General features: G+C 38.1%; 1 protein-coding gene across 9 annotated transcripts; it reads right to left on the bottom strand.

Moving 5' to 3' along the window:
- Positions 1 to 59,027: 59,027 nt before the first annotated feature.
- Positions 59,028 to 104,443, bottom strand: LOC145103896 (uncharacterized). 9 transcript variants are annotated; one of them, XR_013706924.1, is made up of 18 exons: positions 104,048 to 104,443; positions 103,659 to 103,953; positions 103,380 to 103,465; positions 103,180 to 103,268; positions 102,875 to 102,927; positions 102,626 to 102,677; positions 102,340 to 102,448; positions 101,632 to 101,747; positions 101,466 to 101,552; positions 63,001 to 63,141; positions 62,734 to 62,906; positions 62,278 to 62,650; positions 61,711 to 61,894; positions 60,387 to 60,820; positions 60,208 to 60,295; positions 60,055 to 60,142; positions 59,837 to 59,975; positions 59,028 to 59,285 (listed from the first exon to the last, which is right to left on the bottom strand). XR_013706924.1 is itself a non-coding variant. In XM_079041165.1 (18 exons), the coding sequence occupies exons 16-18, from the start codon at positions 60,177 to 60,179 to the stop codon at positions 59,109 to 59,111; spliced, it is 438 nt and encodes a 145-aa protein (XP_078897291.1). In that variant the 5' UTR covers positions 60,180 to 60,295; positions 60,387 to 60,820; positions 61,711 to 61,894; positions 62,278 to 62,650; positions 62,734 to 62,906; positions 63,001 to 63,141; positions 101,466 to 101,552; positions 101,632 to 101,747; positions 101,831 to 101,889; positions 102,340 to 102,448; positions 102,626 to 102,677; positions 102,875 to 102,927; positions 103,180 to 103,268; positions 103,380 to 103,465; positions 103,659 to 103,953; positions 104,048 to 104,443; the 3' UTR covers positions 59,028 to 59,108. The 9 variants fall into 9 exon arrangements, 7 of the variants coding, with proteins under 7 accessions (XP_078897291.1, XP_078897290.1, XP_078897292.1 ...); XR_013706925.1 differs by having other exon boundaries at positions 59,028 to 59,258; XM_079041165.1 differs by adding an exon at positions 101,831 to 101,889 and having other exon boundaries at positions 59,028 to 59,282; positions 60,055 to 60,295.
- Positions 104,444 to 144,179: the final 39,736 nt, after the last annotated feature.

The raw sequence follows: 144,179 nt of genomic DNA, 5'->3' as shown, positions 1-144,179 counted from the left end.
CGGCCAGAAAAGACCGATTTGTTTAGGCTTTGTTTTTAAAATCAGGGTAATCTTTTACAGAAAACAGTTGCGGAATTTGTTCCCAAAACAAAATATGATAAGAATTTATCAAAGCATTTCTTTAAAGAAATGTATTTTCATTATGTAACAAAATCTCGGGATGTCATGTTCAATACAGACCAAAAGCATAAACAGAACAAAATAGACCTTACAACAGTTATTCATAACTACTAGCCTATAATCCAAAATCTCTCGTTATGTCAGGCAACTTATGCTCTCGTGCCATAACATGTAATACAAAGAAAACTGAGTGGGTGAGGCTTGGGAGCCTGGTGAGCATATAGGGTTTTCATCCCACAATGTTATATCATATATATATATATATATATATATATATATATATATATATATATATATATATATATATATATATATTAGAACTCACAAACTTATATAATTTCACCATATAAAAGCAACTCTTATCCCACCCAATCGATCCTCACAACGACACGATCTAAACTCTCGTATCTAAAACCTTCCTCTTTACCTGATCCCTACTCACGAATCTAAAACTAATCTCTTCACCTGATCCGTACTCCCGGATCTAACACTAATCTCTTCACCTGATCCATACTCCCGGATCTAAAACTAATCTCTTCACCTTATCCATACTCCCGGATCTAAAACTAATCTCTTCACCTGTTCCATACTCCCGGATCTAAACTAATCTCCTGATCTGATCCATACTCCCGGATCAATAACTGTGCCGATCCATACTCCCGGACTAGGGACAATTAACTTAGTCTTAATCCATACTCCCGGACTAATAACAAGTTTATTTCTTTACCTGATCCATACTCCCGGATCTAAAACTGACCTCTTGATCTCATTATCCAACTCATCTTTTATCACACACCAACTATCTCATCTACCCATGTTCTACCCAACATATTTGTAGATATAAAATACATATACAGTTTAACTCATTTAAAACTATATAAAACATCCATTCCGCACTCATCTTAAATAAAAAACAATATATAAACACATAGCACGTATTTCATAGCAAATACTTCATATTTATGTGTTAGAAGAGAGTGACTACACACTCACCCAAAACATATACATAATACATTCAAACAATACTTGTATTAAAATCGTGTTTATGAAAGGGACTATACACTCACTTGATAATACGATGATCGAACAGCACTACGGCTCCAAATGTAGTATTTCTTCGGTGAAACCGGGAGATCTTCACAAAAACCGGGCTTCTTGCGGGCAGAGTTTCGGCTCGGAAACTTTACTTCTCGGGATCTTCGGGGCTTCGGGACTCGCTTCAGGTCTCGGGATGATACCGGGGCTTCAGGATATAACTTTCCAAGAAAAAGGAAGAATAAGGGAGTGAAAGGAAAGAATTTAGCAAACAAAAACGGCATCCCTCGCTTTCTATTTATAGGAGGGGTCTGGCCTCCGAACATAGCGTGTTCCGCCGTGCGTCACTGCTTACGAAGTTCGGACTTGACAGGCGACGGGACAGGCTCTGGGCTCCGAACGCGGGGCGTTCCCCAATTGAACGCGGGGCGTTCCCCCTTTGGGATGCGTGCCTCGAACTTCAGAAAATCATATCTTTCGCATACGAGCTCCGTTTTCGACGTTCTTTATATCCACGCGAAGGTGAGATTATGCTCTACAACTCTCGTTTAGACTCCGTTGGCTAATTTTGAGTTTATTTTTATTATATTATTTTTAGTAGGCCGGGACAGGAAAACTCCGTTAGAAATTCATAACTTCTTCATCTGAACTCCGTTTTCGTCTGTCTTTCTTCCGTTGCACTACTATCGACGAGATCTTCGATTCTCGTTTAGATTGTTTCGGCTAGAAACCACTCGATCTCATATTCGAACTTTGGTTTAGATCGCTAAGGCCAAATATCGCTCTATCGCAAATTCACTATTTACGTCGCGCTGTGTCGTATCGGTTCTGTCGCGAAACTTCGACAGGTCATAACTTCTTTGTTATAACTCGGATTTCGGCGTTCTTTATCTATACGGAATCCTTGTAACATATACTACAACTTAGTTAAGATTAATCTTTCTAAATAATCTTCCATCAAAAAGTCATTTTTGATGCTTATCGTCTCTAAATTGACTAGCCCAGATCTACGGGCGTTACAGAGAGGATGGAAGAGATTCTTTCGGAATGTCGTCTGGAGTCCGGAGGGGAGAACCTTCATTGATCGGAGCAATTTTCGGAGCCGGAATTGGTGGCAGCATGGATGGAGTGTCCCGGAAAGCATCAACCGTTAGCTTGGTCTTAGCTTTGGCCATTTGAACACTTCTTTGAAATACATCCGGCAGAATGGATGGCCATGAGACTGCGGACCAAATTCTCTGCTCTTCCTTCGTGAGCACTTTAGCAGGAAATCTTTTAGGAGCAGGGATTCCAATGACAAAATTGGTGACAAACTCCTCTTCCTCTTCATCACTTCTATAATCATCATCATTATTTCCTAGAAGTCCGGAAAGAACTTGGACTTCATCATCAGAATTTTCATCTTCATCTCGGAGTTCGAATTCCGAGGCAGTCTTCCAAGGTTAGCTTGGACCTTCTCCCCCTCTTGCACCGGTAGGCCTGACAACCGGAGTAAGCATAAGTGACTCCTTCACTTCGGAAAATTTCTCAAACACCTTCTGAAAGCTGGTGTTGATTTGAAGGGTGAGGGTGTCATAAGCATCAGCAGTGGGGGCTTGAGCTTTGAGATGGTTGAATAAGGAGGAAAGTATAGCGATCATTTCATCAAACTTTTGGTTCAGAACATCCACAATGTTCCAGCATGAACGAAGAAGCTTGAGGAGGACTTGTTGTATAATGAGATTCATCTCATCCTTTTTCCGGATCTCCTTTTCCAGACGTTGGATTTGCTTTTCATGACGAATATGTGTTTGCTTTATGAGTTCATTGGTAGCATTAAACATATCGTCATGAACCTTCATCATCTTTTTTATCGTGGCAAGGTAGTGATCGACACTTTCATCATACTTCTTCTCAACTTCCTCTACGGTATGCTTGAGCCGTAAGGAGATGAGTTGATCCATTTGGGCTTCACGTTCAGCCAAAGTAGGTATGAAATTGTTGGCTTCGAACAGAGATTTAAGGATGGCATCAAGATTCGAATCCAGTCCGAAGACTTTCTCATCAAGCTTGGAGTTAAGCCCTGCTACGGAAGTTTCAAGAGAGTTGACCTTCTTCATGGTGTCTGACACATTGGTTTGAATATCAAGGAGAGCAAACGGATCAATGTAGTCTCCTGCTGAGGATCCATTGTCTGAACTGGAATGTTGAGGCTTGTGCTTTTGAGACTCAGGATTGATTGGAGTAACTGAATGACCAGGGTCGTTGGTAGCTGCATCATCATGAAGTTTTTGAGTTGATTCTGATCCATTGTCTTCAGTGGAGGAGGAGGAGGATCCGAAATCAAAAGCAAGCTTGGATGAAGATGGCTTGGAGTGAAGTTGAACAGAAGAAAACACATTTGTATCAGCTACATGTGCATCATCTTTGGTTAGTAGCACTTCTTCGGAAATTACATCATCCAAAGCTGAATGATTGGAAGTATGAGGTGGAGTCTTGGGTGTTTTTCCGGATGTAAACTCAAGATCAATAATCTCATCTGTAGGAGCAACATAAGGAAGGTTGCTCTGAATAGCCCGATTTCGCATGGAAATGAGTGTGGCTTCAACTTGAGATCTTGTAAGTTCTGTGTGCCTCGAATGTGCCCTGTTCACAAAATCTTCCCACAAAGAATCATTAACACCTGGTGGTCATGTACCCTTACCAGGTATCAGACCAGTTGATGCACCTGAGGTTGGAGGGACAACTCCAGCTTCGGAATGCTTGGGGTTCGGAACAGGGGTTCCGGAGTGTGTGCGTGTAGAAGAAGTAGGGATAGCAAATGTGACACGTGGGTTTGTTCCAGGGGGCAAGGAACTTTGTTCAATACCGACATCGCCTTTTTGAGAAGATGAGGGTGGATTATGTGCAGACTCCCCGTGAGTGTGTGCTTGTGTTTTTGAAACATCGAGGGGTACCTCGGATGAGTAGGTTGATGGGGTGTTCGGAAGGCCAGACTCAGCCTGAATGCCATGAGCTCCTTCCTGTTGAGAGGAAGAGCAGACTTTGGATCTCTTTTTAGGCTTTGACTTAGTGGGAGAGGTCTTCCTTTTAGCAGAGTTTTTAATCTTTCCTCCGGACGTAGTGGGATGGGCCTCTTCTGGAATAGGCTCAACGGAGACAGGGGTAAGTTGTGTTGGGTCGAACACAACTGAAGTCTCTAGATGATGTTTCAAGTAAATTGAATCAGAAGGTATTAAGGCTAACATATGGTGCGGAAGACGTCTAACGGGACCAAAGGAAGATTGGTCCGGAACTCTATAGTGCTTAACAGTTTTGAAGGATAGATATACCTCTTTCGGAATTGTAGGAACCGGGATTGGTTCGGACCGTTCCTTGTAGAGTCGTCAAGGCCCAAAAACTAGGGCTTGTGATTTCATTGCTCTTCTTTTTGACAACGAATTTTCGGAAATCCTGCCATAACACTTCCGGAAGATCGACTGCATTGTTGCGTCCGGAGTAGATGTTGTATACTACATACAGCCAGTCCTTGCTCATGGTGTCCATACCACCATGCTTTCCGGGCAGCCCTCGAATGATGAAGTGCATTAACACCGTCCAAAGACCTGAAATTGCCGACTTCTTGAAGTCCTTTGCTTTGTAGTCTTGATTGTACCCAATGTGATTCAGGAATTGTTGAAATTCTTCAGTGATTGGTTGATGAACCTTGAACCCTTTAGGGTTCTCATCGACACCGATAGCCTTGAGGAATGTGGATTTGTGGATGGGCACGATGCTATCACCTGTGATCTTTGTTTCGAGAACGCCATTGTCGATATTGATTCTTGTAAAAGCGGTGTGCAAGAGACTGAGTGGTAGAGGAGGATCTGGGATTTTGGTGAGTGGGATGGATATGGGATGATTTGCAATGAACTCAATCATCACTCTAATGGGTTCATCAAAATCCAGAGGGTTTATCGAGAAAAGCTATGTGGTGTCTCTAAGAAAGGGCTCAGATGAATGTGAGGATGATGATTCTTTGTAAGATTTCATCTTGGTGACAGATTTCTTGGGTGTTGAGGCAGTTGTAGCAAGTTTTTGGGAGGAAGATTGAGACGCCATTGTTGAAAGATTATGATAGCTTGAAGAACACGATGAACACAGAGAATTTGAGAGTTTTGGAGAGTTTGAGCGTGTAAAGAGGCAAATGGGGGTTTAACAAGGTTTATATAGGTGATGGAAATAGGTCAGATCAGAAAGGGTAATGATGAGGGTCCGAAATGGAAATGGGTCGCATTTAATATGTTGCCGTTTTTAGGATGAGTTGACTGATGATGATGAAAGGTTTCTATGGAATGAAGTGAGGAATAGAAACCATCAAACGGCGATGGGATGTTTTCTTTAAAGAACGTGCAATCCTGGCACGGATTTCAAGGAGCACAAAAAGCATCTTTTAAAAATAACCGTTGAGAGTATCACCTTAAAAACCTTTGGACTTCCGGATGATTGATTCCAGACGATTTGAGAACCGGAGGGTAAAGAGGTGAATGGATCATGGAGATTTAAGAAAAGGGTCCAGAATTTAAACAATCTAGAGTGAAACTTTGATGTTCCGGAGTCAAACACATTAGAATTCGAGAGCAGAATTGTTTAAAGAAATTCTGGAGTAAGTAATTTTCAATGATTTCCGAAAAGGTTTTGAGAAATGAGTCCGGAGCAAAATGCAAAATTCCGAAAGGATTATTTTGATGTTCCGGAGTGAAATTAAAAAAAAATCTGGAACAAGATTTGCAAGACTTCCAGAATAAGATTTTGAAAATTTTCCGGAGCGGGATTTAGGCAAATTCCGAAGTATGAAATACAATACCTTTCCGGATTTGAATTTCGGGATGACATTATGAAGTGAATTCCGAAGTGAAAATTTTGGTTGTGTGACTATGTGGACAATGGACATCAAATGATAAAGTGAACTATACAACTTAAAAACTCAAGTGGTGGTTAGAGGTAAAAGACAAGTAAAATGATCCTATGTATTCCGAGAGATAGTAGTTCCGAGATAAAAAGATTTTGAGTTCGGAACCAATTTTCTAACTGATGTTACCATCAGAGAGAGCAGGTCTCTTGAAAGAACTGAGGATCAGTCATCATCATATCTATTTTGTTCAGAAAACCATTGAACTTGGTTTCCTATAATGCCTTAGTAAAGACATCAGCAATTTCATCATCAGATGGAACAAAGATGAGTTCAATATTGCCATTTAAAACATGATCCTTTATGAAATGGTATCGTATGTCAATGTGCTTCGTCATGGAGTGCTGAATTGTATTGTGAGATATCGCAATGAAACTTTATGAATCACAATAGATAGGAATACGTTGAAAACGGTAACCATAATCCAAGAGTTGAGATTTCATCCATAGAACTTGAGAGGTACAGCTAGCAGCAACAATGTATTCTGCTTCAGTTGTAGAGAGTGCAATGCAGTTCTGCTTCTTGGATGACCAACTAACCAATCGTCCACCTAAAAATTGACAACCACCTGATGTGCTTTTCCTATCCAATTGTAGACCACCATAGTTTGAATCTGAATATGCTTGAAGTAGGAAGCTCTCATTTGCTGGGTACCAGATTTCGAGATTCTTTGTACTTTTAAGGTATCGGAAAATTTGCTTAACAGCCAAAAGATGAGACATCTTTGGGTTGACTTGAAACCTGGCACACAAACATGTAGAAAACATGATGTACGGACGACTTGCTGTGAGATAGAGCAGGGATCTAATCATTCCTCTGTACTTCTTTTCATCAACTGCTACACCTGAAGGGTCGGAAAAAATCTTGTGTCCGAAACTCATTGGTACCTTGGCTAAGGCACAGGTGTCCACTGAATACTTTTTGAGGAGTTCCGAAATGTACTTCTCTTGGTGAATGAAAATTCCTCTGTTAGTCTGTTTGACTTGGAGACCAAGAAAGAAGCTTAATTCCCAATTCATGCTCATTTGAAATCTACTGACCATTAACTTAGCAAAGTCAGCAACCATTGAAGAATCGGTGGATCCGAAGATGATGTCGTCAACATAAATTTGGACCAACATGAGATGCTTTCCATTTGACCTTCGGAATAGAGTGGGATCTAGAATTCCTCTTTGAAAACAACTGCATCTTGAAATCCATCCACATTTAATTCAAGGGAAGAGTGACCATCCTCCCCCTCAACCTGAGAAGGTTGAAACGGTTTGGAATCAAATGGATGAAGACTTGGTTTGGACCAGACATGTTTTGAGAGACCGAGCTTCGGATATAGTTGATCTTGTTCGAGATTCCGAATCAAGAGCCGTTTCTGATGGTCCGAACAAGGTCTCAAAGTCAACTTCAAGGATTGTTTGCTGGTTCGGACATCCTGGCGCTGGAGCATCGGACTCCATGATATGAGTTGTAACATGAGTTGGGCCAGAATTCCGAACGTAGTTGTCATCAAAGGTAACATCAAAGCTTTCTTCCAGAACACGATTTCTCCGATTAAGAACTCTGTAAGCCTTTGATTTAGAAGAGTATCCAAGGAAGATGGCTTCATCAGCTTTAGGTTGGAACTTAGTAAGGTGATCATTGTTGTTCTTGATGAAGCATCGACATCCAAAGACGTGAAGAAAAGAGATGTTGGGCTTCCGACCATTCATGGCTTCATATAGTGTCATGTTTAGGCGACGATTGATGATACTTCTATTCTGAGTAAAGCATGCCGTAGAGACAGCTTCAGCCCAAAGATAGAGTGGAAGATTTGCAAAATTGAGCATAGATCGAGCAGCTTCAACAAGCGTTCTGTTGCGTCTTTCAACAACACCGTTCTGTTGTGGAGTGTAAGGAGCAGAGAAGTTGTGATCAATTCCTTTCTCGGTGAGGAATTTCTCAATGGTTCCATTAGTGAATTCTGAACCATTATCACTTCTGATTCTTCTAACCGGAAGTTTGATGAGTACTTCTATTCCTTTGATGAAATTGATGAGTTCAGTGGCTGTTTCAGATTTTAGTCTAAGGAAGAAGACCCAAGTGAACCTTGTAAAGTCATCAACAATCACAAGGATGTATTTCTTGTGATGAAGACTCTCTACGGTTGAGGGTCCACATAAGTCAATGTGAAGAAGTTCCAATGGTTCAAAGATTAATTTTTCAATGATGACAGGATGACCCTTCTTCGATTTCTTACCACACTCACATGCTGCACACAAATGATCATTTTCGAACTTGAGGAGCGGTAGTCCTCTCACCATTTCACCAGACATAAGATCATTCATGTAGAGAAAGTTTAGATGAGCAAGTCTTTGGTGCCATAACCAGTTGACGTCAGGAACAAATTTTGAAAGAAGACACAGTTGAGGTTTGCCAATGATCATGTTGATGTCGAGCGGGTACATATTCTTGTTGTGATTGGACTTAATCAAGCATTCTTTTCTGTCTTCGGACATTGCGTAGCTATGTTTCTTGCAAAATTCAACACGCCGATTTGAGTCAGTGATTTAAGCAACACTTATCAGATTGTGCTCCAGGTCAGCTACGTAGGCTACATTTGAAATATAGAAGTTTCCATTGGTGAGGATTCTATAACCACGAATTTGAGAGTTGGATTTGTTGCCATATGTCACGTAACCATCATTTGGAGAAAGTTTGAGATCTCGCAGAAAGTCTTTCTGCCCCGTCATGTGCATGGAGCAAGCACTATCAATATACCATATTGTCTCTTGCTCCAAAGCACAAAGTGCCTGCAAAATCTAGTGAGATGTGGAGTTTTTAGGCTCCAAGTTAGGTTTTGGGACAAAGGCACGGGTCTTGGGTTTTGGTAGTGACTTTTGAGCAACAAATGGTTTGGAAGATTTGTTCCGCGATTCCTTAGGAAACAAACAGAATTACATGGTTCTTTCATCTATCCACTAGTCATATTCAATGACAGGAGAGTTCGGAACAACTTTCTTCTGACTTTTAAACTTCCGAAGTAGTGGAAACTACCTTGTCCACCGGAGTGATTGTTTCATCAATACTAGTTTTAACTTTCCACACAAGGTTTTGTTTTGAAGATTTTGAAAGATTTGTTTTCTTAATACATTTTTGTTGGATTGATGGCACATTTGATTTTGAAAGACAAGGTTTGAAAATTGTGCCATCGGATTTTTCAATGAAAACAGTTGAAACAATCCGAGGAGAGATGTTTCGGACAGATGTGGTGCTTACACTTGACTTTTCTCGAGTGGGACTAACCACTTTCTTTTGTTCTACAGGATTTGAAGGATTTTAAGGTATCTTAAGGATCTTAGTAGGAGTGAAGGAGTTTTGACTACGGGTTGATGAAACTGAATTCCGAGATACACTCTTTTTGGAGTTCTCAAGGAATCTGGAATTTTGTCTTGACTGAACTTCCTTTTTAAAAGCATTTTTGGCTTCTTGTTTAGGACTAATGACATCTTTTCGGTTCAAGGAAGGTTTATTTCTTTGGTCAGATGCTGACTTGGAAGTCTGACCATTTGAAGGATTACCAAACTTGAGCTTTTTTTCACACCCCCAAACCGGAACGGCGGAAACATTCGGGGGTGGAGGACGTCATGTATAGTATCACAAGACATGTATCATAGTAATCAAAGTAATAAACAACCATTTTATTAGAAAGAAAGTGTTTACAATGTATGTGGTTCACATAACAAAGACTACAAAGTAAATAATAAAACAAGACTTGAAGCTATACTGCTCCATCTTCAGAATCCCCAGAGCGCGTACCTGTCTATTAGTTACCTGAGAATACAAGTTTTGAAAGAGTAAATCAGCATTTAAGCTGGTGAGTTCATAAGTATATAAGTGATGTATTAGTAAGTTGAAATCTCTTTTAGAAAAGTTCGTCTGTTCCTCGGAAGATCCTATACCTTCTGATGTGATGAAAGATAAGTATAAATGACTCTACAATCCTTTCTCTGGGTACTAAATGAATATAAATTATATAGAATACAGGTCAAACAAACAATCGATTGTGTGAATCTGCCCTAAGCCCACAACCAAACAAGGAACAGGGAATGAGGCGAAAGTCACACATCCCATTGTTTGTTAGATCTTCATTGTATATAACTTTGGTGCATTCATTTGGTACTCACGGAGTTAACTGAAATAGTTCCTTTAGTAAAAATATAGTAACCATAATAGTTCCTTCTATAATTTCTTAGTTTACACTAATTATGTATGATCTAATATCGAACAGATAGTTAACTGTGTGAATCTGCCCTAATCCCACAACCAAACAAGGAACAGGAAGTAAGGCGGAAAACACACATCTAACTATCTGTCGAATATTACATATATATAACCCTGATGTATAAACTAAGGTATTATAAAATTAACCACTTAAGATCCTTTAAGTTGTACTGGTTTAATAAAATGGATTAAACCTTTCACTGTTAAGTTTCTAGTTTAGTTTACTCAATGTTCTATCTGAAATTATGTTTTTGTACTAGAAAACGATGTATTGAAATTGGATACTATGACCTGACCTATACCTGGTACTCCTTATGATTACTTGGTGTATATAAAATGTATATTTAGTCAAGATCAAATAGATAGTAGACTGGATGCATCTGCTCTAAACCCACAACCAAACAAGGAACATGGAATGAAGCGGAAAGCACACATTCTACTATCTGTTGGACTCAATTAATATATATTCTTGATGTATCTACCGAGAAATCATAAAGTTAGCATTATAAGTCACCTTCTAACTGAATGTTCATGTTACACCTTTTACTTATGTTTAATGTTCTTCTTGTATCATACATCGTGTTTGCTAACCCTGGTACGTTGTATTTGTACCTTTGTTATTGAAACCCGGTATGACGTTGTACCTCGTGTTTGCTAACCCTGGTACGTTGTATTTGTACCTTTGTTATTAAAACCCGGAATGATATGTTATTACTTCGTATTTGTTATCCTGAGTTTTACATATGTTTATGTGTTTCTTGTATCATACTTCGTGTTTGCTAACCCTGGTACGTGGTATTCGTACCTTTGTTATTGAAATGCGGTATGACGTAAGTGTCATTCTTCAAGTTTGCTAACCCTGGTACGTTGTATTTGTTATCCTTTGTTATTGAAACCCGGTATGACGTTGTACCTCGTGTTTGCTAAACCTAGTACTTTGTATTTGTACCTTTGTTTATGCAAATACGGTAATTCTTGTGTAATTTCATGATTTGTTCTTCTGTTATAGTTATAGTATGTTCCTTCTGTTATAATTGTAGCATGTTCCTTCTGTTATAATTATAGTATGTTCCTATAATTGTAGCATGTTCCTTCTGTTATAATTGTAGCATGTTCCTTCTGTTATAGTTATAGTATGTTCCTTCTGTTATAGTTATAGTATGTTCCTTTTGTTATAGTTATAGTACGTTCCTTCTGTTATAGTTGTAATATGTTCTTTCTGTTATAGTTATAACTTGTTCCTTCTGTTGTAGTTATAGTATGTTCTAGTATCTAGTATGAACTAAACCTCTAAACCATACCTATTATAGTTTACTAGTATGATTACTTGAACTGTTACTGACTTGAATAAAAGTCTCATTTATCTACTAAATTATGATTGTATCTTTATAAACGGAGTTTTATAAACTATAAAGTAACATAAGTTATAAAGAGTTTTTGCAATGAATTGATCACTTAATAACACATAAGCAATCCTTTTAATGATGTTTATCACAAAACATTTACACAATTATCATTGTGTTTAACTTGTATTACCCCCCTTAAAAGCATTTAAAAACATTTAAAAGATTTATTATAGGGGTATGAACTCACCTTATGTGGGTGATTCAGTTGCAGCTACGAGTAAGGATGAGAAGTTTCACGAATGAAGTCCCGAAACACAAACGAATCCTAAATGACATATATTGACATGAATATAGGGTTTAGAAGCAATTACATGCAAGGAAACACCTTAAGGGACTAGGAAACACTTTGACCAAGTGTTGGAATCACATGTGATTCATCTAAGGGATGTTTAAGCCCATCATTTGGTGTTTACGGCCATGGGTTTACGGCCATGGAGCTTTGGGCCGTAAACTCATGGTAAAAGGTGCATAAGAGAGTGTTTGAATGGTAGGGAATCTTGAGGGACTATTGCTCTAGAAGAGGGTGAGCAAAACTAACCTTTTAGAAGGTGTTGAGGTGTTTACGGCCACACTAAAAAGTGTATGGCCGTAAACTCTCCAAATGGTCTCATTTTGGTTCATAAACGCAAGGGGTTTCAACGGTTCAAGTGTTCCAATGGTTAGCAAGTGTCTATAAGTGTTTAGGGCTCAAAACATGACAAATACAAGGGTTTACGGCCAAGGGATATGCTCTTGGCCGTAAAATCTCATGGATGTTGAGTTTGGTGATGTTTCAAGGCTAGGATCTAGTGATTATCATGCCTAACTAGATGGTAGATGGAATACTCACACTTTTGAGGGCTTTTGAGGTGTTTTCGGCCACCAAGAACAAGTGTGTGTTCTTGGTGTTCTTGGTGAAAGATGAAGATCTAGCAAAAAGTTGATTTCCATGTATGAAATCAAAGGGTGATTCATGAGTAAGAAGGATAACAACAACTAGAGGGAAGAACCACTTACTTTTTGGAAGATCGGGAATGAAAATCTCAATGATACTTGAGAGAGAAATCAAGTGTTCTTGAGGTGAAAGTGTAAGAATGAAAGAAAAGTGAAGGATTTGAGACTTTAAGGGGGAGTTTACGGCCAACCTTGATTTTACGGCCGTAAACTCATGTGTCTTGGCCGTGAACTCCTTTTTGATGGTCTTAAGGCTTGAATGTTGCACAGTGTCTCTAGCAGGTTGGTTGGACTTTACAAGGCAAGAATTTTCGGGTTGTCACAGGCTTGAAGGGTACCAAGGTTGTTTTGGAGATAACCAAGGAGTTTGATTCACAAGAATCAGAAGAGACTTGACTTGTAGTTTCACAGTTATCATCTAAGGATGCCCATGCAAACTCAGAAGTAATAGGTTCAGTTGTCACTGGAGGAATTTCTTCAACAACACAGTTGTTAGGAGGATTGTGTTTTGGAACATGATCTACACAATTTGAAATACTATGGTGGAATTCCATGGTCCGATTCAGGTCCAGGTTTGTCAGAGGCGGAAGTAGCATGGAATCAGGACACTTGACAACTATGGGCTTCAACTCAGCAATCAAAGAAGCAAATTGTTCAGAAGTCTCAGGAAGGGGTGATAAAGGAGAAACAGGAGTATCCGAATGTTTACGATTTGGAACATCTCCCATAAAAGTCAGGTTTTGTAACTCCTTCAAGGGACTAACTATTGGTTTTGGAAACTCACTTCCGAGACCAGGGGCTTTAGACCAAGGACGACGAAAGTTATGTGTCATCCTTTGATTTGCTTCGAGCAAGTCAATAGAATTCCGCAAAGCATCAATTTTGGCATTAAGACGTTTATTATCCGAAATTAAAACATTTCTTTCTGAATAAATGATTTCACATTTGTCTTTGAGAATGATACATTCATCTTGAGACATTACAAGTTCACGCTCTAAAGACTATATTTTTAATTTCTTATCCTCGAAACGTAACCTAAGACGACTCAATTCACAGTCCTTCTTCTCACTGGCTTCTATAGCAGATTCATAGGCTCTAAAGATGGTGTTTATATCTGTTTGGATCTGGGTCAGATAAGATTCACAAAGAGTCATATCAAAATTATTATCAGTAATCATAGATGTTACCTGCTGAACGATGCTTCGACCTGGTGGATCGTTGGTGGCCATGTAGGAGTAGTTTGCTTCAACAACATTTTCTTCATGTTCATCTTCTGACCCTGAGGACCAATAGCCTTCATCACACTCAATGGTTTGTCTCGCCATCAAACACATGTTTCTTCCATCAATCATATCATCATCATCTCCGGATGACCAATATCCTTCCACATCTCTAGACACAGTTGTGACAAATACCTTCTCACTTTCAGCCAATTCTTGTGCTTTTCGGGCATAGTAAGCCGAATCTTTGATTTTTGGTTTTTGCAGAATATCAGCCAGACAATCTTTTGCAAAATGATTTCCATGTCCATACTTATGACACACAATTTTGTATTTGTCCGTTTTCGGAATCTGCTGAGGTTCAGGAGTGGAATTAGGTTTAGAGATGTTTGGTTTGTAGGATGGTGGTTTTTACGAGGTGGTTTGCTGTTGCGGAGCAGAGTATGATTGAGGATTGGTTTGATGAGGAGCGTGGAAGCGATTGTGATAAGGTTTATGAGAGGGATTAAATGGACGTTTGTATTTCATAGAGAGTAATGCGAACTCCTGCTGAAAACGTAGTTCGGAGTCCATGGCTTCGGAATCGAGAGCACCATCATAGCTTTGAGTTGATAGAATAGGTAAGGAGGGTTGAACATGTGGAACAACAGGTTTTAGAGGGTCCGAGTTAGATGGGTTAGGAACAGATAGTTCAAAAGAACTGACAAGAGCAAGAGGGCCTCCGGAGAGTTCTCTTAATGTCTGAGCAACGTTCGATTCATGACCTTGCAGTTCATCAAATAGTTGGTAGAGCTTCAACTTCTTCAGAGATCCATTGCTTTGAAGACAGGATTTCACATTTCTCCATCCTTTACCAAGGCTATTTATGAACTTGAGATTGTACTCCAAAGGAGTTCAGACAATCCCATGAGCAGTCATATTAATGACTACAATTCGGTATCGGTTGGAGGCTGAGGCAACTGATTCACCAGGAGTTGTTGTAAAGGTGTCAAACTCGTTTACAACAGATGTCAGATGCTTGTCTTTCATATTTTCAGAACCTTCGCTCAAGTCTTGAAGAGTGTCCCAAATCTCTTTGGCAGATTTACACAGCTTGATGTGTTCAAAGAGAGATGGTGAAACACCAAATACCATTTCAGAGAATGCCACTTGATCAGCATGTAGCTTCTCAATGTCGTCAGCAGTGAGAGGAGCTGGGTGTTGTTCATCTTGACCCATGAGTTGAGCAGCAGCATCTCTAACTGTCATTCTAACTGGAACATGAGGACCTTCTTTGATGGATTTCCAGATAGATTCACCTTTCTCTTTAGCCAGTAAAAATCTTTCCATTATAACTTTCCAATGATCATATTCTTCAACAACTAGCAGTGGGGCACTAGTAGGGCAACCCACGCTATTTGCTATTTGCATTGAATACATTTGTTGAGGATTAGAAGCAGCCATTGAAGTTAAGATATCTTTAAGCAAAAGGGGTATATAGAAGAACTTTTATCCTAAACACAGAAATGGTTGAAATACCAAGGTAATTTCAAACCAACTATAATCTGATCTTATGGATTCAAAGGACAACCACTCAAGCTCTGATACCAATTGTGAGAACAAGGATGATCTAATGCGCAGGGACAAGGTTTGAAAACTTAAACCTTGAATAAATGCTTAAGATCAATGTCTGCTTGCTAATGAATGTTCTAGTTAAGACTGGAAAGACCAGTCAAGTCTGAGTTAATGCAATCAACAAAATATTCAAGATATAAATGAAGAGAGAAGATAATGATCAAGGTAAAGATAATAAATGAAGAACAATAAGAATGTTTGAGAGAATAACTTGAAAGATGAAGTAACTAGAATATTGCTATATTTGAGTGAATGATCCGTCATTTGATTTAACATTGAAAGCTCCTATAAATAGGAGAACAAGATACATGGTACTAACTGATTACATACATAGGACTGGAAAAAAGAGTTACATCTGAAACTCTGAATATCCGTGTTTGACAAAAGAGACTAAGTCCTATGACAAGTTAAATCAAGCTAAATGACAAATATAATATATGCACAAAGACAAAACATTGATTCGGATAGACAAACATTCTAGACATATAGTCCATTCTGGAATGCCTTCACTGATCTTCTCATCCGGAGCATATCTTCAAGTCCGGATACAAAAGTAATTCCGGAGCAAAGCTTCAATTCCGGACACCAACTAATTCATTTCGGAACTCTGACTGACTTCGGATTGGGATTGCTAGAGGTTCACTTTCAGGTTCCAACAGTGAGTTCCGCGTCCAATATCGATCTCTACTCGATGAGTTGGAGCTCCCCAACTCGTCGAGTTCCAGTCTAAAACCCTAAAATTTTGAGAAATAATTGATACCTGAAATGAGCGTTAGATATGCATTAAAATAATACATAGTTGTATTGAACAATTTAACTGTGATAATCAATTACCTGTATTTTTTGCAATTTTAGTAAATTCCAAGGACGATTCAGCCTGTGATTTCAATCTACAAAAATTAACGAACAAACCGAATACATTATATAGAATCACAAGAATGTCTACTCAAGATAATAAAAAGATTGAAATTGAATTAAAATAAAAAAAAAATTGAATGAAGTTAAAAAAAATCAATGATTTTAGCGATTTAGATAAAACGATTAAAAACTAATGATTGCAATTGGGTTAACAATCCTAAATTACGAATAAGAAAAGGAAATTATAATGATTTACTTGCTATAATAGATTAACTCAAATTAATACAATAATATTATTGAGTTCGTTAGTTCGCTCCATTTTAGGTAGTTCGTTGTGGAACTTGATTTTATATATATATATATATATATATATATATATGTGTGTGTGTGTGTGTGTGTGTGTGTTGGTTCACTTGAGATTGTAAAGAACATAGAGGTCTTGAGATTCAACCTTAGCCACATATTTCTTATTTTCCAATCTAACGCTCCAGATTGAATATGTGGCTGAGATTGAATCTCAAGATCTCTATTTTTTTCGGAATCTCAACGGAACCTATATATATATATATATATATATATATATATATATATATATATATATATATATATATATATATATATATATATATATATATATATATATATATATATATTGTTGGGTGACAATAAAACAAGTTAAGCACTTCAGACAAACTTCAGTGAACTTGCGGAAATAAAACTTTTGAAAATGTAAATCAAGTGAACACAACATTAAACATGGGTCGATCAAGTTAACCTACATCCACGGGCGAACGAGATAGAGAGAGAGAGAGAGAGGATTTTATTAACTTCCAAGAAAAATTACAATCACACATAAAGGTTACACCTCACTTGAGCTCTCAAAACAAAAGAATCTTTGTTGCTTACTAACTGCTGCAAAGGGATGCTCTCAACCTCACAATGATTACTCTCTTGAAATTTCTGTACACACATAATAATGGAGATGTGAGTCTATTTATACTTGAGGGATCATACCTAAACCCTTATGAGCCAAGCTCATTGGCCCATAGGCCCATGAATGGTGATAACCAATCATATTCGCCATGCAACATCTTCTAGAACATTCATCCATGTAATACAACCCATGAGCATTAGCAACACACATGATGGAGCACCTTGTGCTATAGTGGAGCATCATGAACACTAATGCCCCAACATCCATCATGGTAGCACAACATGGTGTAATCCTTGAGCAATACCAACTTCTGAGCATCCATGAACGATCTTCAGCATCATAGAGGACTTCATAGCAAACTTAGCTCATCAAGGATACCATGGCTCATAAAGGAAGCCAAATGGTCTATCTTGCACCATGATGGCGCAATAGGCATCAAGTATGGCGCAATAATTTCTAGGTTGGAGCAACATCACCACCTTGGCACAACAAGAACATGCTTGGCGATACACTATACTCCATGGTGCAAGAGGAGGCCTCATGGCACAAGAGGGATACCTCATGGCGCAATAAGGAGCAGCATGGTGCAAGAAGGAATGCTTATGGTGCAACAACATCCTTCTTGGCCCATCCCTTTATCATATGGCGCAACAAGGTCCCCTTGTTGCTCCATATCACTCCCAAGTTCTCCAAACCTCTTCCAGGTACTCCAAACACCCTTTTATATGATACATTCCTTTGGAACTTGATCTGTTCCTGTGTCATACGATCCACTCCCTTCTCAGATGATCCGTTCCTTTGTCACATGCTCTGTGAACTCCAAGTGCTCCATTTAGTTTCAAGTGCTCCAAATGCTCCAAATGCTCCATGAACATGATCCAAATGCTCTGTGTTGGATAAGACTTCATACCTCAACAATTTTCCACATGAAGGCTTGAAAAACTTCATCTGCCATTCAAAGTCTTCATCATTCTCTTAATCTCTCTCAGTCTCTACGCCAACCCTCGTCCTCAAAATCATGGAAGGGCAGCTAAAGCCATGTATGGCTTCAAATTTTCAGTGGTAAACACCTTAGTACATTCATCTGCTAAGTTCTCCATACTAAGAACTTTCTTTAGCTTAGTAGCACCTTGGTTCATTGTCTTGAACTCTTTGGTCAGTCGCATCTTAAGCTCATTGATCTTCTGCGTGTTGGAACCAGCAATCAACACAGCAATCAACATTTAATACGAGGATGATATACTAGGAGCTTAACTTCTTCAAGTAACAACCTTGATCAACCTCACATCTTCTAAACCCACTCCTCTTCATGGAGTTATCAAACTTTAAGTACAACTACTTAGAAGTTTGCTTCATACCATATAGGTTTTCTTTATTCTTGAACACCGTCTTTTTCTTACTAGCTGTAAGAGAACTTTCTGGTTGTGCCTTCAAGATGTCTCCTTCCAGGTTATCATCAAGGATATCAGTTTTATTCACATCTAGGTGCTCTAGATGGAGATTTTCAGAGGCCACTCATTCAACATAGAAGTGATTTTAGTCATCTTCGCAACTGGAGAATCGTCTTCTCCCTTATGTTGTATTCCCTTGACCATCAATCTTGCCTTGCAAGTTTTACCGTCATCTATCTCATCCTTAACCTAAAACATCTTACTGTTCTGCAGTCCGCTCAACTTGTCATCCATAGCCTTCTCCCACTGTATGGAGTTCATCCTCAGGGCCTTTGGTTTTGACATATTCTCATACATCAACAAGTCATTGGTTGATGGAGAATACCTCACTAGAGTACTTTGCTTCATGGTCCTCTGGATAGTATGTGGTTTGATCTTTGAAACACCTACAACTCCACCCTTATAACCATTATCACCAGAGCTCCCACTATTTCCAGGTTTATCAGAGCTCCCACTGCTTCTTGAACATCTACCTATCCTTTGACCAGAGATAGGTTTTGCATGATTCTGGGATCCTCCCACTAAAGAATCTGAAGTTGGACTATAAACACCAGAATGAACTAATCTCAACTACCCAAACTTAGGCGGATTTCCTATCTTTGCAAAACTGACTTTCTTATGTGTGCCATTAGAACATGGCTTAGAAGCATCTGTCACATTGTTCGAATATGGCATCCTCCCACGGGATACAGGCTTCCTCATTCCCTCCTCACTCATATGGACAAATCTTTTGTGGCATAGAGTGGATGTTCCAGTTCCTTTAACAATGCTTACTTCGTCTTCATAAACTTCCTCCATATATAGTGTACCATGTTTCTGACCCTTAGCAATGATCAAGTTTCCCTTCTTCACTTTTCACTTGTGATCACCCAATGTAAAATGACGACCTTCATTATTAAGTTGTCCAACTGATATCAACATCCTCTTTAGATATGGAATGAACTTTACATTATTCAAAGTCCAATCCGTACCTAGAGTCCTCTTGAGAACTACATCTCCGACACCCATGATATCTAGACACTTGTTATATGCCAGCCTGACCTTCCCTTGGTAATGCCTGAAGTTCTGTATCATATCTTTGGAATGACTAGCATGAAATGACACACCAGAATCCAAGACCCAAAATTCTATTGAGCTTTCAACTGAACAAATGAGTGCTTCACCTTCAAAATCTTCTGCCATAGTCATCCCCTTTTGGCATTTATCTGCTATGAGCATTGGGTAATGACTTTTGACATGACCACTCTCTTTGCAGTTCCAACAGGTCACGTCCCTCCTGTTATTCTGTCCACCTCTCCTTCTCGACTTTGATCTTCCACTACCGCCACATCCTCTGTTGGACCCTCTTCCTCTATCTTCAATACTCAGAAGACTATTAGAAGCTTCTCCAGTACTCCATCTGCATACATCCTCACCAAGGATTAAATCATGAATGCCTTCGAATGTCAGTTTAGCACCCCCAACTGAGCTACTAACTGTTGTCACTGTACCAGAGCAACTATTAGGCAAAGATGATAATAATAGCAATGCCATAACTTCATCTTCAAATTTAATATCAACCGACATCAACCTTGATATGATTAAACTAAATTCATTAACATGATCAGTCACTGAGCCACCCTCCTTCATCTTCAGATTTACCAATTTTCAAATCAAGTGAACCTTGTTCGCTGCTAAAGGTTTTTCATACATGTTAGATAGTGCATCGATCAACTCATGAGTATTCTTCACATTGACAATGTTGTAAGCTACATTCTTTGCTAAGGATAATCTCACCACACCGAGTGGGATTTCGATCTAACAACTCCCAATTCTCCTGCTTCATTTTTTCACGTTTACTTTTGGACAATGGTTCATGTAAATTCTTATGGTAGAGGTAGTCTTCGATTTGCATTTTCCATAAACCTAAATCGTTCCCATTAAATTTGTCGATCTTAACTATCCCGTCTTCAGCCATAGCTTTGATACTAGTTTGTTGGGTGACAACAAAAGAAGTTAAGCACTTCAAACAAACTTCAGTGAACATGCGGAAATAAAACTTCTGAAAATGTAAATCAAGTGAACATAATATTTAACATGGTTCGGTCAAAGTGACCTACATCCACGGGTGAACGAGAGAGAAAGAGAGAGATAGATAGATAGAGAGAGAGAGGATTTTATTAACTTCCAAGAAGAATTACAATCACACACAAAGGTTACACCTCACTTGAGCTCTCAAAACAAAAGAATCTATCTTGCATACTAACTGCTCCAAAGGAATGCTCTCAACCTCATAATGGTTACTCTCTTGAAATTTCTTCACACACATAATGGTGGAGATATGAGTCTATTTATACTTGAGGAATCAGACCTAAAACCCTATTGGGCTAATCCCATTGGACCATAGGCCCATGAATGGTGATAATAAATTATATTCCGCCATGCAGCATCTTCTGGAACATTCATCCATGACATACAATCCATGAGCATCAGCAACACACATGATGGAGCACATTGTGCCATAGTGGAGCATCATGAACACTAATGGCCCAACATCCATCATGGTAGCACACATGGTGTAATCCTTGAGAAATACCAAATTTTGAGCATCCTTGAACGATCTTGAGCATCATAGAGGACTTCATAGCATACTTGACTCATCAGGAATACCATGGCTCATCAAGGAAGCAAAATGGCCCATCTTGCACCATGATGGCGCAACAAGTGCAAGGATGGCGGAACAGGCATCAAGTATGGCACAAGAACTTCTAGGTTGGAGCAACATCACCACCTTGGCGCAACAAGAACATACTTGGCGCAACAATATACTCCATGGCGAAAGACGAGACCCCATGGCGCAAGAGGGATACCTCATGGCGCAAAAAGGATACCTTATGGCACAAGAAGGAATGCTTATGGCACAAAAACATCCTTCTTGGCCCATCCTTTTATCATATGGTGCAACAAGGTCCCCTTGTTGCTCCATATCACTCCCAAGTGCTCCAAACCTCTTCCAGGTGCTCCAAACCCCCTTTTATATGATCCGTTCCTTTGGCACTTGATCCGTTCCTTTGTCACATGCTCCGTCAACCCCAAGTGCTCCATTTAGTTCCAAGTGTTCCATGTTGGACAAGACTTCATACCTCTCTCTCTCTCTCTCTTTATATATATATATATATATATATATATATATATATATATATATATATATATATATATATATATATATATATATATATATATATAGGGAAGGGTTATATGGAAAACAAAAAAAGCCTAAAAATCATAAAAATGCATAAAAAGATACTTAGAGATCACAAAACGTTTTTTTTTCAGTTTATATATGAAAAAATCGCAGGTTTTTTATAAAAATCGTTGAAAAAAATAGATTTTTTTTTTCAAAATTGTTTTCAGCGGATTTGAAGAAAAATCTGCGATTTTTTCATTTATAAAGTAAAAAAAAGAAGTTTTGTGATCTCTAAGTATTTTTTTATGCATTTTTATGATTTTTAGGGTTTTTTTGTTTTCCATAGAACCTAAACCTATATATATATATATATATATATATATATATATATATATATATATATATATATATATATATATATATATATATATATATATATATATATATATATATATATTGAAAAATCCCAAGGAATAACCAGAAGCTAAGGATGGAGTATACAAGGAAAAGAAAACAGATTTAAAACAAAATTGAAGCCGGAAACAAGAAGGAATAATTCAAAAGGAGATCAACTCCATTCCACCTTACTTTTTTCTATATTACCCATGTACTTGCACCATTCAAACGTTTGTGTCATGATGAGGTTCGTCGTTTTTGTTGGAGAGACATTGATCTTTTTGTAGAATTTATCGTTTCATGCAAACCATATGTTCCAAAGTGTCGAAAAGAAGATAACATTGATGATTTATCAATAAGACCTTTCAATCGATTTGCAAATATTTTAGCGATAATTTTGTAAAGACATCCAACGAGGCTAAAATGCCTGTAGTCACATAGAGTTATTGGATCCTTCACTTTAGGTATGAATGTTATAAATGATGAGTTATAGCCAATAGAGAAAGTGTCAGTCGCCTCGAAGTGTTTAATGTATCGAACGATGTTATCTTTCATAATCTCACATTTGTTTTTTTATGAGTTTTGTAAGTGTAACCTTTAGGACCAAGAGCTTTCTCTGTGCCGCACCCCCATACAATGAATTTAATTTCATTAATCGAAACTTTTGATTCAAGAAGCGGCTTTGATCAGGTGAGAGGTTCTTGAAAAGAGGGTTGATGAGATGTGGTGTTATTGTCCATGGTTAGTGGAATTGAGCTCCAAAAAGTCCAAAACATCATTCTTTATGATTTTAGGGTCCGATGCCTTGATCCCAATTGTATCAATGTCGTGTATCCGGTTATGATGATATTTGTTTTTCAATAACCCATGTAAAAATGATTGTTTTCCTCACCATCAGAAGTTCATTTGACTTTTGCTTTCTGTTGAAGGTCAAGCTTAGTTGCATGTTCGAGTTCATGAATTTTGAGTTTTGTGTCCCGTTTCAAGGTGATCTTAGATACGGACAAAGCATAAGATTCAGTCTCTATTTCAATGTTATCCACTCTAGTTCTTAGTAGTTTGAGAGAACCTAATTCCTTTTGTGCTTCCACCAATCTCCATTTTTTAAGACTATCTTTCAAGTATATGAGTTTTGCCATTATGTACGGGCACCAAAATGACGAAAATTGTTCCACGCATTATCGAAAACGTAGTTAAAATACTTATTGAGCATCCAAGCATTGAAGAATTGGAATGGGGTGGGGGTGGTGGAACTTGTTGGCAGACTTGAGAATTATAGATGAACAGAGTGTGCACGTGGGAGAAGAGTAACCAATGTGAGTTGTTGTATATTTACGAAATTATGACACACAAGGAAGCGATTTAAGTTGCTCAGTTTGATAGTATCGTCTCGGAGGTAGGTAAACTTTCTGCCACCAAGATTGAATTCATGAAGACCTACCTCCGAGATGAATCGATAGAAGCCGGAAGCCGTATAATGGCCAAAACTGGAGTTTAATCTTTCACTTGTGTATCATATTGCGTTAAAGTCTAATTTGGAGTATTCAATCCACAAAAAAAATCTTTTAAATATTTTGATAAATCAAATATACTATTAATTTTTTTTTCTTTAGTCTATTAACAAACCTAGAAAGTCCTCACAAAAACATCGATTACTAGAAAGGTTTGCTAATAAACTAAAATAAATAAAAATTAATAGTAAGCTTGATTTATCAAGATATTTAAAAGATTTCATATAAAATTAAAGACAAAACTGCACAAACGGTCCCTGTGGTTAGCTGAAAATTGCCACTTTGGTCCAAAAAAGTTTAGACTAGCACCAGAGGTCCAAACATTTCATTTTGTTGCGAGTTTGGTCCAATTTGCTTTAAACATTTTTATAATGACGGTTTTGCCCTTGCTTTTTGATTTTTTTAGTTTTTCTATTTATTTAAATCTTTTTCTGATTAAAAGAAAAATAAAAAATACTCTCTCTCTCTCTCTCTCAAGAGTTCTTGTGCGGCCGTTGCCAGAGCCATATTATGCGTTTGCCCCTGATATAAAGAAGGAAAAAAAATGGTTGGCCCCTGATATGAATTAGACAGATTAACTCTCTATCTCGTCGACTTACACCTCCCAGCCAAAAGCTTAACACAAAATTTTCCTTAAATATTTTAATTCGTTGTTCTGAAAATCAAACCAAATCTAGCCACAAACCAGAAATACATTAACCAAATCGAATCATCCATCAGAAATACATTAAACGAACTGGGTCAACAAAGATCAGAGAGATAGACAGGAGCAAATGAACAAGATGAAAGAGGGAAGGACATGGATTCCACAATCATCGCTTAATCTGAATCAATTTCTGATGTGAACCCTAAACCTAAAATCGATTTTTGCAGATGTAGGGATGATCTTCACCAAAACGGATCTCTCCATCGTAACAATCAAGACGAATTCCACAACCTTCGCTAAATCTGGAGGGGTAGGAAACTGTAATTCGCCGACCACTGCCTTCACCTCTACCGAGAAATCCAAAAATCGACATCAAGCCACATTTAGCGAATCCACACTTACCTGGGTTACTCCGAGAATGCTTTGAGGATAGTTTGATTGGTGGTGAATGCTCCTCCACTACCGGAATCGCCGAAGCTTGGATCTGAAGTTGTTGATATGCCACCGGTGGTGCTCATCGATTCTCAGGAGCTTCGAGGTCCAAAGAGCATGTTCACTAGTAAGAACAACATGTCTTTGACGGTCCTTCTTCCCTATTTATTGTCACTGCCATTGTTGTGTTTTCCCATACCATCTCCTCATTCGTTCTCCTAAATCAACTCAAGATCTCGTCGATGATGAAATCAATTTTAGATATTGGACGATGGTCAAGATCATGTCGACCCAGTAAGTGAAATCACTTTGGGGTTTTCCTTCACGATGGATGGTGAAGAGAAACGAAGATGATGGTGATTTGTGATTTTTCAGATTGGGTAAACCTATCTATGTTGAAATCACTTTGAGAATAGTTTGGTTAAGAGTATGTATGATTTTTATTTTTATATTTTTGCAATTGTTGAGAGAGAGAGAGAGAGAGAGAGAGAGAGAGAGAGAGAGAGAGAGAGAGAGAGAGAGAGAGAGAGAGCCATTTCTTTTTATTTTTCTTTTAATCAGAAAAAAGATTTAAATAAATAAAAAAAATTGAAAAATTAAAAATAAGGGCAAAACCGTCATTATAAAAATGTTTAAAGCAAACTGGACCAAACTCGCAACAAAATAAAAAGTTTGGACCTCTGGTGCTAGTCTAAACTTTTTTGGACCAAAGTGACAATTTTTAGCTAACCACAAGGACCATTTGTGTAGTTTTGTCAAAATTAAAACTTAGAAAAAACTAGTCCAGTGAAATTAAGTTACGAGCATCAATTTATGGACCTTATTGGTGGAAAGTAATCATGTTGCAAAATCTTTTTATAATATTTTTGTATTTTTCTTAGAAGTACAATATTATCTATTTGGGTTAAACTAAATAGGTCTTTTTTGTTTCTTTATCAATAATAGTTATAAATATACTTATATAATTATTAATGTTGGGTTCATTGGCCCTGCCATCTTATTTTGTTGAGTCAAACTTCACATTTATTACCAAGACCGTTCAAAAGTTGTCCTAAATCAATGAGTAAATCAAAACTATCTGAAACCATTTAAAAATGCATTTATATACCTGCATATTAATAGTGACATGCACACAAGGGTGGACATAGGGGTTTTTAGGTGATCGGTATAATCCTTCGAATTTTATAGGAAAGTACAAAATTTTTGTGAAATTTTTTGGACATACCACCTTTAAAATCATGTATGCTACCTCTAAAATTTTGACATGTGTCCGCCACTACATGCATGGGTTACAAATGGAGGCAGTGGGGTACCTTCCCCCACAACAAAAATATTAATAAAAAAAGGTTTTTTTTTTTAAAAAAAATAATAATTTATTTTGCCCTTTCAAAATAACATGTTTTGACTCTTCAATTTTTTTTGCCCCCGTAAAAGAAATTAGATTATTTTTTGCCCCCTATTTGAAAAAAATTTAGGTCCACCCCTGACTATATACATATATTTACACCGCATATAAACCAATTATATTTAAATTCTCCTTACGCTCTTCTCTTAAACTGATTCAAATACGTTCACTTTTTTTCTTTAATCAACAAATTATATAAATTTAATTTTACAAATGGGTACTTAATTATATGTCCAAAAGTAATCATTTGATGTATTGATCCATGAAATTGATAATAATGATATGATCATGAGTCATCTCTAACATTATTGGGCTTCTTTACTGGTGTTGGCTACAGCCTATATTATAAGCTCGCCCTAAACATAGACCAAAGGTCAAGTCCCGATTAATAAGTGATAGACATCATTTATTATTGTATAAATAGCAATAAGATTCCCCATAACAATAAAGTTTCCCAAATCGAATGTAAATAACAACGAATATTAAAACAAAACCTTATAATAAAAATTAATAGGTAAAAGATCGGAAACCATACTTTAAAATGTTACTAATATTTATAAAAAGCAAGTACATATTTTTTGAAATGAAACCAAAATATTTTAGTACGCTGAAAAGGGGAAAAACATTCAAACTTATATCTTACAGCTTACAGATTACATATTTATATAAATCTTAAGAAATAAGGTTGAAATTTAACTCGAAGACACTAACCAAAATTTTATTTTATCAAGTTAAGATTTGAGTAATGTTTGGTATGAAGCGATTGAAAAAAGAACGTGAAAGATATGACTCTATTTCACGTTTTTATTAGGCATACTTATTTAATGGGTTTGTTGCCAATGTTGGGCTGTTTTATGACTGTTTGGTGGGTTTTTTTTATTTGAACTATCAGGTTTATCAGTAAAATGAGCAAGTTAGATAGGTTTTTTTTTTTTTTTTTTTTTTTTTTTTTTTTTTTCCTAGAAGAGTTGTTGGAGGTTTTTCTTTACTTGTATGTGGTTATTTGAGATTATTATCTTTTTGATAACCGACCAATCTTATTAAAAGAGATGGTTATTGTTTATCGTCGTATTCCGTTCCGTTTTCTTCCATTTCAATTCTTTTTTAATGGGTTCTAAAAGGTTGTGGATGACTCCTAGAAAAATGATGGGTTTGTTGAGTCGAATGCGATAGTGTCCTTTATAAAGAAACTCGAAGTGTTGAAAAAGAACCTAAGAAGTTAGAGCACTATTGCTAGGGACTCTCAACTTGCTTCCAAAGCTGAGATTCCTTGGTTTTTTTTTACAGATTTGGAGGGGAGAGTGGACCAAAGGGAAGGGTCTTGATTGATGTAGCTATTGGCAAGTGGCGGATTTAGTGCATCACAAGTGGAGTGTATGCCCCCACTTAAAAATAGCTTCCATGTAAAATTTTAGCAAAAAAAAAAAAGTTTTTGTTATGTAATTGAACAATTGATCTCAGTCAAGTTTTCTTTCGCACCCATTCTTGCTGAAAGACCCAAGAAAAAACTACAAAAATTAATTTTTATTATACTTTTCCTTTATACATTTTGGCCCCCTGTTGGTTTGGTTCTGGATCCGTCACTGGCTACTGGACCTTCCTTATTAAAGGCTATTAGTGATATTGATCGGACTGAGGTGACAACATTGATTGAAAGGCTAAAGTGAGGTGGCCAATTGAGGGTGATGAAAATAATAAGCATTTCCATGGTCTCCTTAATAGAAAACTCATGCAACTTGTTATTCACGGGGTGTTAGTTGATGGTGATTGGGTGGATGTGCCAGATCGGGTCAAGAACAAATTATTGACTCATTTATTTAACTGTTTTTTAAAGACGGCTAGGGTTCGACCTCTTGTTAGTTATATATTCTCCAATTGCTTGTCTTCGGAGCAATCACTGGTATAGAGTGTGATGCTACATGCGAAGATATCAAAAGAGTTATTTGGCATTATGGTGTTGGGAAATCTCGAGGACATGAGGGGTTCACTTTTGAATTCATCATGATGTTTTGGTACTGGAATGAGGTGGATGTTGTGGCAGTTGTTATGGATTTTTTTCAATAATAGTAAGTTCTCCAAATGTTTCAATATTTATTTTATTACTCTTATTCCTAAAGTCCAAGATTCTAAGTTTGTTAAAGACTTCCAACTTATTTGCCTAATAGGTTGTAATACAAAATTATTAGCAAAATATTAGTTAATAGGTTAGCCTCAGTGATAGATGGGTTGATGAACTCGAAGTTGTCTTCCTTTGTTAAAGGTACACCGATTTTTGTTGGTCCCATGATTAAACGAGGTGGTTTATTGGTGCAAAGCTATAAAAAATAAAGTTATGGTGTTCAATGTGGATTTTGAGAAATCTTATAACTTTGTTCAGTGAGATTTTCTTGTTGACATTCTTGACAAGATGGGTTTTAGTAAAACACAAAGATGGTGGATTTAAGGGTTCCTGTGATGTTTCATGGGCTTGGTTTTGGTCAATGGACTCCTATGACTAAATTCAAATTGCATATAGGTCTTTGTAAGAGTGATCAATTGTTAATGTTCTTGTCCATCTTGTTGATGGAAATTTTGCATGTTTCTTTCCAAATGGTTAGAGAGTGAGGCTTATTTAGAGGTATCTATATTTTTGTGGATACTTCTATTCATATCTATCATTTGTTTTATGATGACGGTGTAGTCATTGTTAGGGAATGGAATGAGTCGAATACTGTTAACACCATTCGGGTTCTTCAATGTTTTTATCTTGCTTGGAGATTTAAAATAAGCCTTAATAAATGTAAATTCTTGGGTATTAGGGTACCTAACTTGGAATTGAAGTTGAAACTATGGCAAACTCCATTAGGACTGCGACTTTGTAGACACATTTGTGGGAATTTGTTGAGGTTGGATTGTGAGTGTCGTCTAACCAACAAATAACATGGGGTATAAAAATACTATTAGTTATACCAAGTGTTAGGTGCATCGAACCCAACAAATAATAGGGTACTATAGACTCCAAATACACTGCTAAAAAGTAGTTCAAGGCAAGCAGGGTCGATCCTCAGAGACACGGGAAAAAAGTCTATACCTCTTTGCACAAGGTACTTTGGTCACAAAAAGGGGTTTGTTTAAAATATAAATAACAATCTACTTTTAAAGCATGTAGAAAATTAAATAGATTTGTAAACAAGTTGTTGAAATTGTTCCGGTTCTAGTTCTCAACATTTTCATTTAACTTGATTATAACTTTATTCAATTCATGATTACTATTCTAAGTTGGTACTCAATGATATTAACACGCTCTAATACCTCTCGTTTGCCAAATTATCTAATCAAAACACACTCTTTGACTAGACCTAGCTTTACTAATTCAACCTAAACACGCTCTTAGATTGCATTGAAAAACTACATTGAGTTTTGTACAAACTTCCCAACAATATTCATTTCTTTTCATACGCTCGGAAGTGTGAAAACATGTGATATATGTTCTACAATAAGAAAACATATTGTTTGTTACCAATCATTAACTTTATAGAATGATTAGGCGCCCTAAAAGTTAATTAACTACACACGAATTTAATTCATATAAGTGGCGATTCAAACATAAATCAAATTCAAGGATTCTAATTTAAACAAGAACATAATCACTAGAATAGAATCATAAATCAAACATCAAGTCGTATGTATCAAATCAAAACAACCAATATGTTTTGAACAAGAACTAGAAAGTAGGGTTTCTTAGCCACACGTGGCTAAGAACAAACCAAAGAAAAAAGGGAATTGGAAATGTTTAATGCTTACAAACTGAAATTTAAGATGTTTGCAATGATTACAAATATTCAAAATCTCCCAAAAATCACCCAATGAAAGTAGGGTTCCTTATGCTCTCAAAAAACTGTTTGTATCAATGAATGAGTGAAATTCCTCATTTTTAGCATAAAAGGTAACTTTTCTAGGGTGAAACACACGGTCAAACACCAGACCATTCATTTTGACTTCCTGGTCGTGATTTTTCCCGTTTGATCATGCTTTTTGCTCATGACCATGATTTTGGACCAGACAATGCTATTTGACTGTGCATTTTAATGAAACTTCAATCGACCTTCAAACTTGACTCCATCTTCATTCTAACTTCCACCAAAGTCATGTTGGTCAAATATATGATGAAAATGACAAGCACGACCTATTTCAGTATGACACAGACCGTATTTAAAACATATTCCTTTGCTAGGATGATGTGCATCGACTTGGGCTATGTCTTCAAGTTTTCTTTCGCAACACGCCTGGTCCATCTTCTCTCCATCATCTAAGCTCCAAGCTCCATAATGCCTGCAAAATAAATAAAAAATAGTGAAGTACCAGGCCTTCCAAATAAAACATGCAAGTGCCCAAATAGTTAACTAAATGCAAGAATTAGGAAGTAAAATGAAATGAAAAGATGGTAATAAAAATGCAAAATAGGTGCGTAAAATACACCTATCGAACCTCCCAGATATTAGACCTTTCTTGTCCTCTAGAAAGAAAAAACGAAGAATAACCTAGAGAAGATGATAGGTGACTAAAAGAAAACGGGGATGCAAAGAACGAAAAGAATGAAAAGAACCTTGAGGGCACTAAGAGTCCATGCATACAGTGAAATGAAAATGAAAGTTGATTTATATATAAAGAAAGACTAAGAAAATCAAGGCAAAGAAAAATTGTTCAAATAAATTTGTTTTTTATCCATAAATTTCACTTTTAATTTTTATAATCGCCAAGGGTATAAAAGTCAACTACTGGTCATCCAAGCACAAAACTTAGTTCAAATCTTGTTGTTACTCCAAGAAAGTCTCAACAGAGTCAGACCTTGGGTGTTGTCCTCAAAGTGACAGTCATAGCGCTAGAGTTCAAGGTTAGAGGGTCATGAGACTTCATATAAAAGTCACCAATTTAGTGGTTTTGGAAATATAGACAACCCTAGTGCCAAATTACTTTATTCGGGAAGGTATCATATTTTTAAAAAAAGGGGCCACTTATCTAAAACTCCTTCAGAGTACCCCAGGTTGACTCAAACTTGCATTCCCCCAATCTCACTGTCCATCTCAGGCTTACTCCCAAAGGTACCAATCGTCACATCCACCATATATCTTTTGTTGCACGCGTCTTTAAATTCCAACTTGACTTCTTTGACTTTCATTGATGAACTTTGTTTTTTCAAGTCTTCATGTTGATTTTTTTCCTTCCGAGATTGTTTTCTTTTGATTTGACTTGATTGCTTCTAAATCTCTTTGGGTTGGAAGACTTAACTCATGGTCTCTCATCGATCATTTAAGATTCTAAACTCTTTGAGCCCTTTGATGAGAGATGCGAATTTGTGCCCTGATTTAAGGAAAACAACCCACCAAGTCTTCAACACTTCAGTAGACATGTGGACGGGTGGATGCAACGAAATCCCCCTTCAAGAGGTCTACCCAAAAGTAATTCTAAAGAAGGATGCCTGGTCTTTTTACATAGGAGTTGGCATTAAGTATCGGTTTTTTAAGAGTGTGGTATTTTTAAAAATTGTTTTACCTTCCTTTACTCCATAACTTAACACATAAAATCATCTACCCACTAGTTTTGGGTTACCAAACCCCCACCTCGAATCACCGAGGAGGACGCCTTCAGACCTATCATTCTCTGTTTGTGTGAGACACATTTGAAGTGAGGAGTTATTTTTTTAAGTGTTTGGGCTTCAAGGTGGTCAACTACTCACACCCATTATGATTGATGCATATATTTTTTTGAAAACTCTTTTTTTAAGATGCAAAAAGATGAAAATAGAAAATGTTTTTAGAATTTAGAATTTTTTTTGAATGAAATGCAAACTGAAAATAATTTGAAAACAAAATCTTTTTGTAATTTTTGGTGATTAATAATGCAAAATGAAAAGGAATTTAAAAGGTTGAAAATATTTTTTTTGTGATTTTCTTTAGATGCTTTGAAATGAATGTACTTAAAAAATGATAATAAGAAAAGCAAAATGATTTTGGATTTTTGAAATGTTTTGATGAAATGCATGAGTAACCTAGAACCTAATATATAAAGACGCCTATCCAAGCTTAAGATTAAGCATCATCCTCGGTGCTCGGAGAGGGTAGGACAACCTAGTGATCGGAAGGATGAGGGGGAGGCAGACCATAGGGGATCCAGATCCTTAAGAACTAAATATGTTCAACATGGTTGGATCCGATAGTGAAAAGGTGACAGAACTGGATGTACATGTTAGCGAACTATGTATATATGTATTTGTACTATTTACATTAGTATAGCACATTAACTTTGTATGTATCGGCCCAAGGCCATTCTTGTATGTATGCCTCATTACAATACAAATCTCATTATGGGGAGAATACATTTTAGCATGGTATCAGGCTTAACAACTCTAAACCCTAGCTGATCCTTTCCTGTGTCGGCATTCTTATTTGTCGATTGTCACCTTCTTCATTCCCTCCTTAGTCATTTTTTTCTTCTTTCTCTAGAATTCCAGGCGACAGCTCCAATTCTTCCACACCCCCACACAAAGCTTATCGTATAACAAACATCAAAACCTACGTCCCCTTAATTCTTGACCTCACCATTCACAACTACGAACCCCGGAGTGACTTATTCAAATCTCACTGCATTGCTTACGAGGTGCTGGATCACATTGACGACACGTACAAAGGGCTAAACAAGCCTCAAACCAATCCAGAATGGGAGAAACTTGATTTAATGGTTAAATTGTGGTTGTTTGGATCTATCTATCAATGTCTCATCACATCTTCATACTCATCCACCGCCATTGCACGTAAGGTCTGGCTCAATCTCCACTCTCTGTTCTATGACAATAAGGTGTCTACAATGATGCAAGTGGAAACAGAACTCAGGAATATCTCAATGGGGGACCTAACTATTCAAGACTACTGTGACAAAGTTAAGAAACTCGCAGACCTTCTTCAAGGACTTGGAGAACCTGTCAAAGAGAAACACGTGGTCATTCACGCACTCAATGGGCTTTCCAGCAATACGACAATATTGTTAGGATAATACGCTACAATAACCCTTTTCCTACTCTTTCTGAGATGAAATCCATGCTTTCTATGGAGGAAACTCGCCTATCAACCACCCGCATCACAACTCCATCTCACAAAAATCACCCCTCATCTCCATCTCTTCTCCACGTCGGATATGCTTCTTCAAATCGAGGGGGAGGCAGGTCTTCTCACCGTCATAATGAATGTTGAGGGGGTCACCAACAATTTGGTGTCGTCAGCAGCCTCCCTAACTCGCCAGTCAGCCCTCTGGAAACAATCACTATGGGTGGGTGTATACCTCACCACCGACACCCCAGTAGTTACCTTCATGGAGTCCTCCAACACCGCCTCATCAATATTCTTGGGGTAATCAAGAACATCTACACCCTACAGCCCATTCATGGACCATGCCCACATCCAACAATCAAGGTATGATAGGCAGCAGACCTTCCTCGGCTCACCAGCTCTCCATCAACAATGCGCAAGCCCACCATAAATTTTATGGATCTGAATGAGTTTTTTATGGAAGATTATTTAGAAGAAGTAATCTTAACCAAGTTTTAGTATATGTTACAAGGGTTCCGTACATATAAAGAACGCCGAAATCCGAGTTATAACGAAGAAGTTATGGCCCGTTGAAGTTTCGCGGCAAAATCGGCACGGCACCGGGAAACGTAAATAGTGAATTTACAATAGAGGACTTTTTAGCCTTAATGATCTAAACTAAAGTCGTAGAATATGTTAAACCGAGAGCGTCCACAAAAAGGATGCCTAAATCTGACTTCGTATGACGAAGTTATAAATTTTCTAAGATTTGGCATAGCGGTGTACGACCCGAAACTCGAATTTTAGTTCGAGCGGTTTATGGCCTATGCGACCTAAATGAGAGTTGAATATCTCATTAATAGGAACTCAACGATAAAAAGACAGACGAAAACGGAGTCTGTATGAAGGAATTACGAATTTTTCGCGGTCATTTAACAGTATAATCTCCTTCTACTGTTAAATTTAATATCGGTCAAGAATTAGCCAACGGAGTCAAAATGAAAGTTGTAGATCTTGTTTTCACCTACGCGTGGATATAAAGAACATCAAAAACGGAGCTCGTATGCGAAGGTTACGGATTTTAGAAGTCGGCAGGGTGCTGCTGCAAAATGGGTGACGTGGCACAATGTAGGCCACACACGTTTCGCCACCAGAATGCTGACACCTGGCCATGGACTCGACGAGTTAGAGGTGGACTCGACGAGTCAATCTGCCAGACAACCTATAAATAGAGGTGTCGGGTTCCCTTCATTCTTCACATCATCCAACTTCACTTTCTCTCTCTACTTTCTCTCTCTAGCCTCCCTTAAGCCCCCTAAAGTCTAGGTAAACCCCCTAGCACCCGAAGGAAGCCCCGAGGCTCCCGAAGCCCTGAGAAAAAAGCCTTTCTGCTCATAACCTCTGCTTCGGCAGAGACCGGTTTTGAGAAAAACCCGTTGTAAGTGAGCCATGCCTAACCTATCTTTAGTATAACTTTTGTTTCAATATAGTAATGTTATTAGGACCTTATAATGAGTATTTGGGCTATTATTATGAGTTATATAAGTGTCGTTATAATATATTTTTAACCACTCGCGGTACGGGGAATCTGGTTTGGAGGGCCGCGTGGGTTGCTGGATTTCAGAACTACTTTACGCCAAAATGATCTTGCCCTCCGGTGTTCCATGTCTGGCCCCTGTCTGTACATAGTGGGTGAAAAGTATTGTTTGAACGCTTATATAATAGTAATAATATTTAGACTATTAAGTAGTCTCGTCGGGCATTAGACTAAACTCTAGTGGTAATGATACTAGGTTCTGTCAAAGGAGTTGTTTAAAGTAAACGAAGTGTCGTCCGAGTACCGAGTCACCACCTTATCAGGTGAGTGCATTGTCTCTTTCATGAACATGATTTTAATACAAGTATTGATTGAAGTATTAAATATATGTTTATGTGCGAGTTATTTGATGTTGCCTGAAATACGTTTTAAAGAACATACCTGATTATATATGATGATTTAGGATAAAGAGTAAACCTAAATTAATTATGAGGAATATTGGGTAGTATCTTCTTACGAGTACGAGTGAGTTATACTCAGAGAATAGAACTTTAATATATGTCATTGATCCGGGAGCATGGATTAGACATAGTCATTGTCCCTAGTCCGAGAGTATGGATTGGATATAGTCAAATTTCATTAATCTGGGAGTATGGATTAAGACATAGTCAGTTGTCCTTAGTCTGGGAGTATGGACATGACATAGTTATCCGTCATTAATCCGGGAGTATGGATTTAGACGTAGACACTTGTCCCTAATCCGAGAGTATGGAATGGGCACAATTATTGATCCGAGAACATGGATTAGATCTGGGAGTAAGAGGTAAAATTTAAGGTCTGAGAGTATGGATAGTCTTGTTGTGAGGATTGACGGGGTGGGGTAAGAGTTGATTATAAATATGGGGAAATTGTATATTTTGTGAGTTCTAAATTATATATTATATAACATTGTGGGATTAAAAACCCTATGTACTCACCAGGTTTTCCAACCTGACCCACTCAAGCTTATTTGAATCACAGGTGTCGATACGAAGTTACATAGAGATTAAAGAGGTATAGATCACTAGTGTAAATGACTGTAAGTTCTGTTTATGCTTATGTTTATGTATTGACAATGACATCCCAAATGTTTCAAATGAATAAAAATACATTTCTTCGGAAATGCTTTGATAACGTATTTATCATGTTTTACTGGGAACAAATTCCGCAACATTTTTATTAAAAGAAGTACTCTGATTTTTATAAAGCATAAACAAAATCGGTCTTTTCTGGCCGTGAAAATGGGGATGTCACAATTGGTATCAGAGCATTAGTTTAAGCGAACTAGGAATATGGATTTATTTCTAGACTTAAACTTAGAATGCTAAGCGATGATTGTGAGGAGTGTGTCTAATAAAATTTAGGTAATACACCTGAATAGACACAAGCACTAGCTAATTTAGGGGAAATGCCTAACATGTTTTTATGTGCTTAATAATTTGTGATGCTTTATGCTATCGTTTGATCGGATCTATGGTCTGTTGCCGACCAGATCTGGAAATTTTATGTGTTTAGATTTCTAAACGTTTAATTACTATATTAGAACTGGCATATAATTTTTCGAGGTAATAAGGAGGAATATGCGTCTAAACCTTCCTCTAACTTTATTCTCGTCTCGATACACCAAACGACTGCTTTGGTGTGCAGAACATCATGGTGAAAACTCGTAGTGAATTGAGTAAATGGAGGAAATGAGAAGGCTTACGATACTGAATGATACCTATCGGAAGATATCATGATAGCAGTATCTTGCCTTTAGAATACGTCTAAATAGGTAATACGTCTGGTACGGGAGAAGTACACTTTCAATTAGCAGAAAGAAAGATTTTTGGTATAACCCATGAAGTTATCCCATCGTCTGACATTTCCATCACCAACCGAGTTGAAGCAGAATTGATGATTGAAGATATGCATGGAAGAAGTCCTAGTAAAGTCTAGGGAAAATTATATGATTGTTTGGACATATTTGTATGTGTTAAAATTGTTTTTTTGATAATGACTTGGAGAACTGCGAGACAATACTTGGGACGAGTATGAGTAGGTGTGAAAGGTAGTAGATGCCTATACCACCGGAAGCATAAGACTCACACTTGGATTAGGGAAAGTCACAAGGTTACCAAGAAGCTAGTAATTGATTTCGTTTTATTCATGTACATCATTACCATTGTTTCGGTAATGATTAAGAAGATGATTGTCATTTTGAACCTAGTGGTCATATCGATTTGAGTCCGACTAAGACGAGTATGTTACGTGGTTCTGAGAACCAAGTTTGATGTAGCATCTGACTTAAGCCAGAAGATTGAAGTAACAGATAATCGAAGCGATCAATAGAAGTATCGCGAATCGCCGTTAAAGTAAGAAGTTGGTAGCTACAAATGCTACATGTTAAAATGTGATTATATCACATTAGAACATGAAGGAAAGTATATTCCATTCCGTAATTTGACTCTAAGAGACCTGAGTCTGAGCGTTGCAACATACCATGAGAATTCATTAGAACGTGACCCATCGGTCTATCGTGGAAATCAAATAAACTTATTTTAAGTTTGTTAAGAAAAAGAAGGAGTCTCTGATGAAGAGCGAGGTTGTGACATGAAGGTCATGATTGAAAGTCTAATAAGAGATAGAGAACGGGTGCAAGATCAAGCACCGCTTGCAGTCAAGAAGACCAAGAGTTAGATACGCATTCGAAGAAACATTAAAGTTACGATTATTACCTAGGATGAAGTGATAACGTATGGAGTCATTATACAACCCTGTTTCGTTGATGATTCTGGGACGTAGTCATCCTAAGGGGGAGATAATTGTAACGCCCGCAGATTCGGGCTAGTAAATTTAGAGACAATAAGCATAAAAAATGAGTGTTTTATGGAATATTATTTAGAAGGAGTAATCTTAACCAAGTTGTAGTATATGTTAAAAGGGTTCCGTACATATAAAGAACGCCGAAATCCGAGTTATAACGAAGAAGTTATGGCCCGTCGATGTTTCGCGGCAAAACCGGCACGACACCGGGAGACGTAAATAGTGAATTTACGATAGAGGACTTTTTAGCCTTAATGATCTAAACTAAAGTCATAGAATATGTTAAACCGAGAGCATCCATAAAAAGAACGCCCAAATCTGACTTCGTATGAGGAAGTTATGAATTTTCTAAGATTTGGCATAACAGTGTACGACCCGAAACTCGAATTTTAGTTCGAGCGGTTTATGGCCTACGCAGCCTAAATGACAGTTGAATATCTCATTAATAGGAACTCAACGATAAAAAGACAGACGAAAACGGAGTCCGTATGAAGGAGTTACAAATTTTTTGCGGTCATTTAACAGTATAATCTCCTCCTACTGTTAAATTTAAAATCGGTCGAGAATTAGCCGACAGAGTCAAAATGAAAGTTGTAGATCTTGTTTTTACCTACGCGTGGATATAAAGAACGTCGAAAACGAAACTTGTATGCGAAAGTTACGGGGTTTAGAAGTCGGCAGTGTGCTGTTGCAAAATGGGTGACGTGGCACAATGTAGGCCACACACGTTTCGCCACCAGAATGCTGACACCTGGCCATGGACTCGACGAGTTGGAGGTGGAATCTACGAGTCAATGTGCCAGACAGCCTATAAATAGAGGTGTCGGGTTCCCTTCATTCTCCACACCATCCAACTTCACTTTCTCTCTCTACTTTCTCTCTCTAGCCTCCCTTAAGCCCCCTAAAGTCTAGGTAAACCCCCTAGCACCCGAAGGAAGCCCCGAGGCTCCCGAAGCCCCGAGAAAAGAGCCTTTCGGCTCAAAACCTCTGCTTCGACGGAGCCCGGTTTTGAGAAAAACCCGTTGTAAGTGAGCCACGCCTAACCTATCTTTAGTGTAACTTTTGTTTCAATATAGTAATGTTATTAGGACCTTATAATGAGTATTTGGGCTATTATTATGAGTTATATAAGTGTAGTTATAATATCGTTTTAACCACTCACAGTACGGGGAATCTGGTTTGGAGGGCCGGTTGGGTTGTTGGATTTCAGAAGTGCTTTATGCCAAAATGATCATGCCCTCCGGTGTTCCATGTCTGGCCCCTGTCTGTACATAGTGGGTGAAAAGTATTGTGTTAACGCTTATATAATAGTAATAATAGTTAGAATATTAATTAGTCTCGTCGAGCATTAGACTAAACTCTAGTGGTAATGATACTAGGTTCTGTCAAAGGAGTTGTTTAAAGTAAACGAAGTGCCGTCCGAGTACCGAGTCACCACCTTATCAGGTGAGTGCATAGTCCCTTTCATGAACATGATTTTAATACAAGTATTGATTGAATTATTAAATATATGTTTATGTGCGAGTTATTTAATGTTGACTGAAATACGTGTTAAAGAACATACCTGATTATATATGATGATTTAGGATAAAGAGTAAACCTAAATTAATTATGAGGAATATTGGGTAGTATCTTCTTACGAGTACGAGTGAGTTATACTCAGAGAATAGAACTTTTATATATGTCATTGATCCGGGAGCATGGATTAGACATAGTCATTGTCCCTAGTCCGAGAGTATGGATTGGACATAGTCAAATTTCATTAATCCGGGAGTATGGATTAAGACATAGTCAGTTGTCCTTAGTCCGTTAGTATGGACAGGACATAGTTATCTGTCATTAATCCGGGAGTATGGATTTAGACATAGACACTTGTCCCTAATCCGAGAGTATGAAATGGGCACAATTATTGATCCAAGAACATGGATTAGATCTGGGAGTAAGAGGTAAAATTTAAGGTTTGAGAGTATGGATAGTCTCGTTGTGAGGATTGACGGGGTGGGGTAAGAGTTGATTATAAATATGGGGAAATTGTATATTTTGTGAGTTCTAAATTATATATATGATATAAGATTGTGGGATTGAGAACTCTATGTACTCACCAGGTTTTCCAACCTGACCCACTCAAGCTTATTTGAATCACAGGTGCCGATACGAAGTTACATTACAGTGAGAGATTAAAGAGGCGTAGATCACTAGTGTAAATGACTGTAAGTTCTGTTTATGCTTATGTTTCTGTATTGAAAATGACATCCCAAATATTTTAAAATGAATAAAAATACATTTCTTCGGAAATGCTTTGATAACGTATTTATCATGTTTTACTGGGAACAAACTCTACAACATTTTTATTAAAAGAAGTACTCTGATTTTTATAAAGCATAAACAAAATCGGTCTTTTCTGGCCGTGAAAAAGGGGATGTCACATTGGGCCTCGTTAGGAAGTGTTGATTAGCGCACCTCACTTCCTCACATGTTTAATATGATTACTCTCAATGACCCGGGACAAAGCGGATGGGTTATGAACACCGGGGCAACCGGCCATGTTCATGCCAATGTAAATATAGTCAACTCCATTTGTAATAATCATCATACACCTTGCTTATTTATGTCGGTAATGGATCTGCAATACATGTTGTGGCCTCGGGACACTCTTTTTTTTCCTATTCCTAATATTTACCGGCCCGTTCATTTACAAAATGTTCTTATAACACCAATCATTATTAAAAACCTCATATCTGTGCGCAAATTTACTATTGAAAATAATTGTTCTATTGAATTTGACGCTCATGGTTTTTCTGTTCTTGATTATCAGACACGTCACCCTCTAATCCGATGTGATAGGTTTGGGCCTCTTTATCCTGTCTCAAGCTCTGCCAGTTATTCTTTTGTCTCCACCTCATCCACCACTTAGAATCAACGACTCGGTCATCCTGGAGATCTAGTCATAAAGCATCTATCTTCAAGTAGTTCAATTTCTTGTCGTTTATCAAAAAATAATGTTACTTGCCATGCTTGTCAAGTTGGCAAACACACTAGACTTACATTTTATTTGTCTGATTATACTATTTCCACACATTTTGGAATTATTCACTCTAATTTGTGGACATCTCCTTTATCTAGTTTTGGTGGATTGCAATATTACATTTTATTTTTTGATCATCATACTCATTATCTTTGGGTTTATGCTCTGAAGCAAAAATCTGAAGCATTCAAAAAATTATTATATCTTTCAAACATAATCAAAACTCAATTTGGGGGTACCATCAAACAATTTCAATGTGAAAATGGGGGAGAGTACAACAATAAATTATTTCATGATTACTTCACGTCTAATGGCATTAGCTTTCATTTCTCATTTCCCCACACATCTCAGCAAAATGGAAGTTCCGAATGCATGATTCGTACTATTAATAATATGATGAAGACTCTTCTTTTTCACTCACATCTCCCTCCCATATTTTGGCCTGAAGCTCTACACATGGCAGCCCACTTACTTAACATATTACCATTCGTCTCCATATCTGATGGCACTCCATACTATCGTCTTTTTAGACGTCACCCCACATACAACCATATTCGAGTATTTGGCTGCCTATGTTTCCCTCGTCTCCACACCACCCACAAACTTCGACCTCGATCCACCCTATGCATCTTTCATGGCTACCCTGCCTATCACCGTGGTTTTTTTATCTTTCTACCCGAAAGGTTATTATCTCTCGTAATGTCCCTTTCGATGAGTCTGTCTTTCCCTCTGGTTCACTCACTCCCATAGAACCTCCCTCTTATGATTTTCTCTTTGACTCACACATATCTCCTACTCTCTGACACATTCTAAATCCCACTCCTAATACCTCTAATCCTAGCTCCACCCCATCTCCCACACCTCCTGCTCCCTCCTTCCCTCTCGCGCCTCATTCTTCTCCTCCACCAAACCATAATTCTCCCCCTCCTACTCAGCGCATGCATACTCAATCTCGAAGTGGCATCATGAAACCAACCCAACGTCTCAATATTCACTCCACTTCCATTTCTTCGATCCCAAGGTCACACATAGATGCTTTGAAAGATCCAAACTGATAAAAAGCCATGAACTTGGAATATGATGCTCTTATTACCAAGGGTACATGGGTTCTTGTACCTCACCCACTGGGGGCCAATGTGGTTCGTTCTATGTGGCTATTCAAGCAGAATTTCAATGCCGACGAATATTTATCGTGCTATAAAACGCGGTTAGTGGAAAACGGGCGTAGTCAGCAGCATGGGATCGATTGTGATGAGAATTTCAGTCCGGTGGTCAAACTGCCAACCATACGTACTGTGCTCAGCTTGGCCGTCTCTAGATACTGGCCTATTTACCAGCTTGATGTGAAGAATGAATTCCTTCACGGTCATCTTTAGGAGACTGTTTATGTGCATCACCCCCCAGGATTTCAGGATTCTTAGCACCAGATTATGTTTGTCATCTTCAACAATCCTTATACTGCCTGAAACAGGCCTCTCGATCCTGGTATCAACGATTCGCTCAGTATGCCCTTAACATGGGTTTTCAGCACAGTCTCACGGACTCCTCTGTCTTTATTTATCATCATGGTGCTGACACCGTATATCTTCTACTATATGTTGATGACATTGTCTTGACTATATCATCGAAGAACCTGCTTCACTACATCATTGAACAACTTAGCAGATATTTTGCCATGACTGACCTTGGGGCTCTCAACTACTTTCTCAGGATTTTGGCGACTCGATCCTCTCAGGGTCTTTTTCTCTCTCAGAGGAAATATGCCTCAGAGATCCTTGATTGAGCTCATATGCTTTAGTTCAATCCATCCCGCACGCCCGCAAAGACCACTTAAAAGTTGGATGCCACCGGCTCCCCCGTCGCTGATCCCTCTCTTTATCGCAACCTTGCTGGAGCCCTACAATATCTTACGTTCATACGACCAGAAATCTCTTTTGCAATACAACAGATTTTTCTATTCATGTAGGATCCGCGAGAGCCTCACTCACATGCGCTTAAGCGCATCTTACGCTACATTCGAGGGACCCTTGACCATGGCTTGTAGATATATGTGTCCCCCATATCTGACTTCGTGCATACTCTGATGCTGACTGGGGGTACCCTGTGTCTCGTCGCTTGGGATACTGTGTTTTTCTTGGTGATAACCTCATCTCTTCATCATCGAAGCGACATGGAGTTATTTTTAGATCTAGTGTCGAGGCAGAGTATCGTGGTGTTGCCAACGCCATTGCAGAAACATGTTGGGTTCGTAATTTACTTCGAGAGATTCGGTGTGCACCCGCCAAAGCTACCATTGTCTACTGTGACAACATCAACTCTGTTTACATGTCCACAAATCCAGTTCAACACCAGCGCACAAAACACATCGAGATAGACATTCATTTTGTGCACGATCTAGTTGCACATGATCTTGTTTGAGTTTTACATATCCCATCCTCTGCTCAATATGCATATATCTTCACCAAGGACTTCCGACACAACTCTTCACTGACTTCAAGACCATTTTGAACATTCAAAATTCTCCTCTCGACCAAACTGCGGGTGGATGTTCGTAGACTATGTATATATGTATTTGTATTGTTTACAATAGAATAGCCCATTACCTTTGTATGTATCATCCCAAAGCCATTCTTGTATTTATACCTCATTGCAATACAAATCTCATTATGTGGGAAAATACATTTTAGTAGTACAACTATTGAAGCACTAATGTATAACTATTTAAAACACACAATTAGATTTCTACTAATTCTAGTCAAGCAAAGTGGAGGTTTTTGCATATAAATTGAAGCATGGAAGGGATATACCAGCAAAAAGCTTGAACTTGTTGGTGTTTGTTTGGTCTTTAACCTCATCTTCAAATTCTAGACAAACTTGAGCTCTTCAATGGTGGAATACACAAATGGAGGTAAAAACTTTCTTCTTTCTAGGGACCTTCCCCAAGCTTAGTATTGAAGAAATTGAAGAGAAAAAAATGAAGTTTTAGGAGGATTCGGAGGGTACACATTCGAAGTTTTTTTTTCAAAAAGCACGGTCATGCCTAGGTCGTGTGTTTTGGAACCCGGTCGTGCGTGTTGTAGTTTTGCCCGTGCGTGATTTTTTTTGCTTTGAAAAATGTCGAAGCGACCTCACCGGCAAAATGCATGACCGTGCGTTTTGGATTTTCTTCATGAAAAATGTATTTTTCAACTTTTAAAACATGATACTTTCTCAACCATTAAGATATGAAAATTATTTCTATGGGACCCTCCAAAAAGACTCAAAAACATTGCAACACATAATTAGGGAAGTAAATATTTGAAAATCAGAAAGAAAATACTCTCGAATTGCCTCTCGGTTAGCCGCCCTTGTTTTAAGTCTTTGGCTTGACTTTTCCCCTTCAAATGTTACTTGACATAGTTTTGGTGTTCCAAGCTATCAACCTCCATATCATTCTCTTGGAAACCTTCATAAAATGCATTCAACCTATGACCATCAACTTTGAATACTTTTCCCATTTTGTTACTTTAAATCTTGACTATACCATGATCATAAACACTAGTAACAATGAACGATCCCACCCATCGAGACCGTAACTTACAAGAAAACCATTTCATACGAGAGTCATAGAGTAATACCTTTTACCAACCTCAAAGGTCTTACAGGGGAAGGTACTTGTCGTGAAATGTTTTAGTCTTGTCCTTATAGATGTGTGAATTCTCGAAGACTTTATTTCAAACTTGCTCCAACTCTTGAATATTTACCTTTCGGTGAATACCCATTTCATTGAACCCCATGTTCTTCTTGCCATCCATATACTCCATAATTCCCAGCAACTCATCATCTAGCTTGAATTTCTTGATAATCTGCTTGACTAAATTTTTATCAGTGTTCCTACTCAAAAACTAACTCTAAAAAATCATGGTTATTCAACTCAAAGCATTTTTTAGTCAAAGCTGAACAATATCCATGAAATTTAAAGAGTGAACATCAGTTGGGTACTTCTTATCTTCAAAAATATTGAAGTTCATGACTTCGCCATCAAATTTCATTGATACAGTTCCATTGTTGACATCGATTTTGGTTTTTGTAGCTTTTAAAAATGGTATACCTAAAAGTATGGAACTCGATGTCGGGTTGTCATCATCTCCCATATCATGCACATAAAAACTAGCCGAGAAAACAAGTTCATTGACTTACACTAACACGTCCTCTGGTACACCTTTTGGGTGTACTATCGACCGGTCGGCAAGTTGAATGATTGCACCAGTTTTTGTCAATGTTCCTACACCAATTGATTTGTAAATGGAGTATGGTAGGACGTTTATAGATGCACCCAAGTAAAGTATAGCTCGAGGTACATGAAGATTCCACAATTTTCAAGGCACGGTAAAGACACCAAGATCCTTACACTTTGGGGGCATCCTCTTTTGCAAAACCACTAAAATATTTTCACCAACTTTTACCGTTTCAGTACCTTTAAATTTCTTTTTAGATGTGCAAAGTTCTTTTAAGAGCGTATCATATCTAGGTACCTTCTTTATGGCCTCGAGGAGTGGTGTGTTGATTTGAACTCTCTGAAACATATTCATGATCTCCTTCTCCTCTCGTTCTTTCTTTGTGCTCGCCAATATTTCGAGAAATGGAGCGAATGGAGTATATTTGACTTTGGTGGAGGCATGATTATTTTTATTGGATATTTCTTTATTTTCCTCCTTGTTACTGGGCTTCTCCACTAATATCTCCTCCTCTTATTTGTATTGATCAACCTATACTTTTGGACCATCATAACTCTTTCCATCTCTCAATGTAATAGCACACACTTTGTGCCTTAGGTTCGTTTCAATTTGAGCGGGTAGTTTACCTTGAGAATCTAACCTACTAACCGAAGTAGCAAGATGTAAAAAAGTTTGCTCTAGTTTCTTGATGCTTGCTTTTGTATCTTGTTGGAAGGTTTGGGTCCTAGTGGCCAAACTCTTCCCTATGTACTCTAGGGAAATACTTGATGAACCTACTTGTTGAGGAGGATGTTGCGGCTACATTGGCTGAAAATTATAAGGAGGAAATAGTGCCCTTGTTTAGTAAGGGGTGGTTGTCTTTGTTGATAACTCGTGTTTTGGATGTTGTTCCACCCTTGATTGCATCAAGGTTGATCATAACTCTTTTGATTAGGCCCGGTATAGCCTCCTAAAGCTCTTGCTTCTTTATAACCTTCTTATTGAAGTTGTGGGAACATATTGGTTGGATGTCCTACTTGAGTGCAAATAACGCAAGGTCGGGGTGTGGGTTGCACGCCTTTATCTTTGGCGAGCATCACGACCGCATTTGTCAACTCGGATAGTTGAGCTTCAATATATGGAATGTTCAACTCTTTAACACCACAAGGAACGTCCGCATACCATTCTTCATTATGACTAGTATGTTTGGAGTCATTCGCCTTGTTCTTGATAAGATCACGAATCTCGGTTGGGGTCTTATCAGATAAAGACCATCCACTTGAGGCATTAAGAAGCCCCCTTTGCCAATGAGTGACGCCTTCAATGAAATATTGGAGGACTTGGTAGTCACTGATTCCATACTTTAGGCAATGGGCACAAAGCTTTTTGATCCTTTCCCAGTATGCATGAAAGGCTTCTCTCTTATTCTACTTGATCTCAGTGATCTCTCTTCTTAGGGCTAAGGCTTTCATTTTTAAGAAGTATTTGTCTGAGAAGAAGCATGTAGGGTCTACCCATGTGTTGACCATCCCCGGTGGGAGGTCATAATGCCAATCTTTTGTTAAATGTTGCACCGTGAAGGGGAATTCCCTAAGCTTGATTTGATCCTCTATGACATTGTGTGGCTTCATGCCAACACACGAAACATGTAATTTGGTGAGGAATTTGTGGGGGTTGTAACATCCCAAAAATCTCAAAAAATTTAAACTTTTGAAAACAACCCATTTACTAATAAAAGTGTTTACAAAACAATTGTTTCAAAACATGATTTAAAATCAGAGTCTCCCAAGATCCAATCAGCTGTAAAACCAAGGATGTGTACGGTCACGCCTTTGCCTTGCCACCACCATCTGAAACACCTGAAAAATTAAATTGAAACTGTAATCAGAAAGCTTAGTGAGATCCCCCAAAGTACCAACACATAAACAAATAACATATACAAATAACAACATGTACTGGGTCCACAGCTAAAAGACTAGATTACCCATGAGCCCACAGTATGAGTATGGCTTGCCTATCAGACCCACAACTCAGATCTGGCTTGCTCTTGAGCCCACAGCATATGTCTGGCTTTCCCTCGGGGCCCACAACTTATGTTTGGATTGTTCCGTCAGTCATCAGACTGGAATACCAATTTTTAGCTCTCAGTACGAGTTTGGCCTACCAACCGGTTCTCAGCTCGTATCTGGAATGCTAATGAGCCCTCAGTATGAGTCTGGCATGCCCTACCTGGCCCGCACCTCATATATGGAATACTCCAATACCCTCAAGTCCTCAGTATGAGCCTGACATACTACCAGGTCCTCAACTTGTATATGGAATGCACCTGAGCCCTCAATATGAGTCTAGCATACCACCCGGTCCTCAACTCATATCTGGAATGCACCTGAGCCCTGAGTATGAGTCTAGCATAGCACCCGGTCCTCAACTCATATCTGGAATGCTTCAGGGTTTGTTGGCTACAACACAAAGCATATACAGAAAATCATGCAGACGGAATCATAGGTAGTCCTACAGATCTACCAGTCTAGCATATCGGAAACTAGCATATAATCATGAAGATCTATTCCATACTCGATATATCCATGAATATCAGGATATCAAACGAATGGGCCAGCCTTGGTGCCATCGACCCGCTAGTACAGTAAGGAAAACTCAGCTCGCAGTCTGAACAGTAGCTGATGAGGTCACGACTCCGAATCTCAACTCTAACCGTCACCTATCCAAACAAATGACCAATTCTCAATCACAATCCAAAATACCCAAAATACCCTTAACTCTAACTTGTTCAACCTTGGTCAAAGTCAACGGTCCTTAAAGACCATATTCATCCTCACGTCCTGGCCATGCATTGGTCACATCGTGACAACGTACTCGGTCCGATTCCCACTCGACTCGATCCAAACTAGTCAACTCAGTCAAAGAAACCACCTGATTTGGCATCACGTCGTGAGCACCCATTCTCACGTCGTGAGCTCCAAGGATTCTAACCTATATCGGGGAATATTCGAACCTCACGTTGTGAGATCCCGCCTCTCACGTCGTGAGAGAAGTCTGAAGCTAAAAGTTGCCATTTTAAGCCCTTATTCCATGAAGACCTCGAATCCACCTCATCCAGAAGTTAAAGGGGACCCCTAAGGTCTATACAAATGTTTCCTTTATGGCCATGCATACATCAAGCATGATCCATCCATTTTCCAAGTTAAAAGTGAAGAAATGAGCTTCAATCTTTCATGCATGCCTCAAATCCATACCAACTTTTAGATATGAAAAATATTATGATCTAGGGACTATTAGAACCCATAAAGTTGCCAACATTATGGATTTCCAACACTCTAACTCATAAGATATTGGATAAATATGCATAAAACTTTAGATCTAGCAATAAGGAAACATAAATCTTGATTACTCACATTGGTCCAGAGGTGTGGCTAATGGTTGCAAATGAAGCTTTCAAGCTGCAACTAAGTTTCCATGGTGTTCTCCTCTTATTCAAACCTCCAAAAATCCATTAAAAGTTTAAGAAACACAAGTAGAGGCTAGGGTTAGGGTTTTACTAAGTTAAGGGGTGAAGGAGGCTGGTTTGGAAGCCAAAAATGAGGTTTATGGGGTTTAAATATGATGGAAACCCTAAAAGATTGTGGGTATGGGCTACAGTGCACCTCACGTTGTGAGCCATTATTGCTCACGTCATGAGCTCAGTTTAAATCAGCATTATTTTTTAATCGCTTCTCACGTCGTGAGACCAACTGCTCATGTCGTGAGATCAGTTTTCCCCCCAAATCCTTTACAACTTCGAACAATCATAACTTCTTCGTTTCAACTCTGATTTCAACGATCTTTATATCCATGGAAAGGTGATGAGAAGCTCTATAACACTATCAACTCTCCTTTACCTTGAAACTTACCGAACTTAAACCTAGAATTCATAAAAGGCTCTAACTATCACTTTACGGTTGTACCCTTGGGCTCCAAAGCACCAACCAAACTCTCGAATCACCTAATATACATTACGCACATCCAAAGGGTTCTAAATATCTCTTTACCTCATAGCCCTAAGCCTTATGATAATCGATCTTCGGGTGACGACCCCGACTTAGCAAACGATTCAGAACAGGGTGTTACAGGGGTCCTTATTTTCAAGACCTCTAAAGGTTGGGAGTAGGTGGATGAGTCCGAATTTTAGTTCAAGGTTATTTACAGTTTGATAGGTGATGCAAAGAGGTTGGTGAGTGACCTCTTGCATCGTCCATTGGTGAAGGGTTTGATCGCATGGTGGAGGTGGGTTGTTATTGCCTCCCTGGTCTCTTATGGTGGAAATAGGAATTGGGGTTTCTAAAGGTTTATAATTTTGGATGCTATGAGTAAGTGAGGAAGGTGGAGTGGTGTTTCTGGATGAGGATGGTTGAGGTGAGAGTGAGAGGGTCTCTATTTTAGTTTCTGATGCACTTGAGAGTGGTACTTCCACCCAAATTTTGATAACAGGAGGAACGGGTGATGAAGTGGAACTGGAATACGGTTGCTTCTTTCGAAGCTTAGCTAGCTTTTTTATCCTCCTGAGTGTCTTCTCTATCAATGTGTCGATTGGCAATGGTGTACCTGTATGAAAAGATCTTGGCATACACAGTGAGTAACACTATTTCCCCAACAGCGTCGCCAATTTTTTTGGTGTGTCAAACCCAACAAATATTATGGGTACTATAGACTCCAAATACACTGCTATAATGCACTAAAAAGTAGTTCAAGGCAAGCATAGTTGATCCTCAGAGACACAAGATAAAAGTCTATAACTCTTTGCACAAGGTACTTTGGTTACAAAAAGGAGGTTTGTTTGAAAATATAATAACAATCTACTTTATGCAGAAAATTAAATAGATTTGTAAACAAGTTATTGAAATGGTTCCAGTCTAGTTCTCAACGTTGTTATTTAACTTGATTATGACTTTATGCAATTCATGATTACTATTCTAATTTGGTACTAAAAATATTAACACACTCTAATATCCCTCGCTTTCCAAATTATCTAATCAAAACATGCTCTTTGACCAGACATAGCTTTACTAATTCAACCTAAACACACTCTTAGATTGCATTCAAAAACCGCATTAAGTTTTGTACAATCTTCCCAACAATGTTCATTTCTTCACATACACTCGGAAGTGTGAAAACATGTGATATAATTACAATAAGAAAACCTATTGTTTGTTACTAATCCTTAAAATTATATAATGATTAAGTTCCCAAAAAGTTAGTTAACTATACATGAATTCAGTTCATATAAGTCGCCAATAAAACATAAATTAAATTCAAGGATTCTAGTTTAAACCAGAACATAATCACTAGAATAGAATCATAAATCAAACATCAAGCCATATGTGTAACAACCCGATATTTCGAATCAATGTAACGATCCAAAGTCAAGTTTGGTAACCTATCTTAATATAATATGAATAACGTCAAAAATGAAATGTTCAAAAATCTCAATGTGAATGTACTAAGTGGTAGATATCGTATCAAGGTTTTCAAAAATATAAAGAACACAAAAATCCGAGTTATAACGAAGAAGTTATGACCAATCGAAAATCCGCAACAATACCGGCAAAACACTGTTAAACGTAAAACACGAAATTTCAATAAAATACTTTTTTAGCCTTAAGTATCTACATGAAAGTTGTAGATATCACTAAACCATAAGCATACATAAAGCGAACGTCCAAATCTGACTTCGTATGAGGAAGTTATGATTTTTCGAAGTTTCAGACATAGCAGTAGACAACTAAAAACTCGAAATAGAGATCGGACGACTTTTAGCCAACGCAACCTTAACGATAATCGAAGATCTCATCAATAGTAATACAACGGTAAAAAGACAGACAAAAACGGACGTCGGGATGAAGAAGTTATGGAATTTTAACGGACTTTTCCAGTCCCGGCCTGTTAAAAATTAAAAATTTTAAAAATATATTCAAAATTAGCCGACGGAGTCTAAGCAAAAGTTGTAGAGCATGGTCTCACCTACGCGTGGATATAAAGAACGTCGAAAACGAAGATCGTATGCAAGAGTTATGATTTTCTGAAGTTTTTAAATAATTAAAATATATAAATTTAATTATTTATTCGGATAATATCCGAAGTGTTGACGAGTCCGATCTGATCTGAAGGGTACGCCCAGCGTACCGAGGAGTACGCCCCGCGTACATGTCGACACCGAGGTACGCCCTGCGTACGAGATAGCTACGCGCAGCGTACAACTGCTTTCCTCGGCCCAGAAGCGACCACGTTGCACCATCCGGAGCTCGACACTTGGAGGTCTGATCCGAACTACGCCCCGCGTAGAGTTTCGTACGCCCAGCGTACGTGCGAGGTTCAGCCCCTATAAAAGGGCATGCGAGGCTGCCGAGTTCTTTTGCTCAATTCTTCTCATTCCCGTGCTTTTGCTCTGCGTTTAACCCCTCGAAACCATCCCGAAGCCTCGGTTTTCATATCCAAGTTCCGAAGGAAGTTTTACGCTCCCGAGATTCCCGAGAATTCCGAGAAATCAGCTTTCTCCAGTCGAAGTTCTGATCGATTTTTGTCTCACCTTCTTCAAGCTACCAAGTGAGTTCATACCCCTATCACTACGTTTTTAAATACCTTTTTAAATGCTTTTAAGGGGGGGGGGGGGGAATACAAGTAAACACACGGTTAAACTCGGGTGAAAAACATCAATCTTTTGCTATACTTATCTTACTATTGTTTTAACTATTATATGAAGTTGTTAACATATAAAACATCACACATCACAAACTTTACCCTCATGGGATACAATATGTTTTATATATAGAAATATGTTTCATTTATATTTCTGCATGCTACAGCATACCAAGGGTAACCATTTTAACTACAACATCATGTTTATACAAGAAAATGCAAATCATTATTATGCATTTGTTAACACTGTAGAAAGGGTAATCTTTTTAGTAATCATTCATATATATTTCAAAATACGTGACTTAATTGAGAATATGTGAGTCGATCGTCTTCACCATACATGTCAAGGTACCGCCAGAAAGCCCTGTTTTGTAACCAGAGTCTCTGTTGTGAGAACGTGATATGTGTGTATAGATCTATACGGGACTGATGATCCCGCGCCCTGACTGTTAGCTACAGTCCGCAGGGTGACAAATATTATATCGCTTCGACGCCTGAAGAATGTCGCCGCAGGCAAATCCATCATAGTACGGTTATGAAAACTCACAGGATAGACAATTATTATGGTATTTATGTTTTTGCGGGAAAAGTAATATTACAATTATCTTTACGCGAAATTACAAACTTCTTATAGTTTTGTTTACTAATAAAACTATGCATCATTATTTTAAGTATGACATATTTACTTACAAAACCATAGTCTTGGACATTTGAGACTACTCTCCACTATTAGGAAAATATAGGTTTTTCCTGATTCAATACATTCATATTATACAAACAAAGATTCATAACTCCTTTTATGAGAAAATATCGGATTTTCTGGAAAACCAACACGAAGCTTTCGAATGGCATACATTTATACAAATATATACTTATGAACTCACCAACTTAAATGTTGACACTTTTTCTTTGAAATAACTTGTATTATCAGGAAATCGCTAAGCCAGGTAGCAACTACTTTTGAAGACTAACGCGCTGGCGTTAGTAACATATTTTGGATCACCATATTGTATTTGATATTTAAACATGCAACACTTTCAATCATGTAAACTTTTCAAATATATATGTTATGGTGGTGTGTACTTTCTTTACTATTCAATTGTTATGATACTGAATATGACGTCCTCCGCCCCCGAACGTTTCCGCCGTTCAGGTTTGGGGGTGTGACAATATGTATCAAATCAAACAATCAACATGTTTTAAACAAGAACTAGAAACTAAGGTTTCTGAGCTACGCATGTCTAAGAACAAATAAAACAAAAAGAGGGAATTAGAAATGTATAATGCTTACAAATTCAACCTTAAGATGTTGGAACTACTATAAATCTTCAAAAGTTGCCAATAATACCTAGAATCGCCCGTTGTGCTCTTAAAAATCGTTTCTATCAATGAATGATCCAAATTCCTCACTTTTAGCATAAAAGGTAACTTCTCTCGGATGAAACGTATGGTCAGACTCCAGACCGCGTGTTTTTACTTCCAGACCATGAGTTTTCCTGTTTGGTCATGCTTTTTGCTCATGACCATGAGTTTTGGATCAGACCGTGCTTTTTGATTGCGCTTTCTGCTAAAACTTCAATCGGCCTTCAAACTTGCCTTCGTCTTCGTTCTAACTTGGGCATGAAAAGGACAATCATGATCCATTTTGGTGTGACACAGATTGCGTTTCAAACGTAGTCCTTTTCTATGATGATGTGCAATGGGCTATGTCATTAAGTTTTCTTTTGCAACACGTCTGGTCCATCTTCTCTCTATCATCCAAACTCCATGCTCCTTGCTCGCCTCCAATGCTCCAAGATCCATAATGCCTACATAACAAATCAAAAATAGTGAAATACCGGGCATTCCGAATAAAATATACAAGTGCCCAAATAGTTAACTAAATTCAAGAATTAAGAAGTAAAATGAAATGAAATGATGGAAATAAACCTGAAAAATAGGTGCATAAAATGCACCTATCACCAAGGGATAGTATAATTGAAGTAGGGTTTTATCTACAAGGACACATAACTATTGTTATATGCTTCTTCATAGAAGGTATATCGATTTGACATAAAAATAAATGACAATTAAATAAAAAAGGTAATTTTAATTGATTAAAAAATCTAAAATTAACATGCAATAAAATAAACTAAAGCTAGTATTTTGAAGAAAATCATATTTGAGACAATTCTTATGCAGATTGGTTGTCTTGCCTATGTCCTATTCGTTTTAAGAGTATAGTGAAAGAGCATTTTGAAGATGTTTGTACTCTAGGTTGTGGCATATCTAGGTGTTTAGGAATACTCAGTCGGTTGTTTGGTAGATCCCAAAGTGACCAACTTATTTGAAAAAATTGTTACCTAGTCTTACATTTGGTGCAATTACAGACGTAGAAAGGACAAAGTCAACGGATAGGGTGACTCATATTCCATCCACCAAACACTACCTTAGAATAACAAATTATAATCATAAATTACTTTCAATCATATAAAACTTAATCATATTAATATTTTATAGAAAATTTTTTAATTAAATAACTTTTTATATTCCAAAAATAAGTAAAACTATTTTTCTTATAGTTTTATTTAAGCTTTCACAAAATCATCTCTAAATAATAAACCAGGGTTACAAATCGATTATATATCTGCATAATCGAAGATTTATTTAGTTTCAATCGATTAGTTTGCATCCAAGGTTTTGTTTTACAATTCTCCTTTAATCAGTGGTCAATCGACTGTAAGCAAGGTTGGGTTTTATTTTGGCGTTCAGTTTCTTCATTTATTTTTATTGGTGTGTGATTCCTATATATTTTTTTGCTCTACGATTTTTGAGTTTTTTCTTCCTACATCGCTATCTGATGCTCTTTCCTTATAAAGACGCACAATAAAGAAAAAACCCTAACCGATTCCTCATTTAAACCATTTCCATATGTAATTTACACAACTTGGTTACTAGCATTTCCTATTTCACCCTTCTTGGAATCTATGTATATAAATTATGGGGGACGAAGATCAATTTCAAAGTGTAGAGGTCTAATTTTTGCATTAATTTCACTAATGTTTGGTTGGAAGTATTGGCCCTTTACTATATTGCACGACCTTTGTCCAAAGATAATAAGAATTTTTGCTTTTAAGGTTCTATTCTGGCACTCTACGAGGTATGTTTCATTCTGATTAATTTGGTGGATTTTTTGTATATGTTTTCTTTAACTAACATGTTTTTATCTCTATTATTGCAGATTAGTGCCTTAGTTATGAACACTCTTGTATATTGTTGTGATCAAGATTGAAACAATACAGTATATTTGTAAAAATTTTAGGCTTTTGAGATTTGGTGCCATTTGTGCTTTGCTTGGGGATGACATATTGTTAAATATTGTTCTTTCTGTGAGCAAATATCATAATAGCTTTGTTTTGAACTTTTAGTGCCAATCAAAATTATAGTGTGGCATTTGTGTATCCATAATGACTGATTAGAAGATTGTTGTGATAATATCATTAATGATATATTCTTTTCCTTTTATGTCTACAAACTAGGGATGAGCAGCGGAAGCGGGTACCTGCTTTCGGAACCAGAACCGCCTCGGAACTGCTTTTTCTGGAACTAGAACTGTCTTAGGCGGTTCTGGTTCCGGTTCCTAAAGTCTAGGAATCGCCTTAGGCGGTTCCGGTTCCAATTCTCATTTTTACGAAACCGATACCCGCTGGATATCCGTCGGTTCCGGTTCCAATACCGGGTACCCGGAACCGGCGGTTAATCGGAACCGGTACCGACGGGTACCCGCCTTTTTCTAAGAAAACTATATATTAAATTTTTATATTTTAGTAATTTTGTTTTTAGAAAATAGGAAAAAAGAACCGATACTGCCTTAGACCTAATTCGTTTTTAGGGTTTTTGATTTTCATTCTTAAAAAAACGCCGTCTTCCTCTCGTCACTCTCCTCTCTCCCCTCTCAAACCAGTCATCGTTGAGTTAATCGAAGCTTCAATCGCTCCAGTCATCGTTCGAGCTATCTTGCGAACCCTTACTGAAACCCTAAAACTCGGATCTACTCTACGATGGGGGACGAAGAGGTTATGGGCTCAGCAAGCTCTGCTCCGTCTGATCACAAGCGGAAACTCGATGAATTGGATAGCGAACCATTTGAGCTACCACCGGATTCTGCCGAGTCTAATGGCAATTCACAGTCGCTGGCCGACAGTCATGGTGATGCTGATGGTGGCGGCGACGGAGACGTTGATGCTGCTTCTACCGTAGATCCAGACGTGAAATGACCTCGTCTCAAGGACAATTCAGACGGTTCTGGTATGTTTCTGACTATGTCGTCGTCGTTTTCATGTATTATTTGACGTCTCTTGAATTACATGTTATGTAGTATTTGACGTCTCTTGAATTACGTTGTGTCTTTCTCAAATCACTGCGTTACCACTGCGGTTTGTTTTACATCATCTTCAGTTCTAAAGCCTTGGTGCATATTTGTTTACACAATCCTCTTTTCATTTTTAGTTCTTTGATATGACAAGAGGGAATGTATGATTCAATTTAAATTCTTGTATGACGATTAACTTGATGGACTGATACATATGATGAGAAATAACAAACGGAAATACTTCAGTGGAACTGCAAGCTGCTGAAAATACTGATGTTTATCCAGATTCGACTTTTAGGGGGGTTTGGAGAACAATTTCACATACACCTTCCAAATGAGAAGGTTATTTGGTAATTTCATGTCCCCATACTCTATTAGCTCTGGGTTTCTGTAACTTCTTAAATCTTTTATTTCCCGTAGGTTGGTGTAATAATTGGGAAAGGTGGGGAAACTATTAAAAACCTGCAGACACGATCTGGAGCATGCATTCAGGTAGTTTATGAGATGGATTGACCCTTCTGTTTGTGTGATAAAAAGACCTGTTTTGAATTACTTTTCTGAATCTGTTATGCATAATGTAGTTGATTTCTCAACATCTTCCTGATGGGGACCAATCTAGAGAAAGAACTGTGAGAGTCACTGGTTATAGGAAGCAGATTGAGATATCAAAAGAATTGATCAAGGAAGTGATGGAACAGGTTTGTGCACGTAATTTCATAGGCACTTTAATTTCATATACTTGTAATTTCATAGGCACTCTAATTAACTTTTTAACATTTGCATTTAAAATTGTAAGTTACACAATTATTTATTATTTTATTTTATGTTTCTTGTATAATATTTATTATTCTAATTTGACTTTTTATGCTTAATTTCATTTCAGAAATCAATCGCAATATGGAAGATCTTTTACGAGGGAATAAGTAATAGTTGTTGTTGCTGTTTTTGCTGCTGCTGATTGTTGCTGTTGCTATTGCTATTGTTGTTGTTGTTGCTGTTTTTCGATGTTTTTGCTGTTATGTGTTGCTGCTGCTGTTGCTGATTTGTGTTGTTGCTGTTACTATTTCTGTTTTTTGTTGTTACTATTGTTGTTTTTGCTGTTTTTATTGTTGCTGTTTATAGTTTGTAGTTTGCTGTTTTTATTGTTGCTGTTTTGGCTTCTTGCTATTTTGTTATTTAAAAGTGGGAAATGTTTATTATAGCTTGTTATTTAAAAGATCAATTTTTTGTAAATGTTTTGGTTTTATATCTTGTACTTATATTGTTTGTATAGGTTCATTTACATAATTTACATGGCATGTATAAAAAAGCAAGTTTTAATACTCATGGAGTCGGGTACCCGGAACCGGAACCGGTTCCAGCAGTTCCAGGAGCGGTTCCAATTTTCTAGAAACCGGTGTAGGCGGTTTCGGTTCCAATACCAAAAATTTGAGAACCGCCGGTTCTGGGAGCGGTTCCGGTTCCAGCTAAAATAGGTGGGTACCCGGTTATGCTCATCCCTACTACAAACTATCTACCAAATCAAGAAAAGGTCAGCTTGACCTCAAAAGTCTAATTGATTTTAGGGCCAAATGTCCGGTTGATGCCGGAAGTCTCAAGTCTGGTGATTTTAGTAAGATAGATTCTGAGATATATTCGATCGACAGGTTATATTTTTATTTTATGGTTGGGAAGAATGCGAGGGTATATTGGAAATGGATCAAAGGTCATGTTAGTGTATGAAAGGTTGTAACACCCTGTTTTAAGTCGTTTCATAATTCGGGGTTGTGGCCCGAATTCCAATTATCATAAGGCTTCGGGCCTTGGGGAAGGAGAGGTTTAAACCCATTTGGATATGGGTAATGTAGATTATGCGATCCAAGACTTTGGTTGGTGCTTTGGAGCCCAAGGGTATAAAGGTAAAAGTGACGGTTCGGGCCTTTCATAAATTAAGGATTTTAGTTCGAGGTGTTTTAATTCAAAAGTAATTATATAGGGGGTGTAGAGCTCCTCAATACCTTTCCATGGATATAAGGATCATCGAAAACGGAATTGGAACGAAGAAGGTATGACTGTTAGAAGTTATGTATTTTGGGGTTAAGCCGCATACGCTGGGCGTACGTGGCGTGTATGATGGGTGTACTCGCTTATGATGATCAGAGCGGTCCTCTCTGGTATGTTGGGCGTACACGACTCAGTCTCAAACCCTATTTTTGGATCTTGGGGCCTATTTAAAGGCCTTAACTCATTTCCGACCCTCATTATCTTCAGCCTCCATCCCCTCTAACCCTAGATTCAAAACCCTAGCCCCCATTTGCATAGATTTTGAACATTGGAGTGATTTTGGTGGATTTTTGGTGCCTTTGGAAGAAGAAGAACTCCTTGGAGAAGTGTTGGTTTTCATAGAGCTTGTAGATCGAGGCCTTGTTCATCTTTATCTAGCTTCTGGAGGTATAAAGTTTTAATCTTGATTGATTTCTCATGTAGATCTAGTTTGTGTCATAATTTGTTATGTTTTGGTCCCATGGTTGTGGTTGTTGTGAGTAGAAGCTACTCCAAAACCTTTGACACTACAAGAAAAACAGCCTTTTACGACACGCAATGCGTGTCATAAAATGCCTAGATGAAGCGCAAATGCGTGTCAAGGAAGGACCTGTCATAACGAAAGACGACACGCTTTTGCACGTCTTCTTTTTACGACACACATTTACGACGCGCAGTTACGACACGCGATTAATGATGCTCATTCACAACACGCAATGCGTATCAAGGAAGGCCCTATCATAAAGAAAGACGACACGCATTTGCGTGTCGTAACCTTACGACACACATTTACAACTCGCATTGTGTATCATTAAAGCCCCTGTCAAGAAAGGCCATGTCATAAATGAAGATGACACATATTTTTGCGTATCGTAATTTTAAATGTTTAAAAAAAATATTATTTATAGATTTACTAATTTTCAAATTAAATTTGCATTTAATGTCTCATAATAGAAAATAAAATATCATATACAAAAATACAATCCATTGCATAAAATTTAATGTCATACAAATAATCGTTCCATGAAAAGATAAAACAAATCAATAGAAGTTGTAACAAAAATTTACAAACTAATTAGATACAAGAAATATGAAAAACTTGAAATCCGTGAGATTAATAGTTCTAACAGAAGCTTCATGTGAGATACATACAGTTGGACCAGTAAGCAAGGATGTTCCCGAATCCACAATAGCAGCACAAGAACACGTACACGATATCTTCTGCAAGAAGGTGTCGATCCAAAACTACTGTTGAAGGTTGCCATGATAGCTTTTAAGATTTAAGCATAACAAGAAACTACTCGGTGACTATAATAATCTAGAAAACAAGAGACTAATAAACTAAATAAGCAACTAATAAAGTCAAACTATGACTATGTATTCCAAGTTTCCAAAGACTATGTTATTCCAGGTTTCAAACATTGCATATAAGATACTGTACAATCATGTTTACAGTAAACTTTAGAGTATTTACAAGTTTAAACTCAAAACAAACATATGCACAACAATGGTATAAATTTATAATTTTTTGTCATTTAGAATTTACATTTGGAGAGAATGGTAAAATGTTGATTTATTGTTGTTCATACAACACTCTCTAGACAACATGTAATTGAAGAAAAGAACAAGGCTAAACTTACAAGAAAAAGAAGGAAAAAAATAGTTGAATGTAAATTTCAAGATAAAGTCACCTGCACCCCAGTATAAATTTCAACAAACAGCTTTTCAAATAAAACATCATATAATTCTACTTGACCACAAAAATGGTATATAGCTATATATATTCCCATAAAATGTACCTGTTGAGCATTAGATAATCCAATTGAGAGGAGTTCATCCATCATTGCTTCCCATATGAGTTGACCTCTGAAGAAAAGTTTAGTATCATTCTCAACAAGCTTTTGTAAGCTATTTAGCCTCTTCGTATCCCGGTTTAAACTACAAATTCAGAAAAATAAATAAATTAAAATATTTAATTAACCATTCACAAACCAAATATTTTTTTTTGTATTCTCACCAGTCCATTTTGTTGATCTTTCCTGAGCTTGGGAACTTCATCTGCTGTTGCTCCAAAAAGGAAAAAATTGTCCCCTCCAACTTCCTCCCTGTTTTCAACAGACAAACAAGTACATTAACGACCATTAGTTATGAATTGATGAGTTTGTGTTACCTTCATGATGATTTTGTAAACATCATATGCGATAAAGGGAGCCTTCTGTCGAGATCTGTTACTGATATGAGAGTATTTAACTTTGATCCTGCAGTGACAATCAAGATTCATAAAGATCAGGGTCTTAAACACTAATATCAACAAAATGATGTTAATTAAGGTAGACCGAGTTCACTTACATTTCAAAAAAAAGAAAAAATGGGTATAAATTAATTTCTAAAAGAAAGAAATATATGAGCCTTCTTGGGTGTTATTTGAAGAACCCGTTACACCATAACCTTCCCCATGCTTTCTAATATGTGTTAAATGTCTTTTCTACCCTCGAGATAAGTAATTATTCCTCACAGTATCCTCAACTTTACCTGGCACCCTTGACTGCGTTAGACCACTAAATCTCCTATAACTGCAACAAAGTCTTTTAGTATCACTAATTGCATCTGTTCAGATGAAAAACAATTCAATATTTGGTTTGAAGATGCAAATTTGGTGGAAAATTCTTGTTCCTGATCGAACATATTTAACAACTAGTTGCCAAATATTGAACTGTTTTTCATCTAAACAGATGAAATTTCATCTCCAATAGCCCGACTATCTGACCAACATATTTAACAACCTGTCACAAGGTGAGGCAATCCTTTTAATGTTTGGGATGTTAAAAATATAATAAATGAATAAATTACTCATGACATTCAACAAGTAGTTAATCCAATTTTCAGTCCTGGTGATGATCCCAACCATAAATTACTCATGAAATTTAACCCCAGTTGGTGCTGTTTTGGGTAGGTATTTAATGAGTAATTTGAAAAAAATAAATAAAAAAAAAAAAACAGAAAGGAAAAAACCAAATTTCAGAAAACCTCTAATATTTTTATGTTAGGTTGGTAACCAAAGGAATGCTAGTTAAAATCAAGTTGCCCTGTTAGAAAGTGAAGTTTCTTGTGGAAATAGAGATCAAATTTAAACAGGGGCGTATAAATAGTTGGTCAACCTTTTGACTATTTCAGAATGTTGTCTTTCTAATTACACCACAGTTGGTTACTATGTGTGCATAATAATGACCGACTTTCTCAATTCATGGTAATATTTTCATAGAATTTTTATTTTAAAATTTTAAGAAAAACATTATAAAATGTAAAAAGTTTGATGTTTCTGCAGAAAAAGTGTTGTATGAATAAAGAATTTTTTATTGCACCGATTGAACCGGAGGCTGCTGCTGCACAAGACCAGGAGGTCCAGCTTGAACACAAGCATGAGGCATGGAAAGATTAGCAGTTGCCATCCATCCAGCAGAAGGAGAAACAACAGGAGGAAATACTCTAGCTATAGGAACAGGTCTAGAAAGAGAACTGTTGGAAGGGGGAGGTGCTTTACCTCCATTGTTGGAGGCACAAGTGTGATGAATAAAAAGAGTTCTAATACAGACCGTTGGAATACAATTAAAAAAACAAAAAAAAAACCAGAATACTTTATTATTTATAAAAGTTCATAAAAAATTGAGAGTACCTTAACTGCAAACGCATTTCCTGACAGCTTCTCTGATTTGAGAGATGTTTGAAGCAAGTCAACCTCTTCCTTTTGCTAACAAAACATACAAACAGGATTGACTCCTTCCATAACACCAGATTGTTGAAGGGTTGACTAATTCTTCCTTATCATTGGTATTGGAAACATCACAGAATTTGCTCCACTGATATCATTGCATTTTATGAGAATTAGAACTAATAAAATGACAAGCCATATGTAAATACATATGACAATATATAATCATGAAAAGTATGTTTTCATTATCTGACATAAACTTGAAATTTTGAAAGTAGATTAAGTTATATGGTATGCATGTATGTATACTAACAATATGTGTCAATTTTATGTATATATAGTGTGTGTATTATATGCATGTATACACAAGATGTGTATACAAAGAAGCATATTATGAATAAATGTAACTACAAGTCGGTTGGTATTTATGGACATAAAAAAAGGAGAATATGATTGTACTGGTGTAATATGTTCATCATATGGTAGAATCATGACATCATATATAAACAAGAATTGGCTCCAAAGCATTACCTTCTATGTGACAAGGAGAGATTTTGACACCTGTTAGCTTGTCGTCCTTCCTGCTTGGAGATATGTTGCCCAAATCATAAGTATCCATGATTCTGCCACCTCTTTGCGGATTCTTCTCCAAAACCAACTCTGCATCTTGATCAGACTTAGTATTGCTGGTAGTTTTCTCAACATGGCATGTATCTTCACTATTAGAACAAACATGGTGCCCTTCATGGGTGCATGATAAATCTACACTGGAAGTACTTTCATTAGCTATATCCTCATATTGACATTATATGGCCCAAGAGGGCTCCATGGGTTCACATTGATGATTCTCAAAACTATCAGGTGCAATAGCTGTTGAATCTTCTGCACCTTGATGATTCTCCAGCTGAAATTCCACACAAGATTTGGAAATCACTATTGGATACTTGGTCTCCAGTAAAAGAAAAATGGATGTTCCACTTTCATCACCTAAACAACTTTTAGCTGCATTTGTTGCATTGGTTCAAAGCTCTAAAGCTTTTTTTGTTGTCTGGAAAGTGAAGTGTCTGGTGTACGTATAAGTTTTCCACTGTTATCCATACTAGCTATAGGGTCGTCCCTACCATATAAGGTCCATCTCCTTTTCTACTTGTAGCTGTAACCTGAAAAGATGACAGTAAAATTTAACAAACCTTTTATCTTTAACTTTCATACTTGGTCACAAGATGCTCATAACAGATTATACAGTTTATTAACCTGCAGAGCACTATTGAGTGCAGTTGAACCATACACAAAAGTATATTGACCACCATAATGAGTTCCAACAATTGGATGACCACCTAACAAGGTTGAATGACGTGAAGCCATGGGCATCTGAGAGGCAGCATCAGCTCCTAGCTTCATAGGATAAACAATGAGTCAGCAACATGGTTTCACTTGTTTTAGTTTCTGCAGTCAAAGAAATATTGACCACCATAATGAGTTTCTTCGATTTGAGATTCAAACTTACAAAACGATGGTCAAGAGCATAAAAAATATCATACCGTTGTGTCTATTCAATATGAAATCCACACTTAAAAAACGATAGGGAATCTCCTTCGATTTTGGAGACATCGATAGCGAAGACCTTCAATTTTTCCCTTTTTTTATACAAATCCTAGCCGTTTACGGTGGAGACCTTCGATTCTAGAGGCGACGTCGGTAAGGAGAGCAGTGATGGCGCTCCTGTGATGTTGTTAAAGAGAATCGGTGTGGTGACTAGGGCAAATAGGGAAGTGAAAGCGGAAGAGAGAGTTGTGTTGATGAAGAGAGAGCTGAGGAGTTCGTCGGAGGAAGCTTTGGGTACATGTTGTACGCTTAGGGCAAAGAGGGAAGTGAAAGCCGAATTTTCTAATTTTTGGGCTTTTCTTTTCCCACTCGTACTAAAGAACGCGCGTTTCATTAAAAATTATAAACCGACATGTATAGACGACACACATTCTATAATAAGCCCCCTCCGTGTTTTTTTTCTCAGACACTAATTTTAGGGCACACAAAAGTGCGCGTCCTAAATACTTAAAATTTCTATAAAGAGATGACATTATGTTTAGGTCACACACTTTTGCGTATCATAAATCAATGTGTATCATAAATTGCGTGTCATTAAAGTCATGCTTTCTAGTAGTGTGAGCCTCATATTTGGTCTCTATTGAGGTTATGAAGCTTGGATTTTGGTTTGGACCCCATTAAGCCATGCAAAGTCATAAAGTGAGGAACTTTATGACTTAAGACATCCCTTAGAGGTTATATCTGAGTTTGGACATTTTGGTCTTAACCATTAATGTGCAGTACGCAGGGCGTACTAATCTGGTATACGGGGGGTACTCGTGAAATTATCGTTTTGGGCCTTTTACGCCTTGGGTCTTTTGGGAGTTGGGCCATGAGTTGTTGGGTCAGATATGGGAAGGGTAAAATGGTCTTTTACCCATTATAATGATAGAAATGAAATTGACCTTGGATCATGGGGAATTATCTTAATTATTGATTATGAATAAATTGGTTGTGTTCAGTGTGAGGGATCCGGTAGCAGCAACGCGTTTGTTTCGGTTATCTCGGATTGAGGTGAGTCTCCTCGCAGTGTTTGGCGGGTTAAAGGCACCAGTGTCGGCCTGTGGATTATTGTTATTTGTATGTTATATATCTGTGTGACCCTTGAATATGTTGTATGTGTTGTATGTATGTCGGGCGGGGCCCGATGCTAGGCGGGCCCTGATGAGAGTGATGGGCGGGGCCTATTGCATGTTACTGACATATCTGTATCGAACGGGGCACAATGTCGGGCGGGGACCGATGGATAGTGGGCATACCCCATTGTATGTATGGTATGTGTTATTTTCGGGAACTCACTAAGCTTTGTGCTTACGGTTTCATGGTTATGGTTTCAGGTACTTCCAGTTCGAAAGGGAAGGGCCCGACTTGATTGCAACGCATCCACCCATGTTTCCACACTTTATGTTTTCGGGATTGTACTCTGATAACTATTTATACCTTAATATGCTTTTGAATGATTGAAAAGGATAAATGGTGTTTATGGTTGAATTAAAAATGAATTTTGTTTAGAACGAAAAGGATATTGGTTAGTGGGTCAAGGAGTGTAGTGACATCCAAATGGTAAGTATATCATCCTCGAATACCTCACTCCTGGGGCCGACCCATTACAATAATCCCCCTGCCCCGCTTCCTGAGGAATATCCTTTAGCAAGTCTGAATCCGAGACCTCCCAAGGGAAAACCCCCCAAGGGAAAACCCCCCAAGGTCACCCCTGGTGGCCAAGTGATCTAGACCACTTGGTTAAAAAAAACTGAAATTTTACCTTAAAATTTTTGGGATGTTACAAGTTGGTATCAGAGCCTTGGTTTGAGGGATTCAGGCACACTCTCGGGTGTGATTGAACTCAAACTAAGGAATTGGTGATCTTTTGAAAGAAACCAAATTTCTACAAAACAAAGAATTTTTTTTAAAGAAAACGGGGGTGTGATGCGTGCAATCAGCCGAGCTCAAGTAAGTGATTCTCATAATACCCATATATGATGTTATGTTATATGTTATGAAATTTGCATGCTAGATTAGGGTTAAGGATCTTCTCAGGATTTTATGATAGAATGCTAGGAGAGATGCCTTTATATGCCTGTTGGTTGTGCTTTTAGAAGCGCGTGTGTTAGGATTAAATATCCTTGAATGATCGCATGTAATACGTGACGAGCAATTCGACTGTGAATGGTAGATCGACAGTGGCTGCTCGCGTCACATGACTGGGAGGAAGGAGGAATTATGAGAGTTTCGAGCTCTCAAAGATGGTGGAAATGTAAAGTTTGGAAACAATTCTCTTGGCACAATCAGAGGTTATGGAATGATCACAAATGGCGAATCAGTGTTTCGCAGTTAGTGGTTGGAACAGGACTTAAAGTTTCGTTTGATGACGAAGGATCTGAAATTGTTGAGAAGAAAGCAAAGAACGTTCTCGTCAGATCAAAATGAAAACGAGAGATGTTCCCTCTTGATCTGAAACCCATTATAGGGAAGCCAGCTATATGTCTGCTTGCAAAAGCTTTATCAGACGAAAGTTGGCTGTGGCATCGTCCAATTTCGCACCTCAATTTCAAAGATATCAACAAGCTCGTTCTTGGTGATCATGTGCGAGGACTACCACTCTTAAATTATGACAAAGAACATCTATGTGCAGCTTGTGAAATGGGAAAACAAAGCAGAAAAAGTCATCCTACAATCGTGAATACGTAAGTCATAGAACCACTTGAACTTCTGCATATAGATCTTTGTGGTCCTTCTGGAATTGAAAGTGTTGGTGGTAATAAGTATATTCTCGTAATTATAGGCAATTTTTCTAGATTCACTTGGGTTTTCTTTCTTAAACAGAAGTCTAAAACTACTTCCAAGCTCAAACATTTTATAAAGCATATCGAGCTTAAATTGTGAAAGCTAGTTCGCAACGTTCGTAGCGATAATGGGTTGGAATTCAAGAACCAAGCGTTTGAAGAATTTTTAACTATGAAAGGAGTATCGCACAATTTCTCTGCTCCTTATACTCCACAACAGAACGGGGTTGTTGAAAGACGAAACCGGTCATTATGTGAGGCTACGAGAACCATGCTCTCATTTGTGAATCTGCCGCTCTACTTCTGGGATGATGTGATTGGAACAACGTGCTTTACACAAAATGCTCAATTCTCAACAAGATATTTGCAGTTACTCCCTATGAAATCCCGAATAAAATGCAAACCGAACGTTAAGTTTTTCCATGTTTTTGGTTTTCGCTGTTTTATTTTGAACTCCAAGGAGCAATGGAACAAATTCGATGTGAAGGCTGACGAAGGTATTTTATTGGGATATTCGCTGACCTCCAAGGAATATAGGGTTCTTAATAAAAAGTCCAAGAAGATCGAAGAAACCTATTATGTCACGTTCGATGACAGTTATTTAAAGAGGTATCAGCAGACTGCGGATCAATCAAAGGAGATCTTTCCACAAGCGAATCCTGCAACCATACCATTGGCTAATCTCTACGAAGATTTCATGCTTTTATTTGATGAACCAGCTAAAGCTATTTCGTCAGAATCCAAAGCAGTAGACATAAAAGATGACGGATTGAAGAAAATAATCGATGATGCTGCGAAAAATCTCGAAAGTGAATCTCACAGTCCGAAAGAATCACAACCGGCCAGCACACCTCTCCAGGGGGAGAATCCTGATTCAACTACCAGTACAAGCTTTTAGGGGGAGCAGCCCATTCCACAAGATACGAACACTCCATTGCAGGGGGAGGGTTTTACTTCGTCTATTTACCCACCAACAATAACTCACGAACCTCCATTCGTAGGAGACACTTCAATTCCTGAAGTAGAAGAACTCTCATCATTCGAGGGGGAGAATAAAGAAGCGAATGATGATTCGGATGTACAATCAGAGTTTGAGGAGGTAAACACTGAATTGGATCCCTCTTATGATCCGAATTACCCTCCTTTTATCAAATGGACCAGAGATCATCCGAAAACCCAAGTGATTGGTGAGTCTTGTGCAGGAGTGCTCACAAGATCCCAGCAAAAAGCGAAATGAACTGCATTATTCTCTAAAGTGGAATTTTGTATGTTTAATTCATTCGTCTCCCAAGGTTGAACCCAAAATCGTCAACGTTGCTCTTGATCATTCTGAGTGGGTGCAAGCGATGCAAGATGAACTCAACGAGTTCGAACGAAACAAAAGTTTGGAGGTTAATTCCCACTCCACCTGATGCATCAGTTGTTGGTTTGAAATGGGTATTTCGCAATAAGTTAGATAAAGAGGGAAATGTGATAAGAAACAAGGCGAGACTCGTTGTCAAGGGATATTGCCAGGAAGAAGGCATTGACTGCGAAGAAACCTTCGCACCTGTTGCAAGGTTGGAATCTGTTCACATCTTCTTGGCATATGCAGCGCATAATAACTTTGAAGTGTTTCATATGGACGTCAAGTGTGCATTCTTGAATGGAGAACTTGAAGAGACAGTGTATGTGGAAAAACATCCAGGGTTCGTAAATGAGAAGTACCCCAATCACTTTTACATCTTAGACAAAGCTGTTTACGGTTTGAAGCAAGCTCCAAGAGTCGGGTACGAAACTCTCACTCGCTTCTTAAAAATCTCTAAATTTAAATAAGGTTCGGTCGATCCAACATTCTTTCGCAAGAAAGAGGGTGACCACCTGATGATTGTCCAAATTTATGTTGATGACATCATCTTCGGATCTACTAATCCCAGCCTAACAGCTGAGTTCCGAATGTTGATGGGAACTAAATTTGAGATGAGCTCCATGGGTCCTATTAACTTTTTCCTTGGACTGAACATTAGACAGAGTCAGGAAGGTATCTTTATTAACCAGGAAGCCTACACGAAGAATCTACTTGCAAAGTTTGGAATGGTGGGAGACTCAAAAGCGAAGGTTCCAATGGCATTCAGAACGAAACTAACCCCTTCTTTGGATAAACCAACTGCAGACATGACACTCTATCGCCAAATGATAGGTTCCTTAATGTATCTGACTGTGAGTCGTCCATATATTATGTTTTATGTTTGCCATTATGCTAGGTTCCAAGCTAATCCTCGAGAACCTCACATGACGGCAGTCAATAACATTTTCAGGTATCTAAAGCGAACGTCCTCGCTTGGAATCTGGTACCCTTTGCATTCTGGGTTCTTTGTACAAACCTTTTCGGATGCTGATCTTGGAGGATGTGGATTAGATAGGAAAAGTACAACTGGAGGATGCCAGTTTCTTGATGGAAAACTTGTCAGTTGGCAATCCAAGAAGAAAACCATGTGTGTCCCTATCAACAGCTGAAGCTGAGTATATAGCTGCTGCCTCATGCACCTCCCAGGTTATTTGGATTCAAAGCCAGCTTTGTGATTATGGTTAAGTATGAAGCGAATCCCATTATATTGTGACTTTGAAAGTGCTATTCTCATTTGTCACAACCCAGTGCAACACTCAAAGACAAAACATATAGCACTGAGGTATCATTTCATTAAGGATCACGTAGAAGATGGCAACGTTGAAATTCACTTCGTAAGATCCGCTGATCAATTGGTTGACATATTCACAAAATCCTTGCCTAAAACAACCTTCAATAGAATTCTTCAAGGCCTAGGAATGATGGAAGCTGAATCTGTACCAAAACCACTCTCGCATCAATAAAGTTCACACTTCGAACCGGTGCGAACGCTCGCAGTAGTTCGCAGTCTACTGTTCATTCACAGTCTACTTTAACACTGTGAACCGGTGTGAACGCGCGCAGTAGTCCGCAGTCCACTGTTCATTTGTGGTTCGGATTTTCCAATATCCTTTTGTACATTATGTATAATGTTTCTTATCTTTGGTTCGTTTTTCAATCTTTTCTATTTTTAATTCTTTTTCAAAAAACTTCAAAAATTCAAAAATAATTTGTTTGTTTCTGTTTTTATAATTTTTTGAAAACTCCTAAAATACAAAAATGTTTTTTTTTTCTTTTCGTTTCTCTTATTTTATTTTTTCAAATCTTCAAATTCAAAAATATTGCTCTTCTTTTGTTCATTAACCATTTGTGCAGGGTTCAAGGCTAAATGTTTAACACGAATGATGGGGCAGATATAAATCTCTTTATTTATGAACTAGCTAAGTGTCCCTAGAAGCATGATGCTGCATATTATTTCACATAAGTCATGAGCTACCTTACTCTTCTCATAATGAGTCGAGAGTTGTTTGCTTGGTCACTTTCGCATAGCAGAGGTACTTTCGTTTCCTTACACCACCTTACACTATTCTCCATCACATTCGCTTCCCTACAAGTATCCCTTGAGACTCTCAACAATTACCACTGAGGTTTATGGTTGCACAACATCTGTGTTAATGATCTTAGTTTTGTTCTGCCACGAACTGAGTGAAACCTAAAATTCAACACAGATAAATGAACTGACGGTGAACAATTAAACGTTCAAGATTCTCACCAAGGAATTAACTAATGCCACATTTGTGGTCTGTACCAAGGAATCTCTTTTTATTTTGCGAGATCTTTATGAAGTTCTCTTGTCCCAAGACTCTTTTTCCCATAAGATCCAGTTTTTATTTTTCTGAGATTTCTAAAACTTTCCTTGCCACTCACATATTTCCCACCCTACTCGTTCAACTGACTACACTGGTCACACGAGTACTTCATCCAAACGTTTGTTCTTATATCAAGTTTCGAAGTTTGGTTGGAGATAAAGCCACCCTTTTAGCCTAACAAAAAGATTCCTTTCAATGTTCTTAATAAACTATTGATCGTATTTCAACGGGAAGCCACACAGACACTTCTTGGTCTCTCTTGACTTCGAAGAAAGAGATCTATGCCCGGGATCTATAGTTTTGTGTCTTATTAGACATCACTAGAATCCTTTAGAACTTATTGTTTTATTTCTGTCTCTTTGGCACACTCTTGCACGAAAATCCTAGTGATTTTCCAAATTCTGGTTCATGGTTCTCATGGTTGCTCTTAGTTTGGCAGGTAGATAATGTTTCAATACGAAAGCTCATGATTCACTGCGAATGTCATAACTGCAATGAAGGAGAATTTGAAACAGCTATATTTGAAGAGATAAGATTTACTTTGGGCGTGTGATAATTTGAACAGTCGCCTACTTTACCGCCGCCTAACACAAGATTCTGACGTCACAGCTGTCAAATTGCGCTTTTTCAGGAGTCTTTTCAGTATCCGTCATATTCTCTATCCTGATTTCTCTCTCCAAACAAATGGTATAAAAGGTTTTTGGCATTTCACCTCACATTACCACTCACATAATTCTCTCAAAGATTTCCAGTGATCAAAGATTTCTACTGTTCATCTTCTTCCTCAAGAACTCATCAATGGCAGGCTCGTCTGAAACTCCTTCAGTTAAAGAACAAACAGGGAAATCTCACCTTCTCACCATTAAACCACATCAAAACCTGATCATCGATCTTGATCCTTGCAAGTATGAAAGCCACCTGCTTATGATCATCGAGTGCTTGAAGTATTCTCCACTGATCACAGCCCTAACCAAGACGGAGAGTGTTCTGATGTCCATGCTGTCCAAAGCCTACTCTTCTGCGTGTTACATCAAAGAGGAACAGAGGATTACGTTCGATATCCTCAATCACAAAGCCTCCATCTCCAAATCACGATTCTGCTCTATTCTAGGGCTTCCTCTATCAGACAACATGATTAACCCAGAATCTGTGTCTAACGCGGCCCTATTGGAGATGTTTTACCAAGTAGGTTATAAGGAAACCCTAACCGCCGTCTCTAAGTTCCGGAAACCAAATCTGCCACCACAGTGGAATGGTCTCTTCACTCTACTGTCCAAGGCATTCTCTGAAAGAGTTACTGGGTCTGACTGCGCCAGCAAGCTGTTCATGGCGATCATCTATGGCGTTTACATAGGGTTGAATATTATCTATGGTTCTGTTCTCTGGGCCCAAGTGATTCAAAGCACACATTCAACAACTCGTCACCGGGAAATTTTTTGTGCACGATTTTGGTCCATCATTGTTCATACGACCATCACCAAGTTGAAGATTCCTGTTATGCAAGGTGCCTTGATGTCCAACATTTCAACCCTTCACACCACTAGAATCATTGTTGCAGACACTTCCAAATTCGCTTTTGTTGGCTCCATCTCTGAAGGCATGATTCGTGATATGCCTCCTGCCAGCAAAGTCCTTGAAGGATATCGTATTATTCTTGCCTCGGGGTTTCGTCCCTTAACTCCTGAGATACAGTCAATTATTGTTGAGGCGGATAAACCAAAAACAGGGGGTAACAAAGGGCGCAAGAAGGGAGAAAAGAAAAAGGGTAATAACGAAGGTCCATCCGAGCCTATGAACACTCCAAAAAAGCGAATGGCGAAAGCTACTCCATCTGTCGCTGCTCCTAAAAGGCGAAAGTTAAAAAGAGTCGCTCGCAAAGCCCAGTCCCCTACTCCATCTGACAGTGAAGATTTGCACTTTGACACTCAGTTAGATGTTCAAGTTGAGGAAGAACAACATGTTCGTATTGAGGAAGATTCTCCGGTTCGCAATGAGGAGGAACCACCAGTTCGTAATGAGGAAGAACCACCTGTTCGAAACGAGGAAGAGTCACCCGTTCGCAATGAGGAAGAAGAACACATTCACAATGATTTCGTTCCATCTCCTCCTCCTTCTCCCAAAACTGCAACCACTTCCACAACGGTAAATATTGCACCATGTCCTCCATCAGTTTCATCTCAACCTCAAAGTACTATTTCTCTTTCTGCTCCTTTATTCACTGAATCAACCACAACACCCAAAACATCAGTTGAATCTCCTGTTTCAGTTAACGCATCTAATGCGGGGGCTGAATCATCAGGTTTCGCAACTGGTCACAATACACCTCCCATTTCTCCCCTTTGCCAAGATGATTCGGACATGATTTATGGGGATGATGATGATGACTTAGAAGGCTTCACCTTTAGTCCATTCAACATCAGGACTGAAAGTGATGATGATGCTCCTGTTACTCAACACCAGTTCAAGATCATCACTGAGAAGCTTGATTCGTTGATCCATTCTTCTCATGATTCTTCTTCTGATGCTTATTCTAAAGCTGTTGTTGAAGCCTTCTTTCAGTTGCTTACCAAAGAACATCAGGCCAATTTGGACAAGGCCAATAAAGCTGTTTCAAATTCTACAGCTTTGTGTGCTGAAATGGCTACCAAAATGGATACGCTAATTACTGATGCAAAGACTTTTATGGAAAACTTCCAATCATCCGCTGAGACCAACACGCGTTTGGATAATGAGGCATAGCTGGTCTCAATTCCACTCTACGAAAGGAGAAGGAGGCTCTTGCCAAAGTTCGCTCTGAGTTGGAAAAGGAGAATGAAACTTTTAAAGCTTCCATTTCTGCGAGGATGACACAGCTTTCAGAATCTCTTGCAGTTAAAAATAATCTTATGGATCAACTTGCTGCTCACACCACAACTGTCATGGTTCATCAAGCAAAACTTGCTCAAGCTGACAAAGAGATCAAAGATCTTCAATCTGAGCGAGCAGTTGTCAAAAGCTGTGTTGGGGATGTCAATGCTCTCCTCTCCAATATCCTTGAATCTCATGATCCAATCCTCACTATTTCCATTCGCAGACATCTCGCTGACAAGTTTCGTCCTGCTTTAGCAATGCTAAGTAGGATTGAGGGTGTTTTAGAGACTCCCGTCACTCCAAAACAAGGAGGAGATCCACCAAAGAAGTCTTCAGCTATGCCAACGACTTCAATCACGCCAACTACACCAGTCAAGCCAATTGTTAAAAGCGAATATGAGCCTAAAGGCAAAGAAAAGCTTTTCTCTGATGATCCTATCATTGATAATAGTGAAGACGAGGAGATTGATGAAGAACTTAAAAAGCGAAAGGCTCATGAAGCTGAGTTAGATTAAAATCAGAGGATCATTCGAGAAACTGAACCCAAGGAGAGAGCTGAAAAAGAAGCTCAGTTCACACTTGAAAGCAGGAAGCTCTTATTTCTATAGTGGACGCTGAAACAAATTCAGAGTGAAGTTGTAGATTTGCCAAGTCAATATTGGTTAGAACCAGTTGTGTCGTTCGAACTTCAGAACACACAAGATTCGCAACTGGATCTTCCAATTACTCCAAAGGCCTTCAAATTTCGCTCTTTTGTGAAAGTTGCGAACGTGCCATCTACTGACAGCGGGGATAACCATCTTCTTTTCTCGTTCTATCTCAAGCACATGAAGCCACGGTATGAAACGTGGCGTGCGAGCCAGATAATGGCTATGAAGGTCACTGGACCAATTGAAACTAACAGTTTTCCAAATGCTAAATTCAAAGTTGTCAGAGGTTATGTGAGTCAAGTTCATGAATTCACTCTCGCAGACCTGCCATGTCTCAACCCATACGACTGGATCATGCTCTACAACTTTTTGCTAAGAGATGAACAAAAGTACGAGCCTGTTATCTAACATCTCAAGCTGATGATAACTTCCTATATTCAAGAGATTGGAAATATGGATGTGGAAGTAGCTGCCGTACTGCGAAGGAAGCCCTCTGTTCTTCCTAAAGAATCTCCTAAAGGTTTTGAGAAGTGGAAGATTGGAAAGATTCACAAAGAGGGATGGTATATGGTGTTTCAGGACAGAGAACGAAGCAATGCTGACTTTCGCAAGACCTGCTTCTTCCTCCCAGACAAACATCTATGCAACACTTCCTGCCTTAGAGTTGATTTTGGATCTGGTCACCAAATTCAAGGGCAACAACAAAGGCGATATCAAATGCTTCTCAGACATGATTTAATGGTACATTCAGGTTCGTAAGACCTTGTTGAGTGTTATTCCTAAGGTCTACGAAGTGCAGAAGCGAACTTAACCTTGAAGGATTCTCGCTCAATTGATGCAAAGGGGGAGATTGTTGGGTATATTGTGTTGTGTCATTGGGCCTTATGTATAGTCTATTCTGTAAACGGGTTGGGCCTGTCCTCCCGTATTTATTATCTAGGGTTAGAGTATTTAAGACGCATGCATGATGATGAGATCTTTAAAACCTGTTAAGAATCAGACGTGTAAAACTAAAGTGGTTTAGGGTAATATTGAGATTTCTAAACAACGTCAAGAACAAAGTGATGATCGTTACGCCAGATCCAATATTAACGAAAACCCTAAAAGATCTTAAACATAAGAGATGCGTATTTATTACACAGTCTCCTGCTCTGATACCAATTGTTAGGATTTAATATCCTTGAATGATTGATTAGACTCAAACAGATTAAAGCGAGAACACGACAATGACTCAAAATATGCTAAATGATTAAAAGATCACGCCTCAGAAGAACTCGATGAAGAATTGCTACTGTAGAGGCGTGATTACGGTTACAAGATTAATATCAGAGTTTCCAAAACACGATGCATGCATGCACCTTAAATACTCTAACCCTAGATCATAAATACGGGAGGACAGGCCCATCCCCTTTACAAAATAGACTATACATAAGGCCCAATGACACAACACAATATACCCAACAACGTGTTACAATGTATTTATGATGTTAGATAAATTGGCTTGATATGTGATGTCTTGTCGCCTCAGAGGAATTGGATGTTATATTAGATTTGGGATCTTTATTGGTATCAAGTGAGCTTGGGATGTTCTCTATTTGGTTTGTGGCTTGGAGTGTTACTGCACGAATGATGCTTGATTTGTGCTTTGTGGGACTCTTGATGATGTGAATTAACTATTAAGTGAATATGTTAAGTCACATGCTGCATAGGTTAAATAATCTCAGAGTGATTGATTTGACCGTACTGTGGAACTCTCGTCTGAGTCTAACCGTTGTACGGATGAGTCTTTTAGTCGAAGGATTATCTAAGATTTGTGGCATGTGATTGTATTCATGAAGTAGTTAGCTGACATTAGCGGGAGTTCTTCAGCAGCTGATGTCAGGGTGAGGTCGGGAACCTAGGAGAGCCTATGAAGTGTTTTAGTGAGTAAGGATGTGTTGTTCAGAAGGTACTTGGAGTACCAGTTTGAGAAGGTAACTTAGAGGATTCAGGATAACTCTTGAGGAAAGTATGGATAGGTGTGGAAGGTAGTATTGGACCCATCCTAGTGAAAGCACAAGATCCATACTTGAATCGAGGGGAGTCACGGAGAATCTAGGAAGCCTGTGGGATGATGATTCTTTGAGTATGTTATGCTTGTTGTATGGTTGCTTTTCAGTATGGTGATGAGCACTCATGGCTAGGATCTGGTTTAGGTTCAGGTGCTGGCACTGAGTCGATTAATGAGCGGATGCGGGAGTTCATCTCGTCGGACATCGCCCACAGTATTTTAGAGTAGACTCGTGTTATCATTGGTAAGATCAAGGAGGGGATCATGGATATTATGCAGCAGCGTCTGGACAATTATTACACTGGGGTTATGGAGTTGCTGGATGAGCAACTCCGAGTCTTTTGAGGCTTGTGGAGCTCCAGAGTTCTTTGGGAGCACGACAAGACAATTGGGAGCGCGGACTCCCTCATTTCAGGAGTTAAAGGCTTGTGGAGCTCCAGAGTTCTTTGTGGCTAAGGATCCCATTTCTAGCTGCCGATGGATCACTGACACGGAGAATGCTCAGCGGACGAGTTTCTTCCCCGAGGGGGCGAAGGTGGGATTTGCATCTTGTCTTTTGAGGGACCGAGCCTGTGATTGGTGGGAGGAAGTCAGTAGGGCATTGGGATCTGTGGCCGTGGGGGCCATGACTTGTAATGAGTTTGTCATGAGATTCTGAGAGGATTTTGCACTGGCGATTAAGGTGCAACAGCTAGCATGGGAGTTTCAGGACCTTCGCCAGACTACTAAGGCTGTGGCAGAGATCACTGCCAAGTTTTGGGAGAGAGCTTTGTTGGTTCCACAATATGCAGTGGATGAGGAGATAAAGTAGGTGAGGTACCATGATATGCTGAGGGATGACATAACGGAGACCGTGATCTTTTCAGGGTGCAAGACCCTGAATGATATGATTGCTAGAGCCCGAGAGGGGGAGATCGATTTGGAGCACCTCAGGAAGAGGAAGTCAAATAAGATTCAGATCGCAGTGCGCCAGGTGAAGAGGCCTAAGACTCGGGATTCGCGTCTGAGGGGCCATTAGGTACGAGGTCGTTGTGCCAAGTGTGGAAGGATCCATGAGGGAGGCTGTCGGGAGACAGTAAGGGAATGTTTCAGTTGTGGTTAGATGGGTCATTTCAGTAGGGATTTCCCTCATGGATCGGTTCCGATGTTTTTTCATTGAAATTAGGTGGGCCACAAGAAGACCGACTGTCCGAGGTTGATAGGAGGAGAAGTGAGTGCACCTGATCTAGTTACTTTGAGGATCACTGACGGTCGTGAGGGCAGCGCGGAAGCCCCGACACTGAGGAGCCGAGCACTACAACTTCAGGCAGGGGAGGCCAGAGTTTCATCAGATGCTATCGCGGGTATGTTATCTTTTGTTTTCCTTGTGCCTTATTATTCGTATATATGTGCTTTTGAATCATGTGTTTGTATGAGTAAGGAATTATCTTCGGTCTAGTTTCTCTTTAATCGCTTGGTTAATACTAGCAAGGGTCGTTATATGCCATTTTTCATGCCGAGATTTATGAGTGGGGTACATCTTGTTGAGCTGCTTTTAGATTGTCAGATAGTTTGTTGTGGGCCATTGGTGTGATCAATTTAGGGGTATCGCTTGGAAGATCAGTAGTCGAATTAGGGTGATTAGTTCAGCAATGAAGTCAGATTTCATAAGTGTTTGCGTCGCTCAGTAGGGATGATAATTGTTTATGGAAGGACTCTTGGGTCCAATCACTACCGTTACTAGGAAAGAAGTCGTGGCAAGTGGATGATGATGGCGGCCGTGTGTGTTTGCTCAGACATTAGAATTGTAGAAGAAATCTTGAAATTGTATCGGTTAAAGATGTTTAGAATGCATGGATCCTTCGGTAATTGGGATGTTGGGTTGGTGATCCATCAGTTCCGGAATAGGGGTTCAAGTGGGGGAGAACCGTTTGGATTTTCTGGGATTGAATCAGGTGTGAAACTAGGAAGAGTTTCATATCCTAGTCATGAAGAAAGCCAATTCAAGTGGCAATCTGGTTAAAGGTTACACAAGGTTGGGGATTCAGAAACTTTCAAGAATAGGCTGACATATTCGTGGTAATGCATAACATATATGTGGTTGGATCCATGTTGCGGGTTGTGTTAGAGCCTCTCTGTCTATTCGTGTCTGATGAAGGCTTTGGGTTTCACAGTATGACCCGAACACCTGATTTGGGATACATTCAGTGTTGTTTGACCCGTGTTTTATCGTGGGATGGTATGGTAGATGAAGAGCAAGACCATGAGCCGGGATCATGGTTGATAGGGGAGTCTTGTAAGACTGCGGGGTAGCTGTAGCATACACAAGGACGATAGGCTGTCGGAGAAGTGTTGTAAGTCTGCGAGGTAGTCATAGCATTCACCAGAACGAGGTAGGTCATGGTAGGAGTGATCGTTAGGCTGAAATGGGATCAACGCATGCCTGGGTTGAGCCGGATAATATTGTCCGAGGATTACTCTTTGTTTTGAAATGAGGATCGTTGGATCTAAGGCAAGGTTATGCCTACAAAGCACTCGACTGGGTGAGACCCATGGGAGTGACCCGTATGGTTATGATTGAGTGGGTGAGACCTGGTGGAAATTGGTTGGAGGAAGGTATTGGTTCACGTTAAGAGTGGCACGGCTCTGTGGTCAGTGGTTGGTATCCGTGTGATGGTTAGGCTATGGTATCCTTTATTAGTTATCCTCTTAGTCGGATCGTTGTGGTGGGACTAGGTGTGAGACTGTCTGTCTCTACAGTTGATTGGAGAGTTTATATCCCAGTTTGGTGGGGAGGTCACCATGGAATAAGAAGGTTTCGGATAGTTGCAAGTGCGAGTCTTTGGATTTCGAGATGTGAGTTACGATTCGATTTGACACAAAAGGGATGAGACTCGCGCTGGGAGTCACCTTTGTTTATATGAAAATATCTTTACAATAGCAAGTTATGGTCAAGGATTCTGCCTGACAAGGGTATCAGTGGGACAATTTAGGATCGGAAGGACGTCTTTCAATTTAGATTGCAGAGAGAGGACCTATCGATTGTGTTTCAGAGTGGTTCTGCCTATGAGGAGGACATGTATAGTTTTAGGGGTTTCAGACTTATAGCAGTGAAGTGCTGGTTTTTTCGTATTATATAAGTTAGTGGATCAATAATTCAATCTCCATCGGGGCGTATGAGTATTGCTATGATTGGGTTTCGAGGGTAGCGTTGGAAGGTTTCCATGACTATGAGTCAACCTTTTCACCGAAGCGGGGTTCGAGAGGAATTGGACAGATCGTATGAGTTCCTGGAAGGTAGTAAGAGTATGAGTGCCTGGAAGGTAGTAAGGAGTGATTTCGAGGACGAAATCTAATTTAAGTGGGGGAGAGTTGTACCACCCTGTTTCGATTCGTTTCATAATTCGGGTTTGTGGCCCGAATTCCAATTACCATAAAGCTTCGGGCCTTGGGGAAGGAGAGGTTTAGACCCATTTGGATGTGGGTAATGTAGATTATGTGATCCAAGAGTTTGGTTTGTGCTTTAGAGCCCAAGGGTATAATGGTAAAAGTGATGGTTCGGGCCTTTCATAAATTAAGGATTTTAGTTCTAGGTGTTTTAAGTCAAAATTAATTAGATAGGGTTGTAGAGCTCCTCAATACCTTTCCATGGATATAAGGACCATCGAAAATGGAGTTGGAACGTAGAAGTTATGACTGTTAGAAGTTATGGATTTTGGGGTTAAGCAGTATACGTTGGGCGTATGTGCCGTGTACGTTGGGCGTACTAGTATATGATGATCAGGATGTTTCTCTCTGGTACGCTGGGCGTACTAGATGTACGTTGGGCGTATGCGAGTCGGTCTGAAACCCTAATTTTGGGTCTTGGACCCTATTTAAAGGCCTTAACTCATTTCCAACCATCCTTATCTCCGGCCTCCATCCCCTCTAACCGTATATTTGAAACTCTAGCCCCTATTTGGATAGATTTTTAGCATTGGAGTGATTTTGGTGGATTTTGGGTTCCTTTGGAAGAAGAATAACTCCATAGAGAACTGTTGGTTGTCTTGGAGCTTGTAGATTCAGGCCTTGTTCATCTTGATGTAGCTTCTGGGGTATAAAGTTTTAATCTTGATGGATTTCTCATGTAGATCTTGTTTGGGTCATAATTTGTCATGTTTTGGTCCCATGGTTGTGGTTCTTATGAGTAGAATCTACTCCAAAACCTTTGAGCCACATATTTGGTCTTTGTTGAGGTCATTAATTCATAAAAATTGGATCTTGAGGAGTATTATCCTTTCATGCTAGAACTAGTGACCTTTTGATGAAGTTATGAAGCTTGGTTTTTGGTTTGGACAACATTAAGCCATGCAAAGTCATAAAGTGAGGAACTTTATGACTCAAGACATCCCTTAGAGGTTGGCTCTGAATTAGTACGTTTTGGTCTTAACCATTAAGTGCTTAAAGTGGGATTTTGTCAACTAGAGAGTACGTTGGGCGTATGTATGCGTACGCTCAACGTAATGCAAGTTTTCTCGATACCAAGTTGTTGCGAGTTGTACGTTAGGCATTAGCTTGAAGTACGCGGGGCGTACTAATCGGGTACGCGGGGCGTACTCGTGAAATTCTCTTTTTGGGCCTTTTGGGCATTGGGACTTTTGGGAGTTGGGCTATTAGTTGTTGGGTCAGATATATGAAGGGTAAAATGGTCTTTTACCAATTGGAATGATAGAAAATGAATTGAACCTTGGATCATGGGAAATTATCTTAATTATTGATTAGGTATAATTTTGTTGTGTTCAGTGTGAGGGATCCGGTAGCAGTAGTGCGTGTGTTTTGGTTATCTCGAATTGAGATCAGTCGCCTCGCAGTGTTTGGTGGGTCGAAGGAACCAATGCCGTCCTATGGATTATTGTTGTTTGTATGCTAGCTGTCTGTGTGGCCCTTGAATATGTTTTATGTGTTTTATGTATGTCGGGCGGGACCCGATGCCAGGTTGGGCCTGATGAGTGTGATGGGCGGGGCCCATTGCATGTTACTAACAGATCTGTACCGGGCGGGGCACGATGGATGGACGGCATGGCCCATTTGATGTATGGTATGTGGTATTTTGGGGAACTCACTAAGCTTTCTGTTTACGGTTTCATTGTTATGGTTTTAGGTACTTCCAGTTCGAAAAGGAAGGGCCCGACTTGATCGTAGCGCATCCACCCATGTTTCCGCACTTTATGTTTTTGAGATTGTACTCTGATAACTAATTTTACGTTGATATGATTTTGAATGATTGAAAATGATAAATGGTGTTTATGGTTGAATTAAAAATGAAATTTTTACCTTAAAATATTTGAGATGTTACAAAGGTCATGAAAACCGTTTTAGTATACAGACTTGCAATTTATATTGGTGTATAATTGCCAAACTATAAACTATTTGCTTAAAATTTAAAATACTTGTAAGCTTCTAACACAATTTTAAACTACTAGAAACCAAAATAGATACATATGATTCACAATAATTGCGTAAAATTTGATAACAATTTTACTCTGCTACCTAACCTATTTTTTTTTCTTGGGTTGCAAATCCATGTGGCATCTCTTCAGCCCCCTCCCAGATTTATTCCCACCTAAAATTTACGATGTGAAGTACCAATTTTTACCTTCATACCATTAAAACCCACATTTAATCACAACGTTTAATCTGTTTAGGGATCCCTAATTTTAAGTGATTTTCAATTTGAATTCTCTAGAAACCAATAACCAAATTGAATCCATAACTTTTATTGTTCGACATCATATAATCAAACACTTTAATAGATTATGGTTTTTGTTTCTTGATTTTTGGTTTCACAGGTTCATAGGTGTGTTTCTTGGTTTATGTAATCACCATCTTTTAGAAACCCAAGATTTTTACAGGTTGGATTGTTCTTATTATCATTTTTTGTTTTGGGGTTTTGAGAAATTATTGAGCTTTTTTATTTAAACTAATACCACATTTATTATATATGATTTTTTTGGATTGTATTATTCTTATTACTATCTATCAATGGATCTCTCACTGGCATCTTCCCTAAAACTCATACTTTCTTTCACTAAAATACTATCATTTTTTTATGGATTCCACAAACCCATTTTCTTTTTCACTAATTTCTGAAGTGAGTATGTTTCTAGCAATTAGCACTCCCGTGTTACATAACAATTTACCATTTATACATGTACTCGAATTATTTCCAAGCTAATTTTTATTCATTAAACCATAATCTACACATAATGAACATTTCATTATGTTAATTTGTAATTTATTGTGTTGTGTTTAAGTATGTTTATCAAATTACCGTCATTTTTAATTTGTCATATAACAATATCATTTCAATGATTGATTGTGGTGTTTTACACTCTATTCAAATTTATATTGCATTGTACAAAATCATGATTTTATTAAATATCTATATATACAGAACGTAGATCGGATATTAATAAAAATGCATATATTAACTTTAACTAATCATAATAAACTTACATACATAACTTCTATATTTTAAAATTAATAAATTTTTAAATATTGATTAGTCATATTACGATTTAAAATTACCAATAATCTTTTTCTTCTTAACAGTAGTTTTCACGGGTATTAACTTAATATGTTTATATATTATTAATTTAACGATATACGTTTATGTAATTAAAATCTATTTTAATAAAACTCTATTTATGTTTATTTAATCAGTTTTATTTTATTTCGTAGAACAAACAACATAACTTATTATATTATTCAATTACAACATCAATTTTATTTATTTTTCATTCTATGATATACAGAACGTAGATCGGATATTAATAAAAATGCATATATTAACTTTAACTAATCATTATAAACTTACATACATAACTTCTATCTTTTAAAATTAATAAATTTTTTAAATATTGATTAGTCATATTACGATTTGAAATTACCAATAATGTTTTTCTTTCTTAACCATGGTTTTCACGGGTATTAAATTAATATGTTTATATATTATTAATTTAACACGTTTATGTAATTAAAATCTATTTTACTAAAACTATATTTCTGTTTATTTAATCATTTTTATTTTATTTCATAGAACAAACAACATAACTTATTATATTATTTAATTACAACATCAATTTTATTTATTTCTTATTCTATTAATATTATATTTATTTCTAATTATGTTCTGTCATATCTAAAAGATTTTGTATGCCCAAGAGTCCTTATAGAATAATATTGCTAATCATATATAATTTGATAGGGTCACATCTTATAACAAGATATCATCAATTGATTATTTATTAGTATAATTTGATTATTAATAAAAATATCAACACCTGTATTTAATTGGAAAATTATTATTTCATGGAAATAATATTTTACTAATTGGAAATTTATTATTTATGAAAATAATATTTATTGGAGAAATAACAACTTATGAAATATATCAAAAAAGTATGATTATTTATAAATTATATTTATATCTTAATAAACTAGTTGGAGTTTATTTATATAAAATGTAGTTTTATATAAAAGATATATATATATATATATATATATATATATATATATATATATATATATATATATATATATGACTAGTTATATGTTATATATGTTAGAATCACTTTATATAAATGATAGACTTTTATATAAAGTTGGTATATAAATATATCTAGCATCTAGTCATAAATAAAAGAAAGAAACACATCATCACATGACCGTTTGACCACGGTGGCCAAAAATGAAGAAGCATGGCCCTTGGTTGCTTTTTTTTCTTTGTTTAATATATCTCTCATACACTAGAAAAGAGCATGCTTCCTTTAGCTTTATGGTCTACACTAGATGGCACATAAAAGTAAGAATTGCTAATGTTTTGTGGGGGGCTTAGAACTTGTTTTTCTTCTCCATAACCATAAGTTATTTGTTCTCAAAGGGCTTCCAATTTTAGAATTTGGAAGCCTTTTCTTCCCTCTCCCTTTCTTGCATTTTATGCTAAAGAAAAGTCCATTTGTTGCTTCACCTTTAAACATATATTTGGTATATATTTCTAAGGCTTATGAACAACAAATTACAACTGTATACTAGCATGTTTTGATGGTTCTACTCTTGCTTGGTGGATACTTCTAGAGAGCTCTTAATTTAAAGCTTAATGCAATCTTCATCAACTTCTAACCTCCCATAAGGATCAAAGTCTTCAAAGGTTGTGATGCTTTCTCTTCTTTGGTTGTTTTAATCTTGCTAACTCTTACAAAATGATCCTTGGTGGGAATAAAACTAGTTTTATTTTTGTTCAAATCTTAAGTCTTTCGTTGCATTGTTTATGTTTTTGAAATAATTTTTTAATAAAAAACCAACAATTGGTATCAGATCCATTTTTGCAAGATTAGTTAGATATTTTGTTAAGTTGATGAAGTTTTTGTTTTTGGAAAACATGGATGAATTTCTCTTTGAAAGAAAAATCCATACATATTTTATATGACAACTTTAAAATGTTTTGAATTGTTATTTTTTGACTAAAAGTTTACATGCATCTTTTTAGTCATAAAAGTTGTCTAAGAAAAACAAAGAGTTGTTTTATATAATTTTAAGTATATAAATATGTATGATGTGCATAAACTAGTCATGGACCTTTGTGTTGTTGAATGTGTTTATTTATTTAAAATGGTTGTAATTATTTATTTATTCATATGGTATGTAATAATTAAATAGATAGTTTTCATTTGTTAATTTTTGTAAGTAATAGATTACTTTCAGAAATAGTTTATTTTGATAAAAATGTAACAAGAATGAAGATGGTTGCCATTTTGAAGATCAAAAGTTTATAAACTTGATTTTATTAAAGTTTGTTAAACTTTATAAAATTATTTTTATAAACTTGGTACAAAGTGTTGAAGCAAGTGGGATCACATGAAGATTACACGTATGAAGGTCCCTTATGTCCTTTTAGGAATGGACTTAATATTTTTTGTGATAGCTCACAAAATATTACTTGTTTATGGCTTGGTTTATGCACATATATTATAATTGTTATGCATGCTTGTGTTGTTTTATGTTTATGTTATTATTATTATGTTATGGTTGATAAATTAGTTTTTCAAATGCAAAATAATATTTGAACATAAATAAACATCACAAAGGAGTTTTGTTTTAATAAAATCTACATTTTAAGATAAGATGGTAAAAATAATTTTAAAATAAAACAAACTTTATTGTTAAAACTAGTAACCGGTAAAATTTCGGGATTAAAATTGTATAAGTTTAAAATAGAGATTTGGAAACTTATCAAACTCCAAACCTTAATTTATAAAAGGAAGTTTTATTAAAAGGTTTACAAATGTTCTAAAGCGCTCAAACATCGACTTAATACTAGCTATTAAAATTTGATCGCGTTAATTTTATAATACCCGGTTTTATAAAAGAACATTGTTAAAATAGGATTTTTTCATAAAATAAGATTTTTTAAAGAATACCATGTTTTATTGAATGAATGCAATAACCATGATATAATATGTTTTTTAAACTAGAATTATAAAAACATCAAAGACCCCTTACAAACCTCAAATTTATGCGATCTTTTTAAAGAACACTTCCACATCTCTTGTATGCACTAGTGGGATAAAGGTCACCTAACCGCTTAGTGTTACCTTTTGATGGCCAGGGTGTTTTCGCGATTTCTATAACCAAGTTCTAGACCGATTACACAAGTTTTTCAAATTAGATGATTTGATCGAAAATCTTTTGTGATAAGGGACACCTAAGCAATAGAGTTCCGAGGCATAGATGAGATCAAACATGTCTAATTAAATTTGTTATTAGTCATCCCATAAATCTAGGAATTATATATTAAGATATAATTAATAATCGATATCTACTGGATTGAATTCAAATGGATGAGATAAAGGATACCTAAACATTTATTTCTTTTGCAACTTGGATCCTAGACTTTGATAAAAAAAATATTTTTTGCAAACTAAAAGGGTATTAATTATTAAAGATAAAATATTGAAAATACTAAATGAATTTTGTTAAAATTTTGTAGATATACAATCCACTCTCATTACCATGAATTGTCATTTTCTTTAATGAAACAATAACATTCAATAGATACAACTTCGATGAATGGGTTCCTGTCTTGAGAAACAATCTTGTGAGAGATGTGAAATTGTATACACTTAAAGGTCCTAGTCCTAAACAACTTGCTTTGAGTAATAGACTTGAACATGATACTTAGCAAAGGCATCACTATGATGCTCAATATGCTTCTAACATCACACTAGAAATAGTTATTCATGACTTCCAAGAAGTCTTGGATAATTTAGATGCATGTATATCTGATGATAGAACATGTTAAGTAATATTCTGATAAACACAATGATATTTGTTTCAAACTTGTTTAAACAATGGAATGATGCAAGGCTAAAAGGAGTCACCTTGTGTGATCTAAGAAGCCTATGGTTTATGGACTGAACATCTTTAAGCCCAAGAAATCCAAGAAGGCCCACATAGATGGATCATGTCTCTTTTATGGAAAAACTGGATACTAGAATAGAAACTACTTATCTTATATGAAAGGAAAGTCTGGAAGAGACTAGTACTTCAGCTATCTACTAGATAGAACTTATACTTTCCATATAACACTCAAGTACTTGGTACTTAAATGTTAAGCTAATATTTGTAGCTTGTTTGCAGATATTTACAGAAGAGTAACCAGCTGAGCACAAGCAAGTTGGAACTACCCTCTCGGAGTTTACTTCATTATTTATGCTTCGAACATAAATTACTTGTAATATAAAACAATGTTTTTTTGGAACAATATATGTTTTATATTTAGCATGTCTAAATATTTATGTCTCAGTGATTTTATTTAAACGCTTGATTATTTACTTGATCATTTTTCATAGCGATAATACTCATATTCTGAAATGGATAACTTCTATTTATGAGACTAGATCTCTTAATAGAATTATAAAGTAGATATCAATATTTTAATAAATAAAATTAAGTTCTATATGCAATCAACTTTGACTTAAACTTGTGTTAAATCAAACTTATCTATGACATTGTTATATTTATTGTATAAATGAAATCCACATATTCCAACTTCAAGAAAAGGATCTTTGAAGGCAAATAATGTAGTTTATTTGACATATGTGAATCTTATTTATATATAAAGGATTCTTAATCATATTTTCACCAATATGTAGAGAAAATAATTATTAAGGAACTATACACTATGTTGTATGATTTCCTTTCTAATGAATGTCTAAGATTAAGCAAAAGATACCAATAAATCCAACAACACCATCCAAAGCTTTAAGTGATCATAAAAGAATGAATTAGACCTTACCGGATAAAGTTCACTTTCTACTTAGTAGAAATTATCTTCCTTTATGCTCTTGGGATTATACCTTGATCACTATTAATTGTATCTTGAATACAAACACTAACAAATTACATATCTGTATAATATTCTAAAAGGGCATTTAGATTATTAAGGATTATACCTTGATCACTATTAATTGTATCTTGAATACAAACACTAACAAATTACATATCTGTATAATATTCTAAAAGGACATTTAGATTATTAATACAAACCCACAAAAAATAAGTTCTCTTATTCTCCTGAATGTTGAGTCAACAGAAAGCAAGCTTCTAGTGAAAAAGCAAGTGGGAGTCATATGGAACTTGAAGTGGCTCAAGAACCATATCTTGATGTAACAATTGTTGGAACTAGGTTCAACAAGGAATTGTTGAACTTGAATAATAGCTATAACAAAAATAGTTCACATTAATGGTAGAAATCATCTTTGACTTGAGAAATGAGGAATCTGTTATTGATGAGTTCTTCTTGATGGTTTTTTAGCAAATCCATCAACTACCAAAATACTAGCTCAGATCTTGAATTTGATAAATGAGTTAGAGTCATAAACATTGAGATGTAATTCATGTATAATAATCAAGTATGAGCTTGATTAATTTTCCTCTCTATAGCAAGGCTAGAAGGAGTAAGAGATTCTTTTAGAAAGAATGTATACATGGATATCACACACATTTAGCGAGGCTTGTCATAAAATGATTTTATCATACTCATGTCATTGACTATGGTCCTTATCATACTCATGACATTGACCATGATTGAACCGTTTCACAAGTAGCTATGATTAGATCAACAAGGATATTATTTACTATAACTTCATATTCTTAATATGAGATATAGCAAATAAATTTCAAGAAAGACTGCTTTTCTTAATAGACATCTACTACAAGATATATATATATATATATATATATATATATATATATATATATATATATATATATATATATATATAGCTTAGCCTGGAGGTTTTCTTAATCCATGTTATCCTAACCAAATTTTTAATGCTTAAGATCCACTTATGGATATAAAGCAAACATCTCAAAATTGGAATACTCATTCTTAATATAACGATACAAGTTATGCTTGTATATCAAAACGAAAAAGGACGTGTGTGTTTACTAAGAACTAGTCGGAGGATAGTGATATTCCTAATATTGTATAAATAAGACATACTTAATCATTTGAAATAACATTTCTATTATGGAAGGCTGTTTGACCTTGTCTCGGAAAGTATTTCTAAAATGAAAGACCTAGGAATGACAAGATACATTCTTGGAATATAAAATCTATAGAGATGGATAAATATGAATGTTGAAAGTTTTAAACTCTTTTGTATGAATTAACAATATCTTGAATGATGTCAAGATACAAGGTTCCTTTGGATGATTCTTGAGATTGTCACATGACACCTTTTTGAGTCTATCTCAAAAGGACCTAGCACATAGGTCTGAGCTAGATGAAATGTTTTATATTCTATTTGCTTGGCAAATGAATCCATCATTCATGTCATATCACGAGATACAAAATTAAATACATGGTTAAGTCACTAGATGATTATGAGAACATTCTAAGAGTACTTAAGAAGAGCTAAGAGAATGTATATGAGATAATTAGTTTAGAATAAAATCTTAATGTAAAGAGCTACATAATATTTTTATTTCTAAACAAATATAGATAATTATGAATTATAATTGGATTATGACTTAATTGTGAAATAAATAGTAATTTTAGTTGGAATAAGGTCCAAGAAAAACATAATGAAACAATCTATAGAAAAATAAGAATACATTACTTTTTAAGTTGAAGTCAAATTTGATTGGATGAATGAGTTCATTAAAAAGCTATGTTGATTTCTTCCATTCAAGAATCACATAGAAATCTTTGTGACTTCGTGAGTATACTTAATCAAGCTAAGAGACTCTATGTCACGAAAGAAAACCAAGATATAGTCCAAGATATTTAACTATACCTAAAGTAAAGTCAAAATATGGAGAAGATAGTATTCACAAAATTCACACAAATTAAATTAAGTCAGACCCATTAATAAAGTTTCTTTTCTTAAGCTAAGTATGAGTGGTCGCACTTCAGCTATGAGACTTTATTATTCTAGAAATGGGATTTTGATTTGGATTTAGTATTTAGATATTGGAACATTATAACAACAACTATTACATAATGTTTTGATATACTAGGATATGATCATCACATTAATACTTGTTATGTTCTATATTAACATGTTTAATCCAGGCATAATCTTATTATTCTAAAAGTTCATAGTCGTTGTAATTGTGGGAAAAATTATGAAATAAGACTAATATGAATTGGATTGGTTGACTCTCACTAGATGAAAGTAGGCAAGTGGTTGTAACCAAGTTTCATAGGTACTTGTTAGAGAACTAGTACTGAACGGACCCACATCAAGATCAACTCACATTCATGAGTGACACTTGATTAAAATGTACTATCTTTGTATCCTTAACACCTAAAATACATAGTGGGACTTAAGTATAGGGAGTACTATGCTTTGATATGGTCAAACGCTAATCCTTAACCGGGTAGTTATAAAAGTCATTTTCACTATGGTGTAAACTATAAAAGAGGCTTATGTAGTCAATATAAGATTTTGTTCCTCTTATGTGTTGAGAGTTAGACATCTAACGTGCGTTACCCAAAGTTGAATTTCAAATGAGATTGATTGTGATCCAAGGCTCATGTTCAACAGGATGTCTGTAACAAAGGGATAATTGATAATATTACCTTAATACATCAATTGAACCTTGGAGCTTTTGGGAATTGGATGTTAATGAATGGCATTCTTCTTCATATGTAATTGGGGGCAGTGAAATGTTGTTAGACGTTCACAACTGTCTATATCAATCTATGATGAGTCTTGTGCAAGTGGAAGATTGAAAGATCTTGTATGTCCAAGAGTCATTATAGAATGATATTGTTAATAATATATGATTGTATCGGGTCACAACTTATAGCAAGTTACCATCAAATGATTATTTATTAGTATAATTTGATTATTAATAAATATATCAACACTTGTATTTAATTGGAAAATTATTATTTCATGAAAATAATATTTTAGTAATTGGGAATTTATTATTTATGGAAATAATATTTATTGGAGAAATAACAACTTATGAAATATATCAAAAAGTAAGATTATTTATAAGTTATATTTATATCTTAATAAACTAGTTAGAGTTTATTTATCTAAAAGGTAGTTATATATATATATATATATATATATATATATATATATATATATATATATATGTTAGAATCACTTTATATAAATGATAGACTTTTATATAAAGTTGGTATATAAATATATATCTAGCATCTAGTCATATATAAAGAAAGAAGCACATCATCATTTGTCCCTTTAACCATGGTGGCTGAAAATCAAGAAGCATGAGCCTTGGTTGCTTTTTTTTTCTTTGTTTAATATATCTCCCATACACTAGAAAAGAGCATGCTTGCTTTAGCTTTATGGTCTTGCTTTTGGTCTACACTAGATGACACATAAAAGTAAGACTTGCTAGTGTTTTGTGGGGTGGCTTAGAACTTGTTTTTCTTCTCCTTCTGGGACTCCATAACCGTAAGTTATTTTCTCCCAGAGGGCTGCCAATTTTAGAATTTGGAAGCCTCTTCTTCACTCTCCCTTTCTTGCATTTTGTGCTAAAGAAAAGTCTATTTGTTGCTTCACCTTTGAACATATATTTTGTATATATTTCTAAGGCTTATGAACAACAAATTGTTGGATTAGGTGTCTAAGCCCATAACTATAATTGGTATGTACTTGACCCGAGAGTAGCATGGTCCATTTTGGGTTGCATTCACCAAAACAATCTGATAGGATGGATATTTGAGAGAGGTTATTGATATATTATAAGGAATCATATTATTTAATTAGTATTGATCAAGAATTAATTTGGAATTAATTTAGTGATCAAAAGAGACTAATTAAATATACGGGGCTAATTGTGTAAATCAATGATACATATAGGTTGGGCTAATAATCCATGATTGATTAGTGATGGGCTAAGCTTATGTAAGGATCCATAAAGTGTTAGTCCATTACAAGCCTAAGTGTGAGAATTAGGGTTTACACATAACCCTTGGAATTCTACACTATATATATGTAACCCCTTGGCCTAAAATCAGACACACTAGTCTTCTTAGAGAAACTATAGCCGATTTTGAGTTCCTCAACCTTTCTCTCAAGTACTCTAATTGTTGGCGGTGTTTTGTGAACCATTTGAGGCATCACACTTGAGGTGTTAAGTTCTTAAAGACCAAATAAAACAAGCTACAACAAGAGGTATTATTTTAACTGGTTTTTATGATTCATATATCAAATTTTATATGCTAGTTAGGCTTCATGATTGGAAAACAATATTGCATGTATAATTAGAGAAAACTTAGATCCAAAGAATTAGGGTGGTATGTGCACAATAAGATTGTTATAGTGCTCAAAACTCATCAGTGGTATCAGAGCCTAGGGTAGTTTTCTATTATATTGATGCATGGTTGATTGTTTAAACTTGAAGCAAAATGAAAAACTGTTTCTGCCAGACTGAACTCGACGAGTTCATTAAGGAACTCGACGAGTTCATGATGAACTCGATGAGTCCAAAGCCTGGCTCGACGAGTTGCACTGTCTGGTGGCAGGTTTTTGGGTTTTTTGGCCTAAATTGGATTAGGATCATTACCACAAACTGTTTTATATCACAAAATTCATTTTTTCTGATATGGTAGTGATTATCCTCATTCAATTAAAAGATAATTGTCAATATTTTGAGATAATTGTTAGTTTATATGATAAGCTAATTACTTGTAAATTGTTGATTTGATATTATATTGCCTTATGAGTTAGACTAGATCAATGACAAATTAGATGATAATTTTATTGGTTAAAATTGATATAAATGCTTTTAAAGAATTCCATAACTTGTCCTCAAATTATGGAAAATGAAAAGTCTCATTCATAAAAATGCATTAACTCATAAGTTATGGAGACCAAGAGTTTTGAAGAGTTTCAAAACTTGCCCTCAAGTTTTGGAATTTATAGAGTCTCATTCCTGAAACATTTAATTCCAAAACCTAGGATTTTAAAAGTTTAAAATTCAACCTTTATACTATTATAATATTAAAAGTTTAATAATTATCTATTTGTATAAGACAAGTCAGTCTTACCGTTAGTATACCTCATTCACGAAGCCAATCTATAAGGGGGTATAAGGATACTGCCTATAAAATGGTGGTTTAATGGGTGTCCACTCTCACACACCGCTTCCTTGATTGGTGGAGGGTCGTTACCCGAACGGGTAGGACAGGACATTAATTCTCATTAATAATATAATGATAATTATTAAGTAAGTAAATGTTTTATTAAATTCCCAATCTTAGTTACTTTAGAAAAAATGTGAAAATGATGCTATTCCATGAAATTGCACTTTGCAACTTGCCAAGTCGTTAGTGGAGCGTGTGTGGTTAACCGGCACACTAACTTGGACTAGTAAGGGTGGAAAAGGGTAGCTCGATGTTTTTCATAGATCAATGGAGTGTGTGTGGTTTATCGTCACATTGATTAGGTGATAAATGACATCGAGTGTACCAAGCATATTTGCATGGTTATTCACACCTTGCTTGTGATCCTCGGTATCCCAGTCACAAACTTGAAGGGCATAATCGAGATTTAAACATGCCATTGAAAAGTTCAATGAATCTCTAAAGAATCTAGGAATTTCAATTCATCTAAAACTTAATAATCAATTTCGTTTTTCATGGTGGAAATTGGTAAATCGTCATTTACCTACCTTAAAATATTTTGCAATTGGATTACGGCATCCCTCTTCCGAATTGTAGAATATTGTGTTGGGTCCTAGCCTTAATATTTCATTTGGGTATTATATTAAGGATTCTTATCTAATCTAAACTTTGTCTTTCTTTTCAGATGTCTTCCAACACCGTCTCTGGCTCCAACCCTTCTGGCTCTTTCTCCCTCATGAACTTGTGTGGGAGGGTCATCTTTGATGGTTCGAATTTCAATGATTGGATTCGAAACATTAGGATGGTTACTCGTTACGAGGACAAGGAATATGTCCTCGAAAAAGAGCTTAAGGAGGTTGATGAAGCCACTGCTACTCCTGTAGAGGTTGCTAAATATAGGGCACATGAGAAGGACGCCACAAAGGTGTCATGCATCATGCTTGCCACTATGTCAGCTGAACTTCAAAAGTCCTATGAGAACTACTACGTATCCTTTCGAGATGCACCAAGACTTGATGGAAAGATACCATCAAAGTGCTCGTCAGGAAAGGTATGAAATCATTGTCTCCGTGATAACAACAAAAATGAAGGATGGAGAGTCCATCACGACCCACTTGCAGAAAATGCAAAGGTTTGTGGACCGCTTGCTGAAGTTGAATGTTAACTTCGATGAAGAGTTGTCCATTGATATTATCCTACACTCTTTGCCTCCTTGTTATGATCAGGTTCGTATGACTTATCAAATGAACAAGGTGAAGGTCACTCTTAGCAAGCTTCAAGGCCTTTTGAGAACTGCTGAAAGTAGTCTAAAAGGAAAATTTGTTGTATCCACTCCTACTCCTACTGCTGCTGCCCCAGTCCTGGCAACTGGACATGGGAAAGGGAAGAAGAGGAAGGTTCCTTCTAAGAGCCGCAAGGGAAAGTCTCATGATGGATCCTCTTCTAGTGGGACCAAAGTTGGTTCTGCTAATCCCTCTACCAATCCAAAAGAAGCATAGAGCTTCTACTGTCATGATAAAGGGCACTGGAAGTGAAGCTGCCCCAAATACTTGCAGGATGTCAAGGATGGGAAGATAAAACCCACCCATGCATGTATTTACACTATTCTATCTAATAACTCATCACATGCTAATTCTTGGGTCCTTGACACAGGTTGTGGTTTTCACATTTGTTCTTATATGCAGGGACTAAAAAGAAGTAGGGATGTGGAGCATGGGAAGATGAACTTGATCATGGGGAATAGGAAAATGTCGCCTGTCACCAAGATTGGAGTTTATTCTTTATTGATTAGTAATGGGTTAGAATTAGATTTGAATAATTGTTGCTACTCGTCCGATATGGCGAGAAACATTATTTCCTTTCATGGTTTGTACAAACAAGGTTTTATATTTTCATTTGAAAATGAAATTGGTTCTATTAATGATTTTTATAATGGTGTATTTTATTTTAAAGCATTGCCTTGTAATGGTGTATGTGAAACTGTTATGGTTGTAGACAACTTAGGAAATAATGTATTGCATATTGATTCGTCCAATAATTTGGACAAGGCATGCTTGTGGCATTGCCTTCTTGGACATGTCAACAAGAAGCGCATATGCCAACTCCAAAAGGCTGGTGTGTTGGAGTCATTCGACTTAAAGTCGGATGACACTTGTGAATCTTGTTTGCTTGGAAAGATGACCAAGTCACCCTTCACTGGTACTTGTGAAAGGGGTGAGGATTTGTTGGATCTCATACACACCGATGTGTATGGACCCTTCAGATCTGCCACAAGGGATGCTAACCGCTTCTATGTGACTTTTACTGATGATTAAAGTAGAAATGGCTATATCTACTTAATGAAGCATAAGTCAAAAACCTTTGAAAAGTTCAAATAGTTTAAACAAGAAGTGGAGAATCAATTGGGCAGGAAGATAAAGATGCTTCGATCCGATTGGGGTGGTAAGTATCTTAGTATCGAGTTCCACGACTATCTTAAGGAATGTAGAATTGTTTAACAATTGACGCAACCCAGGACACCACAAATTAATGGTGTGGCTGAGAGGCGCAATCGAACTTTGTTGGACATGGTTCGTTCCATGATGAGTCAAGCTTCGTTACCTATCTCATTCTGGGGGTATGCCTTAGAGACTGTCGTCCATATCCTTAATCTAGTCCCAACTAAAAAGGTTTCGAAAACACCTCACGAGATGTGGACAGGGAAGGTTCCCTCGTTAACACACATCAAGGTTTGGGGTTGCGAGGCTTTCGTGAGGCGTGAGACTCACGACAAGCTCGAACCTCGTAGTGAGCGTTGTATTTTCATCAGCTACCCACATAAGTCTTTTGGATATCTCTTCTACAGACCGAGTGACAATGTTGTCTTCGTTGCGAGGAGAGGGGTTTTCCGAGAGAGAGAACTCATATGCCAAGAGGATAGTGGAGGCAAATTGATCTTGAAGAGCTTCAAGAGTTAAATGATGAAGGAACCTCAAACACTAGCGCTCAACCCGAGGAGGAAACCCCTGTTGAACCAGTTGACGAGTCCTTACCTATAAGGCGTTCCAGTAGATTTAGTGTTCCACGTGTGTTATATGGTTTCCATATTACTACAGATGGTGATACGATTATCAGTGATAGCACACTGGTAAATTTGGATGAACCTAACAACTACAAGGAAGCCATGGCAGGCCCTGAGTCTGCAAAATGGAAAGAGGCTATGGACAGCGAGATTCAGTCCATGTATAACAATCAGGTTTGGAACTTGGTTGACAATGTACCGGGTCGTAAGACAGTTGGGTGCAAATGGATCTTCAAGAAGAAGACCGACATGGATGGGAAAGTACACACATATAGGGTGCGATTGTTTGCGAAGGGCTTTACTCAAACTCATGGAGTTAACTATGATGAGACCTTATCACCAGTAGCGAAGATTAAATATATAAGGGTTATGCTTGCCATAGCTGCATTTCATGATTATGAAATATGGAAAATGGATGTCAAAACCGCTTTCCTTAATGGGAAGTTGGCTGAAGATGTTTACATGAGTCAGCCAGAGGGTTTTGTCAGTGCAAAATACCCTAATAGAGTGTGTAAGCTTGAGAAATCCATTTATGGATTGAAATAAGAATCTCGCAGATGGAATCTTTGTTTCGATGAGAAAGTCAAAGAGTTTGGATTTTCAAGAAACGAGGATGAGTCATGTGTATATGTCAAAGCTAGTGGGAGTATAGTTAGCTTTCTGGTGTTGTATGTGGATGACATACTTCTCATAGGAAATGACATACCAACCTTGCAGGAGGTTAAGTCCTTGCTTGGGAAGTGTTTCGCTATGAAGGACCTTGGGGAAGCTGCCTATATTCTAGGGATAAGGATATTGAGAAACAGGAGTAAAAGACTAATTGGATTTAGTCAAAGTACCTACTTGGATAAGGTGTTGAAACGGTTCAACATGGAGAATTCCAAGAAAGGTGAATTACCTATCCTGAGCAATACCAAACTGAGTAACACTCAGAGACCGAGAATAGAGGCGAGATAGCAGAGATGAGTCGAGTACCATATGCTTCCGCAGTTGGCTCGGTCATGTATGTTATGACTTGTACTCACCCTGATGTAGCCTTTGCTTTGGGAATGGTCAGCAGATATCAAGGGAATCCTGGTAAAGCTCACTGGGCTGTGGTAAAGAACATTCTTAAGTACCTGCGGAGGACTAAGAACTGGGTCCTTACCCTCGGTGGGAGTGATGACTTGAGAGTGACAGGGTATAGTGATGCCAGCTTTCAGACCGACAGAGATAATTTCCGCTCTCATTCGGGCTGGGTATTTACCCTGAATGGAGGAGCAATAACTTGGAAAAGTTCCAAACAGGATACTATAGCTGATTCAACGTGCGAATCAGAGTACATAGAAGCAAGCGAAGCGTCGAAGTAGGCGATATGGCTGAAGAACTTCATCGGAGACCTTGGAGTTGTACCAACTATAAAGGAGCCTATGGAGATTTTCTGTGACAGCGAGAATGCGGTCGCCTTAGCCAAGGAACCGAGGGATCATGGCAGATCCAGAAACATCGACTGAAAATATCACTTCATAAGACATCATACAGAAGAAGGACTCCCCGTATCAAAGAGGGTATCGTCAAAGGAGAACCCAGCAGATCCCCTTACGAAGGGACTGAGTAGGGTTAAACACTTGCAACATGCGAGGAGCATTGGGCTGAAGGACAATATTAGTTTTAATGATTAGATAGTTGTTTAGAAACTTGTAATAGATAAAATGTAATTGACATTTGATGATTAAATAAAAGGAGTTTTATTTATGAGTAAAGTTATTATCTTATGTCAATTGTTTACTATTGTTTCATTTTGCATGTTTTGCCTTCCAGAATACTAAGATTATTCAAACTATCCACAGTCGATCATACTATGGAAGTAGGTATTGAGGCAAGACTGTTATTAATTTGGCTTGTAGATTGTCTAGAGTGTTTAGACATGACAAAAGTTTGCTGCAACATTCATGAGCGCTCATAAGGTCTGAGTATTGGATTAAACCCACGCTCACATGAATCACTTCATGGAATTTATGACGAGTGATTGTGAGATGATAATATCATATAGTTTTCAAACCAAGATGTATGAGTTGTTGACTATGAGTTGGTTGTACATTGATAGTGCGAAAACGCATCAGTAACTTGATGGTATAAAACGTGCTACTGTGTATGATTTAACGAGTAGTTAGTACAAGCATATAAGTCAAAGTTCATATGTTCCTTTTAATCATTGGAGGATTAAAAGCGATATCTTGGGCCCCTCGATGGTTTTTTTTAATTATGTGTCGGGTCCGGTCAGAACTCAATTGATGTGTTCAATTAAGTTCTATGTCAAACAAATCGGAAATCGGGAAACAAACTGCTGGACAATAAGTATGACTATGTTCCATGTATTTGTCCGCACGATATCTTGAAGAACAGAGGATTATATGATCCCTTATCTAAAAATGGCACGTCACAGTTCGACATTGACTTTTAAGAGCTACGATTGCTAGTCGGTTTTGATTCGTACTTGTAGTTATGGTTATTAGACTTATCCAAGTGGGAGACTGTTGGATTACGTGTCTAAGCCCATAACTATAATTGGTATGTACTTGACCCGAGAGTAGCATGATCCATTTTGGGTTGCATTCACCAAAACAATCTGATAGGATGGATATTTGAGAAAGAGGTTATTGATATATTATAAGGAATCATATTATTTAATTAGTATTGATCAAGAATTAATTTGGAATTACTTTAGTGATCAAAAGAGACTAATTAAATATACAGGGGCTAATTGTGTAAATCAATGATACATATAGGTTGGGCTAGTAATCCATGATAGATTAGTGATGGGCTAAGCTTATGTAAGGATCCATAAAGTGTTAGTCCATTACAAGCCTATGTGTGAGAATTAGGGTTTACACATAACCTTTGGAATTCTACACTATATATATATATATATATATATATATATATATATATATATATATATATAACTCCTTGGCCTAAAATCAGACACACTAGTCTTCTTAGAGAAACTATAGCCGATTTTGAGTGCCTCCAACCTTTCTCTCAAGTACTCCAATTGTTGGTGGTGTTTTGTGAACCATTTGAGGCATCACACTTGAGGTGCTAAGTTCTTAAAGGCCAAGTACAACAAGCTACAACAATAGGTATTTTTCTAACTGGTTTTTATGATTCATATATCAAATTTGGTATGCTAGTTAGGCTTCATGCTTTGGAAAAAAAATATTGCATGTATAATTAGAGAAAAATTAGATCCAAAGCATTAGGGTTGTATGTGCACCATAAGGTTGTTATAGTGCTCAAAACCCATCACCAATTACAAGTGTATACTGACATGTTTTGATGGTTCTACTCTTGTTTGGTGGATACTTCTAGAGAGCTCTTAATTTAGAGCTTAATGTCATCTTCATAAACTTCCAACCTCCCATGAGGATCAAAGTCTTAAAAGGTTGTTATGCTTTCTATTCTTTAGTTGCTTTAATCTTTCTAACTCTTGCAAAATGATCCTTTGTCGGAATAAAACTAGTTTTATTTTTGTTCAAATCTTAAGTCTTCCGTTGCATTGTTTATATTTTTGAAACAATTTTTGAATAAAAACCCAACAATTGGTATCATGACCATTTTTTCCAGATTAGTTAGATTTTTTGTTAAGTTGATGAAGTCTTTGTTTTTGGAAAACGTGGATGGCTTTCTCTTTGCAAGAAAAATTCATACATATTTTCTTTGAGAACTTTAAAATGTTTATAATTGTTATTTTTTGACTAAAAGTTTACATGCATCTTTTTAGTCATAAAAGTTGTCTTGGAAAAACAAAGAATTGTTTTATATAATTTGAGTATATAAATATGTATGATATGCATAAACTAGCCATGGAACTTTGTGTTGTTGAATGTGTTGACTTATTTAAAATGGTTGTAATTATTTATTTATTCATATGGTATGTAATAATGAAATAGATAGTTTTCATTTGTTAATTTTTGTAAGTAATAGATTAGTTTTAGAAATAGTTTACTTTCATAAAAATGTAACAAGAATGAAGATGGTGGGAGTGTCTACTTTCAAAACGCTAGAAGCTACAAGGTATCCGCTACCTGCTACAAGCTACCTGATACCAGCTAATTTTGTGAACACGTCCTATAACTATTATAGCTCTTATAACGTTCTTTGCAACTATTTAACCATGTTGACATTTAAGTTATGTGTTTTAGAACAACTTGAACTTAATTTGGTCGTTTCTAAATAACTAGAAACTCCCTTCGTTGCCATTATTTACACCCGTCACTTCTTTTGCACCCAATACCTGATTAAGTTCAAGTTGTTCTACAACACGTATCTTAAATGTCAACATGGTTAAATGATCACATTAAGTTTAAGTTGTTCTACAACACATAACTTAAATGGCAATTTAAGTTCAAGTTGTTCTATAACACATGACTTGGGTGTAAAGAATGACAATGGAGAGAGTTTCTACTTTTTTAGAAATGACCAAATTAAGTTCAAGTTGATCTACAACACACAACTTATCAAAATGGTTAAATAGTTGTAAAGAACCGGTAAACACTTGCAAAAAAAAAACCAATTTGAGATGATCGGAATCGGTAAATTATATTGGATACAAATGACATATTAATGATTGTAGTTATCATATATAATTTAAGAGGACTTTGTTGATTTGTCATATGGATCACGTTTCTAGGCCACATGCTATCTTTATTGTTGAATTTTCAGGTCTTAAGTGTAAAAAAAGTGACTTAGGTGTAAAGAATGACAATGGTGGGAGTGTTTACTGTTGCAGGTCAGAAATGGCATCGACCAAGTCCTCGCACGATGGTCGTTGTGCTGCAATCGAATGCCTGGTCCTAGAGGGCTGAATGCACTATGGGTTAGGTTGCGCCCTTTCTAAAACCAATTGGTTTTAGATCAACCGGTAGCGCTGATGTCCAACAAGTGATATCAGAGCCAGTGGCGAGGGTTTGATTCTCTTAGGGAGCAATTTCTGAGGGGGGGGGGGGGGTTATTGGGGGTCAGAAATGGCATCGACCAAGTCCTCGCACGATGGCTGTTGTGCGACAATCGAATGTCTGGTCCTGGAGGGTTGAATGCGCTATATGGGTTAGGTTGTGCCCTTTCTAACACCAATTAGTTTTAGATCAACCGGTAGCGCTGATGTCCAACATTTACTTTTTTAGAAAGGACCAGATTAAGTTCAAGTTGTTCTACAACACATAACTTAAATGTCAACATGGTTAAATAGTTGCAAAGAACGTTATAAGAGCTACAATAATTATAAAAATAAATGCTAAGAATGATATATAATTATGATATTTATTGAAGATATCACAAAAAAAAACCCCAAAAATGATATATAAATAATCATTATTGTGTTTTTTAATAAATAAAAATGAGTTTTTAGTTAAAAGGATGTAGATGACATCTTTATTTTTAGTTTTTTAATTAATACATTTGAGATTTCTTCACTAATTTAGTAGATATAAAAATAATTTTTTTTAAGTTCTTAAACTCAATCATATTAACTAAAAAAATCATCTCTGATTGTTTATTTTCAGAAAACATTAAAATTAAAAAAAAAAAACCCTGAAAATCGGCATTAGCTGGAAACAATGTTTTTTTTCAAGTGTTTACTAATTTTTTTTAGGTTTAATTGCAAAAAAAAAAACAAAACAAAACAAAACAAACAAACAAACGGGGATAACTTTTGCGTTAATAGAGAGCCAAAGCTCAAGGATTTTTCATTTCTTTTATTTTTTATTTTTTATTATTCTTTTTTTTACAGATTTCCCTATGTTTAAGTGTAAGATTTGGATAAAAGATAGTTCAGGGGTTTTATTTGGAACATAGAGAAAAGCAAAGAGGACGATTTATTTAATTCAAATCAAAAGATCTATTAGAGGGCCTAGATGTAAAATATTGAGACAAGGGAGGTATGCATTTTGCAAGAGTTTAAACTAAAGTCGGGCTTAAGCCTTTCCTATTTTTATTTGGCAACTAGAGGGCTGCCCCCGTTCCTCGGGGGTAGATTGCTTGCAACTCCTTTTTCAGTCCATTTCCAGCCAACAAAAGCCATAACAAATTATGATTCCCTTATTTTAGCCCCCAATTCCTTTCTATTCCTAAAATAAGCACCGAAGTAACAACTCTTTTCCAGATGTATGCTCTTGATTAGGTTATTTTTTTTATTTAGAAAGTCCAAAACTTCATACAACTTGACAAAACCTTTTTTTACATATCAGTGCCACCAAATTCAAGTGTCAAGTAAAGAATAAAAACTATAAATCAAAATATTCTTCAGGATTATGCATATTTTTTTGTCACAAGGGTGTTTTTTTTTGTAAAATAACAGAATAGATAGTAAAGAAAGAGAGAGAAAGGTCACCTTTGTAACAAACATTTGTTTGGTTCGGGGAATGTTTCCAAGATTGATGCACGCATGGCCTTTACTCGAGCTTCCTTCCGGTCAATTCTTTGGTCAACAGAAGGGAAACAATATCAGTATACAATGTTTAATACAACTTAATTGGGTATTCAACATTCAACTTAACCTTTGACCCGAGACTCTTGCTTTAGCAGCTACAAACCTTCGGTACTCATCAAAAATAGAAAGTACACTCCATCTTTGCATTTTTCTTAAACATCCCACAAGGCAAGCCGTTTGATCCTAAATCAAAAGGAAAAAACATCAATTCATGTTATGCTCAAAACCAAAGATATATATAGATAATTAAGAGATAGTTGGTTAACCTTACAGACATATAATATGTACCTTTCCTCTTTTACAATGAGTCAACAAATGGTGATTTCTTAAATATGTAAACAATAAATATAAATATTAGTAAAACGGAAAAATTCATAAAAGCTGTTATAATTTGACCATTTTGTGATTTAACTACTCTATTTTAGTTTTGTTAATGGAATCTACCCAAGTTTGACAAAGTAGTCACAATAGAAATTTTTGTCAAAGTTTAGTATTTTTAGTGGAATCTCTGGTGTATAAGTTAAGGGCAAATTTTTTTCATTAAACTTTGACAAAATATTTCTATTTGATCACTTTAACGAGCTATAATCTGCCCTTTTATTCTCGTGTTTTGATTATTTCTTAGATTTTCCTACAAAAAATATCATAAAAATTTACATATAATATAAAAAATTCTCATGAAAACCTATTGCGTTCTTATAGGCCCAACCAAATGTGGTCTAATTCCATTACATCCGAATAAATAGAAGCTTCAGGAACAGAAAACAATGCTGACCTGTGACTCAAGTTCTCTGAGTTTTGACGTCATCTCTTTCACATCATTTGATAATCTCAGCTCTTATGTATGTTTCCTTGCTAAAGAGTGGTCATTCTTCATAACACAACTAAAAGAAACAGAGAGAAGTTGAATTTACACAAAATTTTGTGAATATATATAGTCATTGAATTTACAATTATTTATTCCAATATATATACAATGAAGATAGTGTGGTGAAAAAGGTATATTCCTAAATTTGCTAATTTTTCTTTTGATAATTCATCACTTGAAGTTTAAAACTCACCTCAAGAATTGGATGGTTGTATTCCTTTGTATATGCTACATCACAAACAATCCTACACCAGTTAACACTAACTTTCATCACTTCAAATCTTTTGACACTTTTTAAGGAATTTATGCAATTGTACGTGTAAAACACATGATAATTCCAACAAGAGTTGTAGCAAACACTCTGTAGGAATCTTCTTAAAAGTGTATACAACAAATATTAACATGGATAAAAAAATCTGCAAGAAGAAAGACAAGTAACTACCCGTGTATGAATCTTGCCCTGCTTGTTCAATCCACAAACCGACTGTTTTTCATCTAGTCAAAGTCGCGCCCAAACATAAATAAATATTATGCAATTCAGAAATATATATGAACCCTATTCATACAAGTATTCACTCTTAATTAATTTAATAATCATAACTTCCTCCTAGCATTCAACTGACTTCGTTTGAATAATTTCAAGAACTTGGTCCTTTTATGTGTTATTACTCATTTAGCATATGATGTTCATGGATTTATCCTAATCAAATAAGCAAAAAAAGTTAGTATCAATATCATGGGACTTACAAATGGTATCTTAGAAGCTTTGTCGTTCAAGGTAGCCATCAATTTAAGAGTTGCAAAAAATCTCAATCCACCACATAACCAACCAAGTGCTTCATATTGAAATCAACAGTAACTTAAATGAGTTCAATATAAAGAGAGAAATGAAGTTGATTCAAAATTTCCCTAAACAGGAAGAAAATAGAGTAAACATGAACTTTTACCTTTCCAACAATTCATCTATGCGATCAATATAGGGTTCAGGGAATGCAATTCCATTATCCCACATCAGCTCATCATTTACAGGGAGCTGAAACAGACAATGAAATTGTTCTAAGATTTTCTACTATCATCTATTTATGTACATCAAAATGATCAACAAATTACTCATTTCTGTTACATACATCCATCAACTTCATATAAACTCGAGACTTTTTAAACTATTTTTGTTCTATAATTGGGTTGATCTTTGTAACAGATCGCTAGGGTTTCGTTCTTTGTACCTGGCCGATATTACCATTGATGAAGGCGTCGTTGCAACTGAGATCTCTGTGAATGATACATGGTTCATGCTTATGTAGATAATAGAACCCTTTCAACATTTTCCATTACCAATTCTTCAAGGCTTGCATCAAAACATGTTTATGTTTCTTTCGGTAATCTGTAAGGTGGCCCAAGGTACAATCTTCAGTGATAAAGTTTAAGGGGTTCCGCTTCGTGTCTCTCCATTCCAGAAATAGAGTAACTTTGTTGTTGTTCTTCAATGACGTTAATTGCTTAAACCCAGAGTAAAGATGTCTATCATAGATTGATCATGGAAAAAGTTCCTCAACGTCACTTGATTAAAAAAAGAAAAAAGTAGGACTCAGATAATGAAAAAAAAAATTCAAACCTTCAACCACCTTCCGTACGGTTGTCGTCAGTCTGACCAAGTTTTTCCAGAAACATAAGTCATCATCCTTGGTTTATCTTCACATCCAACAAGTGGAAGAAGGAGACTGCAGAGGGCGATGATCTCCAATCGAAGACGTTAGTGGGTTTTGAGTTCGTCGCCGGAAGAAATATCGAAGGCTTCCTCATCGAGTGTGTGAGAGAGAGAGAGAGACGATGTCAAAAATAAGTGGCCTCATCGAGTGTGTGAGAGAGAGAGAGAGACGATGTCAAAAATAAGTGGGGAGATTCCAAATCGAGATATCAATGTCGCTTTATGGTGAGAGCCGTGGATAAAAAAGTAGAATCGGAGATAGAAAAGAAGGATTACCAAAAGAAAATTTGGATAGGAAGCAAGGCAAGGTGACATAGGAAGAAAATAAGTGGCGAGAGAGACGGTGGAGAAAAGGTGGAGGACACCGTGTTGGGAGTAGGAGACACCAATCGATTTTTGGGTACATACACGTGGTATTAGGAGATGCAAGGAATGTATCGGCCGTTGACCACCCAGTCAAAGGGCATGGATAAAAAAAAATACCAATCTTAAGAAACTATTAGAGGGAGAAATATGTAAACCGAAAAAAGAACTAGAGCAATTATGACAGACACGAAAGTTTACTATTACTAAGTTTTTCCATTTTCAATATATATATATATATATATATATATATATATATATATATATATATATATATATATATATATATATCAAAGGGCATGGATAAAAAAAAATACCAATCTTAAGAAACTATTAGAGGGAGAAATATGTAAACCGAAAAAAGAACTAGAGCAATTATGACAGACACGAAAGTTTACTATTACTAAGTTTTTCCATTTTCAATATATATATATATATATATATATATATATATATATATATATATATATATATATATATATATATATATATATATATATAAATGGATCTTGATACATGTTCCTAAATCCTAATTAGCATGTATAACATCCTCATTTTCACGGCCAGAAAAGACCGATTATGTTTATGCTTTATAAAAATCAGAGTACTTCTTTTAACAAAAATGTTGCGGAATTTGTTCCCAGAAAACATGATAAATAGGTTATCAAAGCATTTATGAGGAAATGTATTTTTATTCATTTTCAAAACGTTGGGATGTCATTGTCAATACAGAAACATAAGCATAAACAGAACTTACATTATTTACACTAGTGATCTACATCTCTTTTAAATCTCTCAGTGTAAAGTAGCTTCGTATCGACACCTGTGATACAAATAAGCTTGAGTGGGTCAGGTTGGGAAACCTGGTGAGTACATAGGGTTTTCAACCCACAATAATATAATTATTATGTTTAAACAACAAACAATCAACCCCATTTACCCATCCCCATTATCTTCCTTACTCTCAAGGGTCTACCCTAAGAGTCATTTATTCGTTTATTCTGAAGTCCCTTGCTTCCAGGGTTATAAGGCCGACACTAAGTCCATAGCTGCCAATGCCCTATTCCATAGCTGCAAAAGTTCCTTCATCGGGTACTAAATCCATAGCTACCAGTGTAGGTACTAAGTCCATAGCTACCAACGTTTATCTAACGAGTACTAAGTCCATAGCTACCAGGTACTAAATCCATAGCTACCAACACCTAACAAGTACTAAGTCCATAGCTACCTATGTTTACCTAATAGGTACTAAGTCCATAGCTACCATCGTTTGTCCAATAGGAACTAAGTCCATAGCTGTCGGTGTTTATTTATTGGGCACTAAGTTTATAGTTGCTAATCTTTACTCACATCATCTTTTATCTCTCATCATTCATCTACCCATGTTATACCCAACATATTTGTAGATATAAAATACGTATACAGTTTAAATCAGTTAAAACATGTATAAAAACGTTCATCCAGCATAGATAGCAAGTATACAGATAATATGTACACATAGCACGTAATTTATATTAAATACTTCATATCTATGTGTAAGATGAAAGGGACTATGCACTCACCTGAAAGGTGGTGACTCAGAACTCGGACAGCGCTTCGTTATCTCAAAACAATTTTCCCTTGACAAAACCTAGTATCAATACCACTAGGGTTTAGTCTAACGTTAACCGAGACTAATTAATAGTCTAGCTATTATTATTATTATATAAGCGTTAAACAACACTATATAACTCATAATAATAGCCCAAATAATTATTATAAGGTCCTAATAACATTACTATATTAAAACATAAGCTATACTAAAGATAGGTTAGGCGTAGCGCACTTACAGCGGGTTTTTCTCAAAACTGGGCTTCGCTGGAGCAGCGTTTCTGAGCCGAAAGGCTCTTTTCTCGGGACTCCGGGAGCCTCGGGGCTTCCTTCGGGTGCTTGGGAGGTTCCCTAAGCTTTTTGGGGGGTTTAGGGGTAGAGAGAGGTTCTAGAGAGAGAGAGAGAGAGAGAAGAGGTTGGAATGGTGTGAAGAATGAGGGAACCGGCACCTCTATTTATAGGCTGGAAAACAGCTCTACTCGTCGAGTAGGTCCTCCTACTCGTCGAGTCCATGCCACATGTCACCTTCTGGTGGCTTGCCTTGGGGAGAAAGCCTTGGCCCATAATCAGCCACGTCACCCCTTTTGCAGCTGCACTCTGCCGACTTCTAAACCCCGTAACTTTCGCATACTAGCTCCGTTTTCGACGTTCTTTTTTTCCACGCGTAGGTAAAAACAAGATCTACAACTTTCATGTAGACTCCATTGGCTAACTCTCGACCTATCTTAAATTTAAAAGTAGGATGAGATTAGACTGTTAAATGACCACGAAGAATTCGTAACTCCTTCATACGGACTCCGTTTTCGTCTGTCTTTTTACCGTTGAGTTCCTATTAATGAGATCTTCAACTATCATTTAGGTTGCGTAAGCCAAAAACTGCTCGAACTAAAATTCGAGTTTCGGGCTGTGCACTGCTATGCCAAATCTTAGAAAATTCATAACTTCCTCATACAAAGTCAGATTTGGGCGTTCTTTTTATGGATGTTCTCGGTTTAACATATACTAAAACTTTTGTTTAGATCACTAAGGCTAAAAAGTCTTCTATTGTAAATTCACTATTTACGTCTCCCGGTGTCGTGCCGGTTTTGCCGAAAAACTTCGACGGGCCATAACTTCTTCGTTATAACTCGGATTTTGGCGTTCTTTATATGTACGGAACCCTTGAGACATATTCTACAACTTGGTTAAGATTATTTATTTTAAATAATCTTTTGTCGAAAAGTCGTTTTCGACCCCTATTATCTCTAAATTGACTAGCCCGGATCTACGGGCGTTACAATTATCTCCCCCTTAGGATGATTACGTCCCAGAATCATCAACAAAACAGGGCTGTATAATGACTCCATACGTTATCTCTTCATCCTAGGTAAAAATCGTAACTTCTATGTTCCTTCGAATGAGTATCTAACTCTTGGACTCCTTGTCTGTAGGTAGTGCTCGATCTTGCACTTGCTCCCTATCTCACGTTATACTCCAAATTATGACCTTCAAGTCACAATCTCGATCCTCACCGGACACAAACTTAAGATTAGTTCTTTTATTACTACAATGGACCGATGTGTCATATTCTAATGACCTATCATCGTATGTTGCAACGCTTAGATTCAGGTTTCTTAGAGTCAAATTCCAGAACAGACTATACCTTCCTTATTGTTCTAATGGGATATAATCACATCTTAAAAGGTAGCATTTCTAGCTACAAGCAACTATCGCGATACCTCTACTGATCGCTTTTTATTTCAATCTTCCGTCTTAAGTCAGATGCTACATCGAACTTGATTCTCTGAACCACATAACATACTCAGCGTAGTCGGACTCAATTTGATATGACCACTAGGGTTGGAATAACAATATTTTTCTTAGTCATTACCGAAACGATGGTAACGACATACTTGAATAAAACGAAATTTATTACTAGCTCCTTGGTAACCTTGCGACTTTCCCTGATCCAAGCGTGAGTCCTGTGCTTCCGGTAGTATATAAATCTACTACCTTTCACACCTACTCATACTCGTCCCAAGTATTGTCTCGCAGTTTTCCAAGTCATCATACAAGAAAATCACTTAACAACTTAACACATCAGATAGCAAAACGAAGGTTTTATATATTATTCCTTGAAAAGATTACATAGGTGTTCAAGTTCACCCTAGACTATGCCTCTAATAGGATACTCCTATGGCTACTTCATAACTCGATCTTCGGATATCAATCCTCACTTTTCATTGCATTGTCAGCCACTTCGTTAGGGATGCCTCTTGGCTTTGGAGGTGCACCTGCTCTTCCTGCTTCACTTTTCTTCGGGCAATCCTTTGTTATATGCCCCTTGTCCCTGCATCCGTAACAGAACCTCTTGTTGGATGTACAGACATTGGCGTAATGTCCATTCTTCCCATACTTGAAACAAGTCACCTCTTCGTAGCATCTCCCATAGTTCTTCAGCGGTGCATTTGGCTTTGTAACTCCTTTCCTCTTTGGGCAGTCTTGCTTGAGGTGTCGTTCCTTATTACATTCGTAACACACCATGGTGTTGAATGTACACTCATCGGCGTAATGCCCATGCTTTCCACACTTGAAACAAGTTACTTTTTCGTAGTACCTCCTATAGTGTTTCAGCGGTACACTTGGCTTTGTAGCTCTCATCGGGCATTCTTGCTTGAAGTGTCCCTCTTTACTACACTTAAAGAAAACTTCTTCCTCAGTTGGGCATTCGTGGGCATAGTGACCAGTCTTCCCGCATTTGAAGCAGGTCACTTCCTTAGGGTATCTCCCGTTGTGTTTCCTTCTGTACTTGTCACACCATTTTGCTTCACCTCCTCCTCCAGACTTTGAGAACATGTAGTTCTTTTCAGACCTTGAAGACCCCTCAAATTTCCTCTTCTTTCCAACTTCAACCTTGTTGGCGATCCTATCGTTGATCATTTCTTTGACAGACTTAGCAGCCCAGATGGTTACCTCAAGAGTGGGTGCCTGGCGTACTGGCACATTAAGTTCGTCCTTATTTTGTTGAAGTAATCGTCTTGTCTCTACCATCTGACGATCCAACATCATCTGCACCATTGCTTGTACTCCTGCCATCGTGATCGTCTCGGGTGCAGTTGCTACCTCTGGCACATGCTCAATCACTGGTGGCTCGGGCTGCAGGTTACCGCTTCCAAATCCGCTTCTAGTGCTCACCATGTTGATCTATGCACCAAATCAGACGTTCGGTGTACCGAGGCGAGAATTTAAGATAGGAAAGTTTTATTTACGATAGACGTATAAATCTCCCTATTACTCCGAAAAGTTATATGCCAGTTCTAATATCGTAATTAAACGTTTAGAAATCTGAACATATAAAATTTCCAGATCCGGTCGGCAATAGACCATAGATCCGAACAAATAATAGCATATAAGGCATCTTTATAGCTATAACATAAAACATTTAGCACATAAAACATTTTAGGCATCTTTCCTAAAATAAACTAGTGCTCGTGTCTAAAATATTGCAGACACTCATCTCACAATCATCGCTTAGGATTCTAAGTTTAAGTCGAGAAATAAATCCATATTCCTAGTTCGCTTAAACTAATGCTCTGATACCAACTGTGACATCCCCATTTTCACGGCCATGAAAAACCGATTTTGTTTATGCTTTATAAAAATCAGATTACTTCTTTTAACAAAAATGTTGCGAAATTTGTTCCCAGAAAACATGATAAATAGGTTATCAAAGCATTTATGAGGAAATGTATTTTTATTCATTTTCAAAACGTTGGGATGTCATTGTCAATACAGAAACATAAGCATAAACAGAACTTACATTATTTACACTAGTGATCTACATCTTTTTTAAATCTCTCAGTGTAAAGTAGCTTCGTATCGACACCTGTGATACAAATAAGCTTGAGTGGGTCAGGTTGGGAAACCTGGTGAGTACATAGGGTTTTCAACCCACAATAATATAATTATTATGTTTAAACAACAAACAATCAACCCCATTTACCCATCCCCATTATCTTCCTTACTCTCAAGGGTCTACCCTAAGAGTCATTTATTCGTTTATTCTGAAGTCCCTTGCTTCCAGGGTTATAAGGCCGACACTAAGTCCATAGCTGCCAATGCCCTATTCCATAGCTGCAAAAGTTCCTTCATCGGGTACTAAATCCATAGCTACCAGTGTAGGTACTAAGTCCATAGCTACCAACGTTTATCTAACATGTACTAAGTCCATAGCTACTAGGTACTAAATCCATAGCTACCAACACCTAACAAGTACTAAGTCCATAGCTACCTATGTTTACCTAATAGGTACTAAGTCCATAGCTACCATCGTTTGTCCAATAGGCACTAAGTCCATAGCTGTCGGTGTTTATTTATTGGCACTAAGTTTATAGCTGCCAATCTTTACTCACATAATCTTTTATCTCTCATCATTCATCTACCCATGTTATACCCAACATATTTGTAGATACAAAATACATATACAGTTTAAATCAGTTAAAACATGTATAAAAACGTTCATCCAGCATAGATAGCAAGTATACAGATAATATGCACACATAGCACGTAATTTATACTAAATACTTCATATCTATGTGTAAGATGAAAGGGACTATGCACTCACCTGAAAGGTGGTGACTCGGAACTCGGACAACGCTTCGTTATCTCAAAACAATTTTCCCTTGACAAAACCTAGTATCAATACCACTAGGGTTTAGTCTAACGTTAACCGAGACTAATTAATAGTCTAGCTATTATTATTATTATATAAGCGTTAAACAACACTATATAACTCATAATAATAGCCCAAATAATTATGATAAGGTCCTAATAACATTACTATATTAAAACATAAGCTATACTAAAGATAGGTTAGGCGTAGCGCACTTACAGCGAGTTTTTCTCAAAACCGGGCTTCGCTGGAGCAGCGTTTTTGAGCCGAAAGGCTCTTTTCTCGGGACTCCGGGAGCCTCGGGGCTTCCTTCGGGTGCTAGGGAGGCTCCCTAGGCTTTTTGGGGGGTTTAGGGGCTAGAGAGAGGTTCTAGAGAGAGAGAGAGAAGAGGTTGGAATGGTGTGAAGAATGAAGGAACCCGACACCTCTATTTATAAGCTAGAAAACAGCTCTACTCGTCAAGTAGGTCCTCCTACTCATCGAGTCCATGCCACATGTCACCTTCTGGTGGCTTGCCTTGGGGAGAAAGCCTTGGCCCATAATCAGTCACGTCACCCCTTTTGAAGCAGCACCCTGCCGACTTCTAAACCCTGTAACTTTCGCATACGAGCTCCGTTTTCGATGTTCTTTTTTTCCACGCGTAGGTAAAAACAAGATCTACAACTTTCATTTAGACTCCATCGGCTAATTCTTGACCGATCTTAAATTTAACAGTAGGATGAGATTAGACTGTTAAATGACTATGAAGAATTCGTAACTCCTTCATACGGACTCCGTTTTCGTCTGTCTTTTTACCTTTGAGTTCCTATTAATGAGATCTTCAAATCTCATTTAGGTTGCGTAAGCCAAAAACCGCTCGAACTAAAATTTGAGTTTCGGGCCGTGCACTGCTATGTCAAATCTTAGAAAATTCATAACTTCCTCATACAAAGTCAGATTTGGGCGTTCCTTTTATGGATGTTCTCGGTTTAACATATACTACAACTTTTGTTTAGATCACTAAGGCTAAAAATTCCTCTATTGTAAACTCACTATTTACGTCTCCCAGTGCCGTGCCAGTTTTGCCGAAAAACTTCGACGGGCCATAACTTTTTCGTTATAACTCGGATTTCGGCGTTCTTTATATGTACGGAACCCTTGAGACATATTCTACAACTTGGTTAAGATTATTTATTCTAAATAATCTTTTGTCGAAAAGTCGTTTTCGACCCCTATTATCTCTAAATTGACTAGCCCGGATCTACGGGCGTTACAGCATGTAACCATAATGGACTTGGTATTAGGCGTGTTCGCGGTTCAGTTTGAACCCGTAAAACCGGTCATCGGTTTGGTTTTACGGTTTGTATTTTTCTTTACGGTTTTGCTTGCGGTTTAGAACTTTCCAAACTGTAATGATCGGTTTGATTTATGGTTTTTAGGATTTCAAACTATTTAAAAGCCGGACAGGGCCGTAAAGTTTCTATATATTAATTAATTTTTTATATGTAATTGTATTTTATTGTATTATATATTAATTTTTATATACAAATAATATAATTTAAAACCCACAATATATAATTATCCCAACCTAATTGTAGTTTCTTTTGTGAACTAAAGCCCAATTAAGACAATTGAGTGTCCACCTCCAACTCCAAGCAATCGTTTAATTCATTTCCACTTGCCCAAATTGCAAAGACGCAACTTGCAAAGTAGAGTATCGAATGTGGTTGTTCTTCTGTCTCTATTCTCTATCGTTACTGAAGGTATCAGCCCTCCGACTTCAACTCGTCGCCTTCGCCTGCAACAGCTCCGTCTACAAGTTAGCTTGCAGCAGCTCCGCTTCCAATTTTCCAGTTCCGCTTGGCACTTGGACTCTTGTTCATCTCGTTGCTCCCACTCTGATAAGGTATGTGACTATGTTCTGAGCTTAGTGTTTTTTCAGTTATGCAAGTCCGACAATAGCAGTAGCAGCTCCATCATAGATTCACGTTTTCACAGTTGTGATTAAATTCGTTTTTATTGATTGATAGTTCTGATCAAATTCGTTTTTTATTGATTGAAAATTTAAAATGTCTAACATCACAGGACACATAACATAGTTTCACAGTTTCACAGAGATTCACAGTTCTGAATTTAGATTGCTCTTTTTTTGTTTATCCAGGTCCTTAAATGGATAAGGATAACATCAACATTTCAGTTAGTGAACCTGTGAATATCTTTGATGATGACGATGATGATGATATGGAAGATATTGATGTAGATGATATTGTTGATTTGGATCAAAATGGAGGTGCTACTCATAATAACTGTAACACCGTAAATTTCACAACAATTTTTCACTTTTTAAAATATAATTTCATTCATAAATATTCTCGAATCCCAATGTATCACATATCAAATCCATAAAAACACATCCCAAGATCATAATGTATAAAACTCCAATAGTGTGTATTGATCATGCCGGCGCCTTCCCGCGATCCTCACTGGTACCTGAAACACATAACACAAAACACTGTAAGCATAAATGCTTAGTGAGTTCCCCAAAATACCACACACAACACATAGTAGCCACTCGAGGCGATGACTCTGTTTGACCCTCTGGTCAATGTGTCTCAGTGGGACCCTCCAGTCCCATAACTCTGTGGGCCCTCTGGCCCTAACTCTGTGGACCTTCCGGTCCTAACTCTGTAAACTCTGTAACATACATAACATAAATCACATAGAAATCACATCATGCAAAAGCATACAAAATGCTCTGTCACATAACTCTAATTACCACCCTAGGTAAAGTATAGTGAGAAGACTCACCTCGAGTAACTCGGTAAACCTCGAACTCTGAAATACTGTACTAGCCTTCACCTAATCACATAAATAAATTCTCTAATTAATACAACTTCTAAAGGCTAGGCCAACTCCTCTCTATAAGTTCTCTAAGAAGGGTAAAAGACCATTCTGCCCCTCTAATGGCTCATAAGTCCAAACACTGACTAATCCCTAAAAGTCAACAGTCAACATTGACCAGACTCGCCGAGTGCACTAGAGTGACTCGGCGAGTACATGCCTGCCTCCTCGTCCCTGGTCCTCACTTGACTCACTGAGTCAACCCTATACTCCCCGGGTCGTTACGAATCGCGAGTCACGGGGCAACCCGACTCGACTCGGCGAGTTCCTCCCATGAAAACTCTCAAAAGATCTCTTGAGGTCAGATATGCTTCACCAAACAGTAGATCCATCCTTCTAACATTCAAAAGTCACGTAAAGGTGCAACCTTTACGTGCATGCAACCCATATCAAGCCTCAAATGGAGAAATATCACTAGAAATGGCAACCTAGTCTCCAATTGCTTATTTGCTTGCAAAAAGCTAGAAGGTAGTGACTCTATGGACCTCTCAAGGTCTAGATCTGATATCATCAACACAAAGGGGACCTCATACTCACTAGATCTTATAAAAAAGGGAGGTAAAAACCCTAAAATCATGAAATCTATCATATCAATACGAAATAGAAGAGATTATACCTCCAGAGACAATATCTCAAGATGATTAGCTCCAATCCAAGCTCCCTTCACGTTCTAGATGGATCCTCTCTTCTTTCTCTAGCAAAAATCACCCCAAAATGAAGATTATAAGCTCTTTCTTGCACTCAAGCCTTCCTCACTCTCTCTAGGGTTTCTCTGGAACAAGGTGGCCTCAAATGACGGCCATAAGGGCCTTTAAATAGGGCACAAGCCCCGAAAATTAGGGCTTCATTTAACAGCACGGACTCGCCGAGTCCACGCATGGACTCGCCGAGTCCACACATGGACTCGCCGAGTCCCTTCATTAAATCCAGGATGGCAGAAGCGCAATTCCACTCGGCGAGTCTGAGCTCTTACTCGCCGAGTCCCTTTCTAAAATTCAACAAAATACTTAAAATAAGATACCTGGGTATCCGGATGTTACAATTCTCCCCCACTAGAATCAGACTTCGCCCTCGAAGTCCTGCTCGGCAAACAACTCTGGATGCTGCTCCCGCATCTCCGACTCCAGCTCCTAGGTCAGCTCGGACCCCTTCCGATGTTGCCACTGGACCTGCACCAGTGACACCTCCTTGTTCCTCAGAACCTTGATCTTCCGATCTCGAATCGCGATTGGCCTCTCCGCATAATTCAGGCTCGCATCCACCTGAATATCCTCCAGTGGCACCACTGCCGACTCATCGACTATACACTTCCTCAAATGAGACACGTGGAAGGTATCATGAATCTGGCTCAACTCCGCAGGCAGCTCCAACCGATATGCTACCCTGCCCACCCTCGCGGTCACCCTGAACGGACTGATGTACCGGGGCCCCAACTTGCCCCTCTTCCTGAATCGGATCACTCCTTTCCAAGGAGATACCTTCAGGAGTACGAAGTCTCCCACCTGGAACTCAAGATTGGATCGTCGCCTATCCGCGTAACTCTTCTGACGACTTTGGGCCGTCAGTAACCTCTGCCTAACCTGTTGTATCTGCTCTGTCGTCCGAAGCACTATCTCAGTGCTACCCATCACACGCTGCCCTACCTCTCCCCAGAAAATGGGAGTCCGACACCTCCTCCCATACAACAACTCGAAGGGAGGCATACCAATACTCGAATGGTGGCTGTTGTTGTAGGAAAACTCAGCCAACGGCAGATACGTGTCCCAACTTCCTCCGAAGTCTAACACACATGCTCGGAGCATGTCCTCGAGCGTTTGAATCGTCCGCTCACTCTGTCCGTCCGTCTGGGGGTGGTAGGCGGTACTGAAATGCAATCTCGCACCCAACTCCTCGTGGAACTTCTTCCAGAACCTGGAAGTGAAACATACATCTCGATCTGACACAATCGAGATCGGTACTCCATGACGCGATACCACCTCCCGCACATACGACTCTGCCAACCTCTCAGCAGAAGAGCTCTCACTGATGGCAAGAAAATGCGCGCTCTTCGTCAGCCGATGGACGATCACCCAAATTGCATCGACACCCCTCGCGGTCCTCGGCAATTTGGTGATAAAATCCATGGAAATATGTTCCCACTTCCACTGGGGAATATCAAGCGGCTGCAACTTGCCATGCGGACGCTGGTGCTCGGCCTTAACCTTGCGACAGGTCAAGCACCTCTCCACAAACCACTCGACATCCCTCTTCATATAGGGCCACTAATAATCTTTCTTCAGGTCCAAATACATCTTAGTGGCCCCGAGATGGATCGAGAACCTCGATCTGTGCGCCTCCTCCATCAAAGTGATGCGCGTCCCGCCCGTATACGGCACCCAAACCCGACCCTGAAAGGTCATAAGCCCACGACTATCGGTAACGAACTCAGGTGCCTGCCCAATCACCCGCTCCCTCTTGCGGTTCTCCGGTCTCACGGCCTCTGCCTGGGCCTCCCGAATGGTGTCCAACACCGGAGTCATCACTGTCAATCTCAAGCAAACATCTCGTATCGGGGCACTCTCCGCCCTACGGCTCAGGGCATCAGCTACAACGTTAGCTTTGCCCGGGTGGTACAGGATCTCACAATCGTAATCCTTTACCACGTCCAACCATCTCCTCTGGCGCATATTCAGGTTAGGCTGATCCATCAAATACTTCAAGCTCTCGTGGTCCGTGTATATGGTACACCGAACCCCATATAGATTGTGACGCCAGATCTTGAGAGCGAACACCACAGCCCCCAACTCCAGGTCATGAGCGGGATACCTCGTCTCATGAGGCTTCAGCTGCCTCAATGCGTATGCTATCATATGCCCCCTCTGCATAAGCACTTCACCCAACCCTGATATCGATGCGTCACAATACACCACAAAATCCTCCATTCCCTCTGGAAGGGATAACACCGGCCCTTCGCACAACCTCTGGCGAAGAGTCTCAAACGAGGCCTGCTGCTCAAGACCCCACGAAAAAGTAACGCCCTTCCGGGTCAACCTGGTGAGAGGCACGACGATCTTAGAGAAATCTTTAATAAATGTCCTATAATAGCCGGCCAACCCCAGAAAACTCCTGATCTCGGTGGGGGTCCTCGGCACCTCCCAGCTCATTACCGCCTCAATCTTGGCCGGATCGACCAATATCCCATTCTGATTAACGAGATGTCCCAGGAACTAGACCTCTCGCAACCAGAAATCACACTTGGAGAATTTGGCGTAAAGCCTCTCCGATCTCAGAACTCTGAGGATCTCCCTCAAATGCTCCTCAAGCTGCTCTCTGGATCTCGAATACACCAATATGTCATCGATGAACACGATCACCGATCGATCCAACATCAGTCTACACACCCTGTTCATGAGATACATGAATGCTGCTGGTTCATTGGTGAGCCCGAAGGGCATCACCACGAACTTGTAATGCCCATAACGAGTCCTGAACGCCGTCTTCTGGATATCCTCATCTCGCACTCTCATCTGATGATATTCAGACCTCAGATCAATCTTGGAGAACCAAGATGCTCCCTGCAACTGATCGAACAAATCATCGATCCTCGGCAATGGGTAACAGTTCTTGACCGTTAACTTGTTCAACTCCCGATAGTCAATGCACATCCGGTGTGAACCATCCTTTTTCTGGACAAAAAGGATCGGCGCTCCCCACGGCGAGCTACTCGGCCGTATAAACCCCTTTCCCAGCAGCTCCTGAAGCTGCGAGGATAACTCCTGCATCTCTGGAGGTGCAAGGCGATAGGGCGCCTTGGCGATAGGCGCTGCCCCCGGAACCAAATCGACACGGAACTCCACCTGCCTCTCGGGAGGCACACCCGACAAATCCTCGGGGAAAACATCCGGGAACTCACGCACTATCGGGACCTCATCGACCGACCTCGGTCTCTCTGCACCTACTCTCGTATCCACCACATAAGCCACAAACCCACTACAGCCCTGCTGTAGAGTCTGCCTCGCTCTTGCGGCTGAACAAAATGCCGACCCAGAACGGGTACCCTCACCATAAACTGTAAGAACTTCCCCACTAGGGTCTCGTATGGTCACCAGCTGTCGCTCGCAGTTGATAACTGCTCCAAATCTGCTCAACCAGTCCATGCCCACGATGACACAGACATCTCCCATAGCAATCGGGACCAAATCAATAGGAAACTCAACGCCGAAGATCTCGAGTACACATCCTCGAATCACATCAGTGGCATACACTGCTCTCTCGTCAGCTATGGAAACTCGCAAAGGTCGACTCAACGCCTCTCGACGAGTACTGATGTGCTGACTAAAGGCTAACGACACAAAAGACCGACTCGCACCCGAGTCAAATAACACCAAAGCAGGTACAGAACACACAAGAAATGTACCTACGCATAACACAATATAAGCATAACACCACAATCCAAAAATAAGCAGATGAAAGAATACATACCAGCCACGACATCGGGCGCTGCGCGGACCTCCTCCGCTGTCAACTGGAAGGCTCTCCCACGAGCCTTTGGCGCCTCGGCCTTCACTGGCCGACTCTCCATAGCTCGCACGGCAGCAGGGACAGATCCCTGAGAAGCTCCCTGAGCTGACCCTCGCAACTGCGAACACTCTCCCTTCCGGTGTCCGGTCTGGTTGCAGTGAAAACAAACTGCAAACCCCTTGGGGCAATCCTTGGCCATGCGCCCCTCCTTGCCACACTTGTAGCAAGACCCTCCTCTACAAACTCCCTCGTGACCCTTTCCACACTTGCCACAAGTGCGGCCCTTCTGGTTCCCTGATCTCGAATCGGCGGGCTTGGCCCGCTTGGCTGTCGGCTGGGACTGTGTCGGTCGCCGATCTCTCCCCTAAGACTCCGCCTCCTCTCTAGCCTGAGTCTCTAGCTCTATCTCCCTCTTCCGGACATTTGCCTGAAGCTCAGCAAATGTCCGGTATGACGAGTTCGCCACGAACTCTTGTATGTCCCTCCTCAGAATACTCAGATACCGACTCATACGTGCCTGCTCAGTAGACACGTGCTTAGGGCAAAACATCGCCCTCTCATGGAACATCCTGGTGATCACAGTAACAGACTCAGTACCCTGCTTGAGGGTCAGAAACTCCTGGGCCAAACGTTCCCTCTCCACCGGGGGAACGTACTCATCACGAAACATAGCGGTGAACCTCTCCCAGGTCACTGCGGCAGACTCTGTAGGTGTGTAGTGCGCTGTCACAAACTTCCACCAGTCCTTCGCTCCCAAGCGAAGCTGGTTCAGCGCGAACCGAACTTTCAGATGCTCCGGACAAGAACACGTATAAAAGCATCCCTCAATATTAGAAACCCATCTCATCGCAGCAATCGGGTACTGCGTCCCATCAAACTCTGGTGGCTTCGTGTTGCTGAACTCTCGGTACAGCAACGAGTCACCCCCCCTGCGGCTTGGCAGCAGCGACGGCTGCGGTGGCCGCAGCAACAACAGCCTCAGTGAGAGCAGCGTACCGCTCATCAAAAGTCTTGATCAACGTGGTCTTGATAGACCCGAACATCTCTGGTATCTCAGCTCGGATGGCCGCGGCCACCTCCTCGTGAATCAGCCTACGGATCTCCTCATCACTGGTACCACTGCCCCCTGGGTGATGGCGCGTCCCAACCATGATGTCTCTGAAATACAATACAAAAGGAATCAGAGACTCGCTCGAGTATATTCGCACTCGATACTCGACCCTACTTGCTCTCTTAGTACCCAAAGGATTGTTACTTAGAGTGCGCACTGCTCCGGTGTCTTCAGTAGTACGGGCCCTATACTACCGTCCACACCGCATCAATATTCACCCTAAGTCCTCCTCCTTGGATCCCAGGTCACCAGTACTCCATATCTCACTAAACTCAGGCTACTCTCTAGTAAACCACTCATAAGTTCCTTGCTGCTACCTACTTACTCTCGAAGCATCTCATAGTAGCAGTAACTCCTAGCCTAAGGCATCACAGACCATTCTGCCCCTCTTATGGCTAGGCCAACCTCTCTCTATAAGTTCTCTAAGAAGGGTAAAAGACCATTCTGCCCCTCTAATGGCTTATAAGTCCAAACTCTGACTAATCCCTAAAAGTCAACAGAAGTCAACAGTCAACATTGACCAGACTCGCCGAGTGCACTAGAGTGACTCGGCGAGTACATGCCTGCCTCCTCGTCCCTGGTCCTCACTTGACTCACTGAGTCAACCCTATACTCTTCGGGTCGTTACGGATCGCGAGTCACGGGGCAACCCGACTCGACTCGTCGAGTCCCTTATGGACTCGGCGAGTTCCTCCCATGAAAACTCTCAAAAGATCTCTTGAGGTCAGATCTGCTTCACCAAACAGTAGATCCATCCTTCTAACATTCAAAAGTCACGTAAAGGTGCAACCTTTACGTGCATGCAACCCATATCAAGCCTCAAATGGAGAAATATCACTAGAAATGGCAACCTAGTCTCCAATTGCTTATTTGCTTGCAAAAAGATAGAAGGTAGTGACTCTATGGACCTCTCAAGGTCTAGATCTGATATCATCAACACAAAGGGGACCTCATACTCACTAGATCTTATAAAAAAGGGAGGTAAAAACCCTAAAATCATGAAATCTATCATATCAATACGAAATAGAAGAGATTATACCTCCAGAGACAATATCTCAAGATGATTAGCTCCAATCCAAGCTCCCTTCACGTTCTAGATGGATCCTCTCTTCTTTATCTAGCAAAAATCACCCCAAAATGAAGATTATAAGCCCTTTCTTGCACTCAAGCCTTCCTTACTCTCTCTAGGGTTTCTCTGGAACAAGGTGGCCTCAAATGACGGCCATAAGGGCCTTTAAATAGGGCACAAGCCCCGAAAATTAGGGCTTCATTTAACAGCGCGGACTCGCCGAGTCCCTTCATTAAATCCAGGCTGGCAGAAGCGCGATTCCACTCGGCGAGTCTGAGCTCCTACTCGCCGAGTCCCTTTCTAAAATTCAACAAAATACTTAAAATAAGATACCTGGGTATCTGGATGTTACAATAACCAAGGAAAGGGATGAAAACAGTCTATTGTTTGGAAACACTTCAACAAACCGGATCCATTTCCACCTGAAGGAGCACGCACCGCATGTATTCACTTTAAGAAAAGTTATGTCTATGAACCAATTAAGAATGGTACTAGTGCTATGTTGAATCATTTGAAATGGTTATGCAAGTTTGATCCACTTAAATGTCATGTAGATAAAAAAACAAACAACTAGAAGATTTTTTTGGAAAGGGTGAGGATGGAAAGTTACAATGTGGTCGTTTCACAAAGGAATTGGGTAAGCAAGCTCTTGCTAAAATGATTATTATTGATGACTACCATTTAGATTTGTTGAAAAATAAGGTTTTCATTATTTTTGTAGTGTAGTTCGACCCGAGTTAGAGTTACCGAGTCAGATTACAATTGCTAGAGATATCTTATCATTATAGGTGGATGAAAAGAATAAGTTGAAAGAGCTTTTACGAAAATCTTCACAATCTATTTTTCTTCCAACTGATGCATGGCTTCATGTCAAAACATCATTTATATGGTTTTAACAGTCCATTACATTGATGGAGAATGGAAATTGTAAAAAAGGATTTTGAATTTGGAAGTTATTTCTAATCATAAGGGTGAAACAGTTGGTAAAATGGTTGAGAGTTGTCTAATTACATGGGGTATTGAGAAGGTTTTTACAATCATTGTGGATAATACGAGCTCTAATGGTACAACTATTTCCTTTCTGAAAAAGAAAATACAAAATTGGGGACATGTGGTTTTAGATGCTCAATACTTGCATATGCTTTGTTGTGCTCATGTGTTAAACTTGATTGTGTGTGATGGGTTAAAAGATTATGATCCTTCAATTCAAGTTATTAGAAATGTTGTGAGGTATGCTAGATCCTCGCCTTCAAGGTTGGCTAAGTTCAAGGAATGTGTGAAGATAGAAAAGTTAAATGTTACTAAACTGTTTGTTTAGACGTTTCCACGAGGTGACATTCGACTTACTTGATGTTAGAGTCAGATTTGAAGTATAGAAAAGCATTTAATCGGTTGGAAGAAGATGTACATTATGCAAGGTTTTTTAATGTGGGTCCTAGTAGCTTGTTGAATAAAGTGGATGGAAAGAAAAAGTATGATGTCTCTAAAGTCGGTCCACCTAGTGATATTAATTGGGATGTTGCACAAGAAATTGAAGACCTTGTTTTGGACAGCTTATTAGGTTGGGTGTATTAGTCTAATGTTTGATGTAATGGAACAATATTTGATGTTTTTATTTACTGTTTTGGATGGTTTTTTAGGTTGCATGAATTGGACAAATGGTTGATGTAATAGAACAATGTTTGATATTTTCATTTACCGCTTTTTTTTTTTTTTTTTGCTATTTTGACAGCTTTAATATTGCAGCTTTTTTTAACAATATTTGCTAGATTTTTTGTTTTTTTGACAGCTTTAATATTGCAGTTTTTTTTTTAAAATATTTGGTAGAATTTTTGTTGTTTTAATAGCTTTAATAATGCAGTTTTTTTTTCGCCTAACGGACTCAACTAAAATGGGCCTAAAAAGCCTAAACTATGAAAGCAAAACCGGAGCCAAATTGTTAGTAACGGTTTGGTTTGGTTCAGTTTTAATTTTTCAATGATTCACCTTCGGTTTTCGCTTGAAAAAAACCGTTAGTAACGATTTGGCTTCGGGTTGACCTAAAAACTGAACCGTGAACAACCCTACGTGGTATATGTTCGGTCTCTAAAATTTCAATAATTCTTTGAGATTTATTTGTCTATTTTCTTTTTATTGATATCCTACGCTTATAAAATATATAAACAAAAATATCGTATCGAGTACGCGTTATAATATTACAACAAAATCTTTGCAACAAAGAACACCATTAAAATATGAATTAAGTTCCTTGTTAACTCCAATAGTTCCTTATTATCTGCATGTTAAGTAGGGTGAATATATTAACCAAAAAATCTTATTAAAACCAAATTAACCGATATAACCGAACCATTTTAACAGAAAATATATGGTACAGTTTCCAATTTGGATTAATCGAATACATATGATTCAGTTATTGTTTTTATCTAAAATCAAACCACTATAAACTGAACCGAACCAATAATATTAATAAACGTTTTTAATGTAATATAATATTAAATATATGGTATGTAATTATATTAGGAATTGAAAATTTAAAGGATAATTATTTGGAATTAGATAGGATAAATAATCTTTCATCAATACGATAATATATACACAATAATTTACTTTTTATAGCAATAAGCTATATGTTTTCCAATTTTTATAGAAAATTATTTTCATTTTTATGTTATTTTGGACCATTATAATTAACCGATATTAACCATTAACGGACCAAAATCGTTAATCAAAACCAATATTAACTGTTACACAATGGCTATCGAAATACATTAATCAATTGTAATGGTTATGGTTCGGTTTTGACCAATAACCGAACCAAACCATCTCATATACACCTCTAGTGTGAAGATTTTGGTTTGTAGTATAATTAGCAAAAACGAATGATGATGTTAATTATAGTTGATCATAAGATGATGTTAATTATGGATGATCATAATGCACTATGAGGGGTTACAACTTAGGGTTCAGGTATTATAAATATAATATTCGTTCAATTTAACTAGATGATAACACAAGGGTTTGTAATTTGAATTATAAAATAATATAATCTAATACTCCATTTGTGATTTTTGTTAAGTCGGGCATATTTTGTTAATAACATTGAGAATTATATATATGAAGATTAAAAGATAAACCTCGATTTGGAAAATAATCCTCCTAACTAACAACCATGAGAATAAAGAATAATTTGATGCTAACTGATTGAGATGTTTATTATAAGGTTCAACGCATGAACAAAAAAAAAAGAGTCAATGAACGAGCGCCATAGACTTTCTCGATTTGGGAGGTTGATGTTTCATGGAGCTTACTTAAGTGAGAGATTAACAAGCCGTCAACACACACTTTGCACCCACTTAATTAGGATCTTGAGGTATATTGTATGGTTGATTGCAATCGTTCAAATTGGTTGACTTTGTGGACCATCTGGTCCAAATTTTACTTTCCAACTGTAAGTATGAGGCTTCTTAGTCGGCCATCAATTTTTGACTTTTTGCAATGTATAATATTGTTCCAAACTGTTGGAAGTATTACAGACTTTAGAATTTGGCTCCACTAAATTTTTGGCTGTCTTCATCATATAATTTGTTGTTTGGACACTAAAATGTTAATATTGTGAACAAAACCGAATAGGATTAAAGTTTTAAAAAATTCAATAATCACATATTATATATATATATATATATATATATATATATATAGAGGAGTAGGATCAAATGAGAACACCTAAAAGGTTGAGAACGTGAGAACAGATCTAGACCATCTTTTGGTTTGTGTGTGTAAACTATTGTAGCTAAATGTGCAAATGCTTATGCACAATGTACAACTTCTTTTTTCAGTTATAGCCCCTATACTTTTATAAATTATTAAAAAATCATTCAACTTACAAATAGTCACTAAACTCGTAAAACTACTACTTACAATGCATAATATACACTTTTTTTTATGACCCTATACTTTTATGGATTATTCAAAAACCATCAACCTTACAAAAATAGTTTATAAACTCTTCTCCACTTTACTTATAATGCATATTGAACTACTTTTCTTTTTATAATTATGACCCCTATATTTTTATGGATTATTCAAAATACATCCAACTTACAAAAATAGTTCTTAAACACTTCCCAACTCTTGATAAATCACCAAACACTCACTTCTTTTAATCTTTCAAAGTTTTTTGAAGTTGTGATATGTTATACTAGTTTAATCAATTCACATGCTTAATATGTAAGAAAAACACACATAGAACACGGTAAAACGCAGGCTCAAATACTAGTATATATATATACTAAAAACCAAGTTTTGGTTTGTGTGTGCAAAATACTGTAGCTAAATGTGGAAATGCTTATGCACAATGTACAACTTCTTTTTCCAGTTATAGCCCCTATACTTTTATAAATGATTCAAAAATCATCCAACTTACAAAAATAGTCCTTAAACTCCTAAAAGTAGTACTTACAATGCATAATATATAATTTTTTACAATTATGACCCCTACATTTTTATGGATTATTCAAAAACCATCCATGTTACAAAAATAGTCTATAAATGTTTTTCCATTTTACTTATAATGCACATTGAACTACTTTTCTTTTTACAATTATGGCCCTACATTCTTATAGATTATTCATAATACATCTAACTTACAAAAATAGTTCTTAAACACTTCCCAACTCTTGATAAATCAATAAAACGCTCAGTTCTTTTAATCTTTCAGTGTTTTTTGAAGTTGTGATATGTTATACTAATTTAATCACTTCACATGCTTAATTTGTAAGAAAACACATGTAAGAACCTGCGGTAAAATACATGATCAAATACTGATTTCTTATAAAAAGAAGAGAACTTAAAGACATCCTAAAGTCTTTGTTGCATTTTCTTTATTTAAAAGATAAAATGTAAATTTTAGATCAGATTTTTCGTCCATCCAAATTAGGCCTCGTCAGCAACTTGGTCAGTCGGTAATATTAGGTTTTAAGCACTTCAACAGATAACAAATAACTAACGATCTCATATATAGTAATAGTGAAAACGAAAAAACAAGAACACAATCAATTTACGTGGTTCATATAATCAGAGTGGTCAACTACGTCCAGGAGCGAACACGAGCGGTACCCCATGCTCGGTCTGCTTAGCGGCTATAATGTCAAAATGATGAATCATGCTCTATAACTTAACTATCTACCACTTTGAGGCGGGTCCACCAAAGTGATGTCATCCAATCTAGAAATTTTTAACTCCATATCTCTCTCTCTCTCTCACTCACTCTCTCGCTCTCTCCCCCTCTCTCTCTCTCTCTCTCTCACTCCATCTCCCTCTCTCTCACTTTCTCACACACTCCTTCTCCCTCCCCCCTCTCTCTCTCTCTCATTCATGTATTTTGTTCAAGTACCTGAAAGGCTAGTTGAAGTTGTGCATAACTTCAACTTCTCTATTTCCACCACCTTGGTAAACATATTTGTTGGAATCATTGAACCAATTATCTTCTTCGGGTCTATGATACCATCAGTTATTTTTTCTCAAATAAAGTGGTACCTTATGTTTTGTCCTGCTGTATTCTTAGCTAAATCAATTGCACTATTTTTCATAATGTAGTACACAATCTTCCTGTTGCATCCCAAGTTCTAATAAGAAGTTCTTCAACCATATAAGCGCCTTGTTTGCTTCTGCAATTACCATGTACTCTGCTTATGTTGTTGAAAGAGAAATACTCTTCTGTAACTTCGACATCAAACTAGTTATCATACCCCCAATAGTGAACACATAAACAACATAATTATATGCTACTAAATTATCAAGAAGCCACCCCTTCCATCGATGAGTTTGATAAAGTGGCGCCACAAATGTATCTAAATGGCCCAAAATCGTGCCTTAGAGATATATACTTTGCTAAATGGTTCAAACACAAAAAAATTAAAACCAATTAAATCATAAGGATTACTATTAGTGCATTGATAACCAACACAATGCATGTGTGTTCTTCAATCTAGCTATTGACAACTAATCTAATAGAAACCATGCTGCTAAATGTTTTGAAATTTTAGCAAGGAAACCATCACGACACACTAAGTCTCATAATAGGTACTTCGTAAATGGTTTCCACACACATATATATGGTTTAGGATACGTAACGAGCAACTATAGAGTATGTATAATAGGGAGACGTATAACGCCCAAGAGTTTGACTATTATAACCGATTGGACGAGATACTAGAGCTTGAGTATTTTTGCAATGTGTATTCAACTGTTATAGTGTTCAAATATGTTTGGTTTGATCAAGAATATGGTGTTGTAATTAACAAAAATAAGTTGGTCGATGTTAAATACAAGTCTCGACTTCAAACTAGTGACCCTTCCGTATGAGCATCACAAGCACAACAAGTGTTTTATACATTATACCCTGCTGTGAAAACGATTTATTGGAGGTTGTTAAGACAAAACCAATAGGGGTATATGAAGGCAATGAACTTGAAGTTACCCACGATGGGAACCCATATGAAGATGGGTTATTCCAGATTGATGAACAAGAGTTGTCGAATGAAGTAACTAATGAAGAGCTACAATTTGAATATGAAGAAGTTATAAATGATGATGAAGATGGAATGGTTCTCTCTGACCACTCTTCAGAATTCAGATGGAGACGAACTTGATGGTCAGGAACATTGTTTTTTAAAACTGCACTTTTTATTATTTGTGATTTATATATTGGTATGGCCACTTCAAATTATTTGTTGTCATAGAATTTATGAACCTTATGTTATCTACATGACCACTCTTGTTCTATTAAATACATGTAATATATTATTTCATCAAGTTCCCATGGATACCCTCGTTGGGAAGGTTAATTCGCTTTTGGTGGTGATTGTGGTCATGAGCTCGACAATCCCAATACTGATACAAATAACAACAATTCTTTTAGTCATATTCTAGCCAGTTTGGGTAGTGGAGTGAAGGTTTGTATCGATCGGATACACTCAAGGATGAATAATAAAGAGAAAATAAAGAACAAAGGAAAAGATGATCACAAAGATACTTTCACTAAGAAAAAGGGTTCTCACAAAGAGAACATGTCACAAAGACCATACAATATTTATTAGGGTTTAACTCTAATAGTATACTATATACGATTATAGAAACAAAGATCCCACTATTTTGGGGATATATTCTAATCTATTTAAAGGGTTGATCCTAATAACTACGGTTACGGATCATACATCTATTCTATATATACAACTTATAACTACCTAATATACATGTGATCATTAAGATCATTGGGTTCACGCTGACACTGGTCAAACTGATGTCGACGTTGGTGCTGACGTTGGCTCTTGTGGTCAGCATGTAATGTGTTTGAATCATCAGATCATAAGGTGTAACCTTACAGTCTCCCCCTATATGATGATATCAAAACTAATCTTCATTGGAGTCATCATAGTCATGATTGGAGAATTTTTCAGCTTCAATCAAGATCTCAAGCTTTAGCTACTTAAAGTCATCAAGATGAAGATCATCCAGATGCTTACTAAGTTCAAGAGAGATCAACATACATAAGCCTCGTTCTAGTTCTTTATGTCGCATACCCTTCAGACGAAGATTGAACAGATGCTTAGTGGGAGCAGCAGGAAAATCTTCAGTGCGTTGAAAGCACATTTGGTTCTAACTATCAAGGTAGAAAATACCATGTTCTAGTTCCCAAATAAACATGTGCTGAATTGGCTTAACACCCTCTAGCAGTTTGTTGTTTATGTAGGGAGTGCCATACGGAAGAAGGAACTTAGTATATTTGGAAATTCTGGGCTTGTTAGTTCTTTCTGAGGTGGATGGCGGCGATGGACCAGCTGAAGGCACTAAATTTAGCTTCTTGACTTTGTTGATCAAATGTTCAATAGCCAATTTTATATCCTGAGCATAAACACCTTTATGTTTAGAAATTATCTCCTGAATCTGTATCCACTCGTTGTAGCCATATTTAACTAACTCACGACGAAAGACAACTTCAGTGTATTCATACTTTGCCTTCTTCCCGACCATATGAATCTTGAGTGATTCATTCTTGGGTTTTGAGCACATGAACTTGACGATGGGATCAAGTTGATATCTTCAAGCCAAAACATCTCCAAATTTCTTCCGGTTGATTCGATCATTCAGCTTAGGGACCCTGTTTCGTTTGGCCACATCAATATTGAAACACTGAACTAGACTGATCATCAGCGTCTGGAATATGTTGGTCATCATTTATTGCTTTAGACTGAAAGACAACAATTTTTCCTTGATTATATTCCATTATTGATTCAGACGGATTAGGCTATAACAGAGTTGCAGTTGTCATTAACAGTTCTTGATTATTCTCCCATTTTTGGCATCATCAACTTGGGGAGGAGATCTACGCAGTGGAGAAGGAGTGCAGGGAGGGGGATTTGTTGGTGGTGGAGGAGGATTATTTCTAGGTGGTGGTGGAGGTGGATTATTTCTCAGTGGTCGTGAAGGTGGTTAATCATCACCTAGAGAGCTATGAGGAGTGTCTTCAATCATCACATCATCATCATCAACCAAAGCAATTATGTGTTTGATGTCATCCACATCACTCTCAACTTTGGTCAGTCTTTCTCCAAGAGATTGAGTCATCTGAATCACTCTTAACTTTGGTTAGACTTTCTCCAAGAGATTGAGTCATCTGAACCAATAAGGAGAGTTAGGAGAGCACATTAATTTGTAAGTTTAAGCTAGACTCCCCCTGAAAGGTAGCAGTAATCTGTATAGAAATTGATATTGGAGGGATAGTTGCAGCTTGAGGAGGTGGAGACATTGGTCTTGGAGAACTCACAAAATGAATCAATGGATCAATGGTTTCCACTTTGAGTTGGGGATCATCTGTGATGTGCTATAGCTTCTGCAGAAGGAGTTGTTGATGAAGTAAAAGTCGAAGAGAAGTGAATGTGTTGGTTCAATCTTAGGGGAGAGTTAGTCATTCACTGAGTAAAGGCTTCTCCCATATTATTCTCATCTTCATCATCAGCATCATCTTCTTTATCATCATCATCATCCTCTTCATCTTCATTATTTCCCTCATCATCCTCTTCTTCAGAGTTAGAGGTTTCAACAACATAAGGATTTGCAGCCCAATTCTCCATACTCTAGGTAATATGCATATCCTCATCAGAGGGATCGACATTGATAATCTTTGATGAAAGAACCGGAATTTGCATGGAGACTCTATGATTGACATTGTAACACACTCCAGTGTGAGCCAAAATTAGTGCAAACCAATGAGGATATGGAACGTATGTTGGATTTTTGTTTCTAGTGACACACTCAACTAGTTGATCAAAAAAGATTTGTGCAAAAATCCAGCATTTTGTTGCAGGCCATGGCATATACAGTTTGTTGCTTAAAAAGGTTCAATTGATCTAAACTTCCCGTCTTATATCCAATACATTTTCCAATTACCCCTATGAGATACTTCCACCTAACACAATAGCATTGATGAAGGGTATATTTGGTTGGGTCATGAGTAGTACTTGAGTAGAGAAATTATACCCTAAAATGGATTGAATCGACTTGCATCTTTCCTCATAAGGAGTTTTAGAGTAATTTTTTGATTGGGGAAGACATAGAGCAAGTCAAAAAGATGGTGCATTGATAACAACCCTAGAATTACCGTCTCCAACAGTTCTGGTAATGGTTTGAGCATTATAGTCGACAGTGCCATAATAGTAGAACTCACATACGTGCTTAGAGTAATATAGATCTGGGAAGTCACATAACAAATAGTGAAGAGGACAAATTTTGACGTAGTTGACAAAGTCTTCAATCCCGGAATCCTTGTATTGATTTGGGATGATATCTGAGAAGGCAACGTTGTTTGCTTGGACAACTGTAACAACCAATTTTCAAATAATTTTTTTTCATTTTTAATTAATCAAAACATTCCCATAAAACATGAAATCCAAATGAAAATTGTTTTCAGAATCCATAACATCAACATTTTATTCATTAAATCAGAGTGTCCCCAAATAAGTGGTCGGAGAGTGCATGCCGCGCCATCAAGCCTTGCCCTTGCCCTTAGGCTCGGAAGTACCTAAAACAAATCAACAAAATGTAAGGTAATGCTTAGTGAGTTCCCCAGAGCATACCCCAGACAATCCACATAATCACATAATCCATATTAGTTATAAAAGCTACATAAACCAAATAAGCCATGCATACTAACATATAAGGATGTCGTGGGCTCCCCCCCAGTGTCTTATACCTACATGTCATGGGCTCCCCCAAGGTCTTTACCTAGGATGCCATGGGCTCCCCCACATGGTCTGATATCCGCCTGCCACAGGCTCCCTCCGGGGTCTTCCATGCAAATACACAAAGTCAACTAGCATACCATATATCACAGAAATAACTATCATACTACATAACTCATATATTAACATATAGGGATGACGTGGACTCCTTCTAGGGTCTTACTCCTATGTGTCATTGGCTCCCCCACATGGTCTTAGCTACTTGTCATGGGCTCCCCCAAATGGTCTTGTATCGAACTGCCAAAAGCTCCCCCCGGGTCTTCACATATCTAGACAATAAGTACTAGCACATGCTCATATACATGCATACCAGACATATCAGTAGTGCCTCCACAATGAACACTACAACTAACTAAATGGGCCAGACTTGGTGCCTTAGACCCATTGGTATGGTGAGGAGACTCACCTCTGTCTGCTGAATCCGAAAGCTCCTCTACTACTAATCTGTGACCACCCGTGCTGAACGATAATATCATTAATCCAAAGTTAGGGTTGAATATAATCCAATTAAAGAACCTAAGCCCCAAGTCCTTTCATAATGGCCCAAAAGTCTTCCATTCCTAATGGGCCCAAAGTCCATGTCCAAAATCATTAATGGGCCTCATGGCCCAATAAGGCCCAACCATAGCAACCATGGCCCAAAACAGATAAATTGGCCCACTAATTCAAAACATGACCAGGCCCAATGACTGATTAAGGCCCAAAGGGCTTACAAGCCCAAAACAAGTCCAAGCCCATCTGAGTGCGTAAGCCTTGCGTACCACTCCTGTACGCTCAGCGTATTGGGTCCCTGAGCTGTACGCGCTGCGTACGCTAGACTACGCCCAACGTACAAGTAGATTAAGCAACTTCTTGCATTACGTGCTTAATACTCGATGTTCTAACGTCCAATATTTAGATCTAAGTCCATTAAGATGTCCTAAAGAATAAAGTTGGCAACTTTATGCCTTTACATGTTCCATATGTTCCCAACAACCCATTAAGACCTTTCCAAGAGTCTTAATCCATGCATGAGGTCAAAACACCCATTAAGACACCATTTTTAAGACATGAATGAGTCAAGGGACGTTGGATCTACTCTTCCTAAGCTCTGAAGTTGCTCCAACTCTCTAGAGATGATCCATGAAAACAAAAAGGAACCATATAGAAAACCCTAGCTCTAGAAATGATAATGATGACCAAGGTGTAAGCTTTTTACCTCCTCAAGCTTCCTAAGCTGCTGTAAATGCAAGATCCAGAAGCCCTTCCTCGTTTAAGCTTGTTTCCTACTCTTCCTTGAAGCTAACACACCAAAAGGATGGTGTTTAAACACTCACAAGCTCAAGAACACACACTCTAATGATTTTAGCGTTTTAGGGACGTTTGAGGGTGAAGGAGGCTAGTTAGGGTAAAGATCAAATGCGATAAGGATGCTTATATAGGTCTTAAGTACGAAAACTACTCCTTCGTGATCCTTCCCACATGGTACGCTAAGCGTACCCTTTGGTACGCCTAACATACTAAAAGGGACCATTTTTGCCAACTAAATCATTTCAAGGGTTCCATGGGTAATACTTGATTTGGAGTGTTACAACTCTCCCCTACTTGAACTAGACTTCGTCCTCAAAGTCCGTAGACGTAAACAGATTAGGGTAATGCTCCCACATATCATCCTTTGGCTCCCATGTTCATTCAGAGCCCTTCCGGTGTTGCCATTGCACCTTCACTAGCTTCACCTCCTTCTTACGAAGAACCTTAGTCTTCCTATCCAACTGCAACGGGTTTCTCAATGTAATTCAACCTCACATCTACCTAAATGTCGTCCAAAGAGATAACCGCAGCCTCGTCTGTGACACAATTCCAAAGGTGAGACACATAGAAGGTGTTGTGTATCTGGCTAAGCTCGTCGGGCAGATCCAAGCGATAAGCCACCTTGCCCACCCGGGCAGAAATCCTGAACGAGCCAATATATCGGGGCCCTAACTCGACCCTCTTCCGAAACCTGATAACTCCCTTCCATGGTGACACTTTCATTAAAACAATCTCCCCCACCTGAAACTCAAGATCCGATCGATGCCGGTCAGCATAGCTTTTCTAACCCCTCTGTGCGACTCGTAGCCGGTCGCGCACCTGCTGAATCAGCTCGGTAGTCTTGAGCACCACCTCGGTGCTCCCCATGACTCGGTGTCCAACCTCACCCCAACAAACTTGGGTCCTACACTTCCGACCATACAACATCTCAAATGGGGGTCGGTCGATACTAGCATGATAACTATTGTTATATGAAAACTCAGCTAGTGGGAGGTATGTATCCCAACTCCCTCTGAAGTCCAATACACATGCCCGAAGCATATCCTCCAGTGTCTGGATCATCCTCTCACTCTGGCCATCTGTCTGGGGGTGGTAAGCAGTGTTGAAATGTAACTGAGTGCCCAGTTCCTCGTGGAACTTTCTCCAGAATCTGGATGTGAACCAGACATCCCGGTCAGATAGCATCGACACTGGAACGCCGTGCCTAACCACCACCTCTCACACATAAATGTCCGCTAATTTCTCATCGAAGATGCTCTCAAAGATCGGAATAAAGTGAGCATTCTTCGTCAATCTATCCACTATAACCCATATGGAATCCACACCCCTCGTCGTCCTCGGTAACTTCGTGATGAAGTCCATGGTGATCTCTTCCCATTTCCACATAGGAATGGGTAACGACCGAACCTTGTCGTAAGGCCTCTGATGTTTGGCCTTGACCTTCTTGCAGGTCAAGCACCGCTCCACGAACCATGCAATCTCCCGCTTCATGCAGGGCCACCAGTAAATCAACCTCAGGTCCATATACATCTTCATGGCCCCCGGGTGAATAGAGAACTTGGATTTGTGTGCCTCCTCCAGGATCTTCTGTCTCACACCCTCTTTTACCGGTACCCACACCGGACACACTATGTCAGAAGACCTCGACTATCCTGAACAAACAAGGGAAACTGATCCCGGATCCTCTCTATCTTCCAATTCTCTTTCTTCAAACCCTCCACCTGAGCCTCCTTGATCATATCTAACAATGGAGAGATCACAGTCATCCTCAGACAGACATCCCCAATCGGAGCACTTACCGCCTTGCGGCTCAAAGCATCAGCCACCACATTGGCCTTTCCTGGGTGGTACAAGATCTCACAATCATAATCCTTCAGTACATCCAACCACCTCCTTTGCCACTTGTTTAGGTTCTGCTGATCCATCAAATACTTCAAACTTTCATGGTCAGTAAAGATGGTGCATAGAACTCCATACAAGGAATGCCTCCAGATTTTGAGGGCAAACACCACAACCCACAATTCCAGGTCGTGAGTGGGGTAGTTCGCCTCGTGAGGCTTCAACGGCCTCGATGCATACGCGATCACATGCCCCCTCTGCATCAGAACAGCGCCTAACCTTGTGATAGACGCATCACAATACACCACCTAATCATCCAACCCGTTGGGTAGCGCTAAAATCGGGGCCTCACATAACCTCTGTCTCAAGGTCTTGAAAGCCAATTGCTGATCCGAGGCCCACCGAAATGTCACATTCTTCTTGCTCAAACGAGTCAAAGGTACGGCTATCTTGAAGAAATCCTGGATGAATCTCCGATAGTACCTTGCTAGACCCATGAAGCTACGTATCTCTGATGCATTCTTCGGCACTTCCCACCGTATCACTACCTCAATATTGGCTGGATCAACCAAAATACCCTCTTGGTTGATGATGCGCCCCAAAAATTGCACCTCTCGTAACCAGAAATCACATATCGAGAACTTGGCATAAAGCCTTTCCGTCCTCAGTGTCTCCAATACTTCCCTCAGATGCTGCTCATGCAGCTCCTTCATCTTAGAATAGACCAAGATATCATCAATAAAAACGATCACCGACCGATCCAACATCGTCCTACACACCCTGTTCATGAGATCCATGAACGCTGTTGGGGCATTGGTGAGCCCGAATGGCATCACCATAAACTCGTAGTGCCCGTACCGCGTCTTGAAGGCTGTCTTCAGTATATCCTCATCCGAATCCTCATCTGATGGTACCCCGACCGAAGATCAATCTTTGAAAACCAAGATGCACCCTCTAGCTGATCGAACAAATCATCGATCCTTGGAAGCAGATAACAGTTTTTCACCGTTAGCTTGATCTGCTCTCGATAATCAATACACATCATGTGTGACCAGTCCTTCTTTTTCACGAACAGGATCGGTGCTCCCTATCGGGAACTGCTCGGACGAATAAACCCTAGGTCTAGCAATTCCTGAAGCTGCGTAGACAGCTCCTGCATCTCGGGCGGAGCTAGCCGGTATGGTGCCTTAGCTATCGGAGCGGCACCCGACACCAAATCAATACGAAACTCTACTTGCCTCTCCGGAGGCAATTCAGGCAACTACTAAGGAAATACATCCCGATAATCTCGTACAACTGGCACCATACCCAAATATGTCGTGGTCTCAACCCTCGTATCCGCGATATACGCCAAAAATCTTGAACAACCCCGATGGAGAAGTCTCCTAGCCCTCGTAGCTGAATAGAGGGTTGGCCCCTGCGAGGCCCTTTGCCCATGAATAACAAGTTCTCCCCCACTTGGAGTTCTAACTCTCACCAGGTGGCGCTCGCAATCTATCATGGCCCTATTGGCCCCCAACCAGTCCATCCCGACAATCACCTTCAGCCCTCACAACGATATCGGTACTAGATCAACCCAAAACCTCTCCCCAAATACGTTCAGGACAAAGTCCCGATATACCCTCGCAGCACTCATAGTGCAGTCATCTACAATCTCAACCTCAAGCGGGGAATCCAAAGTTCCCGGAACTTCTTGCTAAGCACAAGAGATACGAACGATCGGGTAGCTCCCGAATCGAAAAGAACGTGAGCCGACATACCATTGACCAAAAAGATCTCTATACAGGAGCACACATATATATACACACATAACCAATACAAATCAATATCAAGCGGAAAAATAATATACGTACCAGTCACGACGTCTGGCGCTTACCGAGCCTCCTCGGTAGTCAACTGGAACACGCGGCTCTTCACCGCAGGAGCATCCGCCTTGGCAGGGCGGCCGTCAGTGATCCTCATTGTGGCGGGCGCGAGCGCCGCCACTGCTCCTCCTCCCCCTCGGGCAGAAATCCTGGTTGCAGTGAAAAAAAATCAAGCCCTTCTTGGGGCAGTCCCTGCTCATGTAGCCTGGCTGGCCACATGAGTAACATCCCGAGCCCGCTGCTCGACAAACCCCACTATGCGGCTTACCGCACTTGGCATATCAGCCACGTCCCTGCTGGCCCCTACTAGAAGAATCCGAGGTCTTAGGCTTTCTAGCGTGACCTGCAGCTGCCTGAACCTGCTCTGGCTTCCGCTTGGTGTGAAGCTCAAACTCCCTTTCCCGCTCACGGGCCTTCTCCACCATCTCATTCAGGGTTTTGCACCCTGTAAAGCTCACAAAATCATGGATATCATCCCTCAGCATAGAATGATACCTCATCCTCCTCATGTCCTCATTCGTAGCATACTGCGGGATCAACAATGCTCGTTCCTGAAACTTGGCGGTGATCTCCGCCACAGTCTCGGTGGTCTGCTGGAGCTCCTGGAACTCCCTCACTAACCGTTCCACCTCAATAGGTGGTGCAAACTCCAGATCAAAGCGTCTAACAAACTCCGCCCATGTCATCTCAGCCACACCGGCTGTTCCCACCTGGCTAGTCTTCTCCTCCCACCAATCCCTGGCTCGGTCCCGCAACATGCACGAGGCAAACCCCACCTTTGTCACATCAGGGCAATAGCTCATGACCTGGGCATTCTCCATGTCTGCCACCGAGCGTTGACTAGTGATGGGGTCCCTGACCGCAAAGAACTCAGGCGCTTCGCACGCCTTGAACTCCCGAAATGAGGGAGTTTGGGCCCCGACCTGGCCCGCAGCAATCTCGGCTCGGAAAGACCTGAGCCGCTCCTCCATGATCTCCATCATCCCTTCCTTGACTGTCCTAAAAATCATTGGGGTAGCGTCAAGGATGCCCCTCGTAACCTCGGCTGCAATAAGCTCGCGCAGCCTCTCGTCCATGGGCTCGGTACCGTCACCCGACCAAGATCCAGATCCTGATCCCCCTGCTCCATGTCGTGTCACCACTATCCCGATTTGAAATACCATAAGTCATAATGATCAAGATATCCAAAAAGGGGATCCTCCATCACCGGTTCTCCTTAGAGCTTCTAAATCTATCATCATTTCGGGTACAGGTCATGTGCTTTCAGTAGTACGGGCCCAATACTACCTTCCACACCTACATGTACCTTCCCCAAAGCTCTACCTGATAACTCTATTTCGTCCCAGAACAAAACATATATCACGAGCTACTACATAACTCAAATCCTAGGCTATCCTAAGATTTTCTCAATCCCATCAAATCAGACCTCAATCAATCATAACAGGTTGCCTTATGCATGCAAATTATACACAAAATAGGATCAAATAGAATTTTGAATAACAGACTCTACCCTAGGACCACAACCAGACGAGGAACAAGAAATAAGGCCAAATTAATCATTCTAAGGCTATAAGATCCTAAATGTATACAATTTTAAAAGCATACACATAGCAAAATCCATCCGACTATCATAATCCAAATATCAGTATAACATGGCTAACATATTGGGGAACTACTTACTTGAGCTTGGCCGATTACGTGCATTGCACTCTCCCTTTTTTCCATTTTAAGAAGTTTTTAACTTTTTGATTTTTAAAACAATTTTTACCATTTTCTTAGTTTGAGTCCTAACACACCCGAGAGTGTGCCCGAATCCCTCAAACGAGGGCTCTGATATAAACTTGTAACGACCCAAATTTTCAAATAATTTTTTTCATTTTTAATTAATCAAAACATTCCCATAAAACATGAAATAGAAATAACAATTGTTTTCAGAATCCATAACATCAATATTTTATTCATCAAATCAGAGTGTCCCCAAATAAGTGGTCGGAGAGTGCATGACGCGCCATCAAGCCTTGCCCTTTCCCTTAGGATCGGAAGTACCTGAAACAAATCAGCAAACTGTAAACTAATGCTTAGTGAGTTCCCTAGAGCATACCCCACACAATCTACATAATCACATAATCCATATTAGCTATAAAAGCTACATAAACCACATAAGCCATGCATACTAACATATAAGGGTGTTGTGGGCTCCCCCCCCCCGGGGGGGTGCCTACATGCCATGGGCTCCCCCATGGTCTTTACCTAGGATGCCATGGGCTCCCCCACATGGTCTGATATCCGCTTGCCACGGGCTCCCCTCGGGGTCTTCCATGTAAATACACAAAGTCAACTAGCATACCATATATCACAGAAATAACTATCATACTATATAACTCATATATAAACATATAAGGATGTCGTGGACACCTTCCAGGGTCTTACTCCTATGTGCCATTGGCTCCCCCACATGGTCTTAACTACATGCCATGGGCTCACCCACATGGTATTTACCTGGAATGCCATGGGCTCCCCCACATGGTCTTGTATCAAACTGTCACGGGCTCCCCCGGGTCTTCACATATCTAGTCAATAAGTACTAGCACATTCTCATATACATGCATACCAGACATATCCGTAGTGAATCCATATGGAACACTACAGCTAACTAAATGGGCCGACCGTGGTGCCTTAGACCCATTGGTAAGGTGAGGAGACTCACATCTGTCTGTTGAATCTGAAAGCTGCTTTACTAATAATCCGTGACCACCCATGCTGAACAATAATATCATTAATCCAAAGTTAGGGTTGAATATAATCCAATTAAAGAACATAAGCCCTAAGTCCTTTCGTAATGGCCCAAAGGTCTTCCATTTCTAATGGGCCCAAAGTCCATGTACAAAATCATTAATGGGACTCATGGCCCAATAAGGCCCAACCATAGCAACCATGGCCCAAAACAGATAAATTGGCCCACTAACTCAAAACATGACCAGGCCCAATGACTGATTAAGGCCTAGAGGGCTTACAAGCCCAAAACAAGTCCAAGCCCATCTGAGTGCGTACGCCTTGCGTACCACTCATGTACGCTCAGCTTACTGAGTCCCTGAGTTGTACGCGCTGCGACGTTATACTACGCCCAATGTACAAGCAAATTAAGCCACTTATTCCATTAAGTGCTTAATACTCGATGTTCTAACGTCCAATCTTTAGATCTGAGTTCATTAAGACGTCCTAAGTCATAAAGTTGGCAACTTTATGCCTTTGCATGTTCCATGTGTTCCGAACAACCCTTTAAGACCTTTCCAAGAGTCTTAATCCGTGCATGAGGTCAAAACACCCATCAAGACATCCATGAACACAAAAAGGAACCATATAGAAAACCCTAGCTCTAGAAATGATAATGATGACCAAGGTGAAAGCTTTTCACCTCCTCAAGCTTCCTAAGCTGTTGTAAATGCAAGATTCAGAAGCCCTTCCTCGTTCAAGCTTGTTTCCTCCTCTTCCTTGAAGCTAACACACCAAAAGGATGGTGTTTAAACACTCACAAGCTCAAGAACACACACTCTAATGATTTTAGGGTTTTAGGGATGTTTGAGGGTGAAGGAGGCTAGTTAGGGTAAGGCTCAAATGAGATAAGGATGCTTATATAGGTCTTAAGTCCGAAAATTAGGGTTTTGTCCTCGGTCGCGTACGCCCTGCGTACGCGAAACTCCTTCGCGATCCTTCCCCCATGGTACGCTAAGCGAACCCTTAGGTACGCCCAACGTACTAAAAGGGACCATTTTTGCCAAGTAAATCTTTTCAAGGGTTTCACTGGTAATACCTTATTATGAGTGTTACAACAATGATGGGAGTATCAAGAGCATAGGGCCTTTGACCACATTAACATCAGGAGTAAACACATAGAGAACCTTTTACACGATAAAATCTTGAAGAACATGAGACAAAGAATATGATGATCGAGAGAGCCTTTTAAGATAGAACTTCGACTATTTGAATAAGTTGTAAAAGTGACCTAGGAGAGAGAGTTATCCTAATTTATCCGTGAATTTTCTTCCCTTTTACTAAATCATGATTGGAGAGAGAGTTATCATATCTCGTATTTCAAGATGCTGTTGCAAATCTTTAATCATCATCCAAAAGTTACCGTTGAGATAAGTGAATCAGTGAGACATACCATGAGTGGCATGAACCATCAGCGGAAGCGGTCAACGTATCAGAGTTGAATTATCAGTCAATCAAAGTTGCAACTAACGAACAAGTGAGATTGATATGTCTCCTGATAGTATGGGTTTGCACTATCATTCACTGAGATAGTATTGCGAAGTCTCATCAGCGTATGGTTTTATACGCTGAATCATTAACTTCTTTTATCATAGCCTAACCATCAACACAAATTTTCAAGCTCTCATCAGCGTATGGAATTTTACACTGAATCATAAAGCTTTTAGGAAGAATTTAAGGGCAAGAAGGGATTGGTGGGTGTGATAGCCTACGATATATAGACTAACCATCAGAACATTATTTCAAACTCTCATCAGTGTGTGGTATATCATAGTGAATCGTTAAACTTTATGAAGAAGCAATTAAGGAGAGAATGGAACGTTTCAATCACGCTGAGGTGAAATCAGCGTGAATCATAAACAATGTAAACTTATCAATGAGAAGTGGTTTAAATTTTGTATCGTATAGTTAAGTTGCAATCTAGAAATTAAAATTCAACATCAATTCATTTAATATGGTACAAGACAATAAAATTATACAAAATGGAACGAATAAAGCAATAAGAGAATAAAACAAAAGAGTTAGTCAAACAAGGAAGTATTCTAAAAGGGGAATTTGTGCCGCTTTTTCTGAAATGAAATAAAGACCCAATTTAGCAGATCTTTTGAATTGAAGGGCCATAAATGAGTTTCCTTTATACAAGATATAATCCACTCAACACTGTCTATAAAAGAATACATAGCCAAGATCTGATGCATAAACATAAAACACAATTCACAACAAACAAGGAGAGAAGATGCCTTTAATCGTTAAATTATTATAGATATATTACAAGCTTCATGTTAACCAAGAACAAGGGAAGAACAAGAACCAGTCTTTGTAGCCAACAAGTTAATAAGATCTAATCTTTGTAACCTTCGAGTTATGATAGTCACCAAGACAAAATCAAAGGTTCCATTCATTGTGATCCGTGATAGAAGAGATGAAGAGCATTGTCTTGTTGAAGAGGTCTTTGGATCTCTGATGGGAAATGGTTTAGCAGTGAGAGCGTTTACGAAAATTAGATGTGCAACTTTACCTAGCTTCACTTCATCCCATTGCAACATAGATAAGTTGTAAGGGAAAGAAGAGATATGTGTCCAGAAAAAGAAGTTCAGACACAGTTCTCCTTTTTCTTGACTCATCAGCACGATGCTTCATGTCGTTCAGCGTGATCATCAGCTTCAGGGAGAGAGCAGTTAGTGTTGAAGAAACGATGCAGATCCTACTCCATAAAGCTCTACTCAAAAGATGTTGCACCAAAGGAACGAGATGTTGATCCTTTCTTAAAGGATAAATCAGTGATGGTCAGCGTCAAGATGAAGGCAAAAGATCCTGAGACTTAGAGAGTGAGAGAGAAAAACACACATAAGAAATATTTGCAGTACAATATACAATGTATACTCCTTTGGTTATTTGAAAACTAGAAGAACTTTCTAGAGAAAAAGGAGTTTATAATTAAAAAAAAAAAAAATTTGAAGCTTATGTTCAGAAGTTGAAGATAGTAAGAAGCAACGTAAAGGAAGAATAAAACAGTATTGTCAAACACAAATAAAATCAAAGCATGTAAATGTTATTGTTCCTGAGTGCAGTGAGCATAATTTTGTTCCTTGAGTCCATGACCTTTCCTTCATTGCAGTCGAAAAGAACTTTGTGTCCAGCGTCACACGTTTTAATGATTGAAATACGATTATTTTAAAGGACCTTGACAAAGAACAGATCTTTCAGCTCGATTGATATGCACCTCATTTTACCCACGCTCTTGACTCCTCTTTTATTGTTGCCCCCAAAAGTAACAATTCGACCATCTTCCTCCACAAAATCAGTCAAGAGGAACTTGAAACCAATCATGTGTCTAGAGCATCCAGTGTCTATATAAACAATATGCTCCTGGCCTTAACGATTAGAATAGACATTCCAAGTTTTCCTCTTTAACTCTTTGACAGATTGAAAAGTATCAGCGTCACACCTGCTGAGACTACCATCAGGGGCATCATTGAAAAGAGCCATAAGGCCTTTAACATTTATTCCTTCATCTTCAGGGGTCTCCTTTTCTTCAACCCATTCTTCAGATTCCTCCTTCTTTGCAATAAAAGCTTTTGGTAGAGAGATGTTCTTCTTCTTCATGTGGGCTACCAACTTCATGTACATGACTTCATAGTTTTCAAGACTTTGAGATTCTCTCTTTTCTTTACACTCACTGGCGAAATGGCCAGGACTTCCATATTTAAAACAATTATCTAAATTTCTTTTCTCTGAGTTATTCTTTATCGATGAATTATTTCCCTTAGACTAAACTCTTCTGGCTCCACTGGATCTGATTTCTTCATAGCGTTTAACTATGAGTTCAGCACTAGCAACCATTTCATCAAGGATTTCATCATTACTCATTTCACACTGATCAGAATCATCACAGTCGTTGATGAGACTAGCTACTTCTTTTCTGGTGACAAGAGCAACATATTTTTCTTTGTTGGAATCCCTCATGATGTATTTACGAAGAGCTTTAGTTTCTTCATAATTTTGAAGATTTCCAAAGAAGGAGCTTAGATCCATAAGGTTTATTTTCTCACTATTCTTAAGAACATCAACATGATGTTCCCAGCTTTTCCGAAGAGAATCCAAGAACTTAAAGACCAACTGAAAGGAATGCTTGACAATCCTCAACCTGCACATATCATTCACCAAACAGTTAAACCTGTTAAAGGTTTGAGTTAGAGACTCAGCTTGCTGAGCAACGAAATGCTCATATATTCGGTTGAGATTGTTGATGGTTGTTGCTTGAACTTCCACAGTGCCTTCATAAGCCACAGTCAGTGTTTCCATCATCTATTGAGCAGACTCACAGTTCTGAACCAGATGATGCACATGATTAGGAAGAGAATTTCCTATGGTTGCCCTTGCTTTAACGTCAAGACTGGTAATTCTTTTTTCATCATCATCATAGCTACTCTTTGGCTTTTGTTTCAAGGGACCAACAGGAGCCTTGTTAACCATAGGTTGATACATGGGGAAGTTTGGACCTTTGTCCACGATGTTAATCTTATTGTAATCCATGGTTTCAAGAACTATCATAGCGTTTGATTTCCACATTGTAAAGTTGTGTTCATCGAAAGAGGGATCTTGTTGACAACAGACGACTTTCGATTATAGAAGGAAGACATGATAACTTGAATGTATCGTAAACCTGCAATGATACCAATTGAATGTTTGTATCGATCAGATACACTCAAGTATGAATAATAAAGAGCAAACAAAGAACAAATAACAAGATGATCCCAAAGATACTTTCACTAAGAAAGAGGGTTCTCACAAAGTGAACAGGTCACAAAGACGGTACCAAGCTCTATTATGGTTTAACCCTAATAGTATACTATATACGATTACAGAAACAAAGATCCCACTATTTTGGGGATATATTCTAATCTATGTAAAGGTTTGATCATAATCACTAAGATGACGTATCAAATATCTATTATGTATATACAACGTATAACTACCTAATACACATATGAGCACTAAGATCATTGGGTTCATGCTGACGTTGATCAAACTGATGTTGGCACTAGTGTTGACGTTGGCGCTGGCGGTCAGGGTGTAATGTGTTTGACTCATAAGAGCATAAGGTGTGACCATACATGGATCACATGACACTAATCCAAATATTGATGGTCACAACAATCCTAATAGAGGAAAACAAGAGTCCAATCCTTTTGGTCATAGTTGTGGTAGTCTTGCTAGTATCCATTAGGAACATAGATGTACACCTATGACATTGATGAGTCTAACTGATATCAATCATTTGGGGAATGGTTATGCTGGCAGTAATTGCGTTGTTGGTTTTTCAGGTCCCTTAGGTAATATGGCAGGTCAATTTCGACGTGTTAGTACATAAGGGGTAGTATAGGCCAGGACCATGATAAACCGTTCCTTGCTAATGAGTGTTAATGAGGTACACAACTTATCGGGAAATCAAGCCCTTCAGATGAACCTGAAAAGGGAGTTTAGGTCGATCATAAACTCATAAATTTAAAACTTGAACCTAAGAAGAAACGTGCCCCTATTACGAACCTATCTAAAGAGAGAGTCGAGCCTAATATTGGTGGATTACTAATATATAGCTCCAATAGTACAAGATTAAGAGACGTACACCACAATCACACCCATAAAAAACTATAATTAACGGTTTAGGATGGACATAGAGCTTGGGATCTGTTAGAAATGACTAGTGACTCAATGTAAGTACACACTCTGGTACCTTCGGTAGTTAGAGCATTACTGGCGATTAGACCAGTGCCAGCTCGGCCCAACAAGAAAACAATTCCTGAATAA

This window comes from Lactuca virosa, chromosome 4, assembly GCF_052849685.1.
Source record: "Lactuca virosa cultivar CGN04683 chromosome 4, Lactuca_virosa_CGN04683_v6, whole genome shotgun sequence".
NCBI lineage: Eukaryota > Viridiplantae > Streptophyta > Magnoliopsida > Asterales > Asteraceae > Lactuca > Lactuca virosa.
The sequence above is the reverse complement of the archived record's forward strand: the minus strand, read 5'-3'. Positions and strand labels throughout refer to the sequence as shown.

Excerpts from the sequence above, each read along its gene's own strand:
- LOC145103896 (XM_079041165.1), bottom strand. The coding sequence starts at position 60,179 with ATGGTCGTTAATGTACTTGTTTGTCTGTTGAAAACAGGGAGGAAGTTG. Across the intron at positions 59,976-60,054 it reads AAGATCAACAAAATGGACTG|TTTAAACCGGGATACGAAGA; the intron begins GTGAGAATACAA and ends CTGAATTTGTAG. Across the intron at positions 59,283-59,836 it reads GATTATCTAATGCTCAACAG|TTTTGGATCGACACCTTCTT; the intron begins GTACATTTTATG and ends CTTCAACAGTAG.